A 144,179-nucleotide genomic window follows, 5' to 3' on the forward strand; every position below is an offset into this window, starting at 1 on the left:
CATAATGGTTTAATTTCAAACTATTTGTGTAACAAGTGTAACACAAAATTCCTGAAATTATGCAAGATTGCACTAACATAATGGAATTGTTTCCCAGTGTTTTGCCTTGATATCTGTGTCAATGCAGGCCAGACGATCCCTGTAAAATGGAAGCAGTAACATGCATACACATAAACATGGAACTATGTGGACATCATCATTTCCACCATACCCCATATGGATAGATTAAGTTGAGCCTATTTTGTTACGCCAGTTATGGTTTTGGCTAGCCAATGTTGTTTATTATCCTCAAGTACTTATTTGTAGACCCTTTTTTACTAGTACACCAAGGTATTTAAGGCCTTTTTTGATGTATTTGATTTTGCAGTAGCCAGTGTATGCTTTTCTGAGGATGTGTGACATGCGTAATGCTCACATTTATCACAGTTAATTTTGTAGCCTGAGAACTTAAAGGGAGATGTGTACTAGGTTAATTATTGCTGGATTCATTGAGTGGGCTTGGTGAGTGAGATAAATATTATTTGCATAAAGTAACTTTTCTTGGTTCTGCTTTGTCTGATTCCCATGAATATCAGCAGACACACTAATTGCAACTGATAATGGTTCAAGGCTAAGTGGACTGGGATAGGACAGAGGAGGTGCCCCTTGATGAGTGCCTCAGTTTTTTTAAAATAAGTCTGGGTAAGAAATCGTTGAAATGTAAATTAAGCATGAGGGTTCTTGAACAACCATCGTATGTTTGACATAAAGCCTTGGCGCCTGGCCTTTGTAGCATCCACAAAAGGAAGGCCCATTCGACCCTTTTAAATGCCTTTTTGCCATCTAATAATAGAGTCAGGGTTTCAAGTGGACTATTTTATGACGTCCACAGTAGGTGTGATAATGTATGTAGATGATTCCCAACACAAATCAGCATATTGTTTGCTCCTAGGAGTAATCTCAAACCTATCCACACCTCCTCAACTCTAATTACTGGCTGCGAGAAGCTGGGGAAGAGAGTGCTTTTTTTTTAAAACTGAAAATATGATTTTGGGGATAAAATTATAAAACTATTGAACTTCCAAATATACATTATTATTGTGTAAGCTGCAGACATTTTATAATTAGTGCAACCTGAGTATTGTTAAAACTTGTAAGTCTCTGTTACCTGAGTAATTACCCAAATGAAAACTCTGTAGCTCCGCCTAGGTCTATGACATGTGTATAATTCATGTTTGCACTTTACCCCTTCCAAGGAAATTCATAACATATGATTGAAAAGTCTGTGGATGGGACAGGACAGAAAAATGTGCATGTGTGAATCGATGATCTGAAGAGTAATACTGCATAAAAGTAAAAGGCCCTTTGAGATTGAATTTCCTGAAGTGTCTGTGTCATTGATGGCTTTAAGACTTTTTTTTAGGAAAACTGTGCAAGATGAACAGCAAAACCTTTGGGGATGCTGAGTATTACTTGGTGTTCCTACAGAATGCTGTGTGAAATGGTGCTCTTTAATGCCCTCGATGCCACAGTTTTTAGGTCGAGCGCGCAATCGCTCTGACATGTTGTAATCTATCTGTGGGCTTTTAACCACGCCCACTGCACTCCCATCACTTTCACTCGTTCCTGGGCTTGCCTTTTAAAAATCCTTTGTTATCATTGGTAAATGCTTTACGTTTGTCCCTTCTTGGGGGAGTTTTGTTAGCGCCTTGGCCATTGACTCTGTTACATGGGATAATTACACACTTGCCAATACCTTTGACTGCGAGCAAACTTATTTTTCCTTTTGTCTCTCTCCTTCACGCTGATGCTCATGGCGGACCAGGTGCTTTGAATCGTCTCGCTTATGTCAACTATTTTACTTTTCATTTTCAATTTAAGTGGCAAGAAATGTTCAGTTAGGAATTTGCAACACTAATATCTCTAACTCAAGCAAACGCGTGACCCATTGCATTGCAAATTCTTGTTAACATTTTCTGGAAGGTAAAACCTTCCAAACACTGATGGAGAAGGCCAGGCTTCAGGCTCTGTTCACTCATTCAGTGCAATTCAAGGCCAACATTTAAACCACCAATGGAAGATACAGGAGTGTAAAAGGTCAGTCTCTTGTGACAATAAATGTGCATGTCGTTTCTGACACCCCTAATCTGTATATATATTGTATGGCAAAACGATGCACGTTCTTCATAGTAAAATGATCGGTGTAAATTTTATGATAAAATGAATGACAAATTCTTTGCCAGTTTCACGTGCAGTTTTTGGGCCCTAAGAGTCATCTAAAAGTTTTTCTAAAATGTGGTACAAAACAGTTCAGTTTCAGTGGAGGGATATGAGAATGCAGCACTTAAATATCAGAGGAGGAGGTTATGGGGCTGCATGGACGTGAACCCCACTTCTAGATACACTCCATTGTGGAAAGATATTATCCATACCCACCACCTTCAAAGGAGGTCTCTCAGTCATTCGTTAAAAGCTTTAATGCTCATTAATGTCTGAGGCTTCATGAAAGAACAAAGGCAATTGCCATGGGCGTCCGTAGTGTTACGCTGCCTGCACTAGTACGGCCATGGCCCCCGCCAAAAACAATCTGGGACGTCGCAGACCGACCCTCCCTGAAAAAATGTCTGCGGACGCCCATGGCAATTGCTCAGGTACAGAGAAGCGTAGGTCAGTGGTGTAGAGAGCCACCCGGCCTCTTTAATACTTTGTAGCTGGTTCCGCGTGTCCGGACGGAACGCGGAACCAAGGTGATTCAATAAATGAGGGACTGCGCTGACGTAGTTCCCTGTTAGTGTAAGTACTGAATGCACGTCTTTTTATTCCGCACCCCAGGGCTGGTTGAGGCCCTGTGCAGCAGCATTTTACATTGGCGACGAGCGGGTACCGGAATCCCCGCGTAGGCCTCAGAGGACGTGCGGAGTGCAGTGGAGACGGGATCTGGAGCTTCGTGCCCGGCGGCGCGGTCAGCATTGAAATACGAAGAGGCAAGTGGCGCGAGGCGCTCTGATTTGGGAGGCGCGCCCCGCATCTGTGCCGCGAGGGACATCTAGTGTCCCACACATATTTGAAGTGCTGTGCTGCCGCCCGGAGGCGCGCACAGCATCGGTAAGCTGCAAGCGCAGCTAAAGAAAAAATATAATAACAAGCAATGTGACCGGGAGGCAGCGCTCCAGCCGGGTAGCACCAGGAGGGGAAGGTGCGATCTTGTGCACATAGACCCCACCCGGGCTGTGCTCCCCAGACGGGAACACAGCATAAGAGCCAGAGGGGGTCACACAAAAGAAAAAAAAAAAAAAACGAGCTATAAATAGGGCATGAGGCCCTAAAGAGAAAAAAAAAAAGCAGAGAAGAAAAACAAAAAAAAAGGTGTGATGCAAATAGGGCAGAAGGCCCTGTGAAGAAAAAAAAAAAGAAAAGAAACATATAGAATAAAGGAACTTTAAATCAATAAATCACCTGCAGAAGAGAAAGAAAAAAAACAGTGAAAATCAAGGCAGCCATTGCAGAGAAAAAATAAATAAATAAGGGGGTAAATAAGTATATACACCATGAGTGCCCCAGCACAGGAAAACCCCCAGGCGCACGTGCAATCAGGCCCCAGGGCCCACTCGTCTGTAACCGCCCTGCCACCATTTAGCCAACTAATTGACCCTGCCACTGCCGCGCCAAGATGGCGCTTATGGCTGAATCGATTAGAGAACTACTTCTGCGCCACGAGGGAGACAGATGGGGCTGTGCGCAGGTCTCTCATGCTGTTAATGGGAGGGGATGAGCTGCAAGAGTTGTTTGATGCACTCCCCAACACCGGTGATAAGTCGGACTTCAATGCAGTGGTCGAAACTCTGAACAAGCATTTTGACCCACAACTAAATTCAGACTTTGAGCGCTTTAAACTTCGGCAGGCTCAACAAACTGATGTCGAATCAATGGACATGTTCTATGCCCGATTAAGAAAACTAGCAAGCTCATGCGTAGGCCTCAATCAACAAGAGGAGATCAGGGCGCAGATCATTCAAGGATGTCGTTCAAATGCGCTGAGGAAACTCATCCTACTCAGCAGGGTATGCCTCTTGATGACATCCTAGTGTTAGCGCGCTCACATGAGTTGTCAGCAGTAAGAGCAGATGCCATGGCAGCAGTACGGGGACAGTCCCTGGCAGCTGCGTCGACTGCACACCCGGTTCAGGTGAAGGAAGAGCATGTGGAGGCCATCCAAACGCGTCAACCATCAGGAAGAAAGGTGAACGTTGGCGGACAAAATGCTCGCGCCTGCCGAAGCTGTGGGAATGATCACAAACCACCCATGGTGTGTCCGGCAAAAGGAAAACAATGTGACAAGTGTGGCAAAGATAACCACTTTGCTAGAGTATGCAGGTCCGGCAAAGGCTGGCAGGGGTACCAGAGAAGAAGAGACACCAGGGTCAGAAGTGTGACCGCCGAGGCTGACAATTCTAGCGAGACGATGGCTCAGAAAACCCCCATTTACGAAGAGGATGAAGATGAAGATATCTTTGTCATCTCGTTTACTGGTGAGAGGCTACAGAAAAAGCGACCCCCCCATGAGCAAGGTCCACATCAATGGCAAGTCCGCGACAGTGCTCATAGATACCGGAGCATTGGTAAATGTAATGGATGAGACTCTGTTCAGACAGCTGACCCCCACACCAGTGCTCTCCCCAACTACCACCAGAATCTACAACTATGGGGGCAGAGAACCGCTTCCCCTGGGGGGCACGGTGGAGGTATCCGTGTCCAGCGAACAAGTGGCAGCACGGGCGAAATTCTACGTGGCGGCCGGAGATCGAGGTACACTACTAGGGTGTCACACCGCGAAGGAGCTTGAGTTAGTATTTTTCGCGCGACAAATATATGACTCTCATGCTGAACGTTTAGTCAATGAGTTTCCGCAGCTCTTCGAAGGCCTAGGGCGACTCAAAGACAAAAGTGTTAAGCTACACATAGATCACAGGGTGACACCTGTTGCCCTCAGACATCGACGAGTTCCGTTTCACCTACGCCCCGCCGTGGAAAGGGAACTACAACTACTTGAGGAGCAAGGAGTGATCGAGAAGGTAGAAGGGCCCACACCGTGGGTGTCTCCATTGGTAATAGCGCCGAAACCTAAGCAGCCTGGTGCCATCCGTCTATGTGTCGACAGGCGCCTGCCCCACAAAGCAATCAAAAGAGAGCGGCATATAACGCCTACAATGGATGATATCATAGCAGATCTGAACGGTGCACAGTGGTTCTCGAAGTTGGACCTCAATGCTGGGTATCATCAGCTGGAACTGGAGCCTGATAGTAGGAAAATCACTACCTTTCCAACGCATGTGGGACTGAGGCGATACAAAAGACTGAGCTTTGGGGTATCCTCGGCCGCCGAAGTATTTCAAAACGCGATAAGAGAGACGCTCTCAGGACTGCAAGGGGTGATCAACTTGAGTGATGACATCCTCATATACTCCAAAACCAGAGAAGAACATCACCGACACCTAAGAGCTACATTGCAAAGGTTATCAGAGTCAGGCCTAACACTCCACAAAAAGAAATGTGTGTTCTATCAGACGTCAGTAGAATTTTTGGGATATATCTTCTCAAAGAATGGTCTGCAAGTTGACCCTCTGAAAGTGGATGCTATCCGTCAAGCGCCGATCCCAAAAAACACCACAGAGGTGAGAAGCTTCCTGGGTATGGCAACATACTGTGGTAGGTTTATCCTGCAGCTTGCGACCATGGCTGAACCCCTCAGACAACTCACCAAGACTGGGCACCGGTGGGTATGGAGTCCAATGGCAGACAAGGCGTTTGCCGACATCAAGACAGCGCTACTTGACAAGTCAACGATGGTGTACTTTAACCCTCACCGGAGAACGGAGGTCGTGGTAGATGCTAGTCCAGTAGGGCTAGGTGCCGTCCTTCTGCAGGAGCAAAACCCGCAGGAGTGGGTTCCGGTTGCTTATGCCAGTAGAGGATTGTCGTCAGTAGAAACACGCTATGCCCAAATAGAACGGGAGGCTCTGGCGATCCGGTGGGTGTGCAAACATTTGCACTTATACCTGTACGGCCAAGAGTTCCGGGTGGTGACGGATCACAAGCCTCCGGTCGCATTGTTTGCTGGTGGTCCACGTCTCGCACCCCCGCGGATAGAACGGTGGACCGTTTTGTTTCAACCATACCGATTTATCTGTCTCATCACCCCTCCGCAGACACATCCAATGACTCTCAGGAGAATGATGAGGAGAGCACAGAGATATTCGTTAACATGGTGGTGCAGTCGGCGTGCCCTAAAGCCCTGAGTATTGTAGATATTGTAGACGCCTCCAAGGTGGATGCGAACCCTCAACCAGGTTAAAGAAGCGCTTCAGCACAAAAAGTGGAAGCTGTTTCTGGAAAGAACCAAAGCAGCCAATCAGGAGTGTAAAGCTGTGATGCAAGGAATGTGGAGGGTGTGTGATGAATTATCCACGGATGGGCAAGGACTGGTCCTGAGAGGAAGGAGAATCGTGGTGTCCCAGAGTCTGTGGGCAAAAGTAGTAGCGCATCAGGGCCATCAAGGCGCTGCAAAGACTAAGGCAAGATTGAGGGCAAAGGTATGGTTCCCTGGCATGGACAGCCAGGTGGATGAACTGGTGGGGAAGTGCCATTCCTGTATCATCACATCAGGAGAGCCACCCTGTTGCCCCGTGGTCACAGAGCCAGCGAGTGTAAAGCCATGGGCAAAAGTGAGTATGGATTTTGGGAGTTTCCCGGATGGGCGACTGACGGTCGTCATTATTGACTTGTGCACAAAGATCCCTGTCGTGGACGTTGTGTCTTCCACAGCGTTTGAGAATGTGAGACCGGTACTTCAGAAGACTTTTGCCATGTTTGGTCTCCCCGACGAAGTTAGAACAGACAACGGTCTGCCTTTCCATGGACAGGAATTCCGGTCTTACCTAGAGGGTTTGGCCATACGTCATCGCAGGATCATGCCATATTGGCCGCAGGCCAATGGGGATGTTGAAAGGTTCATGCGAACTCTAAACCTAGCCCTCAGAATAGGAGTGGAACAAAGAGAAGACAGCGAGAAATGTCTACAACAATTTTTGAGCGCTTATCGCCAGACCCCCCACAGTACCACAGGATGTGCCCCGGCCACACTGATGTTCAAGGTCCCTCCAAGGGACTGCATTCCATCTGGTCCTCAGTGGGTCGCACCCGAGCTCGATGTTGAGGCCACACAACAACGCAGAGAGTCTACTAATCGGAAAGCCACCGAACGACGGCAAAGTAAATATTGAGGTTTTCAAAAGGGGGACAAAGTGGTGGTGAAGAATCGCCAGCCAGGAGGAAAATTCCAGACTCCGTTTGAGCCCGAACCCTGGCAGGTTGTCAGTGTAAGAGGTGCCATGGTGACAGCGGCTCGAGGCAGCCAGAGGGTCACCAGAAACGTATCGCATTTTAGGAGAGCTGGAATCCCAGTCGTAAACCAGGAGGAGGAGGTCGAAGACTCCACGGTGGAGTCTACTGCCGAGGAAGCCAGGAATGGGGACACCCCGGTGGTGACGCCAAGTGCCCGATCGCATCCAGGTGAAACCGACGCTTCTGAGGGATCCTCACCTAGGGGCGGGCGCTATAATCTACACCCTAATCCGGCCCCGAACAGTCAGCTTCGGGATTTCGTATATTCGCTGGGTCCCTAGAGAGCTGTGGTAGATCCTGGCTGTTTTGTCATCAGAAGAGTTTTGTTTTCAGACACTGCATGCCTCCTATCGATGTTTTGACATTTTCATGTTCACATATATATGTTTGTGTTTTTTTTGTTTTTGGGTGTTTCTCCTCTTCTGTGTGAAGTAAAACATGGGAGGGATGTAGAGAGCAACCCGGCCTCTTTAATACTTTGTAGCTGGTACCGCGTGTCCGGACGGAACGCGGAACCGAGGTGATTCAATAAATGAGGGACTGCGCTGACGCAGTTCCCTGTTAGTGCAAGTACTGAGTGCACGTCTTTTTATTCCGCACCCCAGGGCTGGCCGAGGCCCTGTGCAGCAGCATTCTACAAGTGGGTCTGACACCAAGGGCAATCAGTGCTGAACAATTACTTGTCAAGGGCAGATCTTCAGAACCAGACTTGGAATATCTTCTTGGGCTAAAGAAAGAGCCTTTTATTTCCAAAGACAGAAGCAGGTGCCAGATTGTAACAGGAAGTCTAGCAATGATCACGAAAATAATCCAGCAAGGACAGAAAAACTGGAGACCACGAAAAGCCTTGTTTGACCAGGCCAAGCAGCAGGTGAACAGCTAAGAGGTTCAGCCATTTTGATAAAAAAACATCAATTTAACTTGTAGTTTTTGTGTGTATTTTTTGTTCAACTTTGAACTTGCTGTTTAATAAAGAGTGAAGAAAGATCTGCATAATCCTCGCCTCCGGTCCTGACATAGAATGAGGTAATCCACGTCCCAAGACCGCTGGAGGGAGAAACTACTACCCACCTTGCGCGGCAATGAGCTAAGGAGGAAATCTTTTCATTGCTATTGCTATCCGTAGCTAATGTTATAGTTAATGAATAATAGGACTGGGACAAATAGTCACAAAGGTTGGGCTTAGAGCACAGTCCAGGAATGGATGTAAGATTTTTTTCTTTTTAAACTTTAAGAGAAAGAGAGTGGGTATTTTTCCTAAAAATATGAGAACATAACATTTGTACACCCTTATCATTTCAATTGTCCCGCTTAGTATTAATTATGAATAGTAGGTATGTCCATTGGATAATGCTTGTTATGCCTCATTTTTCAACCACTTGAATTTGCCAGTAAAGTGTTTTGGTGTAAGTTATGCATTCATAAGGAACTTACATGGCATATCTTACTCATGCGTATATTACACACTCATGCCTATTTTAAGCGCTCATGAGTGTGTGAAATACATGTCAGTGAGTAAGAAACACATGAATGAATAAGATACACCATGATCAAATATAAAATAGCATTAGATATGAAAGCATCTCTAATATCAGTATAATTAAAAATAAACACTAGAACAATGTATTTTAATTAAATGTAAGGTGTGAGATGATAACTATGGTATACAGCAACTTTTAAGTAAAAAAAATGACTTGCAGATGTCTTGCAATAGAAACATATTGTGTTAATTAAATGAGTTTTTATAATATCAATTTATTTTAATTTACTAATTTAAGGGTGGAAGACGACACACAGTGATGTGTAAGTTACACATTTTCTTACGGTTGTTCACAAAGCTTTAAGAAGGAACATACAGGCTTCTGTGAATAGCACATAAGGTGTCTAATACAATCTACTACAACAAGCAAAAAAGTGTAGAAAGCATAGCATTAATTAATCACAGCCACTTGCGGTCTCTTGGGGTCCCTTTCAAGTCCATTGTTTTTCACCAGTTGTTGCACTCTACACAGAGACCATCCATACGTGCATCAGTCTGGGTCGTGCTCCAATATGAACAGTCCTCCCAGAGCTAGAAGGCCAGGTCCCCTCCAGATGGGAACACAAGCAACCACAGACCAGTTTTCGGCCTACTCACTCCTCGCCATTGAGGTACAGCTCGAGTCCACTTCTGTGGCACACACAGAATATGCGGGCATTCCCATCAAAATTACTGTGTATTCCGCAGCAGAATTACCGTGTGCATTAGTGGTTGCTTGTCATTAAAAGAATGGTACAAACTCTTAAATAGGCTCATTAGGAACAATAAGTAGTTGTAATAATAACATCAGGCTTGAACTGCTGCATAAAATGAGGTCAGGAAGGCAGGGCAACATAAAATATGGCAGAATAAGTCAGGAATGCGCCATCGTCATTTATTTCTGGTGGGTGACGAAGGTAATTGCGCCAATTGCCCCAGTACTCATACTGCAGCACCCTTTTAATTTTGGTTGGTGGGCAAGGGGGCAGTTGGGCGACAGACCATCCAAAAAGTATCCCAGATTTTAAAAGCAGTCCCTGGGCCATCATTCTACCTGAGGCGCTTATATTGTGCACATGATGCGCTCAAGCGTTCAGTGGCATGGAAGGCGGGATGGCGCAACGAGGCAGAAGTAAGGGGGTCTCTGTTGATAACGAGATCTCTGTGGAGTTCATTATTAACGAGTATTTGAGTACAAGGGAGGGAACTAGAGGTCAGCAAGAGAGACTATCTCGAATGAAGAGGGCAGACTGGGATCCAGTCGTTGTACTTCATTAAAAGCGCTGGCGGAAGTGACACTGCGTACTTTGACCTCGATAAAAGTCACAGAAAGTGACGTGGCACAAAGATGGACCCAAATGATTGGTCAGCACTTTCAGGTTTGAGTTTAGCAAAAAACGTTTTTAGTAATATTATATATAAAATATATTTACTTAAAGTGGTTTCAAGGAAGTCCTCATCATCCATTGGTCAGTTATTCTGTCATTCACCTTTTTCTTCAGCCCTCTAACACATGTATCGTGGGGCAAAGGGCCAGCACACCTCAGCCACTGGCTAAAGTCACTGTGACCGATGGTATTTTCCACTTTCTCCAAGGACTAATCACTACCAAGTAGTTTCATTTAGTGTCATGACTACTACGGCAATGTCTGCTTTTGAAACCAAGAAATATTTTTGCTTTTAGCATTTTTTTTTATATTGGTGAGCACCTGGCAGCCCTCTCAACAATAAAGTCTTACAAAAGTCATGAGAAAAAAAAGCATTGACAAATCCAAAAGGCTGGAAGCAAAACATATTGGTTTTGTCAAAGCTTGTATAAACAGCAGTTTTTGAAAACTCAAAAGTGTTGCATGTTAATTAAGAATTATTAATACGATTAGCCGCCAATAACTGATGCCCCTGACCTTGCTGAAGAAATGCCTCGGGCTCCTGCGCATCAATGCCTGCTAATTCCTAGAAAAAGCTGAGCAGAGGTGAGTGGGACTTTGTGGGCCTTTGTGGAAGGTGGGAGTTCTACACAGGCAATCTCCTGTGTAAAACCTCTGGGGATGGGGAAGACAAGTCTCATGTTAGGCAGAACTTAGACCAAAGTAACCACTAAAAGCAGGGGTGTAACAGACACCCCCTCAGGTCTCACAGTGCAGCCTCCCTCCCCCAGCCTTCCATACATAAAGGGGGGCCCCCTCAGCTTGTCAGCTCGAGGGCATGGGTATTGTGAGGGGCCTCCACACCATTCCTTGCCGGGGAGCCCCCTAGGATTTCCTTAATTCACAATCAAATCTAGAAAAAGATTTCACATTTTCAATTTTGCTTCTTTATTTGTGTATACTTTATTAATTGTTATGTACTGATTTTAATATTAGTTAATTTTGTAACACTGTCATGGACCCTCATGGGTAAGCCTCATGGACATCAGGTGTCCTCGGACCACAGGTTAGGAACCACTGATGTAGAGATTTTGTTTCACTGACCTACTGCCTACGATTGGCATGGTTCCATGAATGCTGAGCTTGCATTCTCTTCATTTACACCCACCTCTGTAGCTGACTCTGTCCATCTCCCCTCCCAACACCTTGAAACTTGCCTCCTCTGTCACAAAATTGACTAACACTATCATGAGAAGGGGGGAAGCATGTGGCGCTCTGGCCAGAGCTGCTGACTTTGGACCTGGGGAACCAGGTTTGAGTCTCCATGCTGGCTAAACATCCTGTTGTGTGAACAAATCACTTCTTCTCTCTGTGCCTAACAGAATAACAACAATAATTGCGTCCTTGTGTAATGTAACTAGTGGTCATGTAAAGCACTCCGATACCTTCAGGTCGAGTTCACACTACATATAAACCGCTAAAAAAAATAACATAAGTACGTATTGAGTGAAGGTCAGCATATCTATATTTCTGTTGTATAAATTCATCCCTTGAAGGTATATTGGTTAAAAATATTTTGGAGTTGATATAGGTGCACTCAGATATTGTTGACCCCAATATTGCAACATACAACCCCATCCACACATCTCCTTCAATACTACCACAACATTCATCACCAGTAATCTGCAGACTGGAACTGCAATGGTTTACTAATCAGCTTCCTTCAGTATTCCTTCACCCCACTAAACAATATCATACATTTTCTCCTAAAACCCTCTACAATTTTCCAAGGCATAGTCCCACTTCAATCCTTCACGAAATTGACTGGTTCTTGACAAAAGAAAACACAGCCCCACGAAAGCTACCATTGGCTGTATTTAAAGAAGAGAAAACTAGCGACCCAACTATCCCTCTTACCTACAATCCAGGTGCATAAGGTCTGCTAACCAGAGTGTAAACCATCCTTGGTCGGCTTCAGGTTCTGGTCCTTTATCTTCTAGGTTCTCATCATGGGACAAGACATTCGGCCACTCCATCTGTCCACTTCAAAAGGGACCAACAAGTAAATAAGCACATTTAATGCCCATATGTTTTACTAGCTGTAGACATACCCTTAGATCTATGTAGTCTGTCTTCTCTAAAAGTAAATCTGCTATAGGTTCTTTTAATCTAGATGCTAAAATCTGCAATAGGTTAATTTAACCTAAATGTTAAATGTGCAATAGGTCACCAAACATTAATTGTAATATTGCCTGTGTAGTGCAGTGATACTCAAAGTACGGCCTGGGGGGCGCTTGTGTCCATGCTGACCTTTACTCGTGGTCACCTGGTGAACAGCAGCTCTGGGCTGCTGCTTACTCTACTCAGCACTAACATTGGAAAAAAGTTAAAGAAACAGGTGAGCATTTATTTAATGGTTAATTGATGCTGAAGAAAGGAAGTAATTAGAGTGTCCTGCAACACTTAACTTTGGGAACACCTTAATGTGTAAAGACATCTTGCTGAAAAAGTGTAAAAATATGAGAGTCTCTTCAAAATTCAAAAAGTGTAGTTCATTAAAATGAAGAACCATTTCACAGTACTTCAGGTTGTGTCAGTGCATTGAAAAGTATTTTCAATTGATAAGTGATCGCTTTAGTCATTCATTCCCCCTCCAAACCCTGAGAACAATGCCAATAGCGAACTAAGAGGTAAGTCACTTATCATATGCACTTTTTGGGTCGCCCGGGTTCCTAATAGACATGAATAACATTATATTATAGCAGATTATTTTGTACAGAGCACATCCGGAAGCCATGTATTCCGAGGTCCTCCTATATGTCATAATGTAGAAAAAAGGAGGGAAAGTGAAATAAAAAAATTTGCCTAGGGTCCCACAATTTGGTTAAGTGGGAAAGTCAGGATTCATCTTAGTTTCGCTGGTTTCACATTGTGCAATTCCACCTTACCGTCATGCCCCCCCAACCACCTCAATGTGGCCCTTGGTCACATTACAGACCAAACTTTTTGGCCCCGGGGAAAATGTATGAGAGTACCGATGGTGTAGTGGGTGGTATCTCCTCTGATGCAAATGTGCCACCGTTACATGAAAGATGCTCAGTAACAAGCATCCTCTCATCACTGTACCGAAGAGATGTTCCTTATAAATAAATACCCTGACAAATGGCTTCCTTCCAAACACTCATTCATGTGATGTTTTTAAATAGAAGGTACAAGAGCATTAGAGGGCTTTACATAGAACACTCTACAAATGGGCAGATTTAAGCATCAATGTATGCATTATCATGAGGAGGAAACAGTCCAAGGTCTAAACACAAAAACTAAAAATTAGCATCTAAAGAACAAAAAGATATGATCAATAATGTTGGACTAATCAAAACCGAGATCACCTGGCTCTAAGATACTGTACAATGCAAAAATATGTGACAGGAAGTGAAGCAAGAAATCAAGGGGTATATTTACGAGGACCTAGCGCCACCTTGTGCTGCCACAGCGTCATTGTTTTTACGCTAAGGTGGCTTTTCCCCCACGTCTTATTTACAAAGTGGTACAATGCTTGCATTGTGCCACTTTGCAACCCCTTGCGCCACATTATGCCTGTGTCAGGCATAATGTATGCAAGGGGGGAGGGGCTTTCCGATGCAGGGAGGCCTGGAAAAAGGCGCCGTGAAATTTACAACATTTCACTGCACCATTTTTTCCATAATTTTTAACGCCTACTCAGAGCAGGCGTTAAAATTACACATCCATTTTAATCAATGGGCCTCCCTGTGCTTTGCTGCACTAGCGTCAACATTTTTGACACTAGTGTAGTAAAGCCCCACAATAGCATCAAATTGTTGACGCTATTGTCCTAATGACCGCCATGGTGCACCGTATTGTTAATACGGGCCAACCATGGTGTCGTTAGGTGGAGTAGGGACAACGCAAGGAAAGTGGCACATTGGAACCAATGCACCACTTTCTTGTAAATATGCTCCCAAGTGCCTAGAAGGAGGAAGGAAGGAAATAAAAGATCAGGAGGAATTGTTTGAGATAATTTTGAAATCAGCTAAATCAGTAGTAGTGTGGATGTGAGGTGAAAGAGTTTTCAAGACCTAGGGTGCAGAGCCAGAGAAGGACTGGTTTAGGGTAGGTTCCAAGTAATTGAGCATTTAAGCTGCAGAAGTGAATGAAGCAAATCTGCCAAAGTCCTCTGCTTCCCGGCCCAGAAATGAGAGGCGTTGGAGTGTGAGTGCACTACCCACTTACAGTTGAATGTACTTCTACTCTCAACATGGCGCTCACGCAAAGAGTGCAAAACAGCAGTGATGTGAGATTGGAGGTCGCAGCATGGGGATAGGATGGAGGCGAGAAGGTGAATGTATGAGTTTGTGAAAGGCTGGTGTATTTGTGAATGTATGGAAGGATAAATGGATGTTGGAGTGAAAGGATGGATAGATTGATGGGTGACCAGAATGGACATTGAATGGATGGATTGGTGGATGGGTGAAGAAACGGATGGAATATCAATGGTTGGCTGGAATAATGAAAGGGTGGATGGAAGAGTGGGATGACAAATGGATAGACTGATGGATGTAAAGTAGGGTGTGAGTAGAATTCCGCTCCGCTGGTGGAGTTCACAGAATTCGGGTGCTTCGTGCTCCCGGAGTAGCACGGAGTTCCTGAATTCCGCACTCCGACACGCAGTTTGTTCACGGTGGGTGAAATTGGGTTTTGGAGCTCTCTCGCTAGCGCAATGATACTCCATGTCTGCTAGCAAGCGCATGCAAGACTTCACGTTCTCTCACATTGCTTCCAGCTGCGCCGGTGGCCAAAACAGGGTTGCTCACGAGTGCGAAGTCACTTCTAAAGTAGATTTTCTACTCCAGAGCCACTAAATGTAGTCAAAAAGAGATTTTGACTAAAGTTTCTTCTCCAATGGACCCTGCAATTTGTTTTTCAGATTGAGGAGCCTTTCTCTTTCAAATAGGAAGTTAGTGTGTCAGAGACAACAACTTCCTCTTCCTCTCTCGCAGGCTCCTCCCAGTGCTTTGTCCATCTCCTGGTCACTTTTCACTTGGATTTCAAGGTGGAAGGCTCACTCTCTTTGTCTCCTGAATATACCTTTGGAAATGACTTTGTTGAATCTAACAAGTAAGTAAAAAAACTATTGTATAAGGGTGTTGTGTTTGTTTGCTTGGGCATGCACCAGTATTTCTTTTTAGTTTTATTTGATATTTGGTTTTAAAATTTTATAGCGTTGGGTGGGCTGGAGTTTAAGTATTTATTTTGCATTTAATTGATTTTTCACCTTTTGTAAAGGAAAATTGTTGTACAGCTCAGTACCTTTTCTACATGTTTGTAACATTTGCAATATTATTTTAGTATGTGGCCTAGATTTCTAAATAGCCATTTAGCCAGTTGGCCCAGTACTAGTCGGCATCAGTGCATGAAATAAATGTTTCAGCGGCATATGTTTTTAATACTTCATTTTGGGCAGGGATGGCATTGGATTAAATTTAAAATGTTGGCTATTGTTTGCATTTCATTTTGTTTGCAAAATGTGTGTATATATACTGAGGGGTTATAATACTTGATGGCATAGGAGGATGTTGTTTGACCATGTGGCTGGTAGCCATTTTCTGCATGCAGCCATGTTCTTCTTTGTTCTCCTTGCTCCTTGTTGTTGTTTGACCTTGTGGCTGGCAGCCATTTTGTGTATTCAGCCAGTGACACTTTGCAATAGGCTTGCATGTGTTCTTTATTTGCCATGCCTCCTTGCTCTTTGTTGTTGTTGTTTAACCATGTGGCTGACTGGCAGACATTTTGTCCATCCAGTCAGTGCCCCTTGCCATAGACTTGCATTTGTTAATTATTTACCATGCTTCCTTGCACCTTATTGTTGTTGTTTGACCATGTGGCTGGCTGCAGCCATTTTGTCCACCCAGTCACTTTCCCTTGCCATAGGCTTTCATGTGTTCTTTGTTTGCCATGCCTCCTTGCTCTTTGTTGTTTGATCATGTTTCTGGCAGGCATTTTGTGCATGCAGCCAGTGTACCTCCCTTTGCCATAGGCTTGCATGTGTTCTTTGTTTGCCATGCCTCCTTGCTCCTTGTTGTTGTTTGACCATGTGGCTGGCTGGCAGCCATTTTGTCCATCCAGCCAGTGTCCTTTGCCATAGGCTTGCATGTGTTTAATGTTTGCCATGCCTTCTTACTTCTTGTTGTTGTTTGATCATGTTTCTGGCAGGCATTTTGTGCATGTAGCTAATGTCCTCCCTTTGCCATAAGCGTGCATGTGTTCTTTGTTTGTCATGCCCACTTGCTCCTTATTGTTGTTGCTTGACCATGTGGCTGGCTGGCTGCCATTTTGTCCATCCAGACAGTGGCCCTCATTCTGACCCTGGCGGTCTTTGACCGCCAGGGCGGAGGACCGCGGGAGCACCGCCGACAGGCCGGCGGTGCTCCAATGGGGATTCCGACCGCGGCGGTAAAGCCGCGGTCGGACCGGCACCACTGGCGGGCTCCCGCCAGTGTACCGCCGCCCCATTGAATCCTCCACGGCGGCGCAGCTTGCTGCACCGCCGCGGGGATTCCGACCCCCCCTACCGCCATCCAGATCCCGGCGGTCCGACCGCCGGGATCCGGATGGCGGTAGGGGGGGTCGCGGGGCCCCTGGGGGCCCCTGCAGTGCCCATGCCACTGGCATGGGCATTGCAGGGGCCCCCGTAAGAGGGCCCCTACATGTATTTCACTGTCTGCTGCGCAGACAGTGAAATACGCGACGGGTGCAACTGCACCCGTCGCACAGCTTCCACTCCGCCGGCTCGATTCCGAGCCGGCTTCATCGTGGAAGCCTCTTTCCCGCTGGGCTGGCGGGCGGTCTGAAGGCGACCGCCCGCCAGCCCAGCGGGAAAGTCAGAATTACCGCGGCGGTCTTTCGACCGCGGAACGGTAATCTGACGGCGGGACTTTGGCGGGCGGCCTCCGCCGCCCGCCAAGGTCAGAATGAGGGCCAGTGTCCTTTGCCATAGGCTTGCATGTGTTCTTTGTTTGCCATGCCTCCCTGCTCCTTGTTGTTGTTGTTGTTTGACCATGTGGCTGGCTGGCAGCCATTTTGCCCATCCAGACAGTGTCCTTTGCCATATGATTGCATGTGTTCTTTGTTCTCCATACCTCCTCCTTGCTCCTTGTTGTTGTAACTTGCTGTTTGACCATGTGGCTGGCTGGCAGCCATTTTGCGTGTGCAGCCAGTGTGTGTTTGACATAGGCTTACATACAAACATTGTAATTATAGACTTTTTTAAAAAAGTTTTGTTTTTTTCTATTTCAATTTTTATGTCTTTTTATTTCATTTTGTATTTTCTATTTTATTTTAATTTTTATATTTTAGTTATGTTTTTTGTATTTTGTATTTTTGTATTTTTGTATTTTTATTTTCAATTTTATTTTTGTAATTTCTTCTTTATTTTATTGTTTACATTTTTAAAAAATATATATTTTTTTTTATTCAAATTTTTATTTAATTCTGCATTTTGCCTTGCTCCTTTCATCTACATCCATCGGAACCATTCCATTCCTCCATCCATCCATCCACCAAAGATGCACAGCGGCACTACAGCATTCAGTTTCGTAGGTGTAATTCAATTTCCTCCAGGACACCCTGGCTGTGGAGATCGGTAGACAGATCAACAGCACAATTCAGTTTGTAAATGATTATTCCATTTCCCCTGGACCACCTTGCCACCATAGGTTATTTGAAGGATTATTCCTTTTACCCATTCACCACTTTCTGATTACCCCAGGTGTCTCCTTTAAAACAGATGGATCTAAATCAAAGAGATAGAGCTGCCTGTTGTGCTGTCTGATTTGAAATGTATTTTTTTATGGTTTGGCAGTGTGGTTTGCCTTTACAACGTTTGATCAAATAGGTGTATTACATAAGTAACCAACCCCACTAAGATTGCATTTCCCTGTACTATTTTCAACCTGCAACAATGTCACGGTCTACTAACTACATGTTTTTTTCTTGCTTGGTTGTTTTTAGGTGCACAAGAAACAAGACCCCACATCACCCCCAGTAGTGCCAAAGACAAGGCGTTACAGTTACTACGGTCCACAGGCACCAAGCTAATTTTCTTGTGCATCTGAGTGCAACTGCCAATCTGGAGCTTAAGATGGCCCCAAAGAAAGTTTCTCCCAAGAAGGTGGCCTGTGAGAAGAAGAAGCTTTTTGCCAGTGGGGTGCCAACCGCAACCTTTTTCAGGAGATGTGTGCCTGCCACACTGACCTCCAGGGAGGAACCTGGGAGCAGCATTCCTGCAACAACAGCACCACCCCAAACCAAGCCCAAAATCATGTCTGTCAGTGAGGCAGCTACTGCAATCATGGGGACGTCAACAAGCAGTGATGTTGAATTGGATTTGTCCCTTTCACAAAGTAGTACCCAATCGTTTCAGGAAACAGGGCAAAGTGGACAGCAGCCGCAGCCAGAGCTTCCTGAAGTTGGAGCAGAACAGGAGGTCGAACTTCCTGCTGAGCAAGAAACTCGTCTTTTGGAATCAATGGATCCCAGATCTCCAGCAAGAAAAAGAAAGGGTACTACTCCACCATCTTCTCCAAGCACCACTTCTGATGACGATGATAGGGACATGGAGTGGACACCAGCAGAGTCTGGCAGATGCCAGGAGAGGCAAGGGAAAAGAAAAGTTCCAGAAAGCCTAAGAACCATGGAAGGGGATGATGATGAGGATGATGACGGCGAGCCAGTCATTGTGGAAGCTGGCACAGAGGAGTCCGACATTACTATCCAACCTGCTAGGAGGGATGTAGCACAGGCAGCACCACCAGCGCCCGTATTTGTAAGGCCCCAGCAGAGACCTGCACCAACCCGTACCTCAGTAGAAGTATGCACTGCAGAGAGGCAATCAACACAGCCACCTGCATCCAGTTCTTCTTCAGGCATTGGCAGTGGTCCAATAAGAAAGTACTCCTCCCCAGTTTGGGACTTTTTATGATTAGCCATCAGAAGGGGGACATTGTCATATGCTCCATTTGCCACACGAGTGTTCATCAAGGTAAGCATGGTTCACATTGTAGGACTGGAGGCCAGACCACCCAAATGGATAAAACATAACGCAATCTGGTGGAAGGAGCACCTTAAAAAAACAGCTCAATGTGGTTGCGGTGGTGAAGGTTAAGAGAGCCAAGAAACATCAAAGAGCGCCAAGAAACATCAGCTACAAATGGTCAACTCATGGTGGAAGGTGAGGAAGAAGAGGGTGACATCCTCATGCAAAGCAGTCCTGTCCCCATCAGTGCACCAGAATCACCTGTCTCAGCAACCCCACAATGACACAGGAAGACTTAGGCCCAGATTTAAGAGGGCCTAGCACCACTTTAGCACCGCCTTAGTGTCATTTTCTTTATGCTAAGGTAGCACTAAGGTGACCTTTTCTCCACGCCATACTTACAAAGTGGTGCAATGCATGCATTGCGCCACTTTTTAACCCTTTGGGCTACATTATGCCTGCACCAGGCATAATGTATGCAAAGGGGCGTTCCTCAGTTAGGAGAGCTGAAAAAATGGCACAAAGAAATCTACGAGATTTCTTTGCATCATTTATATTGGCACTTTTAACGCCTGCTCAGAGCAGGCATTAAAAGATAGCACACCATTGTTTGCAATGGGCCCCTATGTACTGTTCAGAGTTAGCGCTAATAACAGTACATCAATGGCGTAATCATTTTTGACACTATAGCCCCCACTGCACTACCAAGCTGCGCATTGAGTCTACCATCACCTACATCTCAAAAGTCACCTGTGACAGTGACCCCACAAAAGAAGAAAATTCAGGCTACAATTACAGGCATGTTTAGGCAGGAGGGGCCCTATTACCGGAACCATCCAATGACATGTTGTACAATGGGAAGCTGGAGAAAATGTTAGCACTGGACCTCCTCCCTTTTTCTTTTGTGGAAGGAGTGGAATTCTTATAGTTTGTGGCAGCCCCCTGCCCAAAATGGAAGGTTCCAAGCTGGACCTACTTTGCCATAGTTGCTGTTCCAGGTCTGCATCAGGATGTGTTGCAATTGATTGGACAAGCCTTGTAGCAAAGTGTTGTCCACTTAATTCACCTGATGACAGACATGTGGACCAGTTATCAGGTGACTGATTACATGTGCATCACTGCACTCTGGATCTCTTTTCTGGGGGTAAAGCAAAAGCTATCTATAGGTCTTGGCCCTGCAGAAATAGGTTTAAAGCCCTCGGCAGCATGCAACAGTAGCTGTGTTCTCTATGGAGAAATCAAACACAGCTGCAAACATCTTGGTGGAATTTAGTAACAAGGTGTCTGAATAGTTGCAACCCAGAGGTCTTTGAGTTTGATTTGTTGTCACAGACAATCGCAGTAACATAGTCAAGGCCATGGCAGATGGTGGCTATTTGAGGGTCCTGTGTTTGGTGCACTGCATCAACCTGGTTGTGAAAGACTTTCTTTAAAAAAAAGACAAAGCAACATACGGACCACCTGCAGAGGCATCTGCACTCATTTCAGCTATTCTTCTTAAGCCTGGAAATAGTTGTGGATTATTTAGTGTCATAACAGAGTACCAGTTAAAGCCCTGATACAGGAGTTGGCAACACGTTGGAACTTAACCTTTTATATGTTGGAACCTCTGTTTGAGCAGTACAAACAGATCAATGACTATGTCATTCAAAGAGTGGCTGATGCAATTGGGAAAGCTATGACCATGGATGTGGACAAATGCACCTAGTCAGATTCCTCACACAGATGCTGCTCCCTTTTGAGGTTTTCACACAGGAAGTTAGCAAGGAGGACAGAACAATGTGTCAAGCTATCCCGTTATTGCATCTCCTACAGGAGCAGCTAAAGAAGATGTCCGAAAGGTTCGCATTCGGGGGTGCGAATGAAAATCGAGAAGGTCATATCTTGGTTAATTGCCTGAGCTATCGCTTAACTTGTAATACAAGGCTGCAAACTGTCATCATCTTGTCCAAAGAGTACATCAGTGCCAGCCTACTTGATCCACACTACAAAATATTCTTTCCGCTATCATTCCTTTTCCTGAAGGGGATGTTTCACAATATAAGAGTTGGGTTGTTGAGCAAGCAAGAGAACTACAAAATGACCATCTGGAACTTAGAGTTTCACTATGCAGTTCTGGGGTGCTGCCTTCAACTTCCAGGGAAGGCAGTCTTGTCTCACATCTGCCAACCCCTCCAACAAGAAAACTGACGACAACAGCAACTGAAGAATCAGACCCAACCTCTGCATTGGCATGGTTTCATGTGGCAGGTCTTAAGTCCAGTGCAGAGGTGAAGGAAAAAGCAGCAGAGCAGTTGGCAGCACAATGACTATTCAGAGGATGTCCCAGGATTATCTAGAAGACCCAAAAGAGGTGTATGTGGATCAAAATCCATTGGTGCATTGGTATGGGAAGATGCACCAATGGCCAGAACTCATCAGGCCGGCAATAAAGTTTCTTGCTTATCCTGTAGCCAGTGTGTCTGCTGAACATGTGTTCAGTGCAGCTGGTGCAGTTGTTAAAGTGAGAAGGACCAGTATCTCACCTCAAAATGTAGAGAGATTCACCATGATCCAAATGAACCACCATTTTATACCAGTTGATTACACCGTTCCTGAAATTCCACAGGAGGTGGAAGAGGATGATTGGTCAGAATCAAGCGTATTAGCTGACCGACTTCAGGAAGAACCATAAGAGTTTGAGGGCAAACTCTGCTTCCTGGATTAAGTATGCCAGTGCTACCATAGAACATTTTAATTATTGCTCATTCAGCTTCTTTTTCTCTTTCTTTAAAACAAAAAGAAAAACATGCTAGTGCAACATTATGTTATGTGTTGATTTACTGTCCCACCATTAATTTTATAGTCACATATAAGCCTGGATTGGAGTTGAACCTGTGTGCAGTGAAGAAGCCCCCACATACTCTTTAGGACATTGGAGATAATACTTGCCTCCCTCGCATGCCATTGTCTCTGCTATTTTTACATCGCCTATCAGGGCTGCCCAAGAAGACCATTGATTAAAATATGCCAGTGCCAATGCATAATTTCAATTTGTGGATACCATTGAAGAGGAGGTATTTTGTTCAACCACCTTGCTTGTATTGGAAGAGATAACTAAGTAACTATTGCACCAATGAGTGGTGGCATATTGATTGATTGTGACTGTGAATTTGTGAGTGATGACTGATGTGTGGTGGCTGACAGTGAGGGAGGGAGTTCAACACATTTGTAAACTTGTTTCGGATGATTTGCAATATTTGGGGGCTTTACCTGAAGATTGTACTCCTTTTTTCTAGTTCCTCATAACAAACCAACCACTTTAGTTACCAAACACAAATCTACACAAAAAAACTCCAGCTCTGTCTCTTTGTTTGTTCATCAACAGCAGTGCACTCCACAGGTCTACTTTGCTCATTTTGGGATTGGGACAGAGTTACTCTGAATCTGACTCTGATTCTTGAAGAGAAAGATGGAAGGACTCAGGGCGGGACTACCTCAAAAGCTAGAAAGGAGAGCTTTTTCAACTTCAAAGAGAACCCATGTTGATGGAGAAGACTCTGAGGCCTAGTAGTCACTCAGCTCTGTAAACTGGAGAGAGGTGCATTGATTTGGAAAAGCTGCTGAATATGTGTTTGCTGTATTGCTAGCTCAAACGTAAAACTTATCTTATATTCTTGCTCTGCCTCTGAGTCTTTTTGGTACACTCCTAACTCCTCATGAAGCTTACCTTGCTTTCGTTTGTCCTTTTCCTTTATTCAATAATACAACTACTGTTTTTGTCAATACACAGGCCTTCTCCTAGTCCTCTCCTACATGAACAAAACTTGGAAAGGCCAAGACTTCAGCTTACCCTCAGGACAAGTTCAGGCAGGCACTAGAGTGACGGACATGCCAGGAAGGATGGCGATGCATCACCCAATTTGGGAATACAATATCACTTTCCTAGTAACAACCATCATTTTTAGAACTGGTTGGGTTACATTTAATCTTCCATATTTCAAAACTAGAAAACATTACACTTAGGATATTCTATCTGGGGTCTCTCTGGGGCAGAAATACTGTTTTCAATGAAATTACTGAACTGTGTTGTACTTACCTATCCCTTCATTTAGTTCCACAATAGATTGATGATGGTGTGCTGCTCAGTGCCCCAACTAATATTGCTGTGGTTTCTTTTGTGTTAGTGTTTGTGTTTGTCACTTCTTTCCCCATACCCCCTTTCCCATCCATTCATTGAGCCCCTAGCCCTCTTCCCCTGGCTGTATGACCTAATTTTACACCATAAATGAATGACACACTTGCTGGGGCGGATGTGGTGAAAGCAACACCAACTCACTGCATGACCTTCTGCCTTCTATTACCTGAGCAATATTCTACACCGGCCCATTCAACATCTTCATTAATGCCTTGTGTGTGTGCTCTATAAATGCTTAACCTGGTCCAAACACTCTTGAGTCTGAGCCCACTTCTCCTGACTACATGATTTAATTTCTTAAGTTTAGTTTTATACTATAGGTCTCCACCATTGCTCAGAAGAAATTGATGTTGCTAGATTTTATTATCATATCAGGCCTTCTTTGCTGTGTGTCAAATATCATCATTGTGGTAGTCTGGTCTCAGTCTTCCCATAGTTATGATATATAATGATGACCTACTAACTCTCTGTTTTCTTTCAATCGAGTTGACAGTGATGGATAACCCTTTGATTAGTCCTGTAGTTGGAGTTCCCATAGGTGAGAGTGGCACCTTCTGTGAAGTTCTGTCTTCCCTGTTAGCATGCTAGTCTGCTAGCCTGCTACTACTACCTATCTACCAACCACCCCCTTAAGATGCCATCTTGGGAAAAACCCTTCAGTAAGACAACTCCGTCGCTTCATCTGTTAAGGTAAGAGAAGAACTATGGATTGAAGTGAATTTGTTTAGTTATTATTAACTCCTGCTGAAAAAGATGTTTTCTTTGTGTACTGGGTTTTTGTAGGCAAAAAAGACAAGGACAATCATCCCCTAGTGGTCAATAATAGTTGCAGAGGCAAGAGAGCAAGGGTCTAAGTAAATGACATACACTTTTTTAGCAGATTAAAAATAACAGACTAAAGAAAGCAGTGTAAACTTAGGGCCATATTTATACTTTTTGACGCAAAACTGCGCTAACGCAGTTTTGCGTTAATTTTTTTTACGTGGGCTAACCCCATTCCAACGCTCCGGCCGGGCGTCATAAATATGGAATGACGCTAGCCGGCGCTGCTGCCTGGTGAGCGTAAAAAAAAACGACGCGAACCGGGCAGCGCTGGCGTAGGGAATAATGGGGGTTATGCGTCAAAAAATGGTGCAAGTCAGGTTAGAGTCAAAAAGTTTGGGTCATAAAAAAACGCATAATAAGCAAATCCCCTTTCGAGCAATGACATGACCAACAATTAAGGCTAAAGGTGATGTCAAATTTGGTTAGTGATGTTAGTATGATATAATCTATGATAAAGAAAAAACACAGATTGAGTAGTAGAGGCCGATCTTGAAAGTTTAAATATTCTGGACCATATTTTGTTCCAGAAAAAAACAGATGAATCACATTCCAAATCTGCTTCCCAAGTAGGTTCTACTTTGGTTTTAGGACAAGAGGGATCTGATGATCGAAAATATTTGTATGTAAGAGAGGCTTTAGGATTGAGATACAATGAATGTAAAATTGAGTTCGATGGAGAGGGGGAATGAGGTATGGAATCTGAAGGTAACGAATAGGAAATATCTTAAACAGCCCCTTTAAGGATTGAAAATGTGTGCCAAAATGACCGAGGACATTCAAAAATCACTTTAAATTGAGGAAAGGAAGAAGGATTGAGGCCCTGAAAAAGATCCTGAACCCAGATAATCTCCCTGGTTCTCCAAGATTTCCAGTATAAGGGCCTATTATTAATAGTTATGAGCTTGTTATACCAAAGAGGGGATTGTAAAAAATCTTGATATTGTGTGTTTTAACCTTTTTGCGTTCTTCAAGTATTCTCAAACATTTGACAACACATAATTTCTCATTTTGAGGAGAGGCCGGGTAATCAATAGACCTAGACATATTCTTTGTCCTTCTCAATATGACAAAAGTAATACCTTCAGGTGAAAATAACCTACCCGCAAAGTGTAGTGCCATCACATTCGACACCCTCCGACAGGAAACTAAGCAAAGGAGCATGGTCAGCTTAGCAGATATTTGTTTCATAGATAAAACTGCATATACAATTGTCAAAAAGGGACAGAACACAATTCACATCCCATAACTGAGCATACCTCAATCTTGGAGGATTAGCAACTCTAATGCCTTTGAGCAATTGGCATACTAAAAGATGCACAGTCACTGGTTTGCCGTCAATAAGATCATGAGCTGCTGACAAAGCTGATCTGAAATATTTTACTGACCTGCACAATAATCCAGAAGCTGCACACTAGGAAAGGAAATTCAGAACATCCTTCAGATCTGAGCCCGCGGAATCCACATCCCATTGATGGCACCAACCCACCCACTTTTTCCATGCAGAAGAATATTGTTTGTGGGTGGATGAAGCCCGAGTCTGTCATGTGAAATTATCAGCCACCACTGAAATGACTTTGATTTGTCCGTGTCTCCCGATACTTTCCAGGCCATGATAACCAGTTGACCTTGAAGAAGAAGAGGGCATGACAATCCTACCGGATCTGACAAGACCTTTGGAAAAATGGGAAGAAGAAGAGGAGGGGATATAGACATCTCCAGAAGGGCCGGGAACCAAGCCTGTGCCTTCCAGACGGAAGACACTAAGACCAACATTGCAAGGTGTTGCAGGACTTGGGCTGCAACTCTTGGAATCATTGTGAAAGGTGGGAATGCATAATTCACCCAAGTGGGCCAATCCTGAAAAAAATGCATCTGTGGCCAGCGCAACTGGATACGGCCTCCAGCTGTGAAAATCTCCCAATCTCTAATCAATTTAGTGCAGGCAGAGTTCTTCTGGTAACCACTGACCACTGGGAGAAAAGTCCCCGCACTTTGCTCCCCAGCCCCAATGGCTGGCATTCGATTCAGTGACAAAATCCGCAACGGCCCTGAATGTGGCCCTTCAATTCTACACTTCCATGTGATGTAGCCACCAGTTGAGTTAGCCTTGTGCTTCAGGAGTTAAGGGATACTGACAGTCATAAGTCAAACCTTTTTGGAGATAATGAATTTTCAATCTCTGCAGTGCCCTGTAATTTAGCAAGCAACAAAAAAAGCACTTGAATAGAAGAACAGACCCACAATCCGAGCTAAAGATCTGAAAGATACCATCTGTTTGTACAAGGCTGATTTTGAACTGCCGCTTAATGGACTTTATTTTTTAGGACTGGAGAAAAAACTGTGTCTTAGTCAAATTGACCTGAAATCCTAGGGAGTCCAATTGTTGAGTCAGAATCGTCACTGCCTTTTTTAAATTGATGGCAAATCCCAACTGCTGAAGTACGGTTGTTTTCCAAGACAGGTGTGTGAGAAGCAAGTCCTTCTCTTGCGCCATGAGAATCATATCGTTAAGATATGTGATCATTTGAACACACATTTCTTACGAGTCATTCGACCACTGGTTTAGAAGTTTTGTGAGCCCCTAAGGAGCTAAAGAAAGCCTAAAGTGGAGAGCCAGATATTTGAATCATTGGTTCCACTACTGGAATTGAAGACACTGCTGGTGAGGAGGGAAGATGGGAACCGCAATATAAGCGCCTTTGAGATCCAGACCCACCTTCCAGTCTTTCTCTTGGAGTAAATCTTGAAGAAGGTGAATACCTTCCATTTTGAAATGGTGGTAAACCACCCACTGGTTAAATTGTGTCAGATTGAGTACAAGCTTCTGACCTCCACCCTTCTTTTGTATCAAAAACACATTAGTGCTAAAACCCTTTGGGTGGAGTCAAGGAGGTACAATAGCTTCTTTAATCAGGAGTTTGTGAATTTCTGCATCTATAAAAATTCACACGTTTTTGTGAAGAATGGAGAAGGGGAGGGGCAGATATATTTTGGATTTGGGTAAATTCATTGTGATAACCTTGAACAGTGTCTAAAGCCCAAGTGTATGATGACATTTTGGGCAAAATTGTAAACAAAGTGACGCAGTCTGCCCCCTCAAAGGAATGCCAGAAAAGAAAATAGGAGTTACCTGCAGATTGGGAGTTAAAGGCCTGGCCACCTCTCTTGACTCCTTTAGTGTAGCGGCCTCGGAAAGCCGTAGATCTGGAGGGGAAAGAGCCTGTCCGAGAGGTGTCTTGCCAATTTCCTTGGTGGCGAGGGCCGAAATCTCATTGAGGACCTAGAGGGTTGAAATGGCTGACTAGTCATTCTTTTGGGCCTTATCCAATGAGTTGAAGGTGTTGACAAACTTGCCAGTGTGCCTGACAAACCGGTTTCCTTTAGCAAGCGGGCCGGCTTTAGAAGTGGGCACCTCCGCTAACTTAGGATCAATCCTCATGAGCACAGACTTGCGTCTCTCTAAAGCCAAAGCATAGTTGGCACTGTCAAATAAACAAACTGCAAGTTGGGCCCACCCCGCCAAGACATCAGGATTTATAGGGGTGCCAGAATCTTGTGCGTTGAGGGCTAAATATAAGATTTTTGCTAGGGACTGAGATACCTCCAACAATTTGTCTTGACATGTCCTGAGGGCCCTACCTATGCCTTTTTTGGGTTCACTGGCATATTTTTTCAAGAAAGTAAGCATAGTTGCATCAATGTCTGGGTTTGCAACATTTTATGGGGAAGGTCTGGCCTGGGACATTCTGCCTTCAGTCTAAATCGTACCTCCTTCTCAAAACTCTTGTGGAGATGAATTGGAGGACCTGGGGTGAACAATATCATTGGGTTCAAAGGTAAAGGGTGTTTGAGGGAGGGTGAGGGAAGAACCTAGATGGGCTGTGGAAGAACGTTTCCATTTCTTAGGTTGGGGGGGATCTGCTATTATTCGACAGAGGGGAAGTAGAGGAATCAGTATCTGAGTCTGGGGAAGAATCATGCATCTGAGAACGCAGACGTTTTTTGGCACTATAGGTAAGCTCCCATGAAAACCTTGTTACAGTTTGGAGATGGCAAGAGAATGGGGCAACTGGGCATTAAGATTTGGGTCTGAGGTAGAAGGATGGCCAGATAGTTCTTTAAGGTGCTTAGCAATAGGCTGCAGGGCTGAGGAAAGTGCCTTATCTAATGTGCTTTGTGCCGAATTATCAATTACTTCCACCAGGCCATCATCATAAAAGTAGACTAAATCTTCTGCAGGCCCCTGGGCCTCATAGCCTTGTTCAAGTGGCTCATAGTCTGACATCCTAAGGAGGAGGAGCTGAGCCTCAACTTCTTAAAGTCCCCAAATGGAAGCAAAGGTCAAAACAGTGGAAACAGTAAAAACAGGATTATTGCAGCCCAAAAATGACTCAGCCAAACAGGGTGTCAATGGAGCAGAAAGAATGGTAAATAGGTATAAACAGTTCCAAAATTTATTCTGGCAGGCTGTCCATCAAAATTAACTCTGATAAATCAGAATTTCATTGAAATGCATGATATTCAAGGAGCCCACCCCTGTTATTGTAGCCCTGGGAAGGTGCCGCCCTCCAGAGGGGTTTGCCAAGTACGAATGAGGTGCCTCTGCAATCTTTAAAGTGGCTACACATGAATAGACCAATTGGGCTATCCGCGCGGCCTCACTCTCGGGAGGACCGCCGCCCATGCAGCTGCGCTTAATAACAGAGACTCAAGGCTGAGGGGGGAAATGAAAACAAAAATAAATAAACAAAGGATTGTAATATGCTATGTTCCCTATTCTATGTTCCGCTATGTTCCTTTTGTGTGTTCTATATTCTGTGTCCAATGTTCTGTGTTCCACGTTGCATCGGGGCGCTGGCGAAGTTCCAGAGCCAGCAGTTGGTAGTTGGACACTGGCTCTGGACTCGTCAGGGCGCTGCTTGCTGTTGTGGATCTTTTCTTTGGAATAAAGAAGTTATCTTCTAAACCTTCGTGGAAGTGTGGGCAACATTTCATCTTTCTGTATTCTGCGCCTTCCCACACTACAATTTGGTACCAGGAGTGGGGTACAAGATTTATGATCCACCGACCACAACCGGAGTGTGTACGGTGCGCTTCTTGTTTCATATCAAGTGCAGCAAAATCTATCTTCTTACCTCGATCTACGCTCTCCTGGAGGTAAGCTTTGCTGAAGTAGAACCAAAGGATTTTTCTTTTTTTTAGAGAGAGTGCACAAGCTGAAGGGCTCCTTTCGTTAAGCGCTCGAGCACTCAGCCTTATCCCCGCGTGCAAGAAGATTCGGGCTCGTGTGCACGGCTGTACCACCGAGTGTGCAAACACGAGTGTGCTTAGTGACGCCTCGCAACGCTAACCGTTGCCTAGCAACATGCGTCTTCTGCTTTCTGCTCGCTTACGCGTGAGTTGCTAGGGCAACGCTCCAACTCTAAAGGCCGTGTCCTCGGCGAATCATTTCCTTGGGACACGGATACATATTTAAAACTCTCTACTTACAGCGGACTCAGCAATATTGATCCTTTGAGACACTGCTACATGTTTAAAGTCTACAAATGACTGCAGATTCAACAATAATTAGAGTTACATTCTTATTTAACTCAATGGTTACTATGATTCTGGTTAAATAATATTTATAAAAAAATAAAAAAAATATATAAGACAACATTCGCTCTGTTTCACCTGTTCAAGATTCATTTGAGACAATTTCTAGTTGGCTTACTTACGTGTGTGTTTGGCTTACTTACGTGTGTGTTTGCTGGATTTAGTCTGCCCTGTTGTCATGGCGTCAAATCAACTTGTGATGCAGCCTCCTCCCTTTTTGCAAAAAGCTGGTAAGCCGGAGATAAGATAGAACGAATGGTTGAGAATTTTTTTTAACTATTTGTCGGCGATAGATGCTGTTGGTTACTCGCCATCCAGGAAAATGGCGCTCCTATTTAACCATCTAGGAATAGCTGGTCAATGTGTTTTTGACAATCTACCCGTAATTCAACCGCCGGCTGGAGATAACGTGGCTTGGGACGTTTACATCGAAGGAAAGGAGAAGATTAAAAAGCAATATTCAGATGACTCGAACGTTTTATTGGAAAGATTCAACTTTGCCGTGTGCAAGCAGTCTGCAGATGAATCTGTAGATGAATTTTTGGCTAATTTGCGTGTACTTGCATCAAAATGTGACTTTGGTAACATTGTTGATACATACATTAGAGATCAATATGTTTTTCATTGCTATTCGAAGAAAGTTCAAGAACGCCTACTGGCTTGTCGCAACCCTTCCTTGGATGAGGTTGTTGATTTAGCCAAACCCATTGAGAGATCGATTGTCACATCCAGAGTTATGTATGGACAGAGTGTTGCATATGGGTTAGGTGAACAAGGGATTGTTAATCACTTAGCTGATGAAACAGCAGTAAGTTTCATAAGCGAGAGATCTACTAAACAGAAGAGAATGCAACCCAAGTGGCCATGGCCTGTTTCCGTTGTGGTTCCCACAATCACATGGGTAACAATCCGAACTGTCCCGCTGTAGGGAAAAGGTGTTTAAAGTGCCGTAAGATTGGCCACTTCCAGGTAGTTTGCAAGCAGGCAAGCTTTAATTCAAACTCTGGATCCAAGGTGAGAATCAGCAATGTGAATACTGAAGATGCAGGGGAAATAGTTCAATGTTCTGGTAGATTATCTAACCTGTTTCTCACTGTGGACCTTCCTAATCAAAGTAAGGGGTGTTCTGGGGTTCACTTCAAGGGTCCTGTATGTGAGGCGACTGTAGATTCAAGAGGTATAGTCGTAATGGCAGACTCTGGTGCTCCCATCACCATCCTGGCAGACAAAACTTATTTTCAAATATGGCCTGAAACTAAGAAACTAAAGAGAGCCGACGTTGCTCCCAAAGCTTTTGGGGATCAAGACATTGATCGTTTAGGTTTTTTCTATGCTACTCTCGAAATATTAGGTAGATCTTTTGTTACTAAAATCTATGTGGCTTTGAAAGGCAGGAACATAATTGGGTGGAAGGACCTGGCACGTTTGGGTATTGTACTATGTCCAGGGCAGGAGAATCCTATAAGATTAGGTGAGAGGCCGCACATGGTTGACAGTGAATGGGGTTTGCACGTCGTGCCCAATAATATAGTTCCTGAGCAATACACACAAAAGTTTCCTGATATCTTTGTGGATAGAGTCGGGAATGTTAAGGGGTTTGAGCACACTATCAGACTCAAAGATGGAGCTGTCCCTGTCTCTCATAAGGTTAGGCCCGTCCCACTCTCCATCAGAGATCAGCTTAAGGTGTTGCTTGACAAACTAGTAGTGGACAACATTATCACTGCAACTAATGCATCAGAGTGGGTTTCTCCGATAGTCGTGACAAAAAAAAAAAAATGGGGACCTTAGATTGTGTGTAGATTTGAGATCCCTCAATAAAAATATTCTAGTTGATTGTCACCCTCTACCACATATACAGGAACTGATAACCACAGTGGAAAATTCAAACTTTTGCTCAACTATAGACCTACACTCAGCTTATCACCAGATTCCCCTTAGCAAAGACTCTCAGGATTTAACTACTTTTGTTACACCCTACGGTGCTTCTAAGTTTCTCATATTGTAATTTGGCCTTGCCTCAGCGGCAAGTGTTTTTCAGAAAATTATGGATACTTTGTTTGGGCATCTTAAGGAAGTTTGCGCTTTCCAAGATGATATTTTAATTCATACAGCAACCATAGAAGAGCATGAGCAAGCTCTAGATAAAGTTTTTACCATTCTTCAAAAGTGCGGGTTGACCATTAAGACTGAAAAATGCAATTTCTTGGTTGAGAGTGTGGAATATCTCGGTCACTCCATGTCTGCTGAAGGCATAAAACCCAAAATGTGCAATCTGGAAGCTGTGAAAAAAGCCCCTGCTCCGTCTAACAAAGACGAATTACGCTCTTTTCTTGGGCTGTGTGAGTATTATTCCAGATTTGTGAATGGCTTTGCAATAATAGTCCAACTCCTCCGTTCTCTACTAAAAAAAGGTAGTAAATTTGTTTGGGATAGGCAGGCAAATGATGCCTTTGAGCATATCAAACATGTGGTTCTATCTGCTCCTACTTTGAAATCTTTTATTCCTTCGGCCAAGTCGTTCAGAACAGTGGACGCTAGTCTTAAGGGGGTCGGAGCGGTGTTTGGGCAGTGGCAAGATGGTCAAGAACACACAGTCGCTTTTGCATCCAGAGCCCTTTCTAGTGATGAGTGTAATTACAGCACTATTGAAAGGGAAGCCTTAGCTTGTGTTTGGGCCATTCAGAAATTTAAAACATACATTTGGGGAACTCACTTTGAAATATACACGGATCACAAACGTTTAGTATTTTTATTGAACGGCAATGGTCTGGGTAAAGCGTCTGCCCAGCTGGTGCGACTCTTATCTAAACTGCAAGAGTATAATCTTGAAGTCAAATATGTTAATGGAGGGAAAAATGTAAGAGCGGGATGTCTATCTAGACTTCCACTGCCATACACCACGGATGTTGGTGATGGCCATGGTCAATGATGCCTTACTCTCACAAGTACTATATTATGTCAAGCAAGGTTGGCCCAACAAAAAGTCATATTCTGTGGAGATGAATACTTTCAAACAGCTTGAGATGGAACTGTCATGCGAAAATGGCTTTTGCATGAGGGGATCTGTCTGTGTACCTCCTAAAGATTTGAGACCTAGATTGATTGAAGTAGCACATGAGGGTCATATGGGTATTTCTGCCACATGCAAAATTTTGAAGGGAAAATATTGATGGCCCAACATGGACAAACAAGTTGCAGAATTTATCAACCAATGTCCGTCTTGTGTAGTGTCTGATAAACATTGGAGAAACAGTGTAAAACCCTTGCATACTGTTGCTTTGCCAAATAAGCCGTGGGAGAGAATTGCTTTGGATTTCTCTGGTCCTTTCCATTTGTTGCCTAAAGATATGAGGTATTTGATTGTTGCTATTGATTATTTTTCTAAGTGGATTTATTTCTCATTTGTAGATAGTACAGACACGGATTCTGCAATTCAATTCTTGACAGATTTATTTGTTCTGGAGGGTGCCCCATCAGTGATTGTCGTAGAAAATGGGGTACATTTCACCGCAAAGAAAATGGCTTGTTTTTTAGAAAAATTCAATATTCAAAATTTACAGGTTGCTTTGTACAGTCCTGCCTCGAATGGCTTGGTAGAGAGGGCCAATAGAATATTGTGAGAAGGAGACAGCTTTAGCAAGCGTCAGAGATTTCCTAAAGGAGAAACTTTGGGCCTATTTGAACACGCCACATTCCAACACAGGCATTTCCCCTTTTAATCTCCTAAGAGGTAGGGAATCAAGGTCCAGACTCGTACCGACCTGGCTATCCAACTTGCTTAGGGACAATTCAGATAGGTCTGATGTTGCCATGAGTGTGATGAGAAATCGTGTCGTAGAAAAACAATTAATTCAACAACAAAAAAATTACAATAAAAGACACAATGTCAAGGACACAGAGTTGAATGTGCATGTTTGGGTGTTAATCAAGAAACCTCAAAGAGTTGCTAAAGGGGAATCGAAATATTCTCTTCCTGTTAAAGTATTAAGAGTAACCAAAGCTTCTGTTTTGCTAGAGGGCAAAGGGTGGTGGAACAGAAACAGCGTTGTTCCTATCACTAATAGACAGGCTCAAATATTTAAAGATGTTTACTCTGACAGGAATATTGATGCCTCGGACAGTCTGTTTCATCATGATATCCCTGCATCTCCAGTTACATCATTTTCTTCCAGAGGTGTTGAAGACACATTGCAAACAAATGAAAAAGTTGACTTTAAGAAATCAGACACATTTCCAATTCCTCATGAGATGGATGCTTCTGGTAATAGTACAGACAATGCTAACATTTGTAATTCTTCGAATGTGAAGTGTACTCGCGGCAACAGAATAGTTAAAATACCATCCAGGTTTGATGATTTTGTTTTAGATGATTTTTGATGTGCTCAATGTTGTTTTCCTCTTAAAAAAATAATAATAATAATAATTAATTGTTTTGTTTTTAGTTTAAAGGGGGGAGATGATGTAATATGCTACGTTCCCTATGCTATGTTCATTTTGTGTGTTCTATATTCTGTGTCTAATGTTCTGTGTTCCACGTCGCATCGGGGCGCTGGCGAAGTTCCAGAGCCAGCAGTTGGACACTGGCTCTGGACTCGTCAGGGCGCTGCTTGCTGTCGTGGATCTTTTCTTTGGAATAAAGAAGTTATCTTCTAAACCTACGTGGAAGTGTGGGCAAAGTTTCATCTTTCTGTATTCTGCGCCTTCCCACACTACAAGGATAGTGCAACCCGCACCTCAAAGGACACAGGGAGGTGAACCCGCGAACCAAGAGGCGTAGCGATGAGAGTATCGGAAGCACAGAGCGCTAAGAATACCTGTTAGGAAAAACAAATGGCAACACACAAAGGTATCACAGCGTGCACCGTGCGGTCCTATAAGCGTATACATTCAGGGTTTCAAAAAAACAAACACCTGTTTACAAAGCATAATTTCTCCTATGAAGTGATAACAAGGCCCCTTCACCACCGGCAGGTTGCTGCCCCCAATGAAAAGCAGACAACGTGTGGTGCTGATGCACGTCTCGCTATCAGCAGATTTCACTGGGGTATAGTCATCAAATTTCACTGGGGCTGTCCCAAATCCTGGACGCGGCTCAATGACAGCGTCGGGTCTAGGATCTGGCTGGATTCCCCTCATTTCCTGAGGTCACCTCTCACTAGCTCTGACCAGGTAGTCCTCTCCCCCAGCCCTCTGAGAAACACTGTAATCAGATAGCAGACTTTCCAGAGAAAGTTATGGCCATCTATGATTTCCTCTCAGGCAATCCAGCCTGACTCTCTTCGCTAAATCCCAAGTGCCCAAGGGATGCGGCCTGGGCACTACTGACATCCTTTCCTAGGGTCAATGAAGAGAAGCTGTTTGCCCCAAATGAGCTCTCCCTTAGATTGGCCCCACCACCTACTCTGGCTAAAGGACTGGAAGTTCCTCTCCCGACCATTATTGAGGTATTAAATATCTCTTGATTCAGGGGTAGTTCCAAAGAAATGGAAGCATGCAGTGATTAGGCCCCTGTTGAAGAAACCACACTTAGTTCCACCCATCCTTACCAATTTTTGACCAATATCTCTTCTTTCCACTATGGGAAAGCTTCTTGAGAAACATGTGAATCAAACACTGTTGAGCTTTCTCAAAGAAAACCATTACCTACACCCCACTCAAATTATCTTCCGAGCACAACACAGTATGGAGTCAGCTCTTCCAATGGTCACGGAGGAAATAAAACACATTCTTGATCAGGGAGGTGCCGCTGCGCTTAGATTATTAGATTTAAGTCCTGTTTTCGACACCGTAGATCATTCAATACTAATCGATAGATTGAAGGAGGTGGGAGTGCAAGGTAAGGCACTGCCCTGGTTGACCTCTTTCATAAAGGATAGAACCTTCCAAATAATGGAAGATTCTTGTCTCTCAGACTCTCAGCCTGCTATATGCGGGGTACCGCAAGGCTCGGCTTTCAGTCCCACACCTATCTACCTACCTACTTACACCCTCTGGCAGATATCATCCAGGAGTTTGGACTATATATGCCACCTTATGCAGATGACATGCAACTGGTGGTCTCTCTCACTGATAGCCAGAAGCCAGATATTCATCAACTTACCCATTCCTGGAAAAAGTGGTCAATTGGATGGCCAACTACCACCTATAACTGAATGGCAACAAAACTGAACTAATGATCCTAGGGAACAATTCAGTTCCATATTCAAGAATTGATTGGCCAGACTGTTTGGGGACTCCTCCGCTCCCCAACTCTCTTGTCAAGAATCTGAGAATGTGGCTAGACAAGGCCTAGTCATAGATGTCCAAGCAAAAAAACTTGCTGCCTCTTGTTTTGGACTATTAAGGCCCATTCAGAAGATCCTAGATCTCATTCCACAGAATTCCAGAAGAATTGTGATCCAATCCCTGATGCTTAACCCCTTGGACTATGGCAATTCCCTCTATCTCGAGTCACCGAAATATCAGATAAAATAATACAGGTAGTCTAGAATGCGTCACTCAGGGTCGTCTACTGACCATTCCAAAGATTCAGAGAACCAGATGGGGAGGGAGATCGTTTACATCTCTGCTTCCTAAACTCTGGAACTCACTGCCCACAGAGCGTCGACATTTGGATGAGGAACCAGGGTTCAGGAAAATGGTCGGAGCCCGGCTACTCCCACAGTAACCTTGGAATCATCATTTCACTTTGCACCGCTGTATAACCAGCTCTCTCCCACCTGGCGCTGGGAAGCCTCAAGGTAGCTATGCGCTTTACAAATACATAAACATCTAAAAGGGTTTCTACTCAGAAGAAACAATATCTTATTTTGAAGTAAAACTTTGCAAATGAACAGGAATTACTTGTTTTGGTGCTTTAAATAGAACAATGATGCAAAACTAAGGGTCCTTTTACGAGCCTGGCTGGAAACTGGTGAATTCCCTGACCAGTATATATGGGCGTCTCTCTGGAGGTTTTCTCTTACTGCTTTCATCAAGACATTTCACACAATAAACATATGCTGAACACAAGCCACATCTTTTGGTTTTCATTGTGTTTCAACACTATCACATAAATGTGCTGCAACAATGATTTTGTAGTTAATAATTGAAATTGAAAATTCTTCAATTCGGAAAATATGAAGCTGTGAATGAAACATTACTTAGGCTTGTAAAAGAGGGGAGAGCCATTCAGAGTGTCTCCGTCACCCACATTCTCCTCTTCACACAACTTTTCTCTGCAATCTTGCACTATTAGACACTTAGGGCCTCATTAGGAGTCGGGCGGTTGAAAAGACCGCGAGACTTGCAGTGGCAGTCATGACCGCTGCCGGTTTGGCGGTCTGACCTCCAAATTAAGAGTTTGGCGATCAGATCGCCAAACGACCATCGTCTCCACTGGGAACAATGTTCCCAATGGGCTGACGGTGGGTACAGGTTGGGATCAGCCAGGGCGACGCTGAATACAGCGCAGCCCTGCTGATTACAACCTGGTCCCCCACCAGCCTTTTCATGGTGGTTTTACTGCCATGAAAAGGCCGATGGAGAACAGGTGCTGAGGGCCACAGGGGGACCCCTGCACTGCCCATGCAAAAGGCATGGGCAGTGCAGGGGTCCCCCTGCCCAGGACCCTTGTAATGCGCACTGTCTGCACACCTTGGTTTCTGCCCGTCAGCCCAGCAGGAAGGTCATAATGGGGCCGGCGGAGAGGTAGCCATTAAGGCGGCAAGCTCCCCCTCAAAAGTTCCGCAGGTGGGTTTTCCTGTCCGCCGAACTGTTAATCGGCCCTTCCTCTCCTCCATCTTCGGCGTAGCTTACACATCCCCTTCTTCTTCATCACTATCTTTTCACTCTTCTTCTGCATGTATTTCCTTGCATAAAGTTGCCTTCATTTCTCTATCACACACTCACTCTGTGTCTCCCCCCGCACCTGTAACCACAGCATTTTGTTTTCCTTTGGCAGCGTCTGTGTACCTCTTTCACATAAAGTGGTAGTTGCATTTGGCACATATGATCATCGCCCTGTGCGTTCTGCAGAGAGGCCAAGAATTGGATGAGCGCATGGGATGAATGAGCACATATGACACACTAACAAGTAGTGTGAGAAATTAGCACTGTCTTCAGCTCCAGAGCTCTCAATGGTGATGACACCTAAACACAACCAGAATACACCAATAGCTCCTGGAGGCCAGTCAGTCAGCAGAAGCACTATACAAGGGTGCTATGCCGCATGAGTAACACTGCAGTACCCAATATCTGGAAAAAACACAAGCTCTTAGGGAAGGTAAGATGAAGTAAATCAAGTGTAACGTAAATAAGGACGGCTTACCACCTTAAGGGATTTTACAGTCATTGTGAAGAATCAATCTGTGTCTTCAAAGTGAGGGATATTAATATGAGCTAGCAGGGACTCGTATCAAAGTCAGTTTTAATTACTGCTGGATCAGATTCCTGGCAGGACCCGCCTCACTTAAAGCTCTCTTTGTTTCCCCTTTACATAAACTAGTCTCAGCGGTTTGCGTATGCTCTGGCAGTCTGTCCCTCCCCGGGCATGGACTGTAAGAGAGAGAGGTTGGTCCTTGCTCTCTGGTTGCTCATCAGCCCTGCCAAGGTTCCCACTTCCATGCGTGATGTGCTGCTACAGTCCAGGGATTTTCTTTGAATTCTGGGACTTGTAGTCTTGTTTATTGCATTATTAAAGAAGACTACAAGTCCCAGGATTCAAAGGGAATGGAGCAGCACATCATGCGTGAACCTGGGAAACTTGGCAGCTATCAGCCACCAACCTCAGGACCACCCAGGACCACCTCGCATTCCGGAGGCAACTCAAGACCTGGCTCTTCCAGCAGCAGTAACCCCATCCCCCTAGCACCTTGAGACCCTCACGGGTGAGTAGCGCGCTTTATAAATGTTTATGATTTGATTTGATTTGGTTCGTCTTCAGTGAAGGACACATAGCACAAAGGGTCCTTTTTCACTGACACTAGGACCTGCAGGGACAGCGAGCAGGGTCACCCTCTGGGGTAGTGGTGCACTCTGAATGTACATGGAAACAAGCCCCTCCTAGGACTTCCCACCCACCCTTTCACCATGGGTGGCATGGCTCACTTTTTGTGTACGAAGATCCAGATGTGGAAAGTTTTTTTTTTTTTTTTTTATGAAATCAACGCTAGCAACTACTTAAAATACATTCACACTTGGCTTTGTCAGCTCTGCTTCTGAAGTTTATGGTTTGTTTTCAGAATTTAAGTGACAAATGGTGCAGATGTGAACAGGAAGCCATGGACGGTGCACTTACAAGGGGAGGGGAAGGATTGCACTCCAATGATTTTCTTTTGACATTTTGTGACAAACAGTACATTTGGAGACGCTTCACAGTGGCCCAGTGTGAGCACTGTTTTTAAAGAACAGTTTCAAACGTGACAAACCTCAGCTTCGATAGGATTCCTGGCTCCTTACTTGCGGAATTTGTTGTAAGAGGCGGCCGAGCCTACAAGTTACCAGGAGAGCTGAGCCAAGGGTCTGGCTGGGCTCTAAGAGCCCGTGCAGGAGTCGAGCCCTGAAAACTGCTGGGATCCAAGTCATGGAGCAAACATCATGTGAAAAGTATCATAACGACTTTAAAATTAAAAATACGTATTTCTTTAACATGCAGAAGCTTTTCATCTTAATACATCAGATTATATTGTACAGTATTGAAAGGTGCTCTGTGTGATAGCGAGAAAAAAGGAGGCCCTGTAAAATAAAATATTTGTCTAGGATCACACAATTTGGTCAGGAGAGAAGAAGCCAAGATTGCCCCGAGTTTTCTGGTTTCGCCTTATGCACTAAACCCATTAGATGTCTCCCTCTTCCCAGTGCTTAATCTGCGCTTGTTGTTTCCGGTGCTGAGCACCACCGGCACTTATTTTGTGAGGGCCGGGGCTTATTCTTCTGCCTCAAGCATTTGCTGCCAGCAAAAGACACATATGGGAAAGACGGAGGAAGAGAACAACGAAAAAGCGTCACAAAGGGAGAAAGTAGAAAGCTGCAAGTATTAACTGAAAGGGGCAGGGAGTGGCTTTAAATGGATTGAAGAGGCCCGAGATGGCTTCAGGATTGCGCCGCCTCAGTATTCCCTGTTCCCACATTTAATTGCAGCAGCCTCGGGTTTAAGAGGAGGACTTTGAGCACCGGCACGTTTTTATTTACAAATTAAGCACTGCCTCTTTCTCTCATTTTTAACATCAAATGTAAATGTAAAATGTAAATTAGCACTTGTATAGCGCACTACTCACCCGTTAGGGTCTCAAGGCGCTGTACTCATACCGCTATGGAACCCCTCCTGGCTTTTCCCTGTGAGGCGCCCACTCCTGAGCACCCCCAGGGTGAAGCCAGGCATCCAAGCGCTGTTGGGGCCGTTGTGGAGATTAAGCAAGCTATTGCCCAGAGTTGCAGAGTGGGACCCATGAATTAGATTAATGTCTATGCTTTGTTTTTAATACTGTGTGTATGACGGTAGAACACGGATGGCAAGCAGAAGCCACAATAAAGGTCGGCTCATCTGGGGCTCGAGCATCAAATAGGGCTTCGAGCTGAGCCCGATCCAGGCTTCTGGCTCGAGCCTTAAGAGACTTGCCCACCTCTAGGTGTCACAGGAGCATTTTGCAGAATGAACCAGCATTCAGAGCGCTTGTTAACTGCAGTCATATGGATGACCATTCATTTCATGGCGCCTCCTCTCTAGCTGAGACACATCCTGAAGAAGGCGAAGCTCAGTCACCATATCCTTGGGCCAGGCATCTAATGAGTCAATGCCCTAGGCCTCAGTGTGTACTGTGACCCGACAGTCAATCCCATCTTCCCACACCTTCCCCTCCTCCGAACACTGGCCCCTCTGCCTCTGAACACGGTTCCCGAGAGTCGCCAGCGCCCAGGGGGGCACCCACCAATTACTCCTTCCTTCGGTTCGATATTTACAGCGCCGCCGCTCTTCTAACAAAAGTTCCCCGGAGCGGAGCTGTAATTACTGCGCTCCCCATGACAGGCGAGCTGGGGGCCGCGACTGCCTCGACGTCCCTCCAAGTGCCGGCTAAAAATAGGCCTCGGCGTGGAGAGGTGGGGGCCCATGCAGCTTCAGTGGAGCTGTGAATACAGCTCCTAGAGGCGAGCTGAGATGTGTTTTTATGGGATGGGGGGAGGGAGTGAAGGATATCCATCCAAGACGGAAACAAACCATCTCAGAAATATACATGGAAGCCACCCTGGGTTTACCAGTGAAATATGACGCCCAGCCTTGACCTTTGAACCAACAGCATGGTGCATGCTGGGATTTGCAGCCTAACCGTGGTTGGCTCATCTCTTATAATTTAAACAGATGCTGCAGCAACTTGGTACTTCTCACTTCACAAGGGAGTGGGAGACCAGGGAAATCCACAATATCCTGGTCCACAAACCGTATGGTAGGGGCTCTTGCTGGCACGATGCATTGTACCATTCACCCTTGTGTTATAGGAGAGGCAATGTTTGTCCATTGCACTAAGATGAGAGCATCTGCACTCGGATCTCTGCCCTCTTCCCAACCTGACTAAAGCCTTGAGTGCTTTCAAACGAACAAGTCAGAATTCACACATTTTTTTTAATTGTATTTGCATTTTTTCTTGAATTGTGGTTGCATTTATATAGTGCTTAACACCCATGTGAGGCAAAATAGCTGCCAAGGTTTCCAGGACTATGGGTGAGCTCGTGCTGTAGTCCAGTTTTTTTTAAAATTCTGGAACATGTAGTCCTGTTTTATAATGGAAAGCACACCACTACAAGTCCCAGAATTCAAGGAAAAAAATGTGGACTAGAGCAGCCAATCATGGACGTGGGAAACTTTGCAGGTCTGAAGCGTAGTAAGTGCTGTATAAATGTTTAAAAAAATAGACTCTTTTTTCATTTTTAAAGTGGCTTACAGTTATTCACTTATCCTAAACCACTCCAGACTTTTCTGCCAACAGCATCAGTATTCAAGGGCCTGTGGTCTGCTTCTAAAAATTCCAGGTACTTGCTAAAACATAGGAATATACAAAATCATGTTTGTAAAATAGAGGTGGGGAAGTACTTAACTTCTTTTGGTGCTTGCTGGTAGATAGGACCATCATTAATTAGTGGGTACAGGGATTCTAAAATGATGGTCCCACGCTTGGCAGTCCGAAACCCATGGCAGACCAATCAGACCCAGACAACTTCCGCCCAATCTCTAATATTCCAACACTGGCGAAGCTCCTCGAGAAATGTGTCCATGTACAACTATGCAACCACATAGTACATTGCAACCTCCTAGACCAATTCCAATCCGGTTTCCATCAGGGCCACAGCACCGAATGGGCACTCACACTCATAGTGGATGATGCTGTGAAAATGTTGGATCAGAATGAATCTTGTCTTCTAATCCTCCTCGACCTCTCATCAGCCTTTGATATGATCAGAAATGACAGCCTCCTAGAGCTACTTGAACATAGGATGGATCTATCTGGTGCCGTCCTTAACTGGTTCGCTTCTTTTCCCCACAACATAACTCAATGATTTAGGGTAAATATGTGCTTATCTAACCCCACAATGGTCACATTAGGCATCCCAAAGGGGTCCACGCTCTTACCCACTCTTTACAACCTCTTCATGGAACCTCTAACAAACTGCGGAATTTATCTAACATGCACTATCACATGTACGCTGATGACACCCAATTCTACCTGAAAATCTCTTCCCCTGAAGATATGACATCCCTCAACACAACTGTAGGAAGCTGACTCCGTACATACTATATAAAAATGAGATATAGTGTGCACAGAGTCCAGGGGGTCCCCATAGGTTTAACAGAGGCTAAAGTAGATAATACTAATGCTCTATTTTGTGGTAGTGTGGTCGAGCAGTTAGGCTTATCAGAGGGTAGTGCAAAGCATTTGCTGTACACAGACAGACAATAGAAAAGCACACAACTCCATATATATATATATATATATATATATATATATATATATATATATATATATATATATACAGCAAACATATATTTTCTTAATTTATTTTTACAACCACTAGATTCAAGTTGCAGACAACTACTGCAACAGATTTGTATTTTACATATGCATCAACAGTATTTTGATTGAAATCAATAAGTTATTCAGTTTTTGAATTATTGGCAATAATCTGTTTTAAAAATGGAAACTGCAATTTTCAGAAACAGTTCCGTGGGTGGAAGAAATGTTAGTTCAATTTGCAGGTAAGTACAACACTTACAGTTTCAGTCTCTGGGTTTTAGGAAGTCCACCGGTTGAGGTTCAAGTTATCCCCAAACACCCACCACCAGCAACACGGGGCCGGCTGGGTGCAGAGGTCAAAGATGAGCAAATTTAACGTGGGCTCCTATGGAGACAGGGGGTACTCGAAATCAGGTCTGCCTGCAGGTAAGTACCTGTGACTTGGAGGAGAGACTAGGGGGCATTAGAGGAGCACTGGAGGGGCCACAGGTAAGCACCAAACACACACCCTCAGCGGCACAGTGGCGGCCGGGTGCAGGGTGCAAACAGGACATTGGATTTCCAATGCTGGTCTATGAGGGGACCCCGGGTTAAACCACCTGGACAAGGACCATGGGAGTCGGGTCCAGAGTGGTCAGGACTCACGCATTCGGAGTGGTGCTGGAGTCCTGGGTTGCTGTTTTTTCTTGGACAGAGCCGCTGTCCACTGGAGTTCTTGGTCCTTTCGAGTGCAGGACAGTCCTCTGGAGCTTGGCAGAGGTCGCTGGTCCCGCTTGATGCGTTGCTGTTCTTTTGCAGGTTCTTTGAAGCAGGAGAAAGGCCGGTAGGGCTGGGGCCAAAGCAGTTGTCGTCTTCCTTCTTTTCTGCTAGGGTTTCAGCTAAGCAGTCCTCCTTCTTCTTGTCGGGTCACCAGGAATCTGGTAAGCTGTGTTGAGGGAGACCCTTAAGTCCTAGATATAGGGGTGTTTTAGGGGTCAGAGGGCAGTAGTCAATAGCTACTCTCCCTGAGGGTGGCTACACCCTCCTTGTGCCCACTCCCTTTGGGGAGGGGGCACAAACCTATTCCTATTGGTCCCTGTCCTCCAAACCAAGATGGAGGATTCTGCAGGGAGGGGGTCACCTCAGCTCTGGACACCTTAGGGGTGGTCCTGGCTGGGTTGGTCACTTCTCCCTGTTTTCCCTACTTTTCCCACCGGACTTGCCGCCAAAAGTGGGACTTTGTCCGGGGTCTGGCAGTGCCTCCCTTAACTCTGCATCTAGGCTCATCACATCGTGCCTAACCTGAAATCTCTAAAAGTGCTCCATATTAGTTGAGGATTCATTTAAAAATTTCCTTCATGATCCATAAAGCTCTACATTTGGACACCCTGAGATACCTTGCGCAAATACTTGAGTTATCTGGTGGCTTGAGTGTACCAAGAGACACTAGTTCCTTACTGCTGAAACCGCCTAAATTCCATAAAAAGAAAACATACAACTGTGTCTTCTCAGTCTGCTCAGGTATTGCTCCTAGAATCGGGAACCCCTACCCCCTGAAATCAGAATGAACACCTCAACGGCCTCTTTCAAGGAATGAACAAATATTTACCATAAATCTTATGATTCCTACTTGTCTGGACTTGGAGGTGCTTTTCTTTGTCCATTTCAGTTTTCACCCTGTTTTCGCTCCTGACTATGCTTTTGTTTATGCCACCTGTATGCTGGACATGTGTAAAGCGTCCTGATGCTCTCATGGGTCACATTTGCGCTATATGAAATATTTAAATAGATAAAATAAGTGAATAAATAAACCTCTGTGTAAAATGTTCCTGGCTGCCGGTCCAAACCCACAAGGAAGGCCATATAAGGCTCATGCACTGATATGGCCCATAGCTGCCAAGTTTCTGAGGTCCATGTGTGATGTGTTGCTCCAGTCCAGGTTTTTCCTTTGAATTCTGGGACTTGTAGTCCTGTTTTATAATGGAATAAATACAACTACAAGTCCAAGGATTCAAAGGAAAAACCTGGACTGGAACAGCGCAGCACACATGGACCTGGGAAACTTGGCAGGGCTGCAGTGGTCTGTGAGACTGTGGGCAGTATTGTGTCTTGGCTTGACAGTCATGTCACAAGGGTCCTCTAATGGTCTGTAAACAGGCAGCGCATCCGTCACTGTGCTCCTCTCTGCTATGCTTACACTGTTGCTCAGTTTGGGTAGAGTGGAGGTTTGTTATCCCGATCCTGAAACCCAGAATCTGGCAGATTCCACAAACATAGAAGTAGGACTACAGTTTTGCAATGGCTGAGGGCAGTAGCATTGCTAAACTCACATTGTTCACCAACACAGACAATGTGGCACTAAGCGGAATTAAATGCATCTTTTAAAAATATCCACCATCTATGTTAGATAATCTGCTTTCTGATACGGGGTGCTAACTAACACTGAACTACAATGCTTAAAAATTTGCCGCCCTCTGTGGTTAGTCTACCCTGTCTGAAAACCGGGATATATGTTAAATTTAGTGAAATTTGCCAGGGCGTGTGGCGAACAACCTGGACGCCTGGGAATCTTACTAGGGTGATACAGAGGGGGCACACCTGCGGCGCAATTTCCCCCAATTCCTGGCCAAAAGACAATATAATCAAGGTGATACCCATGTGTAATTGCTACATAATGAAGTAATTTGCATTCAGTCTACTCACTGTACAGCATGCAGAGCATGGTTTAATGCCTATGCACACCTAAATTAGTCAATGTAAACAATGCTTCCAAACAGCGCTCTAAGGCGAAAAACTTGGCGTGCAGGCTAAAAACGTGCTTTGGCCTCACGGCACAAAAAATAATGTATTAAAATACAAGATGCGCCGTTCGCATCAGAATCAAGGCGCACTGCCGCCAGCGTACTAGAGACCATTTATTCAGTGTGGTATACCTTGGGATTAAGCCGTGGACCACAGTGGATGAATGGTTTATAGAACGCTGACGTCAGTACGGCTTGATTCTGATGCGCGACGGCGCATCTGGTAGTTTAATAATAAAATATCAATAGAATATTAGTGTTCACTAGGATTAATGAAAGCAAATATTTGAATTTTTTTTTCAACTACATTCTGAACTCAACTTTTTAAAATATTTGATCACATCAATGAAGGAGCTAGATGTGGTCAAGTGGCTAAGCTATCAATGTGGAGACCTCATTTTAAATCTGTCTTGGCACTGGATTGAAAATTGTGCAGTTCTGGGCAAAACAATTAATCAAATTATTCCTAAAATGTAAGTGTGTGAGATATGAGCATAAATGCATAAAACAAAAAACACATTTAAGCCCCCATTTATATTTTCAGTCCTGAATGTCTCCCTTCACTTCCTATAGTGTGCAACACACTGTAATGTTCCAGCCGGGACAGTAAAGGGTAATGGGTCGCATATGGCCCTGACCGGGACTTTGACTCCACATTATGGAGCCTGGTGAGGTGCCTCCTGCAGGGACTTAGCACCACGCAACTCACCCTTGTGAAAAGGAAGGCAGTAGGGGTGGTGACTGATCCCTGGACATTGCCACATGCTGTCTAAAGAGAGTCAGTAAAGAGTAAATAAAACACTCTTTACTGATCTTTTGAGAGCCATCTTGACCCCCAGCTGTCACAACCCCCCACCCCTTCCTCCAACACTCATCTGGTGACTCTCTGCAGAGTCAGAAAATGAAGCATCTTTAATAGGATTCAGTCTAACATTCAGCGACATTATCCAGAGAACACCCTACCTAATGCTGCCCCGTGCTCTCCAATAGTCCTAGGGATTGGTCCTGAAGGTCCCTCCTTCATGAGCTAAAACCATGAGAAAAACGTGGTTTACTAAGCATCTGACTCTACTGATGCTTTTGCTTTGCTCTCAGGGCTTTTATAATAGTGCCATCACACCTGCCTTTCTTCTCATAGCATGCCACACTTAGGCCCAGATTTAGCAGAATCTGGCGCATCAGTACTCCTAATGCTAGATTGCCCCCCTTGCACACATTATGCCTGGTGCAGGCATAATGCGGCACAAGGGGTCGCAAAGTGGAGCAATGCATGCATTGCACCACTCTGTAAATATGCTGTGGTGATTTTTGCCTCATTGAGGCACATTAGCGTAAAAAAAAAGACACTTACGTGGTGCAAGGAGGTGGTAGGGCCTTGTAAATCTGGCCCCCAGTGTAGATGCCAAAAACCTAGATGTGCTTATCATGTTATAACAACAGTTTACGATACATACCATTCACTGTTTTAAACTTCATGACCCCTGGCCCCTAAGATTCAGTCGGCCTTTAGTATTTATCCATACCACAAACCAGGAATGTGAGAAAGGCGTTATGCTTCTGCTTTAAATACATTCTGGACTATTTACAAGCTGCACGTTGTAGTACATTTGTAGTGCTCCGTAGCGCAACTAATGTACTACAAAATGCTATTCACTTACCTATGTGCAGAGGTCTCCACCTCCGCCTCGCCTATCATTTATGTGCGGAGATCTCTACCCCAAACAACAGAGATTTCCCTTCACATAGGTACATATTTCAGTAGGAGATGTGGGAGGAACAAGGAGAGTGGCTGGAAAAGGAGGACTATTTTTGACTATGTGGGAGGGGTTTAGGGAGGTATAGGGAGGGATTAATGGAGGGAAAGGGAGGGGATTTCGGAGGGATATACACTCACCCACAAAAGAGTCAGCCCATTCTTGTTCAAAAACTGCACATCTATATGTACTATATGTACAAAAAACTGGCACAAGGCTGTTGCAAATGTACTCCAGCTCAGAGATGGAGCAAGTCTAGCACCACACATGGCCACCACTGGTACTGAAACACTCTCCCACCAAAAGAATGGAGGCTGGGACTTAAACTAAAAGACCATATGCATTCATGTTAAATAAACTTACTTTTACATTTTAAAAGTAAAAATAAATTTACTTTAATGGTAAAAATGTATATAGAAATAAAATGTAGATACTAGTTTATTATGAAATGTTTTAATAACATTTTAAATTCAGAAACATTAATGAAACTTTAAAAAAAAAAAATTATGTAACAAATTGTTTACATACGTTTAAATAATTTTGACTACATAATACATATATATTCATTTTATACTTTAGGTGTATTATCTATTTATTACATATATTTTACATGTTTTATATATAGAAATTTCTCACACTTAAATTATTCAGCACCTCTTGAATTCAAGGGTGTGGACATGTAAGTCCATACTTTTGAGTAACTTTACACTTGTAAATGATGAAAAGTGAAAGTGAAGTTTAACTCACATGTGAGGCAACCTTTGTGAATAGCCTCCATTGTATCTTTAGGAGAGGCATAATCTCTTCTCGGTGTAAAAGTATTTTTTAGAGCATTTGTCCATCTCAATCAACTTCATCAATTGGCTGGGCAAATATTTAAGTGTGGCAACCTCTGATGCAAAATTCAGAGAATTCTCAAATGCTGTAGGGATTTGGGTTTAGCAATGAAATCATAGCTTAGCATTTCATGAAGAGCGGATCAAGCCAAAAAGTAGGAGAAAATTGTCTCATGATTTTAAATTCTTTACAACAGATGGTATTTTATTGTTGGTGCAAATATTAAATGTTTTCTATGCAAAATGTAAAGTTTTTTAATAGATTCTGGGCCTCTATTGCTTCGGGGGGCTGAACTTCAACCCAGCTAAACCTGCTAAATACTGTCTGATTGCTAAAGGTCCATTCTTAGGAAAACTGACTGAGAGAGCTGTCTTCTCCCTAATCTACAATTTGTTGATGGGACTGATCAGTATCCTAACTTGTATCTTCTCAAAGATCAAAGACGGGCAACGCATGTCACCATGTTCACACCTCCTAAATTACCTCCACCCTTTGTTAGGAGGCCATATAAACAGCGAACAAAGGGATCTGCCATTGTCACTAAAACTTGATTCTTTAATGGATTATAAACGCTTGCCATACAGTAATAATCTGCATCTTGGATGTCTTCAATATAGTTTATCTCCAAAGGTCCCGCTCTTGCCCTTCACCAGCCTTCCGACTGGGCACTCTAAAGCAATTTAATCTTTCCCATCAAAATAAAGCTTGCAGAAGGGATGACTTAAGGTAGACTATCCTGAAGAGCTTTGTCCTTTCCCTCAACTACCCCCTCAATTATACAGAACGTCGGTCTTGGATGCTGTATACAGGGCAGGATGTGGACTGATGGTTTGACTCTATTCCAAGAATTCCACAAGAGACTCATAAAGTAATTCAAAGTAAATGATTTATGTAAACTTCTCACTCCCCTCCAGAATGGGATAAGGACCCCCTAGTTTCCCATATCTGACAGATATTCATTGACCTTCTGTCGAATATGGGGCCCCTGAAGGGCGGGGACCCCCTGGAGGGTTGGTGAGCTCCTGCGCTGCAATGGCTGCATGTGCCTGTGTTATGCTCCTGTCTCTGTATTAAATATTCCAAATGGCTCTTTAATTGTGATTGGACCTTAAACTTGTGTTACCAGCCCCATCTCAATTACATAGTGTGTGGATATACTACACACCCAGTGTTTTTCTCCTGAAGATTTCACCTTCTCCAAGCAGATGGACATTCTGGAAAAAACAGGGGAAATTCGGAATTACCTGAGGAACTGGGCACTGTATTCTCAATTTCTCTGCATTTCCTTGTTTTTAGTTGACCCTAAGGGGTTCCCCACTGTGTTACTGGTACTCCCTCTATCAGTAAAACGAGTAAGGGGTAAAGTTAACTAGGCGATTACCAGGGCCCCCGTAATGACCCTCCAAGGCTCTACTCATATAGACCTCACTCTTCCAACCAAGCACTCTCTCATAACGTAGCATGCTGGACGCTTGATAATATGCTTTGGACAGGGCTTTCAAGCTCTACGCAAAGACAATTACAATATGAGGTGAACTTGTACCGTGCATCAGAAACAGCCGCAGTCTCTGGAAGGCGTGTCACATCTGTCCCCATATGGTAAAACTCTGTTAGCTATGAGACTGTAGTGTCTTAGAACTGTATGTGCTAGAACCCCGTACTTGGGGGCGGACTAATGAAGGAAATTACACAAATGATATGGGAGGTGTCAGGGTGTGGTCTTAACTGTTATGGGGATATTGTGAGTTAGTTACATGTTGTATGCTGAAAACTAAAGGTATTAACTCTGCACTCCGTGTGTGGTCTGTTCTTATGCATGCTACTGGGCTGGTTAGGACACAACAGAGACCTTGTCGGTGAGATGCGACAAGACACACGTGATTATCCACACTGATCTTCCATAGGAAATGTCCTTTTATAAAAGCTTCCATTCCGATTGTTCGCCCACAGACTGAGGAGGCAGGAAACATACACATTAAGATACACCGACATCTCAGCCTAAGCAGAACCCATGAAGCATGCAGTGCTCCAGCACAGCACAGCTGCCTCAAACCAGCAATTTACATGTCCTCAGCAGATCTGCTCTGACAGGCTCAGCTCCCCGCAGAGGAGGGATATGCAGGTGCCGGGGGGGGGGGGGGGGGGAGGTGCTAGAACCAAGCACATACTGTTCCAACTGAGAAGAGAGCAGCCATGAGAAACAATACTTCTAGGAAAAGGGTTGGGGCGGAGAACACAAAAATAGCCAAAGAAACCTTGCATTGTCAATCAATTTTATTCTCTTTTCTTAAAGTTTCCTAGAAGTTCATGCTGTACGTTTGCTGGGAACACTGAAAACAAGCTGAGATTGCTTTAAAACCACAGTAGCTGTGAGTGCTGCCTCTTAAAGGCATGGGCAAAGTGAAATCTGGCCCAGGGCCTCAGCCTTTCAGGTGCCCCCTGATTGAGCCAGCTCTGTTCTGCAGGGAACCTTGCTCTGATGACCTTGAATAATTCTTCAACATTATTGCTTTAAATACCGTTTCCTTTAAATTATATGTCAGGTGAGTGGTACATGAATCCATTACATACATCTTACAGGGAAATGTTTTATTTATGTTTCATGCAACATCCATAAAAAAGTTTATTTTAGAACACAACAGGACCTCATGTTTGAGAAATGGGTGGATGTCACAGAGATTATTTGAAGTAATGTTAGTGAGCTGCTGCTGTGTTACAATGTTGAAAATACACACCATTATCCCTGAACACATTTGGTATTTGAACCAGTGTGCCTGTGCACTGTCACTGACCTGACCAAACAGGGCATGGAAGAGCTGAATTTGGATCATAAATGCAAATGTGTTCTGCCCAAGGCCCCCAAAATCCTTAAGATGTGCCTGCCTCCCCCCCAGCTGTCAACATTTTAGACATTTGTGAGGTGTTTGTGTACATTACCTTGCAAATGCTTGCTTTAAGAGTGCATATTATTTCTGTTTCTGTGTACCAGTATGTTATGTCATACACCATTCTTATAACATTTTAAGTATTTGTCTGTGGGGATGGTGTCCTTTTTCTATGTTACACATCTTATAGAATGACTGTGTTTATAAAGCTCCTCTTTCTGCTCAGAATGTTGTTGAAGTGAATGAAAACTCATTGTGGACCCACGGGTTCTATGACGGAACTACGCATGCCCTTACCAAGCATGCTTTTACAATGTGGCCGGTACAACACAGGTACCGTTACCACGCATAACCATTACCACACATGATTTTACATTGACCATATCAGTACCACACATGCTTTTACACCAAATTTCATTGTAAAGCCATGAATGGTAAAGGCATATGTGTGGTAAGTGTTTTGCAAGTAAATGTAAGTATTACCATATTACCATATATATATATATATATATATATATATATATATATATGAAAACATGTGTGGTTGTGTGTTATATATATATATATATATTTTTGTTTTTACTAAAAAAAAACAAAGGTTAAAGTGATGTCATAGTTAGAAATACATAGCAAACATACACAGCCACTGATATTGCCCAGTTATAGTTACGTCAACTAACTATAACTTGCATCCTCGTAATGCTCTGCTTATGACCTCACATATTGCATCACTCATGACATGGTCAGTGACATCACTGATGCATCTCAAACCCATACACACCCTAAGACCTAAAATGACCCTTCCCACCCAAAACCCATACCTAACCTAAACCTTAAAATTACCCTTCTCACCTAAACACCCAATCCATCCTAAATCCTGAAAAAATCCCTTGCATCCAAAAACCTATACCAACCTTAAACCATGAAAAATCCATTGCCACCCAAAAACCCATACACACCCTGGACCCTAAAAATCCCATTCCACTAAATAAAAGCCTTGTCCACCCTAAAATCTAAAAATCCATTCCCAAACCCCAAACCACTAACCTCCCTGAACTTTAAAATTACTCTTCCTACCCAAAAACCCACACCCACCCTAAACCCTAAAAATCCCATGCCACCCAAAATCCTATACTCACTGTAAACCCTAAGATTACCTTTCCACCCAAAAACCCATACCCACACTAAACCCTAAAAATCCCATGTCACCTAAAAACCCATTCCCATCCTTAAAGCTTAAAAAAATCCCATGCCACCCAAAAAGGCGTACCCACACTAAAACGTAAACAATCCCTTGCCACCCACAAATCTATACCCACTCTAAACTCTAAAATTACCCTTCTCACTCAAAAACCAAAACACACTCTAAACCCTAAAAATCCCATACCACCCTAATAGCCCTACCCACCCTGAACCCTAAAATTCCCTTGCCAGCAAAAAACCCATACCTACCCTAATCCCTAAAATTTCCCTTACCATCTAAAAACTCATACCAACCATAAACCCTCAAATTATCCTTCCCACCCAAAAACCCAAACACACTGTAAAAAATCCCTTGCCACCCAAAAACCCAAACCAATCAAAACCCTAAAAACTCCCTTGCTACCCAAAAACAACCCAAACCTACCCTCCTTAACCCTAAAACATCCATTGCCAACCAAAAACACATAACATAAAAATACTTTTACTAATATATATAAATATATATCTACATATTACCACTGGGGGGTCGCCAGTAGGTAGTTATAGTTAGGACCATGTTTCCTTAGGAAAATCGTTTTTTGACTTGCCTATATCTTTAGCACCATTTGACGAATCTTCACGAAATGTTCCCAAAAAAATGTGTTGCAGTGATTGTCGTTACGCATGGAAAGTTTCGGGGTGATCCGTCAAGTGGGGGCCGAGAAAAAGGGAGTTAAAAAAACATTGTGTTTCCCACGTTAATTTCCATATGAGTCTTTAGACATGACTATAGGCCGAACCATGGGCGGAATTACCCCAAATTTTGCAGAAAGCTAGCTGTTGGTACGCAAATCACGCTTTTGCTTATTTGGAGTAAATCCGTTCAGTAACTTTTGAGAAATTTAGGGAAATTCAGATTTGTATATCTCTGGCCGCAAAATATTCGCGAATAAAGAGAAGCACGTGCAGGGAAATGCACGTCTGATTGGATGCCAACACTTCAAACCAGGAAGTGTTGGCAGCCATGTTGGGAAAAAAGTAAAAATAAAAATAAAAGTGTCCAGGGTTGGGACACCCTGACCCCTCAGCACTGGTGTTCTCAGAGCAAAATAACACTTGTTTATTTTATAGGTTCCCAGGTGAGCCAGGTCCCAGGGGCATTAAAAATGTACTGGCTTCCAACTCCCCAGAGCTTTTATTTTTTTTATATGTGGGGAGGCCAGCGGCCCCCACTGCCCTTGGGACAGCCACCTCCCCAGGGCTTCCATTTTGATCTATGCTGGGGTCCCGTGGCCCCCCACTGCCCTGTGGACTGCCACCTCCCTAGGGCTTTTGTTTATAAATATGCAGGGGGAGCCCGCACCCTCCCCCTGTTTTCCTGAGGACCGCCACCTCCCCAGGGTTTCTTCTTATTAAATACATGCAGAGGGCCTGTGACCCACCCGCGCCCCAGAGCCCACCCTCAGGGAGCCACAGATGGCCCTGGGGACTGCCACTCCCCCAGGGCCGGCTCCTGCTATGTCCAAGGGGTGCCCACCCCTGGGACATAGCTGTTTGCTGTGGCTTGGCCGCAGTGGTGCAGCCACGCCACAGCAAACACTTCGAGTTTTGATAGCGGGACCTATAAAGCAGCTCTGACAGAGATGAAATGCTTCAACTAGCACGGAGCTGCTGTCAAAGCAATGGCACTGCAAGGGAAGCCCTAAGGCTTCCCCCGACTGCCAGGTATCCTGTAAAGGGATTTTTTGTTTCTTTATTTCTTTTTTTTTTTTTTTATTAATAAAAAATCTATATAGGGACCACGGGGTAGCCCTTAAGGCTTCCCCCATGGTGCCAGATAGCCCGTGAAGGGTTTTTGATTATTATTATTTTTTTTATTTTAAAGAAATAATATGAGAGCCCTTAACGGGCTAGAAAAATAGAATTTAAAAAAGATAAACCCCTGTAGCTCAGTGTGAAAGTCGAAGGAGCTACGGGGGTTCGAGTCTGGACTCATCCCCGTTTTTTGCTTTTAATAAAAAAAAGTATTATATTTTTATAAAAACAAATAATTTTTTTTATTTTAAACCGGAGACAAATAACTCATTCTAAGTATATCAGACACCAAAAACTAAAAAACTCTATCTCTCTCCCTTTCACTTTCTCTCTTTCTTTCAGTCAATTCTCCCACTCACACACCCACTCAGACACTTACGCACTCAAACACAGACCCACTCAGACACTCACGCACCCTCTCACAGACCCACTCAGACTCTCATACAATAGATCATAGCCCCAGTCAGACCCTCAAGCACCCACGCAGACCCACTCAGACAGTTACGCACTCAAACACAGACCCACTCAGACACTCACGCACCCTCTCACAGACCCACTCAGACTCTCATACAATAGATCATAGCCCCAGTCAGACCCTCAAGCACCCACGCAGACCCACTCAGACAGTTACGCACTCAAACACAGACCCACTCAGACACTCACGCACCCTCTCACAGACCCACTCAGACTCTCATACAATAGATCATAGCCCCAGTCAGACCCTCAAGCACCCACGCAGACCCACTCAGACAGTTACGCACTCACTCAAACACCCACTCAGACCATCACACCCACGCACACACCCACTGACACCCTGATGCACCCACTCACAGACCTGCACACATACTGATGCACCCACTAAAACACTGATGTACGCACCCTCACACCAGACACTCTGAGAGCCACTGTTACCTCCAGTTACAGCCTCTCACACCTATTTTCACACCCACAAGGGCCGCGGCTAACTTCTGCCATGCATGTGCAAAGGGCCGGGCCCATCATCTGGTTGTGTAGTTGGGAGGGTTGGCCGCAGGGACTATCTGCAGGACATCCCTTGCGGGTGACCCCTACTGCGCACAGGAGAAGGCAGTGCACGGTGAAAGGTTGGATGCTTATAGGGAGTTGGCCTCCTTGCCGGGCCACCGGCCAGGTCCTGTGGCCCACCACCACTGCGCACGGCCTTTGCCTGTGCGCGGCGGTGGGTGGATTCATGTATAGCAATTAAAATTACTATACATAAAAAAAAACATCCCCCTTGCACCCTAAGGTAACTATAACTCGCACCTTTGCCATGCACAGCTAATAACTTTGCATATTACATCATTGATGACATATCTTTCATTCTCTCAATGCAACATTTGCAATAAACTTATTGCTGAAACAACTGTGCATGGCGAATGTGCAAGTTATAGTTACCTTAGGGCATGAGTATTATTTATTTGAAATAACTCTAACTACAACTGCTGAATCTCTATGGATTTGTACCAATAAATTAAGAAACTCACTATAACGTCTCTGTAACCTTACTTTTTTAAAAGTGAATATCTATATACATCCACACACACACATATATAAATTTATATGTGCATAATGAATGCAAATGTAGACTATATTTTGCATGCACAGAGTACACTTACACACTTATGTTGTACCTTTCTGAATGACATGTATTTTAAACATTTGGCCATGATTACTTTTTTGCTCATGTCTAAATTAATCGTAGGAACATTTTTGTGAACTGATCTCATTATCTTTTTGCAGACAATATATAGGGCTTCATTACGAGTGTGATGGTCTTAAGACTGGCACACTCGCCGTGGCGGTCAGGATCACCGCTCATGAGGCAGTTCGACCATCACATTACAACCCTGGTGGTCAAACCGCCAGCAAACCGCCAGCTCTGCCAGGATCCATGATCCCAGCGGCCTGGCAGTGGCGGAGATCGTAATCTGCCAGGGCAGTGCTGCATGCAGAGCACCCTTACACGGAGTACGACCTTGTTCTCCGCCAGCCTTTTCATAACACCGCCATGAAAAGGCTGGCTGAGAACAGGTGCCTCGGCCACTTAGTGGCCCCGGCCCTGCCCATGCGCTCGGCATGGGCAGTGCAGCCCCCCCAGCGCAATCACAATGCTCACTGCCTGCTTTGCAGACAGTGAACATTGCGATGGCGCTGGTGCTTCCTGCTGGCTACAGTTTTGCCGCCGGCTCGGTTACGAGCTGGAGTCAATGCTGTAGCTTGTTTCCCACTAGGCCAGCGGGCAAAAACTCAGGTCTCCACCCTCCAACCTAGTGGGAAACTCATAATATCTCCGGTGGGGAGGTCAGCATGTAGTCTGGCGGCCGGGAAGCTCGTCCGCCAGACTCATAATGAGACCCATAGTCTCCTGGTTGCCCTTTGTTTTATGTGTTCAAACTTGTCTGCACAAGCACTGTTCCAGTTTTAAACCTGATTACGAGTTGTGTGGAGTGGAATTTCCAAGTGGAATTCTACTCTGCACGATTATAAGAGGGCTGGTGTTCCTGTGCCCAGATTCTTTGGGTGCTGTAATACAAATTTGGCCAACCGGAAAATCTGGCCAGTAGAATCCAACTGGGTATGGGCTGCTCAATCATCTGTCATTGAAAAGGGATAGTATGTAATGCCTTCCCACCAGGCAACATCCTTTCCTTGCCTCTCCCATCCTCTCCAACCCTGCTCCGCACCAGCCTCCTCACACCCTTTTAATACCTGCTCAGAGTAGCTGGTAAAGGTGTGTGGTAAACCTCATGGAATTTGGAATACTGTGCAAAATTCCACCATGTAAATCCAAGTCTTCACAGTCATTCCATGGAGTTTAACTTGTAATAGAAGGAAATATGTGAGGAAATACTGGGCAGTAATGGAAATTCCAGCCACACAGAATTTCTGTACATATTTTCTCTTCATTGTATCAGAACCTTATTGGGAAACTTTCTGCATTAACCTCATCATGTTTTCCAGGACATCAGGATCATTTTGTAACTTATTGAGCAGTATTCAGCCAACTCTTGTGAATAATCTCACTTGGACTGTTTTTTTTATTGCAATGCTTTCATTATAGCTCTTGCCACAGTGTAATTTGAAGATACTTCTAATAATATGCCCTAAATATGTCACTTCTCTTACACATTGACATTTGCCCTTCTTTTAAGTCATCCATATTTGCAAAGCTGTTTTATCATCTCCAGAAATACCATGTTTGCTCTACTTAGTACATCGCCTTGAAAGTACAACACATTATCCATTCCCTTGGCTATCCCTTGCAGCAGTCTTTGATGCAGTGGAGCCCAGTCCAAATGACAATCCATAAAAGTGTCATGCCGGCAAGAAATAACAATACAGTTAAAGGACTAGGATTGTCAAGTAAATTTATTGGCATATCACCTAAACTAAGATTTTGTCCTTGATCATTACATTCAGCATTCCAGATGTACAGAGCAGCAGTTCTCCATCTACCAATATGGCCTTATCTACGTCACTTAAACTCACACATAAACAGATTTTACCCCTGGTTTTCAAGGCTAAACCCCTGAGGGCAAGCCATTCTCAAGATTCTACCTAATTGGTGGTACCCCCTATGAGTGACTTGTTGAATTTCTTCTGTAATAGCTCTCTCAATGATTAAGGAATGTGTCTTGCCTTATGAACCAGAGGCAGGCAATTTCTTGGAAGTATATCTATATTTGTAACATTTTTTAATAAATTGAATTTATCATTCAATACTTTGCAATATTTTCCAAATATACATCCAGCCTTAATTCTCTATAATTTGCTTTCAACCCTCAGAACTATTCATGGAGTATTGGGAACCATGACCATATGTAGGTCTTTTTGGCATCTTCAACCAATAGGGTTTGATCCAACCTACACCTGTACTTAATTTGGGTCCATACCTTGCTTATCAATCCAATCAATCAGTCAATCAACAGTTTTTAAAGCGTGCTACTCACCCATTGGGGCTCAAGGCGCTGTGTGCTAGGTCCTCAAGGTTTACTAGAAAAGCCAAGTCTTGATGTCCTTTCTGAATCGAGGTAGGGATGGCGACTGTCTTAGGTGGAGAGGTACGGTGTTCTGAGGTGGAGACGTAAGGTGTTAGCCATGTAGGACGGAGCGATGGACGCTGGCCAGAAAGAGAATCAAGTTCTCTTTCCAAAATGTCCTGCTGCTAACCTAAATGTAACTTCCAAAGTTCTGACTCCCTTTTCCACTGTAAATATGATTATTTGTTGATAAATGTATGTAAACTCCCCTGAGTCCTGTAACAGGTTTTTGCCACACATCTGAATCATATAGTGGGACTTGTTTAACTCATTTACACTACTTTATATTTTTGTATCTTATCTAACAATGCTTCATTTCCTGCAGTCCTCAATCTCAAGGAGTATCTTTTGAGCATTTCACATTTTGCAAAATGTCGCCTTTTCTATACACTCTTCAAATTAAATTTAATGTGCCAAATGCACAATTGGGGGCTCTGCGTCCAGCATGTTCACAACTAATGGCGAGCTCTTTACTCTGAAATGTATGTGCTTCATAATATAAATGTATGTTTTCTCTTCTTTGTAGTTGTTATTACTACCTACAGCTCTCCTACTTCATTGGCATTATTTTACAACACCTTGAGTCCATCTAGCTCCTTGATACAGTGAACTGAGTCTACAGAGTCCTCTAAATTGGGTTTCCTGGCTAATTAATTTATTATATGTGCATCCAATCATCTGGTTTGTAATTAAGGAATCCTTCAAGTTTCCAAGCTTACATTACATTAATGAACCCAATAAGGTTGCACTTTAGTTGATAACATCCTCATCCTTCCCTTGTATACTGGAAAATAATGTACAATCTAATATGACTTTGACCCTGAGTGGAAAGCGTTTTGTCAAGCAATGACATTGAGATTTCACTTACATTCTTAGTTTCAGCCTCTCCCTGTGCCAAACTTCCTCTGATGAGTCTTCATGACTTCTACTACTGTCTATCTGTAAACCATTTACCAGAATAGTTCATTTCCAAGTGGTGAATGCCTTGCCATCCTAGTTGCTACGACTTGTGTGAAATACTTTGTTCCATTACTTCCATGGAACAGAGGCTTCTCCTGTGGTTGTAAAAACTTTGGTGATTATGACATAATGTACCCTTCTCACTTTTTGCAATCGAGAGATATAAAGTAACCAGTGGCGGCCAGTATTTTTACGAGGGAGGAGGCGATGGGGAAGCACACATACACCTAACTCACGCCAATTCATTCACAACACTCACTAACAAATACACATACATTCATGTATGCACGCATGCACCAAACATAAAAAATAAAACATAAAACTTGCCTCAACAGCAGCATCTCCAACAGGGAAGCCTCCGAGGTCCCAGGACGGCTGGGACTGCTGCCTTCCCTCATTGGCAGACATTAGCCATTAAAGGAAGGCAACAGCCCCGAGCCTCTGAGGTCCCAGGACGGTTGGGACTGCTGCCTTCCCTCATTGGCAGACATTAGCCATTAAAGGAAGGCAACAGCCCGAGCCTCCGAGGTCCCAGGACGGTTGGGACTGCTGCCTTCCCTCATTGGCTGACATCAGCCAATAAAGGAAGGCAACAGTCCCGAGCCTCTGAGGTCCCAGCAGGGTTTGGACAGCTGCCTTCCTTCATTGGCTCACCTGAGATCAACCATTGAGGGAAGGCAGTAGTGCCAAACTCATCACAGGGTGGGATGGGATCAGTGAGTCTGCTGACCCCACCCCACTCTGTGCCGATGTGTCACTGATTGGCATATGGCCCTGGGCACTTCAGGGCTCAAAACTGGAGCACCCAGGTCTGAGGCAATTGGTGAGGCTACATCTCTTCACAAGGGGAGGGCCTTGAGGCACCTTTTCCAGGCTGAAGAGGTCACGCCCACAGGAGCTGTGGCTTCCTTTGCCCGGCAAAATTCAGCATGTCTAGCTCCAGTCTGTCAGGATGACCTTTGTTCAGCTTCACACACACTCTTCTTGCCTGGACAAAGGTGGGGGCGGGGCCCCTCACCCTGCATGGACAGGCGGCTGCTGAAAGTAACAATTTAATGTAATAGACTAGAACTGCAACCTACAAGTATAATTATTAATTAGGCAGTATTTTCATCCTTATTTTAAGATGGTGAAACTCTTGGGTGAAAATTCCTTACGGCCACTCTCTTCTTCACTGTACATCCCGTTAAGGCTCCACCTTAGTTCTACCTCAGATGTCCTCCTTGCTTTATTCCTCTGAATGTTACTGTACAACCAATGTCACGTGTCGATACAGTGGTGCAATATTTCAGTGGCTGATGAACTGACATTGACATTCAGCCCAGTCAGTGCTTTAAATGGAAATCCAGAGTACCTGTTTGCTCCTGAGAAGTGCCAGTACTCTCCAGTTAAATGTACTGCAGCAGTGCTAAGAAGTGCAGGCACTCTCCCTTTCAAATTATAGAACTGCATGCACTCAGTAGCAGACAGCACCTGCCCAATTAAAGCATGGGTCCAGTAGATTTCCTTCCCATTTCTCTGTTCCTCACATCAAGGGTCAGCATTGAGGGACATCATCACAAAAGTCCAGAAGCTCACTGACATGACGTGTGCAATCACAACTTGTTAGTACACAGTCAGAATTTGTGTGTGCTCTTCCAGTCCTGACAAGTTTCCCAGGTCCATCCGTGATGTGCTGCTCCAATCCAGATTTTATCTTTGAATTCTGGAACTTGTAGTTTTCTTTATTGCATTTTAAAACAGGACTACAAGTCCCAGAATTCAAAGGAAAAAACCTTGACTGGAGCAGCACATCACAGATGGATCTGGGTAACATGGCAGCTATGCTCTTCCTCTGATTCAGCGTGGAATGAAGATGCCATGCACAAGCTGCCCGTGTTTGGGCATACTCTGGCGTGCTGCGTGCTGGAGTCACACATGAAGGGATTGCACATTCATGCAGTGGTGTAACAAAAGCCCCTGCATCCCCCTTAGTTGGTGGGGGGGGGGGGGGGGCACCAAGCTCCAGGGGGCAAATTCAGCACAGTACCCTGGCCTGAGATCTCCTGAGTGAGCATGGAGGGGCTCCACATACTTAGCCGGGGCCCACTCTAGTTTGTTACTCCACTGTGTTCATGTATGTACACGTGCATGGTTTTGGTCGACATGCAGAGGTCCCGCTGTAACCTTCAGGCTTCCATGGAAATCTTTGGACCAAACATCAAGCATTGCAGTTTCTTGCGCGGACACTGGTTTTTACGCATGGCTGTCGCAATATGTTACACACAGTAAACCAATTGAAGAGACCTTAAAAATATACTTATATTTGTGGACTTATTTTTGCAGTTTATACAGTGCAAACTTGGTCCAAGGGCATTCCGATGTCGTTAGAGCACTTTACTTGAGCGCCAGGCTACGTTACACAAAGTCAGATTCTAGTCAGTTTGATGAGTCTCTGCCAAGACTGAGGCTGGTTCTCCAGTTCTGAGGTCAGCACCTCTGGCCCTTAGGACACATCTCTTTCTCTTACAACATTTATAATCTCCTCATTACCTTAAGTCCATTACGCTGGGCCACATCATACAACCAATGTGCTGTGTTTTACATGGAAGTGTACTCTCCCATTGAATGTACTACAGCTATGCTGATAATTGCTGGTGCTCTCCCATTAAATGTATTACAGTAATGCTGAGAAATGCAGCTCCTCTCACACTAAATGAATACGGCAATGCAGAGAAGTGTAGGTACTCTCCCAATAAATGTACTACCACAATGCTGGCAAGTTCTGGTGCTCTCTCACTAAATGTATTACCGCAATGCTGAGAAGTGCAGGTACTGTCCCAATAATGTATTACAGCAATCCTGAGAAGTGCCAGTACTCTCCCAATAAATGTACTTCCACAATGTTGACAAGTGCAGGTGCTCTCCCATTAAATGTAGTACCGCAGTGCTGACAAATGCAGGTACTCTCCCATTAAATGTACTTCCACAATGTTGACAAGTGCAGGTGCTCTCCCATTAAATGTACTACCACAGTGTTGACAAGTGCAGGTGCTCTCCGATTAAATGTACTACCACAATGTTGACAAGTGCAGGTGCTCTCCCATTAAATGTACTACCGCAATGCTGAGAAGTGCAGGTACTGTCCCAATAATGTATTACAGCAATCCTGAGAAGTGCCAGTACTCTCCCAATAAATGTACTACCACAATGCTGGCAAGTTCTGGTGCTCTCTCACTAAATGTATTAGAGCAATGCTGAGATGTGCAGGTACTCTTCCACTAAATGTATTACAGCAATGCTGAGAACTGCAGGTACTCTTCCACGAAATGTATTACAGCAATGCTGACAAGTGCAGGTTCTCTCCCATTAAATGTATTACAGCAATGCTGAGAAGTGCAGGTACTCTTCCACTAAATGTATTACAGCAATGCTGAGAAGTGAAGGTGCTCTCCTATTAAATGTATTACAGCAATGCTGAGAAGTGCAGGTGCTCTCCCATTAAATGTATTACAGCAGTGCTGAGAAGTGCAGGTGCTCTCCCATTAAATGTATTACAGCAGTGCTGAGAAGTGCAGGTGCTCTCCCACTAAATGTATTACAACAATGCTGAGAAGTGCAGGTGCTCTCCCATTAAATGTATTACAGCAATGCTGACAAATGCAGGTGCTCCCCCATTAAATGTATTGCAGCCATGCTGAGAAGTGCAGTTGCTCTCCCATTAAATGTCATACCGCAATTCTGACAAGTGCAGGTGCTCTCCCACTAAATGTATTACGGCAATGCTGAGAAGTGCAGGTGCTCTCCCATTAAATGTATTACAGCAATGCTGAGAAGTGCAGGTGCTGTCCCATTAAATGTATTGCAGCCATGCTGAGAAGTGCAGGTGCTTTCCCATTAATTGTATTACAGCAATGCTGAGAAGTGCAGGTGCTCTCCTATTAAATGTATTGCAGCAATGCTGAGAAGTGCAGGTGCACTCCCATTAAATTTATTGCAGCAATGCTGAGAAGTTCAGGTGCTCTCCCATTAAATGTATTGCAGCCATGCTGAGAAGTGCAGGTGTACTCCCATTAAATGTATTGCAGCAATGCTGACAAATGCAGGTGCTCCCCCATTAAATGTATTGCAGCCATGCTGAGAAGTGCAGGTGCTCTCCCATTAAATGTATTGCAGCAATGCTGAGAAGTGCAGGTGCTTTCCCATTAAATGTATTGCAGCAATGCTGAGAAGTGCAGGTGCACTCCCAATAAATGTATTTCAGCAATGCTGAGAAGTGCAGGTGCTCTCCCATTAAATGTATTGCAGCAAAGCTGAGAAGTGCAGGTGCACTCCCATTAAATGTATTGCAGCAATGCTGAGAAGTGCAGGTGCTCTCCCATTAAATGTATTGCAGCAATGCTGAGAAGTTCAGGTGCTCTCCCATTAAAAATGTATTACAGCAATGCTGAGAAGTGCAGGTGCACTCCCATTAAATGTATTGCAGCAATGCTGAGAAGTGCAGGTGCTCTCCCATTAAATGTATTACAGCAATGCTGAGAAGTGCAGGTGCACTCCCATTAAATGTATTGCAGCAATGCTGAGAAGTGCAGGTGCTGTCCCATTAAATGTATTGCAGCCATGCTGAGAAGTGCAGGTGCTCTCCCATTAAATGCATTGCAGCCATGCTGACAAGTGCAGGTGCTCTCCCATTAAATGTATTGCAGCAATGCTGAGAAGTGCAGGTGCACTCAGCAATGCTGAGAAGTGCAGGTGCACTCCCATTAAATGTATTGCAGCAATGCTGAGAAGTGCAGGTGCACTCCCATTAAATGTATTGCAGCAATGCTGAGAAGTGCAGGTGCACTCCCATTAAATGTATTGCAGCAATGCTGAGAAGTGCAGGTGCTGTCCCATTAAATGTATTGCAGCCATGCTGAGAAGTGCAGGTGCTGTCCCATTAAATGTATTGCAGCAATGCTGAGAAGTGCAGGTGCTCTCCCATTAAATGTATTACAGCAATGCTGAGAAGTGCAGGTCCTCTTCCTTACAAATTGCAGAAGTGCAGGTACTCAGTGCTGGGCAGGACCTGCCCTTTAAGCCACTTCTGATGTGGCAGTACCAACGTACAATCACCTTGTGACTCCCATATTCCAGGGCGACGATCTTCCATGGCTGCCCCGACCACAGAAAGAATTTCTCCAATAATTGCAGTTTTCTTTAAGATCCATTTACTCTTTTCTCCACAGGGAGACACCCCTCGGTAGAAGTCGGTGTTGCTACCGTTCTAAAGCCCTAGCATGCTGCCCTCCTCAACAAAAGGCTGTCAGATTGGTTTACAGATCCCGGCACCAAATTACAACGCCTCCTTCACCCCCCACACCTTCCACCTTTTGGCATACCTTGGGCCCTGGTACTCTCACCAACCACTTCCACCTACATGATAAATATGTACTGTACAGCACCTACTTCAGGATTGTTTCCTAAGACAATGCCATCTTTCCGGTGTAAACACACTGTAGAGCCAAAGTTGAAGATAAGTTTTCGGAGGTAACCAGGGTGTGCAGAATAAAAGAGGCAGACCTTTTATTACAAGCCGCGTGCACATGTACCTTTGTTTTCTGCTAGGTAGACATATTTTACAAAAACATGTTTCATTCAAGGAGGAAGAGAGAACAGTTCGAATAACTGGAGTACCTATTCCGTCAGGCAAGACTATGGCGGTCATTCTGACCGCGGCGTGCGGCAGTCGCTGCCCGCCATGCGGTTACCGCCGAATGACCGCCCCGCGGTCACAAGACCGCGGTGGCCATTCCAACTTTCCCGCTGGGCCGGCGGGCGACCGCCAAAAGGCCGCCCGCCGGCCCAGCGGGAAAGCCCCTGCAACGAGGAAGCCGGCTCCGAATGGAGCCGGCGGAGTTGCAGGGGTGCGACGGGTGCAGTGGCACCCGTCGCGATTTTCACTGTCTGTCTGTATAGGGCCCTGTTAGGGGGCCCCTGCACTGCCCATGCCAGTGGCATGGGCAGTGCAGGGGCCCCCAGGGGCCCCACGACACCCGTTCCCGCCATCCTGGTTCTGGCGGTGAAAACCGCCAGAAACAGGCTGGCGGGAAGGGGGTCGGAATCCCCATGGCGGCGCTGCAAGCCATGGAGGATTCACTGGGCCAGGCCAGGGGAAAACCGGCGGGAAACCGCTGGTTCCCCTTTTCTGACCGCAGCTTTACCGCCGCGGTCAGAATAGCCCAGGAAGCACCGCCAGCCTGTTGGCGGTGCTTCCGGTGCCCTCCGCCCTGGCGGTCACAGACCGCCAGGGTCGGAATGAGGCCCTATGTCATTAACTATTGGAAATATATATGATTTGTAGAATCTTTAAGGTATTCTTTGTTTAAAAATGTATATGGAAATGAAAAAAAAGCTCGATAATTATGCTAAAGACTGGGTGACATAATTGTCCTTTCATCACATAAAGTTCAACAGCATTTATCTCTAAGTGACACGAATACTCTGTCTTGTTGCTAATGCCTGTCATCTCCTTAGAGGGCGCACTATAAACTGAAATGCCTCCATAATTCGAATGCGCTTCTCTGTCTCTTTTCCTCACAAGGTTTTTCCCTCATTTTGGGTTGCTTAAGAGCCTCTAGACCAGAATGGCCAGCTTATTACGCTTATCTCATAAAAACGATATTGTTCTGTTTTTTCAGGTAATAGGAGTGGGTCCCTCGTTCTCTTGCTCATTCAAGGTCAAGTCATCCTGATTGCTTTGTTTGTTCATGCAACAGTGAAGTCAGAGGTGATAGAACTTTTCGGACACCAGAGATGAGTTCAGTATGTGTATGTTTGAGCCGGTAAATGACTTACCTCACATCAAGTGCCTCCATTCACTGATGTAACCCCACTTGACAGAAGTATTACCTGACTTATGAACTTATATAAAACATTCACATACTTAAACAATTACTGCCTCCTTTGTTCATCTTTAGATGATGTAGAAGGTTCTAGTTATTAAACTTATCTATGTGCATGAAGGTCACCAAAAACACCACAAGATGCCCTGACTTAAAACAGAAAGGGCATCTCATCCTAGTTAACTATGTCAACCAGCCAATGACAAGGTTTCTTCTCTTACACAGCTGTAGTATGCAGAAACAGTGCTATGGGCAGTGCAATTGTTCTTTATTCGTGCAAGTGGCAAAGTGAACCTATCAACTGGTGAAATAGTGTCACAGTGAGACAGTGTGAGAAGGGAGGGCAGGCCTTAGAGTGGGCGTGGCTTTGTGTCAAGCACGGGCCAAGGCACTTTTAAATTCACCACTTTTCCTCTTCAAGGCAAAAAAAAAGCAAAGGTTCAGAGGCTGCCACCGATGTCTTGAGAAGGTTTCACACCTTGTAATGGACATCAGCTGTGCAGGACCTGAATAATAATTAGGTAAAAACCTGGTGTCTGCACGGTTTCCAGCTAATTGTTTGCACAGCGTGTGATATCAGCTCCTCACCAGGGGACTGTGTGAAGGGAACCAATACAGTGTCTGCTGGAAGATCTTGGCCAGGGTTTGTCAAACTTTCTTGTAGTGAGAACTACTTCTGATCAGTGAAAATCATTGTGCGCTATTGAATGCCAATCCACATGCATAGTGTTACCAGATATCTCCATTTCCAGCTTTATTGACTTTAAGTCTAACGTCCATAGAGCCAGTTACCATGGTTAGAGCAAACTACTTAGACTAAGGCACTACGGCAGGGCTACCACATGTGTGATTGATAGCGTGGTCTTTGGAGTTGTATGAACATATGTGTGTATGACTGGGATGTAAGTGTATGGGTGACTGAGCATCTGTGTTGTGTATACTTGTGGCACAGGACATACCTCTCGCCATATGTGGCACTGTTGAATGTATAACACAAGATATAACCATTTTTTTTTTTAAATAGGAGAAATTTAAAGTGCAGAAATATTTTCTGCAAAAGTATTTATCATATGGAACGTTTTTCTACACTTTAAATGTCTCATATTTTTTAAACATTGTTGTATTTTCAGTAATAAATATGACATTGTGGGGGTTATTCTAACTTTGGAGGAGGTGTTAATCCGTCCCAAAAGTGACGGAAAAGTGACGGATTTACCCCCAGCCGTATTACGAGTTCCATAGGATATAATGGACTCGTAATACGGCTGGGGGTAAATCCGTCACTTTTCCGTCACTTTTGGGACGGATTAATACCTCCTCCAAAGTTAGAATAACCCCCTGTGTCTGTCAGCCACCGAGAGCAAGAAGCCTGCTATGTATAAACTGAACACTTTGAAATGAGAGAAAATTAAACCAAATGGTTAATTTATATTTATATAGGTTCCATAAAACTCCACTTGAATGTCCTTCGTTTTAAAAGTGTTACGTATGCAAACAGCATGGCAGACACCTTGCACTCAGTGGGCTGTAGGCATGGTGCCTTATCTGTAACAGAAATATACAGACACAGGAAATTAAAGTGAAGAAACATGCTTCATGAATTATTACAACATGATTGGCCTAATTGAAAGAGGAGAAAACATTAACTACATGTGTCATAGAAATATTTTTCCTCACTTTAAATGTCTCCCATTTAAAATAAACAACTGACTTTTTCAGTTATGAATATGGCACAGTGTCTACTGGTCACTGGGTGCAAGAGGCCTGCTGTTTGCAAATGTGATACTTTTATATGGGAGAAAATTAAAATTAAAATTTAAGTTAACTCTTCATTTATCATTTTCTCCCATTTAAAAGCTTTCAGAATCATCATTTTGTTCTCACCTCCAATATTGAGTTGACAAAGACATTTCTTTAAGATGTAAGTACCTCAGTGCTTCAGCTCCTCATCTCTGTGCCCTAGGTCATAAATCAAACTCCAGCACTTCTCATTATCAGGCCTTGATATCTCCAGCCTTATAATAACAATGTAAAATAAACAAAGACTTCTCTTAACTTTAAATCTCTCTCTCTCTCTCTCTCTCTCTCTCTCTCTCTCTCTCTCTCTCTCTCTCTCTCTCAGAAACAGACAGTCTTCCTGCTTCTCCTCAGCCTAAAAAGCTTAAACTTTCTGTAAGAATCTTAGACTTCACTAAAGATGTCCTTCCAGATGAATCTGGACAGATGGGATTACAATTAACACTTCTCACAAATGCCCATTATTGTTGAGATTTGTCATTTCCCATTTTGGGCTTTCTTGACATAAAGTCATTTTTACCTCATTATAAACATGGATGTTCTTTAACTGGCCTCTTACTCTCAGCCATTCTTTATGATCCTGGGGTGTTCCATGTCTGCAGAGGACCCCCTTCCAGGTCACTTCCTGTGGAACTTTGAACATTGAAAAAAACGAGCTCAGAATGAAAAACAACAAGTCACAGCTTCCAACTTCACATAGATGTCACTTAGATTTATCAAATTGTTTTTCATTCTTTCAAAATCCTAACTTCCAGTGAAGTTTCAATAACATCTGCCTCTGTGTTAAAGAATCCACACATTTTCAGGGAAGGCTCCTTGGACATCAGGACATGTGTTTGAGTGTGACAAAAAAATTACCAATCTTCAAGACCATTGAACACTTTTTTCCAGGTTTTCTTCCAGACACATGAATCTGTCTCGTATCTGGATTTTCCAAACTTCTGCAGGCTCAGGATCTGAAGTTCCTCTGTGTGCAGACTTCTTCCAGTGAGAGTCTGACAACCCTTTTGCTTGTGGGCCTCCCTGGGCTAGCTTCCTAGACTTCAGAGCATCTTTTTCAGGTCCAGTGGTCCAAGGCAAAGTACGATTCTCTTCCTCAGTCCTTCACCAGACAGGTGGGGATATTTCCCACCTACTAGGTCTACATAGGAGGAAACTGAAGGAAAGACTGAGGGTTTCCCCCTTAAAGTATTTTCTATTTTTGTTGAAGGCAGAATCCCTCTGTGTCTGCTACCTTTTATATTGAAAATCTATTTTAATGACAGTTTAGAGTTTCTTATTTTTGATAGCATAATTATTTATCAAATAATGTCAAAGAAAAAATTATTGGAACCAAAACCGGTCTCATTCTACAGAGAAAGGGTGGTGGATGCTAGATTCTGGAACATAGAGCGCCCTCCTGGGCTCTCAGTAGACTCTCAATCTTTCTCATTGGTTGCATGTGATCCAAAACCCTGCATGTGTACAAAACTCTACTGAACTCCAAAATAAGTGAGGATCCATTTGACTACCTGTTTTCTGCAACCCTCCTGACAGCATTTCCTCTTAACAGCATTGAGTTAAGGCATGGCAGTATAATGCCTCAATAATACTAAGGTTGAAGATTTTATTTTCTCGACCTCAGCAGGATAAATGGCTAACTCGTTTCAAAATGTTTCAGACCTGCAGGCTGCGCACAGATCTCTGCTTCATGTTCCTTGACCACATGAGTTGTCTCTCTAGATAGCACATCTGGGATTCACAGGATTTAAAGAGCCACTTCACAACACCCTTTCAAATGGGCCTTTTATATTTCTTCTGTCGTAATTAAGGCAGTGCTTGGTGCAAATACCTTTAATCACTCATAAAAATACATTTATTTAGGTGGTAATGTGTGACAAGTACATTTGTTCACATTTGTTATGTGGCATTTTATTGAGGTGGTGATGTGTTCTATTGTTTTGTGCTGTTGTGCTGCATTATTCCAATGTGATGTTATTGTGTTGAATTCTCCTTTAATTGTTTTGCTGTGTTCTGCTCTGCTTTGTTTGAATTGTGTTGTTCCTTTATGCAAGTTATTGTTTATCTTAGAGATTTCAACAAATACTGCCACATTTCCATCCAAAGGCAGCACATGTTTTTAAAGTTCCTGTGGAAACCTTTATTGTACCACTGTTTACAAAGGTAGAAGGGTGCTTCTCCAGCCCTTCACCTGCTTCAGACCCCAGTCAGCCTAACACAGCGTCAGACACCTCTCTTCAATCAGAACTGCATTGCTCACTGGTGAGATGGGCCTCAGAAGTCTTCAAGAGACCAGGAGGAGGGTCAGCAATATGTTTGTTACAACCACATCTCTGAAGCAGCTACATTAACCCAATCAGCTGCCTTTAGCCTTGCAAGACAACTTAGTTACCATAATACAGAGTAAAATAGAGTTTTAGATAATATATTATTGTGAAACTATATTGGTGCCACGAAGTCTTTAACCGTGTCAAGTAAATAGATTGTGGGAATGCCAACAATTTTTGATAGTTTATGTTTATTTTAATGATTATAAATTGCATTTTGCATGTGTAACAAAACAGACACTAAACTTCATGGGTTGAACGTATGCAACAATATCTCAGCAAATGTGATCTCCACACAAGCTATTTTAGCAGAGCCCCCCGCTGCAAATAAAGATCAGCCCGTTTGAGAACATACCACCAGAAGTATTTTCCTGACCGTGGTTTCCACCGAATATTGTAAGTTCACAACCAGGTTTCATAATTTTACATAAAAATGCGGAAATGGATTCGAAGGTATCCTACCCTCTACATGTGCCAAGAGGCTCGCTGGCTGAAGCAGGACGGGATTGGCACGTGAGCACTCTTATAACAGTAAGTTCTCTATTTTTACGTCGAGGAAAGTAAAAAAAGGGAAATGAGAAAATCAGTAAAAATCTCTTTTCCTCTTTCAAAAAAAAACTTTAAAATAACTTTTGCAAGAAAAAAAATCACCTGAAAGGCATTTTCGAGCTGTCTCATCTCTTCCTACCTAATTATTAAACATCCTGGCGGAACTGCTGTGTTAAAGCAAGAATAGAGGGTTTCACACAAAGCCTTTATTTAAGTACCAGAGATTTCCAGAATCCCAAAATATGAACAAATGGCTGGTGTTTTTCTCTGAACAAGGCGTCAAACCAAGGTTTCAGAGGTGTCCTGGCGTCGAACCAGGAACAGGTATTACCCGGTCTTTGCAAAGTTAGCACTTTTGGTGCCAAGAAGCAGACGTTGTCCTGACCCTCCATCTACCACCGGTCTGTACAATTAAATGCACCTGTACAAAGATTCACAGAAAAAAAATCAAGCCACTCTGCTTCTGTTTGCTTTCAATCAGGGGAATATTTCTTCAAATCTATACCTGATAAACCTGACTATGCAGTCTGATTGCAGTAAGAGGAAGGGGAAAGTATTTGATTATGTAATTAAGAGTTGCGTGTAGAATGCTCCGGTTTTGGTTAGCTTTCACGTAGAGACTGCTAACTAAACAATGGGCAATGATTACATTCAGAGATTCTGAAATCACTCTTGCAGTGCTTAGCTAACAAAGGGCCCTGAGTGGAATTAGAATGTTCACGTTCTGCTGTGCTTTCACGAGGACCTTGCTCACTAATCAATGGGTATTAGTCAATGTCTGAAGTGTGGGTCGAGACTGTCACTACCTAAAGGTACTGTCATGTTTGGAGGGTACTTACCTGGGGTGAAGGTAATGAGACTAAACCTAGCCTAGATTAAATCTGTAATTCACAGGAATGATGTCACATCTGTGAAATAAAATCCTTTGCTAGTGAAATGTGGGTTTTAACACCACCGCAGTTCCTGTGATCAAAGCACTCAAACATATATACTAAATCTAGATGGACCTAAAAATGTAGTTAATATACAACAGCATTTATGATACAAATCAAACCTATAGATGGTAAGAATATGCGTGAGCGTCTGTCCTATTCTCATGATTCTGCGCGGTGCTGAGGTCAGATGACATCTACAGCAGGTGAATCAAGCAATCAGAGTATTTGTAAAGCGCACTATTCACCTGTGAGGGCCTCAAGGTGCTGATGGGAGGGAGGGCTGCTACTGCTCGAACAGCCATGTCTTGAGCTGTCTCCTGAAGGTAAATAGGTCCTGTGTCTGACGCAGGTGGGTGGAAAGAGTGTTCCACGTCTTGGCGGCGAGGTGGGAGAACAATCTGCCACCGGCGGTTGTTCTGTGGATGCGTGGGGCGGTGGAGAGGGCAAGGTCTGCAGAGCGAAGCTGTCGGGTCGGGGTGTAGAAGGAGAGCCGTCTGTTGAGGTATTCTGGCCCGGTGTTGTGCAGTGCCTTGTGAGCGTGGGTGAGGATGAGTCTCCAACCACCAGGCACACCTGACCCAACACCTCCAGTGTAAGACAATCTGCATCCAAAAATCCTTTTCAACCAAGCACTCTCTACGGACACCAAGAAAAACAATGCAATTTGTAGTGCTTTGTGAGACTGTCAGGGTACATAGCGCTATGTAAATGCTACAGTGCAATAGATACACCCATGCCCCCCACACATAAAATCAAGGTTCATACTGATCGCCAGCCTAACTAACACCAGAGATACATCATTATTACTCTTTGAAAAACATTAAACACACATTAAGATGCACTTTGTAAACACATTTAAATGACAGCCACACAAACTGACAGCACACATTACAAGACACATCCAGAGCCCCGATATGCTACTATTTCCTGCCTAAGAATAGTGACTGAGTAATTTGCAAAACAAAGCCCACTTTAGATAGTTTTACTCTCTCTCTAAAAATTAGAACATAGAAATTGTCGTATTTTGATTTCTGAATGAACATTGCTATTAAATCCTTACGCTCTGATGGTTTGTGTGTAATCCAGTGTTGCAGAATTAGCTGTTTTCCTGAACACCCATCTTAATGAAAAACGTCATTTCTTCTCCATTATTTTCAGTGCAATAGATACAGTGATTAATGCTGTGCCCCTGGAGTGATACATATTAAACCCACTGAAAATTGCGTAGGAAGAGATATGTTTATGCCTTGTATAGTCCAGATTGAATATATTGAATTGTGCTTAACTAGGGGGCATATTTACGTTGTTTTTGGTTTAGGTCAGCGCAGTAAGTCACCTTGCCGCGCTGTTCTGCGTCAAAGGGAAAGGGCAGGAATACGCAGTATTTAACCAATACGGCACAGTCCTGTCCTTTCCCCCCTGAGCTGGAGCCATTTTGGCATCCTAGCGCCAACGCCGGCACCCTTGTATCATGGTGCAAGTATGCCTGCGTTAAACGCACCTTCCAGTACAACACAATCCTGGGAGTCTTTTTTCCTCTTTTTATGTGTGCTGCACAATGCAGCACATATAGGAAGAGATAAAAACGGGGAGAACAAGGTCTTGTAAATTTGGGGATGCGTCAAAAACCATGGGAGTTGCATAGGAACACCCACCGGAATGCCCATGGAATGCCCACCCAGGGCAGAGTAGCGCAGAGCAGCGACTTGAGCTGTGTTGCGCTACTCCAGATGTGTAAGGCCACTCACAGCGACGCAATGTGGCTCTGTGTGGATTCATAAATCTCACTTAGAGGCTTGCATCACACATGTACCACTTTGCGTGGTGCAAACATGACGCAAGGCTCTCGCAAATAGGCCCCAAGGTTTCTAAGGAGTCATGTTAGCCGTGAGCAAGGCGTGAGTTATCCTTGATGTCCCTCGGAACCCAAAGGTAGAAAACTTGGCTTTGCTGATATTCACCCATATACAATTTTATGTTATGGTGCAGACACAGAGGGCCTGATTATGACCTTGGTGGGTGTGATACTCCGTCACAAACGTGACAGCTATCCCGTCCGCCATTTTACAAGTTCCATAGGATATAATGGAACTTGTAATATGGCGGACATGAGTATCCCATCCGCCAAGGTCGTAATCAGGGCCAGAATCTTGTAAATCTACTGTCCCTTTCTATTTATGTTAATTATGCAACCCCCACTTCCCTCTACATCTCTTGCACGTCCTCATGCGCAAGCAAAATATAGGGTGGGGAAGAAGCACATGGGGAGAGCTGTGGAAGCAGCTGATGTCACAACAGAAGACAACACCTCAGGAATGCCACGAAATGATGGCAAGTGTCAGAGCAATAGTGAAAAGTAACATTCAATGCAACAGCAATGATGTCACCAAACACAGCAATGGTTTGAAGATGCTCCCGAGGAGGTGAACACCGCAGTTCAACAGCAGGGGATCACACCCGGCTCACCAAACCTAGGGTACTTTGCACTTGGCGTGAATATCTTTACTGCCCCTTATTCTATAGATCACAAACATAAAAAAGAAGCTGAAATAAATTAATCATATTTTAAAATCCACAATGCAATGTATCAGCAAAGCGGTAAACGAAGAGGCCGGGCCTCAGAATTCGAGGAAGTGAGTTACTGCACCAGAAAAGTAACTTTTAGGACTTTGTGGTGTCTCACTTCTGGGCCCTGTCAAAGCTTGGGTCACTGGCTTTTCACCACGGGGAAGGTGGTGGGGAGGGCCTGGGGGGGATTCCACCTCGCTGGTGAGTGAAGGGGCAGAACACAGTCTGACCCACTTTAAAAGGTGTAAACCAGCAGCTCCCCGGGACGTGCTCCAGACCACACAGGTGTCTCTGGATTCAGTGATCTCACGAGTCCTCTGGGTGTGGACTGCACCACAGCAGCAGGGTGAAGGAAGATCAGCCTAACAAGAGGTGCAGGAAGGCAGCGTGCTCACCAGGCCATTATCCTGTGCTTAATTTGAGCCGGTGGGGGCAACCACAATTTATTTTTTTCGGGACCAGCACTTATTTTATTTTGCATCAGTCATTTATCTATATGAAAGAAGGAAACCTGGCAGACAGCAGAACCTGGAAGCGAAAGATGGGGAGTGTGTGGGGGGTGGACTAAAAAGGCCTGGGGTTGATTAAGGACCACACTGTCTTACTATTTGGGTGTGGAAATTTAGGGCCATATTTCTACTCTGTTTGCGCCGGAATTGCTTCATTTTTTTGACGCAATTCCGACGCAAAACTAACTCCATATTTATACTTTGGCATTAGACGCGTCTAGCGCCAAAGTCCATGGAGTTTGCGTCATTTTTTAGCGTGGACACCTACTTTGCGTTAATGATATGCAAGGTAGGCGTTCCCGTCTAAAAAAGTGACTCCGAGGCATGTGCGCCGTATTTACACTCCCGGGCAAAAATCACGCCCGGGAGTGGGCGGGTCAAAAAAAATGACGTCCAGCCGCTTTTGCGTCGTTTTTTAGCGCCTGGTCAGGGCAGACGTTAAGGGACCTGTGGGCTCGGAAGGAGCCCAGAGGTGCCCTCCCATGCCCCCAGGGACCCCGCCTGTCACCCTTGCCCACCCCAGGAGGACGCCTAAGGATGGAGGGACCCATCCCAGGGAACATAAGGTAAGTTCAGGTAAGTATTATTATTTTTTTTTTGTGGCATAGGGGGGCCTGATTTGTGCCCCCCTACATGCCACTATGCCCAATGACCATGCCCAGGGGACAGAAGTCCCCTGGGCATGGCCATTGGGCAAGGGGGCATGACTCCTGTCTTTGCTAAGACAGGAGTCATTTCAATGGGGGTTGGGAGTCGAAAAAAAGGCACAAATCGGGTTGAGGCGATAATTTTGCCTCAGCCTGACTAGCCCCATTTTTTGCCACCCAAGCTCCATATTCCCCTACGCCGGCGCTGCCTGGTGTACGTCATTTTTTTTCACGCACACCAGGCAGCGCCGCCGGCTAACGTCATTGAATAAATACGACGTCCGCATGGTGCTTCAGAATGGCGTTAGCCGGCGTTAGATTTTTTGACGCACAACTGCGTTGGCGCAGTTGTGCGTCGAAAAGTATAAATATGGCCCTTAGTTCCGCTGGCCGAGGGCTTTTGACAGACCTTTGAGCACGGCACTCTTTATTTTACAAATGAAGCACTGCCATCACCGCTCACCTCTAATGCACCTGAAGAAGTCGTTTCAGAATAGAGCCCGTCTCTGGTCCTGGTGATGGGTGGAGAGGGCTTCCAGAAGCGTGGCTACTGCTGTGGACTCTTAGAGCTGGTCCGATACTTCCACATAGGCAGGAGCAGCAGGAGAGCCCCCCTAGCTTCACCGTGACCATCGGGTGTGTTCCTGGCAAGGAAGAAACAGGGACCGTTCAGCTGCATGTTTTATAAGCATATAATGCACTGCATTCTGCCCCCATGCACTGCTCCACAGATGCACGACCATCTCACAACCAGGGCTGCATTACAATCACAAACCATGCATTGGACTCGCTGCAACCTATACAGAGCTGGTGTTTCACCACCAAAGTCGGACTACTTTCTCAAACACAGGACTACACAACAATCTAGCACACACTGCTGCACAACATACTCACACACAGGAAAGTAAGCACTACCATCACACACCTGGGACTCACATCATAAACTGTATCATTTTATGTCGCACAAAATGGCGGCTTCTCCATCTTCACTGTCTAATGAACAGCCCATGAGTTGCACTTCAGAGACGCTTGGGCGAGCTTGTCCTTCTTTGGTTTCTGGTTCCAGTAGAGATCTAGCCAGTGGCCCTGTCTGGAAACAAAATATTAACCTAAACGGGATGGGCAGATCTGCCTGGTAACTGCTTGTGGTGTCTGTGTTTGTGTCCAGCCAGGTCCACATTTATGTGGCCGTCCGTGGCCTCCCTTCCTTTGAGATGAGACCTGAAGCCCCACCTGGGAAGCTTGGCCTGTCCCTCCAGAAACATATAACCCTCTCACCGTTTCGTGCTTGGCCCCCTAAAATCTGTCCCCACGCCAGCACCAACTCTAAAAAGCTTTATTAACAATAGAAAAGCCTGTGACTCACAGAGATTGTGAAAAAGGGGGATACCCCACCGAAACTGAGCGTGCAGCATAGGCCGAGACAAGATGTACGTTTATAGGTTTTCTGATGCGGGGCTTCAACGGAGATCACCTGATGAAACGGGAACAAAAGTGTTACAGGTGCGGAATTCTGAAGCTGTGAGAAACTTAGCAATCTTAAAAAATAGAAAAGTGATGTGAGAAAGCTGTTCAGAAATGTCTTGCCTCAAACTCCAAGTAGGGAACCGGCGCTCACGCCACAAGCTGGGGCACTGGTTACCATGAGCAGAAAATTGCTGCAGCAGGTACAGTTACACCAAGGCTTGCATTTTTAAAATCTCACAATAACTCATCCTTTGTAGGAAAGTCAGGAAATGTGTGTCCTGGACTGGTTTGGTGAGAGCTGTATTTTTTGAGGTGGTACACCTTTTCATGCGCCCTCGATTCCCAAGAGGACCCCCTGCAACTGGATAAAAACTGGTCTCCCAAATTCAGATCCTTCTATTCACTTCAGCCGGGAAGGAGCCCTGCATCCCATCAGAGAGACGCCATCTGCTGATGCCCCTTGTCTTGTAGGAATAGCCACTGAGCTCTGCTGTGAGGAGAGTGGCGTCCCTCACCAAGGGGCCAAAGGACAGGCCAATATGGCTAAAGCCCCGGCTGAGGGCACTTCAAAAAAAGTGAAGAGCCAAAGAGGCTCGGAGCACATCTGGCCATCCAGTGTCAAGGAAGAACAGAACATCTGAAGAACAGGACACCTGAACATCCAGTGCTGCGGATGGACAGGACACCTGAACATCCAGTGCCGAGGATGAACAGGACACCTGAACATCCAGTGCAGAGGGATGGACAGGACACCTGAACATCCAGTGCAGAGGATGGACAGGACACCTGAACATCCAGTGCCGAGGATGAACAGGACACCTGAACATCCAGTGCAGAGGATGGACAGGACACCTGAACATCCAGTGCAGAGGGATGGACAGGACACCTGAACATCCAGTGCAGAGGAAGGACAGGACACCTGAACATCCAGTGCAGAGGGATGGACAGGACACCTGAACATCCAGTGCAGAGGAAGGACAGGACATCTGAACATCCAGTGCAGAGGAAGGACAGGACACCTGAACATCCAGTGCAAAGGATGGACAGGACACCTGAACATCCAGTGCAGAGGATGGACAGGACACCTGAACATCCAGTGCAGAGGATGGACAGGACACCTGAACATCCAGTGCCGAGGAAGCAAAGAATATCTGAACATTCAGTGCACAAGAAAAACAGAATATCTGATCAACCAGTGCACAGGAAGTACAACAGAGCATCTAAAGAACAGGAAACCCCTGAGCATCCAGTGCCAAGTGTGAACAGGACACCTGAGCATCCAGTGCCAAAGATGAACAGGAAACCTGACCATCCAGTGCCGATTATGAACAGAAAACCTGAACATCTAGAGCCGAGGATGAACAGAAAACCTGAACATCTAGTGCCAAGGATGAAGGAGACAACTGAAAATCCAGTGCTGAGGAAGAACAGGACACCTGAACATCAATTGCAGAGGATGAACAGGACATCCGAATAGCCAGTGCCGACGAAGAACAGGACACCTGAACATCCATTGCCTAGGATGAACAGGAAATCTGAAGATCCAGTGTCGAAGAAGAACAGCACATCTGAACATCCAGTGCCAAGGATGAACAGGACACCTGAACATCCAGTGTCGAGGATGAACAGGACACCAGAACATCCATTGCCGAGGATGAACAGGACATCTGAACATCCAGTGCCGAAAAAGAACAGCACATCTGAACATCCAGTGCCAAAGATGAACAGGACACCTGAACATCCATTGCCTAGGATGAACAGGACACCTGAACATCCAGTGCCGAGGTTGAACAGGACACCTGAACATCCATTGCCTATGATCAACAGGAGAGGTACAAGGAGTCTGCCTAGACTGCGCTTCCCAAGAGATATTCCAAACCTGATACTTTGTTAGAGCTCATGTTGTCCCAAAGGCAGCCTGAGACGGACTGGTGGTAATTTCTCTTTCTCTCTAGGTCAGCGGAATATCTAGCATTGGAGGGTTTCCGAACCTTCGAACCATTTCTGTATAACCTAAAATTTCAGAAATGTCATATTTCAATTGTGAAATTCGACCTTGTTCCTACATTCCAGTTCCTCGGCTGCAAATGAGAACCAGCCGGCCCCCTGGATGGCAGATGTACCAGGGTGCGCTTTGTGTCATCACAGAATTTCAGTAGCAGTGATATGTTCACAAGACAGCTGTGCCCAAATCTTGGAACACTGCACTGCATGCTGATTGACAGCACTGCATTCCATTCCCAGTCCTGTCTGTGCTCTCTTCTCCCACAGCCATTACACCACCAAAGTCTGAGCACAGCACAAAGGCTTATAGCTGTCACCTCACTGCAGTCTCACTCACAGCACTCACACTTCATGCTCTACACCCAGCACTGCACTGTATTCTGCCCTGCAGCACTGTTGCACATTCCAAAACCCTTCACTGCAATCTGACACCGGTCATCACATCACAGCCTGATTAACAGCGCTGCACAGAGGGTCATATTTACCATAGGTTTGCATCACACTTGCCGCACGCAACGTGGTACATGCGTGATGCAAACCTCTAAGTCAGATGTTTGAAGCCACACAAAGCCACTTTGCTGTGTTTCATTACCCTGCACAAGGGAGGCGTTCCATCATATTTACAAGAGGTTTGCATCACACTTGCCGCACGCAACGTGCTACATGCGTGATGCAAACCTCTAAGTCAGAATTTTAAAGCCACACAAAGCCACTTTGCTGTGTTTCATTACCCTGCACAAGGGAGGCGTTCCATCATATTTACAAGAGGTTTGCATCACACTTGCCGCACGCAACGTGCTACATGCGTGATGCAAACCTCTAAGTCAGAATTTTAAAGCCACACAAAGCCACTTTGCTGTGTTTCATTACCCTGCACAAGGGAGGCGTTCTATCATATTTACAAGAAGTTTGGATCACACTTGCCGCACACAACGTGGTACATGCGTGATGCAAACCTCTATGTCAGAATTTTAAAGCCACACAAAGCCACTTTGCTGTGTTTCATTACCCTGCAGAAGGGAGGCGTTCCATCATATTTACCAGAGATTTGCATCACACTTGCCGCACGCAACGTGCTACATGCGTGATGCAAACCTCTAAGTCAGAATTTTAAAGCCACACAAAGCCACTTTGCTGTGTTTCATTACCCTGCACAAGGGAGGCGTTCTATCATATTTACAAGAGGTTTGGATCACACTTGCCGCACACAACGTGGTACATGCGTGATGCAAACCTCTAAGTCAGAATTTTAAAGCCACACAAAGCCACTTTGCTGTGTTTCATTACCCTGCACAAGGGAGGCGTTCCATCATATTTACAAGAGGTTTGCATCACACTTGCCGCACGCAACGTGCTACATGCGTGATGCAAACCTCTAAGTCAAAATTTTAAAGCCACACAAAGCCACTTTGCTGTGTTTCATTACCCTGCACAAGGGAGGCGTTCTATCATATTTACAAGAAGTTTGGATCACACTTGCCGCACACAACGTGGTACATGCGTGATGCAAACCTCTAAGTCAGAATTTTAAAGCCACACAAAGCCACTTTGCTGTGTTTCATTACCCTGCAGAAGGGAGGCGTTCCATCATATTTACAAGAGGTTTGCATCACTCTTGCCGCACGCAACGTGCTACATGCGTGATGCAAACCTCTAAGTCAGATGTTTGAAGCCACACAAAGCCACTTTGCTGTGTTTCATTACCCTGCACAAGGGAGGCGTTCCATCATATTTACCAGAGGTTTGCATCACACTTGCCGCACGCAACGTGCTACATGCGTGATGCAAACCTCTAAGTCAGAATTTTAAAGTCACACAAAGCCACTTTGCTGTGTTTCATTACCCTGCACAAGGGAGGCATTCTATCATATTTACAAGAGGTTTGGATCACACTTGCCGCACACAACGTGGTACATGCGTGATGCAAACCTCTAAGTCAGAATTTTAAAGCCACACAAAGCCACTTTGCTGTGTTTCATTACCCTGCACAAGGGAGGCGTTCCATCATATTTACAAGAGGTTTGCATCACACTTGCCGCACGCAACGTGCTACATGCGTGATGCAAACCTCTAAGTCAGAATTTTAAAGCCACACAAAGCCACTTTGCTGTGTTTCATTACCCTGCACAAGGGAGGCGTTCTATCATATTTACAAGAAGTTTGGATCACACTTGCCGCACACAACGTGGTACATGCGTGATGCAAACCTCTAAGTCAGAATTTTAAAGCCACACAAAGCCACTTTGCTGTGTTTCATTACCCTGCAGAAGGGAGGCGTTCCATCATATTTACCAGAGGTTTGCATCACACTTGCCGCACGCAACGTGCTACATGCGTGATGCAAACCTCTAAGTCAGAATTTTAAAGCAACACAAAGCCACTTTGCTGTGTTTCATTACCCTGCAGAAGGGAGGCGTTCTATCATATTTACAAGAGGTTTGGATCACGCTTGCCGCACGCAACGTGGTACATGCGTGATGCAAACCTCTAAGTCAGAATTTTAAAGCCACACAAAGCCACTTTGCTGTGTTTCATTACCCTGCACAAGGGAGGCGTTCTATCATATTTACAAGAGGTTTGCATCACACTTGTCGCACGCAACGTGCTACATGCGTGATGCAAACGTCTAAGTCAGAATTTTAAAGCCACACAAAGCCACTTTGCTGTGTTTCATTACCCTGCAGAAGGGAGGCGTTCCATCATATTTACAAGAGGTTTGCATCACACTTGTCGCACGCAACGTGGTACATGCGTGGTGCAAACCTCTAAGTCAGAATTTTAAAGCCACACAAAGCCACTTTGCTGTGTTTCATTACCCTGCACAAGGGAGGCGTTCCATGGGCATTGCGTGGGTGTTCCCATGGGTTTTGACACATTTCCAGATTTACCAAACATGGCAAACCTGGGAATGCAATAAACAGATATAACTCCACAGGAGAGGTGTAAAAAGGAGAAATATCTCTGTTTTTCCTTGTTACTTACTATTTTTTATGTGTGCTTCGAGGACACGAGGTATATGCCTCTAAGGGTTGATTTTTGTGTAGGAAGGTGCCACTACCTGCACAAAAGCAATCCTGCATGCAATGCAGGCACCCTTGCACCACGGTGCCTGCATTGGTGATAGGCAGCCCATTGTGTGCCAGCGCCGGAGAAAGGACAGGAATGTGCCTTAAATATGGCATATTCCTGCCTTTTCCCAGTGCAGCTCAGCAAGGTGACTTACTGCACTGCTCCACTTTGCTGTAAATATGGCCATTAAGGTTTACAGTATATCTGGCACCGCATTACAGTATCACACACAGAGCCAACATTTCAGGCTTTCCACCCAGCATTGCACTGCAAGCTCATCTATAGCACTGCTGCACATTCTAACTCCCTTCACTGCACTGCAATATGACACAGGGCAGCCCATAATATTCTGATGTGCATCATTTCACTAAAGGTTTATGTACGTCCCATCACTGCAGCCTCACACACAGCACTAACACTTCATGCTCTACGCCCATCACTCCACTGCAAGCTCTTCTAGAGCACTGCTGCACATTCCAACACCCTTCACCGCACTGTAACCTGACACTGGGGAGACCATCATATTCTAATGTGCATCATTAAAGTAAAGGTTTATGTCAGGTACCTCACTCTAGTCTCACTGACAGTACTAACACTTCATGCTCTATGCCCAGGACTGCACTGCTATCTCATCTACAGCTCTGTTGCACATTCCAACACCCTTCACTGCACTACAATCTTGCATTGGTCATCCCAGCACACAAGGCTGGATTAACCATTAAGCAAAATAAGCATGTGTTTAGGGCATCAAGGAAAGGGGGAATACCCCTGAAATTTCCCATTGCCAGATTTACCATGGACCATATAGTGAAAACTGCAAATCATGGTGCAGCTGAACCAGGTTCCACAAAAAGGTGCTCCCACAATAAATGAATATATATGTATATATATATATATATATATATATATATATATATATATATATATATATATATATATATATAATAACAATAGAGGATAATGATATGCATTGGGGGCACCAAAATCTTTTAAGTGGTTAGGGTCTCTAAAGGTCTTGATCTAGCCCTGCCAGCACAGCCTGATTCACAGCACTGCACTAAAGGTGTATACCTGGCACCTCAGTACAGTCTCACACACAGCACTAAAACGTCATGCTGTACACCCAGCACTGCAATCTCCTCCCCTACAGCACTGCTGTACATGCCAACACCCTTCAGTGCACTGCAATCTCACACTAGTCATCCCACCACATTCTGATTCACGGCGCTGCACTAAAGGATTATATCTGGTACCTCACTGCAGTCTCACACACATCCCCAACACTTCATGCTCTACTCCCAGCACTGCACTGCAACCTATCTTACAGCACTGATTTAGATTCTAACACCCTTCACTGCACTGTAATCTCACACCGTTCATCCTACCACCGTCGGTTGTGTAGCGCTGCACTAAAGTTTTATATTTGGCTTGTCACACACAGCACTAACACTTCGTGCTCTCCACCCAGCACTGCAATTTCTGCTACTGCACTGCTATACATTCTAGCACCCTGCAGTGCACTGCAATCTGACACAGGGTACCCCACCACAGACTGCTCGCATTGTTGCATTAATAGTTTATAACTGGCACCTCACTCTAGCCACACACAGCACTATCACATCATGCTCTACACACAGCACTGTACTGCAGCCTCACCTAAAGCACTGCTGTACATTCAAACACCCTTCACTGCACTGCAGTCTCACATCGGGCACCCCACAACAGTCTCATGCACGCCATTACACGACTGTCTTCCACTCTACACCTGGGACAACACCAAAATCACACATTAAATATTTCATGAAGGCTCTCCAACAGTATTGCACCACTTTCTGACACACTGCCCCCAAAACAAATCACACACTCAGCAGTGCACTGCAAGCGCACACACAAAATTGCACTTCAGTCTGACAGCCAACATCGGAGAGCCACAAAGAGTATTGTAATGGCAGGTGAGACTGAACACACCTCACAACACTCCTATACTAACCAGAGTACCACACTGCCACCTACAGGTCAACACAGTCACTAGAGTTCTACACACACAACTCTGTACTACAATCGTGTCAAATAACACTGCACTACTCCCCACACTCAGCGGTGCACAAAAAGTCCACACACTTGTTGCATAAGACACACAGCTCTGCACTTCCGTCCCACACACTGCACTTGAATTCTACACACACCCCTGTGCAATATAGTCTCATACAGATTTCGCTGCACTACCATCCAGCACAGTGCACTGCACTAGAATTCCACACAAACAGTTGTGCACTACAGTCCCATACAGATGTTGTTGCACTATCTTCCCGCACACTGTACTGCACTAGAATTCTACACGCACGCCTGTGCATCACAGTCACATATAGATGTCCCTGCACTACCAACCCGCACACTGCAATGCACTAGAATTCTACACACACGCCTGTGCATCACATTCCCACACAGAGGTCGCTGCACTACCATCCCACACACTGCACTGCACTGCACTAGAATTCTACACACACGCCTGTGCATCACAGTCCCACACAGATATCACTGCACTAGCATCCCACATACTGCACTGCACTAGAATTCTACACACACGCCTGTGCATCACAGTCCCAAACATCACAGTCCCATACAGATGTCACTGCACTACCAACCCACACACTGCACTGCACTAGAATTCTACACACATGCCTGTGCATTACAGTCCCATACATCACAGTCCCATACAGATGTTGCTGCACTACCCTCCCACACACTGGCTTGCACTAGTATTCCTCACACACAGCTGTGCACTATAGTCCCATACAGATGTCTCTGCACTACCTTCCCACACACTGCACTAGAATTCCACACAAACAGTTGTGCACCACAGTCACATACAGATGTTGTTGCACTTCTAACCCACACACTGCACTGCACTAGAATTCTACACACATGCCTGTGCATCACAGTCCCATACATATGTTGCTGCACTACCATCCAACACACTGGCTTGCACAAGTATTCCACACACACAGCTGTGCACTACAGTCCCATACAGATGTCTCTGTACAACCATCCCGCACACTGCACTGCACTAGAATTCTACACAAACAGTTGTGCACCACAGTCACATACAGATGTCGTTGCACTACTAACCCACACACTGCGCTGCACTAGAATTCTACACACACAGCTGTGCATCACAGTCCCATAGAGATGTCCCTGCAGTACCCACGCAGACACTGGCTTGCACTAGTATTCCACACACACGGCTGTGCACTATCGTCCCATACAGAATGTTGCTGCACTACCACCCCACACACTGCTCTGCACTAAAATTCCATACAAACAGTTGTGCATCACAGTGCCATACAGATGTCGCTGCACTACCATCCCGCACACTGCACTGCACTAGAATTCCACACAAACAGTTGTGCACTATAGTCCCCAACAGATGTCTCTGTACAACCACCCTGCACACTGCACTGCACTAGAATACCTCCTGAAGCGGGGGAGAGCCATTTCCACCTCTCCTCCGGGTCCACTTAGAGGAAATATCTTCTCTGATCTGTGCTTCTGACAGCAGCTTGTCCTCCCACTCACTTCGAAGAGCTGTGGGCTACTCACAGATTGGTGCACACACGTTGTGTTTCTTTCATTGTAGGAGTGTACACAGCACAGAATATGCTACGGTTACAATATCACTATGTGGTCTCGCTACCTTGTGCGTTTGCTGTGATAGAGAATTAACGATTCCTGGCATGTCGAGTGCAATGACTTCTTGGCTTTGTGGTCTGCGAATATCTCAAGTTGGCATCCTGTCTGTCCCCACCTCCCCATCAGCATCTCTCCAGGAATGTCTGCATCCTTTACAACCGAGACATGCCTGTCACCCTGCAGCCCCCACACTCCATACAGCACAACCTGTAGATAGGAGTTGACTTGAACTGCTCACCCTTCGTGCTTTTCTTTTTGAACAACCTGTCTGGTAGTTGGCATGTTTACAACGTTTGTGATGGTGTCAAGTCAACTGAAATCTCACCTTGTTAAGTAGCTCTAAACTTACATATCACCCACTTACCTCCCTAGCCCTGGCCCTCCTGCTGGGGCCCACCTCCCGTACAATAATTGTTGCTCCCCAGTTATACAAAAGCATTACTCACATACCAACACACATACAATCCACACAGACAACACTGCAAAACAATCCCACACACTGTTCCTCTATTGGCCCACAAACAGCTCTACACGACATACCCTTTCACGGTATCCTTGTTTAATTTTGGAGAAATAAGTGCCGGGGCTAAAGTTATCTATCGAGAGGTCACTACAGCTTTTACCACCCACTCTCCCTCCCAGCACTGCCAAATGCCAGCACCAATGCTGCCCACGTACCATCACACTCCTGCCTACTTACCATCACACTCCTGCCTACGTACCATCACACTCCTGCCTGCTTACCTTCACACCCCTGCTGCATACCATTGCACTCTTGCCCATGTACCATCACACTTCTGCCTACTCACCATCACACTCCTGCATCCGTACCATCACACTCCTGCCTAGGTACCATCACACACCTGCCTGCTAACCATCACACCCCTGCCTGCGTACCATCGCACTCCTGCCTATGTACCATCACACTCCTGCCTACTTACCATCACACTTCTGCATACGTACCATCACACTCCTGCCTAGGTACAATCACACTCCTGCTTGCTTACCATCACACCCCTGCCTGCGTACCATCGCACTCCTGCCTATGTACCATCACACTCCTCCCTTCTTACCATCGCACTCCTGCCTATGTACCATCACACTCCTACCTACGTACCATCACACTCCTACCTACATACCATCACACCCCTGTCTACTTACCATCACACTCCTGCCTATGTACCATCACACTCCTGCCTACTTACCATCACACTCCTGCATACGTACCATCACACTCCTGCCTAGGTACCATCACACTCCTGTCTGTTTAACATCACACCCCTGCCTGCGTACCATCACACTCCTGCCTATGTACCATCGCACTCCTCCCTTCTTACCATCGCACTCCTGCCTATGTACCATCGCACTCCTGCCTACGTACCATCAAACTCCTACCTACGTACCATCACACTCCTGCCTACATGCCATCACACTCCTGCCTACGTACCATCACACCCCTGCCTCCATATCATCACACTCCTGCCTGCTTACCATCACACTCCTGCCTACATACCATCACATTCCTACCTACTTACCATCACACTCCTGCCTACATACCATCACATTCCTGCCTACTTACCATCACACTCCTGCCTGCGTACCATCACACCCCTGCCTGCGTACCATCACACTCCTGCATACTTACAATCACACTCCTGCCTACGTACATTCACACCTCTGCCTACTTACCATCACACCCCTGCCTGCATACCATTGCACTCTTGCCTATGTATCATCACACTTCTGCCTACTCACCATCACACTCCTGCATCCGTACCATCACACTCCTGCCTAGGTACCATCACACACCAGCCTGCTAACCATCACACCCCTGCCTGCGTACCATCGCACTCCTGCCTATGTACCATCACACTCCTGCCTACTTACCATCACACTTCTGCATACGTACCATCACACTCCTGCCTAGGTACAATCACACTCCTGCTTGCTTACCATCACACCCCTGCCTGCGTACCATCGCACTCCTGCCTATGTACCATCACACTCCTCCCTTCTTACCATCGCACTCCTGCCTATGTACCATCACACTCCTGCCTACGTACCATCACACTCCTACCTACATACCATCACACCCCTGTCTACTTACCATCACACTCCTGCTTATGTACCATCACACTCCTGCCTACTTATCATCACACTCCTGCATACGTACCATCACACTCCTGCCTAGGTACCATCACACTCCTGTCTGTTTACCATCACACCCCTGCCTGCGTACCATCACACTCCTGCCTATGTACCATCGCACTCCTCCCTTCTTACCATCGCACTCCTGCCTATGTACGATCGCACTCCTGCCTACGTACCATCAAACTCCTACCTACGTACCATCACACCCCTGCCTGCGTACCATCACACTCCTGCATACTTACAATCACACTCCTGCCTACGTACATTCACACCCCTGCCTACTTACCATCACACCCCTGCCTGCATACCATTGCACTCTTGCCTATGTATCATCACACTTCTGCCTACTTACCATCACACTCCTGCATACGTACCATCACACTCCTGCCTAGGTACCATCACACTCCTGCCTGCTTACCATCACACCCCTGCCTGCGTACCATCGCACTCCTGCCTATGTACCATCACACTCCTGCCTACTTACCATCACACTCCTGCATACGTACCATCACACTCCTGCCTAGGTACCATCACACTCCTGCTTGCTTACCATCACACTGATGCCTGCGTACCATTGCACTCCTGCCTATGTACCATGACACTCCTCCCTTCTTACCATCGCACTCCTGCCTATGTACCATCACACTCCTGCCTACGTACCATCACACTCCTACCTACATACCATCACACCCCTGTCTACTTACCATCACACTCCTGCCTATGTACCATCACACTCCTGCCTACTTACCATCACACTCCTGCATACGTACCCTCACACTCCTGCCTAGGTACCATCACACTCCTGCCTGCTTACCATCACACCCCTGCCTGCGTACCATCACACTCCTGCCTATGTACCATCGCACTCCTCCCTTCTTACCATTGCACTCCTGCCTATGTACCATCACACTCCTGCCTACGTACCATCACACTCCTACCTATGTACCATCACACCCCTGCCTACTTACCATCACACTCCTGCCTACATACCATCACACTCCTGCCTACATACCATCACACTCCCGCCTACGTACCATCACACCCCTGCCTACATATCATCACACTCCTGCCTGCTTACCATCACACTCCTGCCTACATACCATCACATTCCTGCCTACTTACCATCACACTCCTGCCTGCGTACCATCACACCGCTGCCTGCTTACCATGACACTCCTGCATACTTACCATCACACTCCTGCCTACGTACCATCACACCCCTGCCTACTTACCATCACACTCCTGCCTGCGTACCATCACACTCCTGCCTGCATACATCACACTCCTGCCTATGTACCACAACACCCCTGCCAACTTACCATCACACTACTGCCCACGTACCATCACACCCCTGCCCACGTACCATCACACTCCTGCCTAGGTACCATCACACTCCTGCCAGCTTACCATCACACCCCTGCTTGCGTACCATCGCACTCCTGCCTATGTACCATCACGCTCCTGCCTACTTACCATCGCACTCCTGCCTATGTACCATCACACCCCTGCCTACTTACCATCACACTCCTGCCCACGTACCATCACACCCCTGCCTACTTACAATCACACTCCTGCCTATGTACCATCACACTCCTGCCCACGTACCATCACACCCCTGCCTACTTACCATCACACTCCTGCCTATGTACCATCACACTCCTGCCTACTTACATTCACACTCTTGCCTGCCTAACATCACACTGCTGCCTACTTACCATCACACTCTTGCCTACTTACATCACACTCCTGCCCACGTACCATCACACTCCTGCCTATGTACCATCACACCCCTGCCTACGTACCATCACACTGCTGCCTACGTACCATCACACTCCTGCCTGCTTACCATCACATTCCTGCCTACTTACCATCACATTCCTGCCTACTTACATCACACCCCTGCCTACATACCATCACACTCCTGCCTACTTACCATCACACTCCTGCCTGCTTACCATCACACTCCTGCCTACCTACCATCACACTCCTGCCTACGTACCATCACACCCCTGCCTACTTACATTCACACTCCTGCCTGCGTACCATCAGACTCCTGCCTACATACTGTCACACTCCTGGCTACTTACCATCACACTCCTCCCTTCTTACCATCACACTCCTGACTACTTACCATCACACTCCTGGCTACTTACCATCACACTCCTGCCTACTTACCATCACACTCCTGCCAACGTACCCTCACACTCCTGCCTACGCGCCATGACACTCCTGCCTGCTTACCATCACACTCCTGCCTACATGATATGTACCATCACACTTTTGCCTGCTTACCATCACACTCCTGCCTACATACCATCACACTCCTGCCTACGTACCATCACACTCCTGCCTGCTTACCATCACACTCCAGCCTACTTACCATCACACTCCTGCCTACACACCATCACACTCCTGCCTTCTTACCATCAGACTCCTGCCTACGTGATATGTATCATCACACTCCTGCCCACGTACCATCACACTCCTGCCTACGTACCATCACACTCCTGCTTACGTGTTAGGTACCATCACACTCCTGCCTACTTACTATCACACTCCTGCCTACTTATCATCACACTCCTGCCTTCTTACCATCACACTCCTGCCTACGTACCATCACACTCCTGCCTACGTACCATCACACTCCTGCCTAAGTACCATCACACTCCTGCCTACTTATCATCACACTCCTGCCTTCTTACCATCACTACCCTGGCTACTTACCATCACACTCCTGCCTACGTACCATCACACTCCTGCCTACTTACCATCATAATCCGGACTACGTACCATCACACTCCTGCCTATTTACCATCACACTCCGGCCTACGTGATATGTACCATCACACTCCTGCCTACATGATATGTACCATCACACTCCTTCCTTCTTACCATCACACTCCTGCCTACACACCATCACACTCCTGCCTTCTTACCATCACACTCCTGCCTACATGATACTTATCATCACACTCCCGCCCACGTACCATCACACTCCTGCCTATGTACCATCACACTCCTGCTTACGTGATACATACCACACACTCATGCCTACTTACCATCACACTCCTGCCTACGTACCATCACACTCCTGCCTACTTATCATCACACCCCTGCCTTCTTACCATCACACTCCTGCCTACTTACCATCACACTCCTGCCTACGTACCATCACACTCCTGCCTAAGTATCATCACATTCCTGCCTACGTACCATCACACACGTGACAATATGGACTATCCTTGGGCATCCACGGCTAGGAGAACGGCCTGGATGTGCTGTTTTTATTTTTTATGTATTTTGCAATGTTAAATAATTTGCTGATGTTTAAAAATATCATGTGGCCTACTGTCATAAATATGTCCTGATGTCGAGAAATAAGTGCAAGTGCTGAGTACCGGCAAACACCGGCACAAATTAAGTACTACACTGCATTGTACTAATACTTCACCCAAGCAGGGATGAATGTGTGAGTGCTGTATCGTCAAGAGCATACTTCCCAACCCCCCCCGAGGATCAAGGACTGGACATTTAAAAGGTCTGCTGTGTACTCTTCTTGAGTCCCGAAGAAACGGATGGACAGAGCAGTATATGTGACAGATGTGAAGTGTCCCTTGAAAGGGTCTGCGTTAGAACAAAAAAGACAAAGGGTAAAAAGTCCTCCAATCTGTAGCTCTTGGCTGGAGATAAAGATAAACATTGAAATGATTGTCAAGGCCCCAAACTGACACCAGGAAAGAGACAAGAGGCTGGAATAAGATCCAGAAGTAGGGTCCTGCAGATGTTAAAATAGCTAGAAGATAAAAAATCAGGGGAAAACTCAATAGCAAACAGTTGAACAGCATGACAAAATGTCACATAAGGAATGCATGGGGATGCACATTCTTCTCTACCCCAATCTACCTCAACCTACCCCACTCCAAACCACTACACTCTATCCCAATCGACCTCACTCTCCTTCACTCTACCCCAACTCCACTCCAATCAACCTCACTCCACTCCAATCTACCCCACTGCAATTTATCGGACTTGACCACAGTCTTCCCCAATCTACCCCAATCCACCCCAATGCACCACAATCCACCCTCCCCCAATCCGCTCCATTACACCCCACCTCAATCTACCCCACTCCAAACCACTACACTCTATCCCAATCGACCTCACTCTCCTTCACTCTACCCCAATCTACCACACTCCACTCTGTTCCAATCTACCCCACTCCACTCCAATCAACCTCACTCCACTCCAATCTACCGCACTGCAATTTATCGGACTTGACCACAGTCTTCCCCAATCTACCCCAATCCACCCCAATGCACCACAATCCACCCTCCCCCAATCCGCTCCATTACACCCCACCTCAATCTACCCCACTCCAATCCACTACACTCTATCCCAATCGACCTCACTCTCCTTCACTCTACCCCAATCTACCACACTCCACTCTGTTCCAATCTACCCCACTCCACTCCAATCAACCTCACTCCACTCCAATCTACCGCACTGCAATTTATCGGACTTGACCACAGTCTTCCCCAATCTACCCCAATCCACCCCAATGCACCACAATCCACCCTCCCCCAATCCGCTCCATTACACCCCACCTCAATCTACCCCACTCCAATCCACTACACTCTATCCCAATCGACCTCACTCTCCTTCACTCTACCCCAATCTACCACACTCCACTCTATTCCAATCTACCCCACTCCACTCCAATCAACCTCACTCCACTCCAATCTACCCCACTGCAATTTATCGGACTTGACCACAGTCTTCCCCAATCTACCCCAATCCACCCCAATGCACCACAATCCACCCTCCCCCAATCCGCTCCATTACACCCCACCTCAATCTACCCCACTCCAATCCACTACACTCTATCCCAATCGACCTCACTCTCCTTCACTCTACCCCAATGTACCACACTCCACTCTATTCCAATCTACCCCAACTCCACTCCAATCAACCTCACTCCACTCCAATCTACCGCACTGCAATTTATCGGACTTGACCACAGTCTTCCCCAATCTACCCCAATCCACCCCAATGCACCACAATCCACCCTCCCCCAATCCGCTCCATTACACCCCACCTCAATCTACCCCACTCCAATCCACTACACTCTATCCCAATCGACCTCACTCTCCTTCACTCTACCCCAATCTACCACACTCCACTCTGTTCCAATCTACCCCACTCCACTCCAATCAACCTCACTCCACTCCAATCTACCGCACTGCAATTTATCGGACTTGACCACAGTCTTCCCCAATCTACCCCAATCCACCCCAATGCACCACAATCCACCCTCCCCCAATCCGCTCCATTACACCCCACCTCAATCTACCCCACTCCAATCCACTACACTCTATCCCAATCGACCTCACTCTCCTTCACTCTACCCCAATCTACCACACTCCACTCTATTCCAATCTACCCCACTCCACTCCAATCAACCTCACTCCACTCCAATCTACCCCACTGCAATTTATCGGACTTGACCACAGTCTTCCCCAATCTACCCCAATCCACCCCAATGCACCACAATCCACCCTCCCCCAATCCGCTCCATTACACCCCACCTCAATCTACCCCACTCCAATCCACTACACTCTATCCCAATCGACCTCACTCTCCTTCACTCTACCCCAATGTACCACACTCCACTCTATTCCAATCTACCCCACTCCACTCCAATCAACCTCACTCCACTCCAATCTACCCCACTGCAATTTATCGGACTTGACCACAGTCTTCCCCAATCTACCCCAATCCACCCCAATGCACCACAATCCACCCTCCCCCAATCCGCTCCATTACACCCCACCTCAATCTACCCCACTCCAATCCACTACACTCTATCCCAATCGACCTCACTCTCCTTCACTCTACCCCAATGTACCACACTCCACTCTATTCCAATCTACCCCACTCCACTCCAATCAACCTCACTCCACTCCAATCTACCCCACTGCAATTTATCGGACTTGACCACAGTCTTCCCCAATCTACCCCAATCCACCCCAATGCACCACAATCCACCCTCCCCCAATCCGCTCCATTACACCCCACCTCAATCTACCCCACTCCAATCCACTACACTCTATCCCAATCGACCTCACTCTCCTTCACTCTACCCCAATCTACCACACTCCACTCTGTTCCAATCTACCCCACTCCACTCCAATCAACCTCACTCCACTCCAATCTACCGCACTGCAATTTATCCCACTTGACCACAGTCTTCCCTAATCTACCTCAGTCCACCCCAATGCACCACAATCCACCCTGCCCCAATCCACTCCACTACACCCCACCTCAATCTACCCCACTCTGCTACACTCAAATCTACCCCACTTAAGACAATCTACTCCAGTCCACTCAACCCCATCCCATTCCACCTGACTACACACCACTGCTCCTCAATCTATCTCACTGCACCCCAATCTACCACAATCGACCCTATCCCACTCAATCTACCCATTCCACTTGAATCTACCCCACTCCACTCCTATCTACTTCACTCTACTCCACTTCAGTCTACCGCACTCTGCTCCAAGCTAAAATAATCTAACCCTCTCCACTCCAATCTACTCCAATCTCCCTCACTCAACTCTACTCCAATCTACCCCACTCCACTCCAATTCACCTCGAGCCTCTCCAAACCACCCAATCTACCCCAGTTCACCCACTCCACCCCAATCCACCCAACTGCACTCCACCTCACCCAAATCTACCCCACTCCACTCCAATTTACCAGAATCTACCCCATTTCACTCCAATCTATCACAGTCTACTCATTCCTCTCGAATCTACCCCATTCACTCAATCTACCCCATTCCACTCCAATCTATCTGATTCTACCCCACCCCAATCTACCCCATTTCAATCCAGTCCAATCAACCTCACCCTACTCCACTCCAATCTGCCACTCCCTCCACCCCACTCCTATCTACCCAATCCAATCTACTGCTCTCCACTCCAATCTACAATAATCTACCCAGCTCCACTCCGATCTACCTCACTCCACTCCAATCTACCCCACTCCACTCCACCCTACTTAACTCCACTCCAATCTAACCCACTCCACTCCAGTCTACCCCCGTCTACTCAAATCTACTTAGTCCATTCTACCCCAATCTATCCTACTCCACTCGACCCCAATCGACCCCAGTCTACCCAAATCCACTCCAACCTACCCCACTCTACCCATGCCACTTCAATCTACCTCAATTCATTACAATCTATCCCACTCTACCCAATCTACCTCACTTGTCTACCCCTCTCTAATCTACCCCACTCCAATCTGCTGAGTTCAACTTTAATCTACTTCACTCCAATCTACCCCACTCCACTCCAATCTACCCCACTCTAATACACTGCACTCTGCCCCATTTTACCCCACTTCACTCAAATCCCTCCTGCTGCACTCCAATTTACCCCACTCCACTCCAATCTACCCCACTCCACTACAGTTTGCTACACTTCACCCACATGTACCCCAATCTACCCCAACCACTCCAATGCACCACAATGCATCTACACCGCTCTAACCGACTCCTCCCCACCCAACTCCACCCACTTCACCCCACCTCACCCCACTCATTGCCACTAACTTTTAGCCATGATGAACAGCAGCCATGCTGGTCTACAACATGTCCAAAGCACATTGCAAAAGAAAATAATACTCTTGCATAGGCGAGGAGTATTGGCTTTGCCAGTGCTTGTCTGAACCTGCTGCAAGCACTGTTTTTAACACCCCACTTTCTTGCTCGCACAGCTCCCTCTCATCCTCTGCTGCCACACAACATGAACCCCCTCCTCCAAATATCTTGGCATCAGTGTGAATGGATAATCAGTGGTTCAGGTGAGTTGGGGGATGTGCATAGATATATGCAGCCAAGGACTGACCTCTGACAACACAAGGGTCTCCCTGTCGCCTCATTTTATTCACCAGCAGAAAGTAGGTGTCAAATTTCTTTCTGCCCAGGGCGCCATCCTGGCGAAGGCCGACTCTGGCTACAGCAGTCAGTAGATTCTAACCTGAACTAGGAAACATTCACCGCTGTTGCGGCTTGCAGCCAGGAGCCTGCCTGCCTGCCCAGGTGAGGCAATCATGTCTGTTTATTTTATGTCGCCTAATTGGTGGGGCATAATGAGGGGTCGGCAAAACTTGTTGGGGACCAAGGCCCATATTTATACTTTTTTTTACAACGCATTTGCTTCATTTTTTATGCACAAGCGGTGCAAACTTACATAATATAATTGTATTTTGTAAGTTTGCAGCACTTTTGCGTCAAAGAATGACGCAAATGCAGCCCAAAAAAAATATAAATATGGGCCCAAGTCCCAGCAATGTGACATCACTGTGCTAATCAGGATTCTTAAGACTTGACAAATCCTGTATCTTTTTGTTGCAAGGATGTTGGCAAGCGTGAGGCCTTCATTGATGGGGCGGAAAGCAGCATCAGCAAACTTCTGGAGCAATTCCTATTGCAGCTTTGAAATTCTCTTTATTTAGCTGACCTGAAGCCTCTCATCTCATCCTTTGCTGCCACCTGCTGTTTTCTGAGCATCACTGCTAGTGACCGGCTCCTTTCCCAGGCCTGGTCCTTTCACGTGCACCCGGCATGGGAAGATTGCACATGAACATCAATGGACAGGTGCGGTTTTGTCTCCAAATGGAAACAACTCGGAGCCCTATTGCATATGTGCACTGTTGCAGTTCTGCACTGTTGTTTATTAGAGGTGGACGAGCCAACAAATTAGGGTGAGCCGACCCAGAGCCGAGCCAAGGATCTGTCTTAGCTCTCAGAACCCGTGCAGGAGCCGGGCCCTGCAAATGTTTGCGATGATACAGCAAATCTTACAAAACATGATAAAGCCTCGTCAAAATTCCAAAAAGTGCATTTCTTTAACATGTGGAAGCCTTGACATTAATACTTTATATTACAGTACTGAGAAGTACTTATTGAAAGTGACAGGGATACAAGTACGCAGGTATCATTTTGCGAATTCTTAATAGTGAATCTTTGCGATTCGCTATTAGGAAATCACAAACACCTATGTACTAATGTGTCCTTGACAGATTTAGCGATTCCCAAAGGGGTCACAATTGACCTACCTCATTAATATTCATGAGTTAAGTCAGAATCTGTGACCTATTGGGAACCTCTAAAAACACAGGGATGGTGGCCTGCTGGACACAGCAGACCACCATTTCTTTGTTTGCTTTTAAATAAATCAACTTTTTTTGTTGTTGATGTTAAACACAGCCCGTTTTCTTTAAAGGAAAATGGGATGTGTTTCAAAAAGAAAAATTTAACATTTCAGTTTCATTTTTTAAGAGGAGGCACCACTTTCTGCCCTTAAAAAACGTTTTTGTGTACATTTACAAAGGGCCCCTTGGGGACCGCTTCAGATTTGCGAAAGGGTTACTACCTCCTCTACGGAGTCAGTAAAATCTGAATGTTTTGCGACCACATTCTGGTTGAAAAACATTCCTACACAGGAGAGCGATTTGGTATTAGGAAGTGACACTCTAAACACACCCCTTCCTAGTACCGAACCACAAAAGCAAAATGCGATTCAGTAAGAAGTGACTAAGGGCCAGATGTATCAAAAAAGCCTTTTGCGAATCGGTAATAGTGAATTTTAAGAAATCGCTATTTCTGATTCGCAAAATGCTATGTATCATATTTGCGATTCGGTAATAGCGATTTCTTAAAAATCGCAAATGCTATTACCGAATTGCAAATAGCGATACAGCCCCCATTTGCACCTATGGGCCTGTCGGCCCATATTTGCGATTTTTTGGCATTTCCCAAATAGCAAATTCCTAACTAGAATTCACAATTTTGGAAATGCAAAACCCCAGGGTGCTGGGGGTTTAAGGCCCCCTCTGCTGCACCCCAAAAAGTTTTTTTGGACATGTAAGGCGCACACATGCCAAAGGGGCATGTGTGCGTTACATGTCAATTTTAAACATGCATTTTTAATGCATTTTTTAAATTTGCACATGGTTACCTCCAAGTTTTACTTGGTGCTAATAGCGACTCCTTAATGTCAAATTCGCATTAAGGAATCGCTTGATACATGTGGTTTAGAAATCGCAAAGAAGGATTCCTTATTTGCGATTTCCTATTTAAAGAACCGCAATTTGCGATTCTCTAAACGCGCTCGCAAATTTAAGGAATTGCTGTTTTAGCGATTCCTTACATTTGCGTTGCGAATGCCTTTCATAAATACTGAAAGGCATTTTTGCATTCGCAAACGGGCATTCGCACCGTTTGCGAATGTAAAAAGGCTTGATACATCTGGCCCTAAGTCACATTTTGCCTTTGGTACATGGCAAAAAGCATTTTTCCGGTCAAGTGGGCCATTTGCAGCTGGAAGAATGCTTGGTACATCTGGCCCTTTGTTTTTAAACATAAACGTAGAATTCCCTGCCTCCACCCTGGTGACAATGCCATTAGTGAACTAAGAGGCAAGACAGTTGTCATGTGACGCGTGTATGTGGTCCAGATTCTTATGGAGAGAACTATTAAATCAAACAGGATAGGTTTTTTACAGCTGGTATTCTGAACACATTTATTTGAAGGTGCCTTCATATGCAAAACTGAAGAAAAAAGAGGATTGGTAAAATAAAATATTTGCCTATGATTACTAATTTGCATAAGTGAGGAAGTCACAATTTATCCAGGTTTTCTGGTTTCACCTTGTACAAATCAGCCACCGAATGGGTATCTATTTGTTTCTTCTTTTTATCTAAATGTTAATGGTTTGCTTTCACCTCTGTGCATGAGGGTAGAGTGAAGCCGCACGACATCTTGGCTCGTTATGAGCTTGAGGCTCCAATGGGTCCTTGAGCTGAGCCCGAGCCAGTCCTCAGAGCCGAGCCGGGCTCAAGCTTTCAGTGGCTAGCCCACCTCTAATATTTCTTCCGACCAATGGGCACAAAGTTGCTGGTTTTACGCTCTTCATTTGATCCAAATGTCATTTTTGCACCTTGTTAAGCAGTGCAAATTGTGGTGCAAAATTGCATTGGTGCACACTGTGTAATCTACATATGTGGGGCCAGAATGTACTTGGAATTTGTAATGTGATGGATGCTGAACAGAGGAGTCTTGGCCCTGCACCTGCTCTGACAGGTTATAGCTGATAAAAAAGGGCCTTTACTATTTGACAAAAAGCCCGGTCTTTAGAGCTTTCCTAAACGGAAGAAGACTGGCCATTGACTCGAGGGGAAGCCTGTTCCGAAGGTGGGTGGTACCATTTACAAAACTTCTACCACCCCTGGAGGCTCGCCTGTTTCTGGGAATGATGACATTCCTAGCTGGGGATGTCCCAAGTAAAAGTTTGCTTCAAGTACTATGGACCAGTCATGAAGGGCTTTTCAACCAATACAGACGGCTTAGTTTAAACAAGATGCACTGTCTGAGAGAATGACACCAACACAGCATCACAGATGTCGTGCATGTACTCAGACCCTACACAGCACCCAGTGAGAGATGGCTCCCACCAATGAAGCACAACATTTTATTTCACATCTGTATACGGAGCAGGCTTCGATATCCTGATAGCTCTCAGATGTGACACCCTCGGGTGCCGTTTGTTGATGATGTTGCACTCAGTTCGACAAGCACGTTAGCTTGTGCAGAATACCGAGTGCTCTCCAGGGGGGTTGCAACCTGCAGGGATCATGATCAATGCACAAAGCACATAGGCCACGAGACCCAGGGAGCCCAAAGAAGAAATCCAACCATTATTTTGAATTAGAGGTAAACAACACTGAACTCCTTAAGCACTAGGTAAACAAGTGATTGCAAGACTTATTTTCAGAAAGCAGAAGGACTTCTAAAGAAAATGCAGGTTCTCTACAGCGAAGCCCAGGGGACAGGAAGGGCCTTTAGAACTTAGACCTCAACTACACTGATACAGCTAAAGCTACAAAGAATGGCACCAAGGCTGGGGTGCCACTTGGATCTTGTATTGGGGCACCCTCACTTTGTGAGAAGGAGAAAGGAATGAGTAAGAGTGGCCAGGGGGTAAAGTTATAGGGGGAGAGGCCTGAAAGCTGTAGATCTTTCTAGAATGGAGAAGATTTTGCATGCAGGAGAAGAGATGCCGAAGTTAAGAGATGCTCATCATGGGGCGTCTGATGATTGCTCAGGGCCATATTTATGGTCAAGTTACCTTGCTGCGCTGCTTGACAGGAATGAGCTGTATTTAAGGCATATGGCACATTCCTGTCTTTCCTCCCTGCGCTGGCTCAAAATGCGCTGCCTATCACCTGCGCGGGCACCCTTGCTCCATGCGGCAGGGATGCCTGCGGTGCATGCAGGATTGTTTTTGTTCAGGAAGGGACACCTTTTCCTCCACAAAAATAATACCAAGAGGCTTTTTCTCTGCCTGTGGGCGATGCAGAATGCAGCACACATAGAAACTAGAAGAGAACCTACAAGACCACAACTCATCATCCCTCATAGACAACCTCACCAACCTCGGGCTCAAACAACTAGTCACCGCACCCACCCACTCAGCAGGACACACGCTCAACGCAATTTTCACCTCAAGCCAACACATAGCCTACACCCACACCACCAAACTCCTCTGGACTGACCACCACTGCGTCCACTTCTCCTTCGCCAAACCCCCTACACACCACCATCAACACACCACACCCTACCGCATGTGGGACAAGATCCCCACAGAACGCCTGAACTCCCAACTGGCTCCCAACCCCCCCTCCACACCAACGACCCCAACGCAGGAGCCCACAACCTCTCAAAATGGATCACCACTTGCGCAGACACACTAGCCCCCCCTCAGAAAACACATCCCCACCCCAACATCAAGAACACCCCATGGTTCACCCCCGAACTCCAAGACTCCAAGTGCAAATGCCACCAAGCAGAGAAAATATGGCAACAAGAACCCTCCACAACCAACTTCTCCACCCTCAAAGCCACCATTCGCACCCATCACCAACTCATACGCACCGCCAAAAGAGACCACTACAAGACACGCCTTGACAACAACTCTCAAAACAGCAAAGAACTCTTCAACATCATTAATGAACTAGCAATCCCAAAGCCGGCAACAAAGACCCTTCACACACACAGCCCATATGTGTCACCCTCTCCAACCACTTCCACCACAAAATCCTGGACATCCACAACAGCTTCATACCACACACACCCACCACACACACCCCTCACTCACCCAAATCAACCCCCACTCATGACCCCCCCACCACACTCACCACCTGGGCCCCCACCACACACGAAGAAACCAAAAAAAACATGAACTCCATCCGCTCCGGATCCCCCTCCGGCCCCTGCCCACAACGCATCTACAACAAAGCCAGCCCAACCATCGCCCCCATACTCCGCGACATAATCAACTCCTCCTTCGACGACGCCACCTACCCAGGCCCCTGGAAGCACGCGGAAATCACCGCTCTCCTAAAAAAAAACAAAGCCGACCCAGAGATCCTCTCCAACTATCGCCCCATCTCCCTCCTCCCCTTCCCCGCCAAGGTTGCCAAAAAACTAGTCAACACCTGCCTATCCCACTACATCGAAGAAAACAACACTCTTGACCCCTCACAATCCGGGTTCCACAAGAACCACAGCACGGAAACCGCCCTCATCGCATGCACTGACGACATTAGGACCAAAGTCGACAAAGGCGAGACCGTCGCACTCATCCTTCTAGACCTCTCCGCAGCCTTTGACACTGTCTGCCACCACACACTCCGCACACGCCTCCACATCATAGGAATTCGCCACAAAGCCTTAGCCTGGCTCACCTCCTTCCTCACCGACCGGACCCAGAGAGTCCGCCTCCCACCTTTCCACTCCACCACCACCAAGATCATCTGCGGAGCCCCCCAAGGGTCCTCTCTCAGCCTCACACTCTTCAACATTTACATGATCCCCCCAGCCAACATCCTCTGATCACACGGAATCACTATCCTCTCCTACGCAGATGACACCCAACTCATCATCTCCCTCACCCGCAACCCCACCACCGTCAAAACCAACCTACACGCAGCTCTTCTCGACACCGCCAACTGGATGACAACTAACCACTTAAAGCTTAACTCCAACAAAACCGAGATCATCATCTTCGGCCCTAACAAAACCATATGGGACGACTCCTGGTGGCCCACCACCCTAGGACCCACACCCACCCCGCAAATCACGCACGCAACCTCAGCATCATCCTGGAACCCTCCCTCTCCATGACACAGCAAATTAATGCTCTTACCTCCTCCTGCTTCTTCACACTCCGCACTCTAAAAAAAATCCTTCAAATGGATTCCCCCAGAGACCAGGAAGACAGTCACCCATGCACTCATCAGCAGCAGACTAGACTATGGTAATGCCCTCTATGCCGGCACCACACTCAAACTCACACGCAAACTCCAGAGAATCCAGAACACAGCCGCGCGCCTCGTCCTTGGCCTCCCCCGCCACGAAAGAATCTCACCACACCTCAAAACCCTTCACTGGCTCCCCATAAACAAGAGAATCACATTCAAGATCATCATCCATGCACACAAATCCCTCCACAACACCGGCCCGACATACCTCAACGAAAGAGTGAACTTTCACATTCCCACCCGCAACCTCCGATCAGTCAACCTCGGCATAGCCACAGTCCCCCGCATCCAACGCACCACCACAGGAGGCAGGTCCTTCTCCTACTTCGCCCCCAAAACCTGGAACTCCCCCCCCACCCACCTCCGCAAAACCAAAGACCTCCTGCTCTTCAGAAAAAAACTCAAAACGTGGCTGTTCGAACAGTGACCCTCCTGCCCCCCCCCCACCAAGCGCCTTGTGACCCTCACGGGTGAGTAGCGGGCTATATAAATCTTTTTGATTGATTGAGAAGTAACAAGGAGCAATATCTTTCTTTCCCCTTGTTATGCCTCTCCTGGGGAGGCGTATCTTTTTTTGCGCATTCCCAGGTTTACAAAGGCTTGTAAATCTGGGAATGCATCAAAAACCATGGGAGTTATGTGGAAACACCCACACACAACACCCATGGAACTATATGGGCCCGATTCACAAAGGTTAACTTAGACCTTAAGTCTAACTTTAGACCTGCAGTCCAAGCTTAGACCTGAAGTGTACATTTAGACCTGAAGTTTAGACCTGAAATTTAGACTTCAGGTCTGAGCTTAGACTGCAGGTCTAAAATTAGACCTCAGATCTGAACTTGCATCTAACTTTAGACCTGCAGTCTAAGTTTATACCGGAAGTATAAATTTAGACTTCAGGTTTAAGCTTAGACTTCAAGTCTAAAGTTACCCCTCAGATCTAAACTTAGACTTCTGGTCTAACTTAGACTTCAGGTCCAAGTTTACCTTTGTGAATCGGACTCATGTAGTGAATTTGTGCGGTGGGTACTTTCGCAGAGGCATGTTTTGAAATGGCAAATGCATGGTTGGCTGATTTTAACATGCTTTCCAATGATAGATCATTAGACTGATTGATTAGATGGAAGCAATTATCACAAAGTAAAATATGCATGCAAATAGCTGGGCATGATAAAATAAATAAACAGAAGCTGCGAAGTGGTGTAACAGCTAGCCACCTCTAAAGCCTTCTGTAACCATAAAGAATAAAATAGGATGTCATGAACAGGTATGGTTAATGCAGTATAAAACGTAAATCTGCAGCATTTTCTTCCATTTTTCTATCTCATTAGGTGTCAAGTTTTATTACATTTGAAATCAGAAAAATGAAAATAAGTCAATTTGCATCCAGCTTGCTCCATGCATGCTGGGCACTATGTTTTTGGTCCTTCGTTTTCATTTAACAAACAGTTCTTTGTGGGAGTTGCGGTCTTCATATGCTTTAAATAAGCAGTGCATATATGTCTTATCCAGGTGGCTGGTTGACACCTGTTCGGCATAAGTCAATAAGGACGCTCAATGAAGGACCACACGCCAATTATAAATACAATTTAGCTTTACTAGAATTGCAGGTAAATGTAGGCATTTAGCACATTAACAATAATAAAATAAGAATAGCAATGAAAAGCATCTATTTATATATAAGTACACTACAAAGAGCATCTATGCATATATATATATAAACAAAGAGTTCATTGACAGATATAGGTTTTGATTAACTGTATACCAAAATGCATCACACTACGATGTTCAGGAAGCAGAATATAAATGAGTTGAATACTTCAGATAAGCTTTGATTTACTGCACACCAAAACGCATGTTTCAATTACTGCAGAAGGCTCTCACTACGATATTTAGGAGGCAAAATATAAACGAACTGAATACTTCAGATAAGCTTTGATTTACTGCACACCAAAATGCATGTTTCAGTTACTGTAGCAGGTTCATACTACGAGGTTTAGAAAGCAAAATATAAACGAGCTGAATACTTCAGGTTATAAACACAGTGCAAGCATAAATAATCAGTCATAATAATAGAGCAGAGAAACAAAGGCCTTTCATCCCTGTGTGGAACTTAACTTAGTCCACGAAATGCTGGGAAGCCCTCTACCGCCTGCTTGGATCTCTCTCCTCCTCAAGCATCACGGTCAGCACAACAGGGAGGCAGCGCTGGGCCATGGCAGCTTTCACAACTCCATCTGCGAGCGTCAAATCCCTCACCCACACTTCAGTGCTTAAATAACTCGAAGCTTGGATTCTATCTCATTCTGGAATTTTCTAGCTATGTTATCAGTACTTGGCTGCTCTGCCCTTCTCCAGCCTTTGTTTTCATTCCATCTTCTCCCTGTACTCTCGTTCTCAAGGTTGAGACAGAGTCTTCTACACAAGCAAGCTTGAAAATAATATCATGACCTTTTCCACTTTGTTTGGGGGGGTGTTTCAGCAGGCATCACACTCATCTACACTGCTCAAGCTAATTAACCCTTCGCGTCACAATGTCTTCCGCACCTTTCCCTATACTGATCAATATAATAACCATGATTTGGAAAAGGAAAATCCAGGACTGGATGTTCTAGGTCCGGTTCACAAACATTTTCCCATGTCATGCAATTAGTGTTTTTAACATGTGAGAACCCACATTTCTAATTCAGTGAAGTTGTTTTTGAAACTGGGAAAGGATTTATTCACACAGAGGATCACGTGCGAGCAGCTCTACTCCTGTGGGTTTGAAGTGAGCATTCCACCCCCCACCCCACCCCCGGTTTTCTTATCTGAAAATATGATTCTTTATAGTTTCACATGAGCAAGGGGAATTGACAAAAGGTTTCCAGGCGTGTGACCTGAATCCCAAGGCTGCTGAGGGTTTCCATGTGTACTTCTGTCACATTTGGTGAATTTCCAAAGGTTTTACCTCTTGAGCCATCCAAGGGGGTAATCCTGCAGATGGAGATGCATGCCTGACATTGAAAATCTGGGCCACAGTATTTCATGTCAATGGAGTGGTCTTGTAAATCTGGGTGTGTCATTTGAAATGAAGGTGCTAATTATGGTTACAGCAAGGAGGCCAAAGAAGGTGGTTTCTCTTAGTAGGAAGAGGTGAAGGATTGATTAGTCATTGACAGCAACCTTTCCTCTTCTCCAAATTGACTTCTGTCACCAGTGGGTTAAATATTAGGTGGACATGGATCCTGCATCTAGAAACCCCATCTTCATTCTTTCTGAACTAAACTCCAGCTGTCCATGTATCTGGACCTGCTTGTGTGCTGCTTGACCACATCTGGGTGATGTGTAACTGAATGTGTCCTGTGTTTTTGTGGGCTTTGTGTGTCAACCTCTCTGTTTCTTTTGAAGACATGGGGACCTCTTTGATCATAGTTGCCCTGTTATGTCTCTATCTACAGTTGCTTACTTTGTGTAAGACCCGAATTCTTCACAATGTTCCCCCCCCCAATTTGCATCCCTAATTCTCTAATACCCGTCCCTTCTCGCTCCATGGCCATGGGCTAGATACTAAGGGGGTTTATTTACAAGGAAGTGGCGCATCAGTCCCGAAGCGCCACTTCTCTTGCACCCCCCTACCGCCACCTAATGACACCATGGTTGCGTATTTAGAATACGGCGCACCATGGCGGTCGTTGGCACAATAGTGTCAAAAATGTTGACGCTATTGTGTAACTTTGCTACACTAGTGTCAAAAATTGTAACGCTAGTGCAGCAAAGCCCAGGGAGGCCCATTGATTTCAATGGGTGCAGCATTATAATGCCTGCTCTGAGTAGGCGTTAAAAATGACAGAAAAAATGGCGCAGTGAACCGTAAAATTCACTGCACTATTTTTTCAGGCCATCTAATGGGGGAACGCCACCCTTGCATACATTATGCCTGGCACAGGCCGAATGTGGAGCAGGGCTTGCATTGTGCCACTTTGTAAATATGGTGAGGGAAAAAGGACACCCTAGCGCTGCCTTGGCGTAGAACAAATGATGCTAAGGGGCCACTAAGGCGGTGCAAAGGTCTTGTAAATATGCCCCTAATTCTCCTTTCCCGGGACGATCATTTAATTCCCTGGGCACTTTCTTAACTCCCTCTTGTGCTCCTTTCTTCCCACTCTCCTTTCACATCTAGCACCCTCAGATGACCCCAGAGCACCATAAAATACTTGACGTGGACCACGATAACTCGCATCACCGCCTATGGTCATGGGTAACCGTATGTCCGGTGGCCTAGGTATGGGTGCCCACAGATCTGTGTTCATGCATGTCTGTGTATCTTCTGGCTAGTGCTCATGGATGCCTGAAAGTATGTTGCTCTGCTTGTATTAATATGTCATGTATGTCAGTGATTCATGGATACTGTGGCCCTCACTTATGGAGATTTGGTGTAGGGCAGCGCAGCAGGTCATCTTGCTGCACTGCTCTATACCAAAGTGAAAGGGCAGGAATGCACAGTATCTATTCAATATGGTGCATTCCTGTTGTTTCCCCCAGTGCTGGCGCCGTTTTGTCAGCCTAGCACCAATGCAGGCTTCCTTGCACCATGGTGCAAGGATGCCTCTATTGCGTGCAGGATTGTTTTTGTGGAGGAAGGGGCACCTTCCTGCAAAAAAACAATATGGTGCGGCATATGCCTTTTTCTATGTCAGCTGCAGAATGCAGCACATATGGAAAGAGGAAAAAACTAGGAGAAATAAAAATATTTCTCCTTGTTACGCCTCACCTCAAGAGGTGTAGGGTTTTGGTGCATCCCCAGGTTACATGGTTTTGTAAATCCGGGGACGCATCAAAATCCATGGGTGTTGCGAGGGAATACCCACTGCAACGCTCATGGAACGCCTCCTGAGTGCAGAGTAAGGCAACACCGTGATTTGTGCTGCCTTGTCTTACTCCATATTTATGAGGCCATTCAAAGCCACGCAAAGTGGCAATGCATGGCCTCAGAGATATGATTTTCTGCACCGCCAGAGAGTCACAAAAAGTGTCAGGTCTATTGGAGCTGCCAATGGTTGTTTCAATGTATAAGGATTGTTCCAAGAAAACTAGGAAGCAAAAGAGTACTGTATAGCAAGGGTTTGGACTTTGGAGAACGATTCGATATCATTCCATCTGCAGTGGATGGGGAAAGGAGGGGCTCATGAGACAGCCAGGAGGATCCCTACAGATGACTGACATGGTATTGCTTCAAGGAGGGTGTCTCCCACTCCTTAAACCCAACCAGTCTCTTTGGTAACTCTGTCTGTTTCACTTTCTTTTGGATCTGTAGAACTGTGTCAGGGTTTTATTTATATGGCACTTAATATTAGCATTGAGCCATTTTCTAATCAGTGCCCTTTTAGCAGGGAAGGTAACTGAGGCTCAATGAGATAAAATCAGTTGCTGAGGATCACACACTGGTTGAAGTGAGGAAGCCAGAATGAGAATAAAGGTCCCTTGCTTCTTCAGCTATCACATCTCCCTTAGAGGGGCACCAGGACCCTTCCAATCAGTTTGCATTTGTGCTGAATATTCACACTGCAAGGAACCCTCCTCCCCAGCTCACAAACTCTGAATCTGATAGAACATATCATTTGTTGTACTGTTGCCCCATTTACCAAAAGCTGCAGTGTCAACCTGCAACACACCCAAATGGGGGGCACATTTACTAAGAAGTCATGCAACGCAGCACAGCAAGGCAAGTTGATGCGCTGCTTTGCTCGACTGGGAGAGAGATAAAAAGTGTGAGTGCCATATTTACAAAGAAATAGCGCTCTTTAGCTCTCTCTGTGCTTGCACACTTGTGGCTGTCTAGCTCCAACACAGGCACCCCTGCGTGATGCTACAAGGGTGCCTGAGTTACAGCTGGGAATGTTTTTGTGCAGGAAGGTCCACCTTCATGTACAAAAACAATCCGCAGAGGCATTTTCATCTTTCTATGCGTGATGCAGAATACATCACGCAAAGACAGCGAAGTAGCAAGGAGTAATAAACATATTTCTCCTTCTTACGCCTCTCTGTGATAGGAGTACCAATTTCACGCAATTGCAGCTTTACAAACCTTAGCAAATCTGGACCTCCATGAACTCCATGAGTGGATGCATGCGAACGCTCATGCGCGCTACCCGTGGAAAGCCTACCACTAACAAATATAACGCGACGCAGTGCAAGCTGCCACATTGCCTTACATTTCTTTACAAAAGCCAGGCAAGGCCACACAAATCAAGACTTGCGTTGCTCGTTACATCCCAAATAAGTCTTTGCATTGCACTGTGTCGGCTTGATCAATGCAGGGGTGATGCAAATGCTTTGCAAATATGGGCCTAAGTAACAAACAACAAAGCACCCCCTCATTACAATAGCACAAGGGTCACGCATTAGAAGTGACAGTCACTCCACCCAGATGATGTATCATGCACAGACAGCAGACAATGACTAAAATGACTGGTGAGTGGGCCTGTTACGGAAGTGTGTGTAACCTGTCACAGCCTTGAACTAAAGAGGAGTTTACTCAGCCTTTCATCCTTCTTAAGTCTATAAAGGAGTACAGCTGAGTAATAGTAGGAGTATGTTCTGCTATACTGAGCTGTACCAATTACTGCATACACGTATATGATTAATGATGTCTTCTATTTTGTAATGCAACGATTTTAAGTACAATTTCTGAGTTTGCTTCACACCACACAGCAATGTATTCGATTGCAACGTCTGAGTGCCGAGCAGTGCGACTCAAGTTATCCATAAAAGGCATCCGGTATTTGAAGTCACGGTTTCTATGTACCCGAATACGTCTGCTAGAACATACACTAACGCTGGATTTGTTTTACAATGCTGCCATCATGTGTTCGGTTAAGATGGCTGCAGCTAATCTTCGTACAACGGAAAAAATGTGAGAAGCGGACTTGAAGGTGAGTGGAATAGAAAACTCCGTTAGCGAGCCCCAAATTTAGGTCCATAATTATCATTCTTTCCCACAACCCAAGGCAGCAGGACACCTTGCTGCGTGAAAGGGAGAGGGCAGGAATGCGCCGCATTTATCACAATATGGCGCACTCCTGCTCTCTCCTTGCGCTGGCGCACTTTTGGCTGCCTGGCGGCAATGTAAGCACCCTTGTACTATGGAGCAAAGATGCCTGCATTGGAGGCGGGACTGTTTTTGCACAGGAAGGGATACCTTATGCACAAAAACAATCCAATTAGGCTTTTTCTTCCTTCTAAGTATTCTGAGGAATGCAGCACACCTAGAAAGAGGAAGGAAACCAGGAGAAATATCTTTACTTCCCCTGGTAGGACAGCAATTTAATGCAGTTCCAAGTCTACCGTTCATGGTAAATCTGAGAATGCGCCAAAATCCATGGGTGGAACGCGTGGGAACACCCACACTCCACGCATGGAACACCTCCCTGTGGCAGAGTAACACAAGGCATCGACCTGCCTTGTGTTACTCCAGGCTTACCAAGTACCACAGGGCCACACAACTTGTGTGGCTTGGTAAACCTCATCTAGGTTTTGTGTCACTCTTGCGTTACCTTCTGTGGCACAAGGGCAAAGCAACATTTTGATAAATATGCCCCCTAGTGACAGTAGTGCAGAGAAGTTCTGTGGACCTGCCTCTTGCGCTAGTTTAGGGTGCTCTATGTGTGCAAGTGGTACAGATAAACCAATGGAGAAAAGGGGTGGGGCCTACGTAGGAAGTCTCTCACATACATAGACCCTCATTTACAAGAATCTGACGCATCGGCTCAGATGCATCAGATTTCTTGCACTGCTCTGCGCCCCCCTAACAACGCCATGGATGTACTGTATTTACAAAATAGAGCTCAATGGTGCATGTTTTCACAGATGCCTCCGAAATTGGGATCCATCTGTTTGCGTAAACTGACGCATTGCTGGACTAGCATAAAAAAATGATGCTACTCCAGCAATGCAAGTAAGGCTCCCATTGACAAAAGCCCTGCATCAGTTTGAAGCCTGCTCAGAGCAGGTGTTAAATTTTTGACGCAGTGAAGGCGAAGAACGACGCAGTAAAATCTTTTTAATTTCACTGCACCATTTCGGAGTGGCTTTTAACGGGGAATGCCTACCTAGCATACATTATACCTGGTGCAGGTATAATGTGGGGCAAGGCTTTACAAACTGATACAATGGTCCCATTGCACCAGTTTGTAAATGTGGTGCACTGTAGGGAACTGCTTTGCCCCACTGCTGTGTAAAATAAAATGACGCAACGGTGGCACAAGGGGCTTGTGAATAAGCCCCGTGGAAATCTATTTCAAGGGGCGCGACCTTTCTAACTAAGGGTGTGGCTTAAAACATGTGAACTAAATTGTAAGTACTTCACAAAGTATGACAGCTGACCAGTATTCGGACAGCTCACCTCGTCGTATCACACATTAAGAAACATACAACTAAGTCAAGCCGGACCTAGTGCCAGTGGTTGTTAACGATGTCAGATTAAGGAGTAGCAACAGGGATTTTCTTGTAAACAATAAGAATTGAAAGTGCCTCCGGTGCTCCTGCGCTGCCTGTTCCTAGCAGCTTCCCTGCAGTCTTTCACTTTGTTAGACAGGTACACCCTTTTCTCCCCACACCTTTCTGAAATCCTCTGTGTGCATGTCTCACTCATCATCGCCTTTGTCTTCACAACTTTTTCCCTTTGTCCTTCTGCGTGTACTTCCTCATACCACCTCCTTCACTACACGTTCACTCACACGCACCTCTACTCTCTCACCTCACCTGTAAACACAGCATTCTCTTTTCATGGTGTCAGTATTTCAACAGCTGTTTGCACTTCTCACACACACTTTCAGATAAAGTGGTGTGACCATCTCTCTTTGCACTCTGCAGAGAGGCCAAGGTTTGGAGTAGGATGTAGCTTGAGCTACTGTGAAAAATTTGCACTGCTTTTAGTTTCAACTGCAAAGGTCTTAATCATGTCCCGTCATGAATACTCACCCACAACCTAAACTCACCCAGACAGCTAGAGGCAAATCAGACCACAGTATGTACTACGCGAGAGTCCTAGGTGGCATGACAACAATGATTGAAAGACACAATTGAACAGAAGCTGCATTGCAGGCATGGATTACCTTAAAGGTTCTTGCTGTCATTCTTGAGAAGTCACCCAGCGTTTTGCCTGTGCAGATAAGGACACGAAGATAGCTCTCGATGGGGACGAGTTTCAAACTCACTTTGCAGTCACTGCCGGCCTGCAATCTGGCAGGACCTGCTCCATTTGAAGGCCTGACCTAAGCCCTCTCTGCAAACAAGGGCGTAGCCTCCAGTGGCAGCGCCTGGGGGCATTTTTTACAAGACACAGGGCATTTCTGTCCTTCCCTATGCACTGGAGCACAAATTGTTGCCTAGCACCAATGCAGGCACCCTTGCACCACTGTGCTGTCAGCAGGATTGTTTTTGTGCAGGACATGTGTGTGGCATAAAAGCAATCCAGAGTGGCATTTTCCTCTTTCTCTATGTGTGCTGCAGAATGCAACACACATGAAAAGAGGAAACAACAAGGAGAAATAAAAATAATTCTCCTTGTTGTGTCTGCCGTAGTGAGGCGTACAGTTTAGATGCATTCCCAGGACTTCAGATCCTTGGAAATCTGGGAATGCATCAGAACACATGGGTGTTGCATAGCATCACCAACCACAACATCCATGGGACACCTCCCTGATGCAGTGTAAGGCAATGCAATGACTTGCGCTGCAATGCCATACACCTTATCTACAAGACCATGAAAAGCCATGTAAAGTAGCTTTGCATGGCCTTTTAGATATGGGCCTGCAATATGCGCCTCCGGTGCTTCACAAAAAGTGATGCACCAGCAGCACACATGGCTTGTAAATATGCCCCCTGAGGCATAGTTTGATAACTACATAATAATAATTGTGTTATTTAAGTGCAAAATTTCAACAATAGCCAGCGCTGGAAAGGAGACCAGTCCAAGACCTTCACAATGGACCTTTGGCAGCTGATGGTTTTATCCTATTGTCGACATGTTAAGATTGCTATAGTGCTTTCGAAGGGGCATGTTGGGGCGGCCCTACACACAGGTGAGGTGGGCAGAAGCTTGGGGTGCCAGTTCCGGAGGGGCATCACATGGAGCTTTAGACGCAACCGTCTCTCATGTAGAAGCCGTTGGAGACTAAAGCTTTTTCTTTTGCTGCTGTTGTTGGCCTTGTCCTAATCCTCAGTTCCCTCATCTCCTGCCACCCCACGTCCTTAGTATCCACTGCGCCATGGCTGGTACAAGCCAGGCTCAGCAGGAAATTCATTTTTTTAGGTCTGGCTTGACAGCTGTCTGTACGGCCTATTGTTACTAATTCCTTAAACTATACATAGAGTGGGCTTTGGCTCCACCTATTGTAGTATTACTCTCTCACCACATGCCACTGGCTGTTATTCCACCTTTTATGGAGTGCTTGCCTTGCCATGCATGAGGGTCTATTTCTCTTCCCAGTAGCACAATGCATATGCACACATTAAAGTCTTCATCTCATAGACACACTGTATATAGAAATCAACCTGTTTTTTTTTTTTTTTTTTACCACAGTAGGCTTTTCTTTCAAGTTTAGTCAGCACAGTGCTATGTTTATTGGGTTGGTTTATTTTGCTTCTTGGCACATTATTGAGAAGTGTATATAGGGTTGGATGACAGTTGGCAATCATGTAAGTCATGGGTACTGACAAACATTTTCCCAGGGGCCAAAAGACATGGGGGGTCATTACGACATTGGCGGGCGGCGGTAACCGCTGTGCGGCCGCCAACGCGGCCGCACTCCCGTGGCCACCATTACGACATTCCCGCTGGGCCGGCGGGCGCAAACCAAGTTTGCGCCCGCCAGTCCCGGCGGGGATGAGGCTGCAACATAGGAGCTGGCTCCTAATGGAGCGGGCGGTGTTGCGCCGTGCGACGGGTGCAGTTCCACCCGTCGCGCTTTTCACTGTCTGCTATGCAGACAGTGAAAAGCTGGCCGGAGCCCTGTTAGGGGGCCCCTGGACTGCCCATGCCAATGGCATGGGCAGTGCAGGGGCCCCCAGGGGCCCCAGGACACCCCTTACTGCCAGCCTCTTCCTGGCGGTGCAAACCGCCAGAAACTGGCTGGCAGTAGGAGTGTCATAATCCCCAGGGCAGCGCTGCTTGCAGCGCTGCCCTGGTGGATTATCACCGCCGGGGCTAAAACGGCGGGAAACCGCCGGCCCCGGCGGTGCGACCGCGGCGCTACCGCTGTGGTCGTAATAAGGGCCTCCGTACCGCCAGCCTGTTGTAATGACCACCATGGTCTGTGATGAGTTTGAGGGCAGCATTGATGCCAGTGGGGTGTGGTCAGGCCAGTGTTGGGGATTTGAGGGGGCATGGGTGGTAAGGTGGTTGTGGGGGAAGCAAAGCATCTACATGTAGTTGCTGAATTGCACAATGTGAAACCAGAAAACCTGGGATTAATCTCAGCAACCCACTTAACCAAATTTGTGATCCTAGACAATAGTTTTGTTCTCTTCCCTTTGCTATCACATAAACAGGACCTAAAAAATAAATGACTTCAGGATGTCCACCGTACAAAACCTTATTCTATGTTTGATTTAAATAACTATAATATTTTACCTGTATAATAGAAACCCAGGTCATGCAAAGGGTGCACATGACAACCTACTTGCCACACTTCACTATTGGCATTGTTGTCAGGGTAGAGGGAAGAATTGATGTTTCTAAATTCCTGTTTGAAAACTATCACTTTTAAAATAACACTTTTCAATGTGCTGATACAATCTGATGTACTAAAGTGAAAAGGTTCTGCATGTTAATTGAATATACTTTTTGAATTTTGAAGAGACTTTATCATATGTCTGCACTTCGCTGCAAGATGGCTTTAAAAATGAAGGTGCTCCTAAAGTCAAGTGATGCAGGACTCAAGTTACTTCCTTTCTTTAACACTAAGGGCCTGATTACAACTTTGGAGGAGGTCTTAATCCGTCCCAAATGTGACGGATTTACCACCAGCCGTATTACGAGTTCCATAGAATATAATGGACTCGTAATACGGCTGGTGGTATATCCGTCACATTTGGGACAGATTAACACCTCCTCCAAAGTTGTAATCAGGCCCTAATTGTCCTTCGAATAAATGCTTCCCCGTTTCTTTAACATCTTTTTTTCTTGTTAGCGTCTCTCTGAGCAAGCAGCAACAGAGCGCTGCTTACACCACCAGGGGGGGCCACATGTAAAGGTCAGGAGTGCCAAATGCAGCTCCTGGGTGTACTTTGAGTATCAGTGATGTAAGTTAACATTTGTGTCATCACCCCACAGATGTGATCACTCCGTATTTCAAAGGTAAACTCTCCACAAAGCAATATTGTTTTTTTTTTTTCCTTTTCAATTTTACAAAGGTACCAACTCACTTGTGAATATGTGAAGGATTACCAATAGTAACTTTACCCTCTTACGTCCAAATCTTTGATGATTCCACCCCCTTTTTCAGAGGGTGGAAGTATGTAGGTGTACAGCCAGGTGTAAATCTACACTCAGGGGGCGTGGCTGGACTCAGTGCAAAATGGCTGCTGCTCTTCAGAGCTCCATGCGGCTCCGGCGCTTTAATGAGGTAAAGGGACCTCTATACCCGTCCTCACTAACTTTCTCCTCCAACTACAAACGTTGCAACTCTTCCACCATAGCATCATGCCTGTATTTTCCGTTTCTGTTTCATTTTGAAGCATTTTCAGCAGCAGCTGCTCCTTCGCTATGGAGAAGGAGCATTGCCCTCCCCGCCAGCAGCAACCACTGCAAATCCTTTAGAAATGAAAGACAAATAAACTAAGCTTATTATCCTTTGACTGTTAAGCGGGCGGGGTCATGGGGTGATGAGCAAAGAGAGGAGTGCACTGTGCACTCCCCTCGGTGCGCATGTATGTTTGGCCGGACATCTCGGGCCGGCCAAACACACATGCACACTGTGCTTTCTCCAGCCCGGCACTGTGTTGCCGGGCTGGAGAGAGCAGGCACAGGCTCCCAGTCTGCTTCGGAGTGCCCTGGCTCTTCCAGCCAATCCTGACACTGCTCTGAGCAGCGTCAGAATTGGCGTAGGGCAGGCTGGGAGCCTGTGCCTTCCTGCTGCTGAGGAGACGGAGGAGCAATGGCACGGAGGTAAGTTTTAAAAATGTTTAAAAAAATGTTATTATTATTCCCCACCTCCGCATGCCGCAACTGCTTTTCAGTGTATCAATATGGCGCAGGCTTCAGATGCCATATCGGATCTGCCTTACGCATGTCTGAGGTAAATCTCTATCTCTACGGGGCAAGGTGTTCTTGTTTACCTGCTTAACCCTACGACTTCTGGGGGTATTTCAATGAGAGCACTTGCATTTTTTACACATTTGGAGGGCAACTTGCTTTATTTATTTTTTTCCTCTCAAATATGGCATGCTGGCATTTCCTCCATTTCTGCTATCACATGAGTTTTTTATGCATGAGGCTTATCCTTGTAATACTTTACGCAACACAACAGATCCAACTCCAAAGCCCTTTCCTTCCTCATGGATGTCAGAAGTCTGCAGCTTCACGACTATGCCTGCAGTTTCTGTTTTAGCTGAGTTTTCCCCCCGTTTCAGCACATCAATGTGACGAGTGCTCCAGAGGCTGCCATTTTAGCTCTGTCTGACGCATCAGAGGTATTTTATTTTCACCATGCTGCAAGCCACTTTGGTTAACTGCCTTGCCCTCAAACCTCTGCAAAATGGTGCTACTCTGACATAGTCCACTTTGGGACGTCCACATGGCCTTTTAAACGACAACATGATGACTTTCCCCCTATTGTGACTTCACATGAGCTATTCTCTGTGCTTGAGGCCTAATAATTGCTTTGTAAGAGGCAAAACGTATTTTGCGGCTGCCATATTGACTCTATTTACTGTTTACTTGGTTTCATTTCACAATTTTACTGACTTTACAAATTGCAATGCTAACTTTCAAGGGACAAATGGTACTTCCCACATAGAACCGCTGTAAGAAGGAATTTTTGGACCATGATGGTCATGAATTTAAGACACTATCAATTATTACTTGCCTGACATCGTATGTGATTTACATTATATTATGTAAACGTGAGTGGTTCTATGTGGGAAGTACCATTCGTCCCTTGAAAGTTAGGATTGGGGAACATTTGTGGGCAATAAAACAGGAGGATGAGAGATATCCTATAGTGCAACATCTAAAAATGTGTGATAAATTCAATGTGAAGAGAAATGTAAGATTTTTTGGTATTGAACATGTACCTGTAGACCCTAGGGGTGGTAACAGAGAATTGCAATTGAGGAGAAGGGAGGCATTATGGATCATGAGATTACGAGCAGTTGAAAAGGGTCTGAATACCGACTCAGAATTGGAATATGTTTTGTGCACTTGATTATGCTGATGTTCATTTTATAACTGTTTTGTAAAATGTTTATTACTTTTATGTTTTTCAACTTATTTGATATTGTTTGAAGGCATTGATGTGATCACAGGTGGTCCTGGGTACCAATGTGCAACTGTACATGTCCAATTAATCATATAATAACTATAGTGTATGGGAAGTATTTGATTTAAAAATAATATTGTAATTAGGCAGATTAATAAATTCTATTTTAGACAATATAGTACTAATCAGAATTAGACTCCTTTCACAGTTATAACAAGTATTTTTGGTAAATATAGGATGGGTATAATACATTTGTCAGGTCCCTCAAGGATAAACATGGCAGACGATCAGTGTGATCAAAGGGTAGTCCTATTTCTATTGCAATGGTTGAACGAGAAGATAAAAAAAGGGACAATAAACAATGGACCGCAAATAAGAATACTAGGCGTACTCGCGACGTTCAAAAACATAGCGGCAATGCAGTAAGCGGTTCTTTCGTTTTTTTAAATTACAGGCTTCCTAAGTTAAATCTGCATATTTTAGGAGCGAGCGTTTAGGAATGAAGATACTCAGGAGGTTTCCCGGGTATCGAAACTAGGCAAATAATGCCTTTGGGTTTTCTTGTGAAACGTGTTTAGCGGCGAGTTCCGCAATTTAGAAGCGGCGCGGTTTATTAAATATCTTACATGTGCAGTTGCTCTAGTGCGGAATCTCGGAGAATTGTACAATGACGGGAGCCGCATCGGTTTTATTTATTTACTGAGTACGTTATGTACTAAATAAATGGCTTTGAAATTTAGGGATTTTTTAGTGATAGATGGTGTTTATACAAAGAATTAGAGAGAGCACGTAAGTAGGATGGGCTACTAACATTTTTAGAGACTGGGGCCCTTCTTTCTCAGTGTTTAGTGGTTTATAGTGTTATTTAATCACACTGACTTATTTTAGATACCATCGATTGGAATTCATAAGAAATTGTTGAAGAAACTCAAGAGAGATAGAAATATAGATCCAGCAGGTATTGATTGTGAGGTGAAGGGTTCCCTCTTTTATTTTCACATTTTTTAGATCTGTTTTTTATTTTTTATTTTTATTCTGCAAACACTCATTATAACTTACACTCCTTGTATGCTTGCACATTGGGGGACCAGACTGCGATTTAAATAGATCAATATGGCAACATTATGTGTAAAATCGATTTTGGTCATATAAAGGTGGTGAATTATTTGTAAATATGGAGTAAGTAATGGGTTGTCTATTTAAAAAATGTCTGGTTGCTTCTTTATTCTTTTTATTGTAATTGCATGAAGATTGTTGTGCACACATGTTTAATTAATAGCGTGTCAATTGAGTATTTTTGGAATACATGGATTTCACGTAATATTATGATTCTTTAGGAAGACTGGCATGAATTGTCAAAATGTATATTTCCCACTCTTTGCATGAGGGATGAACACTAATTACAATTTTCTGATTGATGTTGTGGTTGATATGGATTGTATGGATAAATTAAAATATATGTATGAATTACAGCCCTGAGGAAGTCATGGGGTACACCTCTGACGAAACACATGTTGGCAAGCATGGATGTTGGTGAACTCTGGTAGTGACTGAATACCAACTGACTGGAAATTCATGATTCCAAGAATAAGGATATGCACAATTGTGGTCGAATTATGGAATAAAGATATGGACATTAATTTAAATGGATTTGTTGGATGTGTGCCTTACATATATGTATTCAATCTATATGCTCCAACTCATCCAGATTCCATTTCTTTGCAAACACTCTCAAACACTATCACTGAACATGCCTTGGATGACTTATTAGTGGGAGTAGACTTTGAGAGAGCGTAGTTTATATAACCTATATTAGAATGAAATATATATATATTAATATGTGATGATACTGCATAGAAAACTATAATAATAGCGATTTTGCTTAAACGTGTACTGGAATTGTGACCACGATGAGTGGCCACCAATGTAGACGCAACTAATAATGATGAATAAAATGTTTATGTTATGTTCAATTAAGCTTATATTAACGTTTGCATTGTTAAAACTGTATTGAAATTCTTCATAGGCCTTAAATTAGCGTGAGCTGCAGTTTAGCTGCTCGGCTCTCATATTAAATGCATTTTCCTGTTTTTCAGTGTGCTGACTCACAAGGGGCCATGACCCTGCAAATGTTCTTTTTCTTCAAACTTGGAAGACGAATGTATCCATATTAAATCCGTTCCCAGGCGCATCTTCGGTGCCCTGAAATGAATGTTATAAAATATTGAAACAAGTGTAGATTAATGTTATGTACAAGGTCACTTAGACCGGTGAACAACGAAACTGCTGACCCAAAGGATGTGCCAAGAGATGCCAAAATATTAAGTAACGCTGGATGTGCCACCTCTGAAGACGTCAACTATGAAGACCAATCAACAATCAGTAAAATAACGTGGGGTGATAATTGGGATTACCGAATGTTAAATTTGATAGGTTAAAGATAGTGGGGTATAGTAAATGTCCAATAGAATTTTGGGGGAATGTACCACGAAAAAGGTATAAAAATCCATGTCACAGAAAGGTCGGGATCATTAGGTAGGGAATGCTATTGATTTTATCCAGAAACTCTGTCACTCTGTTTGGTGACTTGAGACTTTATTAAAACCATCCTTGTCCTTAGACTGCCTATTTACACTTTCCTCGTTATGAGGGAAGTGCCCTTTAAGCCCTTTTAGTTAAGTCCTGACTGATGGCGATTTGACTGATGTCCTGAAGACGAAGACTGAACCTGTGCGCTGATCTAATCTTTGGAGGGTAATTATGACAATGCAATTGTAATTTGTCTGTTTGCTTTTCCTTTCTAGGTACCAACTGCTTGTTTTGACAGAGACCATAGCTAGATGTTTTCCAAATTGGTGTTCTAAATTGTTTTGCATGAAGCCCAACATGCGAATGCTAATCAGTGGTTGGAGGAAAGTACCATCTTGCCTGGCATGTTACCCCCATTTTTTCACTGTATATATGTTGTTTTAGTTGTATGTGTCACCGGGACCCTGCCAGCCACGGCCCCAGTGCTCATAAGTGTGCCTGAATGTGTTACCTGTGTTATGACTAACTGTCTCACTGAGGCTCTGCTAATCAGAACCTCAGTGGTTATGCTCTCTCATTTCTTTCAAATTGTCACTAACAGGCTAGTGACCAATTTTACCAATTTACATTGGCTTACTGGAACACCCTTATAATTCCCTAGTATATGGTACTAAGGTACCCAGGGTATTGGGGTTCCAGGAGATCCCTATGGGATGCAGCATTTCTTTTGCCACCCATAGGGAGCTCTGACAATTCTTACACAGGCCTGCCACTGCAGCCTGAGTGAAATAACGTCCACGTTATTTCACAGCCATTTTACACTGCACTTAAGTAACTTATAAGTCACCTATATGTCTAACCTTTACCTGGTAAAGGTTAGGTGCAAAGTTACTTAGTGTGTGGGCACCCTGGCACTAGCCAAGGTGCCCCCACATTGTTCAGGGCCAATTCCCCGGACTTTGTGAGTGCGGGGACACCATTACACGCGTGCACTACATATAGGTCACTACCTATATGTAGCTTCACCATGGTAACTCCGAATATGGCCATGTAACATGTCTATGATCATGGAATTGCCCCCTCTATGTCATCCTGGCATAGTTGGCACAATCCCATGATCCCAGTGGTCTGTAGCACAGACCCTGGTACTGCCAAACTGCCTTTCCCGGGGTTTCACTGCAGCTGCTGCTGCTGCCAACCCCTCAGACAGGTTTCTGCCCTCCTGGGGTCCAGCCAGGCTTGGCCCAGGATGGCAGAACAAAGGACTTCCTCTGAGAGAGGGTGTTACACCCTCTCCCTTTGGAAAATGGTGCGAAGGCAGGGGAGGAGTAGCCTCCCCCAGCCTCTGGAAATGCTTTCATGGGCACACATGGTGCCCATTTCTGCATAAGCCAGTCTACACCGGTTCAGGGATCCCTTAGCCCTGCTCTGGCGCAAAACTGGACAAAGGAAAGGGGAGTGACCACTCCCCTGACCTGCACCTCCCCTGGGAGGTGCCCAGAGCTCCTCCAGTGTGCTCCAGACCTCTGCCATCTTGGAAACAGAGGTGCTGCTGGCACACTGGACTGCTCTGAGTGGCCAGTGCCACCAGGTGACGCCAGAGACTCCTTCTGATAGGCTCCTTCACGTGTTGCTAGCCTATCTTCTCTCCTAAGTAGCCAAACCCTCTTTTCTGGCTATTTAGGGTCTCTGCTTTGGGGATTTCCTTAGATAACGAATGCAAGAGCCCATCCGAGTTCCTCTGCATCTCTCTCTTCACCTTCTGCCAAGGAATCGACTGCTGACCGCGCTGGAAGCCTGCAAAACTGCAACAAAGTAGCGAAGACGACTACTGCAACTCTGTAACGCTGATCCTGCTGCCTTCTCTACTGTTTTCCTGGTGGTGCATGCTGTGGGGGTAGTCTGCCTCCTCTCTGCACTAGAAGCTCCAAAGAAATCTCCCGTGGGTCGACGGAATCGTCCCCCTGCAACCGCAGGCACCAAAGAACTGCATCACCGGTACCCTGGGTCTCCTCTCAGCACGACGAGCGAGGTCCCTTGAATCCAGCAACTCTGTCCAAGTGACTTCCACAGTCCAGTGACTCTTCAGTCCAAGTTTGGTGGAGGTAAGTCCTTGCCTCCCCACGCCAGACTGCATTGCTGGGAACCGCAACTTTTGCAGCTACTCCGGCCTCCGTGCACTTCCGGCAGGAAATCCTTTGTGCACAGTCCAGCCTGGGTCCACGGCACTCTAACCTGCATTGCACGACCTCCTAAGTTGTCCTCCGGCGACGTGGGACTCCTTGGTGCGACTTCGGCTGAGCACCATTTCACTCCACTTTGTAGTGCCTGTTCTGGCACTTCTGCAGGTGCTGCCTGCTTCTGAGAGGGCTCCTTGTCTTGCGCGACACCCCCTCTGTCCCCAGACGCAATTGGCGACATCCTGGTCCCTACTGGGCCACAGCAGCTTTCAAAAACCCTAACGGCACGATTTGCAGCTAGCAAGGTTTGTTTGCAGTCTTTCTTCAGGCAAACACTTTTGCACGACTCCCCACGGCGAGAGAGATCCGTCCTCCAAAGGGGAAGTTCCTAGCCCTTGTCGTTTCTGCAGAATCTTCAGCTTCTACTGTCCAGTAGCAGCTTCCTTGCACCCACAGCTGGCATTTCCTGGGCATCTGCCCATCTCCGACTTGCTTGTGACTTTTGGACTTGGTCCCCTTGTTCCACAGGTACCCTCGTTTGGAAATCCATCGTTGTTGCATTGCTGATTTGTGTCTTTCCTGCAGAATTCCCCTATCACGACTTCTATGTCCTTTGGGGAACTTTAGTGCACTTCGCACTCACTTTTCAGGGTCTTGGGGTGGGCTATTTTTCTAACCCTAACTGTTTTCTTACAGTCCCAGCGACCCTCTACAAGGTCACATAGGTTTGGGGTCCATTCGTGGTTCGCATTCCACTTTTGGAGTATATGGTTTGTGTTGCCCCTATCCCTATGTGTCCCCATTGCATCCTATTGTAACTATACATTGTTTGCACTGTTTTCTAATACTATTACTGCATATTTTGGTATTGTGTACATATATCTTGTGTATATTTGCTATCCTCATACTGAGGGTACTCACTGAGATACTTTTGGCATATTGTCATAAAAATAAAGTACCTTTATTTTTAGTATATCTGTGTATTGTGTTTTCTTATGATATTGTGCATATGACACTAGTGGTACTGTAGGAGCTTCACTCGTCTCCTAGTTCAGCCTAAGCTGCTCTGCTAAGCTACCATTATCTATCAGCCTAAGCTGCTAGACACCCTATACACTAATAAGGGATAACTGGGCCTGGTGCAAGGTGTAAGTACCCCTTGGTACTCACTACAAGCCAGTCCAGCCTCCTACAGTGGTTAGGACAGGTGTTCACCAAACTGACGCAAATAGACAAACTACTGAGACTATGCTTTGCGGAACTGATGTGATATCGATACTCTGCTATAATTTGATCCATGTTTACGTTGTGCTATGTTCTAATGTTTGTGATTCTTGCCTTAATTAAATCTTATCAAAGTTGCCATATTGTGACTATGCTGTTATGTTTCTTGGTTTTGAAATTAACGCACTTAGGGGGTCATTACAACATTGGTGGTAAAAGCTGCTTACAGCCGTGCAGAAGACGGCCAACACACCGCCGCGGCTATTATGACCCACATCCTGAAATCCGACAAAAGTCAGACACCCACACAAGTCCGCCCCACCAAAGGTCAGTGATAAACTGGCGAAAACAAAACCTCCACCGTCACGCCAACAGAAATACTCCCATGCTATCACGACACACGAATCCACGCGGCGGTCTTTCAACCGCGGTATTCCATTGGCGGTGCACACCGCTGCGCTCAAAATACACACACCCTTACAAAACACAGCCACATTGGACAATTCGAAATACACACACCTGATACACATACACACACCACTCCCACACACCCAATACTATATAAAACACACACCCACATCACCCACAAACCCCTACGACCAAAAATTCGGAAAGAAGGCCAGAGAGAGACACCACCATCCACAAACTAGCAGCCACAGGCACTCAACACCATCACCCACACTACTTCCACGCACAAAACACCACACACCACGACATATCACCAACTTATCACCACATACACCACCCCACACATCACCTACACCACCCCATGGCACGGCAAAGACACCCCAGGTTCTCGGAGGAGGAGCTCAGGGTCATGGTGGAGGAAATTGTCCGGGTAGAGCCACACCTATTTGGATCACAGGTGCAGCACACATCCATAGCTAGGAAGATGGAGCTATGGCGAAGAATAGTCAACAGGGTCAACGCAGTGGGACAGCACCTAAGAAATCGGGACGACATCAGGAAGAGGTGGAACGACCTATGGGGGAAGGTGCGTTCCGTGGTCTACAGACACAACATCGCGGTACAGCGGACTGGCGGCGGACCCACACCTCCTCCCCCACAACTAACAACATGGGAGGAGCAGGTCTTGACTATTCTGCATCCTGAGGGCCTCGCAGGAGTCGGTGGAGGAATGGACTCTGGTAAGTCAAATCTTAACTATCATATCCCCCCACCTACCTGCATGCTATCACAGACCCCCACCCTCGCCCCCTCCCCTATCACTCCAACTCCTCACAAATGTACTAATAACACAATCCACCCATCCCAACCCCAAGCCCTGCATGACACAACAAAGCATGGACACCCATCACTAAAGCATGCCCACTGCACATACCCATAACACCCCCCTCAAACATCATCACACAAGCCCCCACACAGGAGTGCTAGCACTGGGGTACACGGTGTGAGAAAGTAGCCTCTTTCTAGCCTTGTTACCCCCACTTTTGTCCTGTTTGTGAGTATATGTCAGGGTGTTTTCACTATCTCACTGGGATCCTGCTAGCCAGGACCCAGTACTCATAGTGAATACCCTATGTTTTGAGTATGTTTGTTATGTGTTACTGGGACCCTGCTAGCCAGGACCCCAGTGATCATAAGTTTGCGGCCTTATGTATGTGTTCCCTGAGTGATGCCTAACTGTCTCACTGAGGCTCTGCTAACCAGAACCTCAGTGGTTATGTTTTCTCTGCTTTCTAAATTGTCACTAACAGGCTAGTGACCAATTTCACCAATTCACATTGGCATACTGGAACACCCTTATAATTCCCTAGTATATGGTACTGAGGTACCCAGGGTATTGGGGTTCCAGGAGATCCCTATGGGCTGCAGCATTTCTTTTGCCACCCATAGGGAGCTCTGACAATTCTTACACAGGCCTGCCACTGCAGCCTGAGTGAAATAACGTCCACGTTATTTCACAGCCATTTACCACTGCACTTAAGTAACTTATAAGTCACCTCTATGTCTAACCTTTACCTGGTAAAGGTTGGGTGCTAAGTTACTTAGTGTGTGGGCAACCTGGCACTAGCCAAGGTGCCCCCACATCGTTCAGGGCAAATTCCCCGGACTTTGTGAGTGCGGGGACACCATTACACGCGTGCACTGTACATAGGTCACTACCTATGTACAGCGTCACAATGGTAACTCCGAACATGGCCATGTAACATGTCTAAGATCATGGAATTGTCACCCCAATGCCATCCTGGCATTGGGGAGACAATTCCATGATCACCTGAGTCTCTAGCACAGACCTGGGTACTGCCAAACTACCTTTCCCGGGGTTTCACTGCAGCTGCTGCTGCTGCCAAACCCTCAGACAGGTTTCTGCCCTCCTGGGGTCCAGCCAGGCTTGGTCCAGGAAGGCAGAACAAAGGACTTCCTCAGAGAGAGGTTGTTACACCCTCTCCCTTTGGAAAAAGGTGTCAGGGCTGGGGAGGAGTAGCCTCCCCCAGCCTCTGACAATGCTTTGATGGGCACAGATGGTGCCCATCTCTGCATAAGCCAGTCTACACCGGTTCAGGGACCCCCCAGCCCTGCTCTGGCACGAATCTGGACAAAGGAAAGGGGAGTGACCACTCCCCTGACCTGCACCTCCCAGGGGAGGTGCCCAGAGCCCCTCCAGTGTGCTCCAGACCTCTGCCATCTTGGAAACAGAGGTGCTGCTGGCACACTGGACTGCTCTGAGTGGCCAGTGCCAGCAGGTGACATCAGAGACTCCTCCTGATAGGCGCTTACCTGTGTTGCTAGCCTATCCTCCTTCCTAGGTAGCCAAACCTCCTTTTCTGGCTATTTAGGGTCTCTGCTTTGGGGAATTCTTTAGATAACGAATGCAGGAGCTCATCAGAGTTCCTCTGCATCTCTCTCTTCACCTTCTGCCAAAGGATCGACCGCTGACTGCTCAGGACGCCTGCAAAACTGCAACAAAGTAGCAAAGACGACTACTGCAACCTTGTATCGCTGATCCTGCCGCCTTCTCGACTGTTTTCCTGGTAGTGCATGCTCTGGGGGTAGCCTGCCTCCTCTCTGCACTAGGAGCTCTGAAGAAATCTCCTGTGGGTCGACGGAATCTTCCCCCTGCAACCGCAGGCACCAAAAGACTGCATCACCGGTCCTCTGGGTCCCCTCTCAGCACGACGAGCATGGTCCCTGGAACTCAGCAACTCTGTCCAAGTGACTCCCACAGTCCAGTGACTCTCCAGTCCAAGTTTGGTGGAGGTAAGTCCTTGCCTCCCCATGCTAGACTGCATTGCTTGGCACCGCATGATTTGCAGCTGCTCCGGCTCCTGTGCACTCTTCCAGGATTTCCTTCATGCACAGCCAAGCCTGGGTCCCCGACACTCTAACCTGCAGTGCACAACCTCCTGAGTTGTCCTCCGGCATTGTGGGACTCCCTTTTGTGTCTTTGGGTGAGCTCTGGTTCACTCCTCTTCGTAGTGCCTGTTCTGGCACTTCTGCGGGTGCTGCCTGCTCCTGTGAGGGCTCCCTGACTTGCTGGGCGCCCCCTCTGTCTCCTCTTCCAAATGGCGACATCCTGGTCCCTCCTGGGCCACAGCAGCATCCAAAAACTCTAACCACAACCCTTGCAGCTAGCAAGGCTTGTTTGCGGTCTTTCTGCGTGGGAACACCTCTGCAAGCTTCTTCACGACGTGGGACATCCATCCTCCAAAGGGGAAGTTTCTATCCCTCTTCGTTCTTGCAGAATCCACAGCTTCTACCATCCGGTGGCAGCTTCTTTGCACCCTCAGCTGGCATTTCCTGGGCATCTGCCCAATCTCGACTTTGTCGTGACTCTTGGACTTGGTCCCCTTGTTCCACAGGTACTCTCGTTCGGAAATCCACTTTGGTTGCATTGCTGGTGTTGGTCTTCCTTGCAGAATTCCCCTATCACGACTTCTGTGCTCTCTGGGGAATATAGGTGCACTTTACACCTACTTTTCAGGGTTGGCTATTTTTCTAACCCTCACTGTTTTCTTACAGCCCCAGCGACCCTCTACAAGCTCACATAGGTTTGGGGTCCATTCGTGGTTCGCATTCCACTTTTAGAGTATATGGGTTGTGTTGCCCCTACACCTATGTGCTCCTAATGCAATCTACTGTAACTATACATTGCTTGCATTACTTCCTTTTGCTATTACTGTATATTTTTGGTATTGTGTACAAATATCTTGTGTATATTTGGCATCCTCCTACTGAGGGTACTCACTGAGATACTTTTGGCATATTGTCATAAAAATAAAGTACCTTTATTTTTAATATATCTGTGTATTGTGTTTTCTTATGATATTGTGCATATGACACCAGTGGTATACTAGGAGCTTTGCATGTCTCCTAGTTCAGCCTAAGCTGCTCTGCTATAGCTACCTTCTACCAGCCTAAGCTGCTAGAAACACCTCTTCTACACTAATAAGGGATAACTGGACCTGGTACAGAGTGTAAGTACCCCTTGGTACCCACTACAAGCCAGGCCAGCCTCCTACATTGGTTGTGCAGCGGTGGGATTAGTACTTGCAACTACTTACCACTTTGTCATTTTGTACTTTTCATAAGAGAAAAATATACAAAACAAGTTCAGCGTATGTACACCTAACCAAAAAGTTTTGCTTTTCTTCTCTTACTCTACTTGCTAAGTGCTGAAAAGTACCTCTAAACTTTCAAAAAGTTTCAAAAAGCTGAAAAAGTTTTTGTTCTGTTTCCTTAAAAAGTCCTGAAACTTTTTCTTTCTTTTTTCTGTCCCTAAACCTTTTCTATCATGACTGGTACAGGTCCTACTGTGGATCTGGTCAGCTCTGCTTATGATAACCTTAGCTGGAAAGGGTTGAGGGGTCTCTGCATTGATAGAGGTTTAGGGATAGGGAAGAATCCCTCTAGAGAATTGTTAAATAACATGCTCATTGAAAATGATAAGGCCTTAGCTGGCACATCAGTTGAGAAATTAGGAGATGGTTCACACTCTGATTCTTGGGCACACCTAGTAAGAATGTTAGATGGTATCCTTCCCAACCTACCCCTTAGCAGACCACCTAGCATAACTGGTACTAATGTGAGCTCTCATCACAGTAGGGATGTCATTCCTGCAGGCCAGGTTGTTAGAGTGCCAACTGTTAGGGACAATTCACCCTCTGTTCATTCACACCATTCTTCTGTGTCAAAGCATGCCCAACCCACCCACCCTGATGACAGAATGTTAGAAAGGGAGCTCAATAGATTGAGAATGGAAGCGTCCAGGCTGAAGCTTAAACAGCAACAGCTGGCTCTAGACAGGGAATCTTTAGACTTAGAAAAAGAAAGACAGAGGTTGGGGTTTGGACCCCATGGTGGCAGCAGCAGTATTCCAGATAGTAATCCTGTGAAAGAGCATGATTCTAGGAATCTGCATAAGATAGTTCCCCCTTACAAGGAGGGGGATGACATTAACAAGTGGTTTGCTGCACTTGAGAGGGCGTGTGTGGTACAGGGGGTCCCTCAAAGGCAGTGGGCTGCTATCCTATGGCCATCTTTCAGTGGAAAGGGTAGGGATAGGCTCCTTACTGTGAAGGAAAGTGATGCCAATAATTTTACAGTTTTGAAGAATGCACTCTTGGATGGATTTGGCTTAACCACTGAACAATACAGGATTAAGTTCAGAGAAACCAGAAAAGAGTCCTCACAAGACTGGGTAGACTTTGGTGACTATTCAGTGAAGGCCTTGGAGGGGTGGTTACATGGCAGTAAAGTTTCTGACTATGAAAGCCTGTATAATCTGATCCTGAGAGAGCATATTCTGAATAACTGTGTGTCTGATTTGTTACACCAATATCTAGTGGACTCAGATCTGACCTCTCCCCAAGAATTGGGCAAGAAGGCAGACAAATGGGTCAGAACAAGAGTGAACACAAAAGTCCATACAGGGGGTGACAAGGATGGCAAGAAGAAAGATGGTGAGAAATCTCAGGATATGCATGGGGATAAGGGTAAAACCAAAGATCCTTCTTCAAATCCTAAACACTCTTCAGGGGGTGGGGATAAAACAAATTCTTCCTCTTCTTCGCAACCTACACACATTGAAAAGCCTTGGTGCTTTGTGTGTAAAAATAGAGGCCATAGGCCAGGGGATAAGTCCTGTCCAGGTAAACCCTCTGAGCCTACCACCACTAATACATCAAGCTCTAGTGCCCCTAGCAGTAGTGGCAATAGTGGTGGGACTGCTGGCAACAGTCAAGCTAAGGGTGTAGTTGGGTTCATTTATGGGTCCATCACAGAAACTGTGGTAGTCAGTCCCAAGACAGTTTCTGTCACACCTAGTGGCATTGGCCTTGCCACACTGGCTGCTTGTCCCCTTACAATGGATAAGTACAGGCAGACAGTTTCAATAAATGGTGTTGAGGCCCAGGCCTACAGGGACACAGGTGCCAGTATCACTTTGGTGACTGAAAACCTAGTGCCTCCTGAACAACACATCATTGGACAACAGTACAAGATTATTGATGTCCATAACTCCACTAAGTTTCTTCCCTTAGCTATAGTTCAGCTTAGTTGAGGTGGAGTTACTGGCCCTAAGCAGGTGGTAGTGTCACCTAGCTTACCTGTAAACTGTCTCTTAGGTAATGACCTAGAGACCTCAGGTTGGGCTGAGGTAGAGTTGTATGCCCATGCATCCATGCTGGGTATCCCTGAGGAATTGTTCCCTCTCATTTCTACTGAAATGAAAAAGCAAAGGAGAGAAGGCCTGAAAACTCAGTATCCCTCTCCAACAACAGGTAAAAAGGGTATCACAGTATCCCCTAACCACCCTGCCATTCAGGATACCATTCCTGTGGTGGGAGAAACCTCTCCTGGGGTGGCACCTGTACCAAGGGAATCATCAGCTGGCATAGCTGTACTCCCTGAGGTAGAAGTACCTCTCTGTGGGATAACTAATATTGGTGAGAAAAAGAGCACCATTTTAGTTAACATGGAGCATCCCTCCAACCCTCCCAGAGAAACTTTAGTGCAGAAACCCTGCACTGCCTCACAACACTTAGGACAGCAACCCTGCCCTAGTGTGGAGCTCATAGGACAGCATCCCTGCCCTGCTCCAAATCAAGAGAAACAGCATCCCTGTTCTCTCTTCCAGCCATATGGACAAAGATTTTGCCCAGCTATGGCTTTACTGAGACAGCATCCCTGTCTGGCACTCTCATCTACTAGAAATAGGTCCAGTGGACAATTCCCACTGTTCTAAACTAAAACTTACTGATAGAAACTCTGAAAATATATCTTCACATTGTTGCTTAGCTAAAAAACTTCAAACAGGGTGGTTTACATCCCCACAGGGAAGTAACCATATAGTGGATGATAAAGGGAGTAACCAGTCTATTGCAGAGCTGCTCTCTACTTATCACCACTTAGACAATAAAGTCTCAACTGGCCAAGGTTAGCCTTATTGTCCTTCGTTTGGGGGGGGGGGGGGTTGTGTGAGAAAGTAGCCTCTTTCTAGCCTTGTTACCCCCACTTTTGGCCTGTTTGTGAGTATATGTCAGGGTGTTTTCACTATCTCACTGGGATCCTGCTAGCCAGGACCCAGTGCTCATAGTGAAGACCCTATGTTTTCAGTATGTTTGTTATGTGTCACTGGGACCCAGCTAGCCAGGACCCCAGTGCTCATAAGTTTGTGGCCTATATGTATGTGTTCCCTGGGTGATGCCTAACTGTCTCACTGAGGCTCTGCTAACCAGAACCTCAGTGGTTATGCTCTCTCTTCTTTCTAAATTGCCACTAACAGGCTAGTGACCAATTTCACCAGTTCACATTGGCATACTGGAACACCCTTATAATTCCCTAGTATATGGTACTGAGGTACCTAGGGTATTGGGGTTCCAGGAGATCCCTATGGGCTGCAGCATTTCTTTTGCCACCCATAGGGAGCTCTGACAATTCTTACACAGGCCAGCCACTGCAGCCTGAGTGAAATAACGTCCACGTTATTTCACAGCCATTTTACACTGCACTTAAGTAACTTATAAGTCACCTATATGTCTAACCTTTACCTGGTTAAGGTTGGGTGCTAAGTTACTTAGTGTGTGGGCACCCTGGCACTAGCCAAGGTGCCCCCACATCGTTCAGGGCAAATTCCCCAGACTTTGTGAGTGCGGGGACACCATTACACGCGTGCACTGTATATAGGTCACTACCTATGTACAGCGTCACAATGGTAACTCCGAACATGGCCATGTAACATGTCTAAGATCATGGAATTGTCACCCCAATGCCATCCTGACATTGGGGAGACAATTCCATGATCCCTCGAGTCTCTAGCACAGACCCGGGTACTGCCAAACTACCTTTCCTGGGGTTTCACTGCAGCTGCTGCTGCTGCCAACCCCTCAGACAGGTTTCTGCCCTCCTGGGGTCCAGCCAGGCTTGGCCCAGGAAGGCAGAACAAAGGACTTCCTCAGAGAGAGGGTGTTACACCCTCTCTCTTTGAAAAAAGGTGTCAGGGCTGGGGAGGAGTAGCCTCCCCCAGCCTCTGGAAATGCTTTGATAGACACAGATTGTGCCCATCTCTGCATAAGCCAGTCTACACCGGTTCCGGGAGCCAATGACGATGTACGCCGGCGGTGATGGTACGCACCGCCGCGGACATGACCGTCGCGGACGTGACCGCCATTTTCTGTCTGTTCAATCACTCGATACCTGATCTTCGACAGGAGAGGACCTACACTGCAAGTGCTGCTGTGACCTTGGTCTGGAAGAGACAATGGCTCGTGCGTCTGGGGAAAGGGCCCCTGCCTTCACTGCAGAGGAGTTGGAGAAGCTCGTGGACGTTGTCCTCCCCCAGTACACGCTACTCTACGGTCCTCCAGACCAACAGGTAAGTACACAGGGAGCACGTTGTATGGGCTATGCCTGTGTGGAGAGGGCTGGTTGTAAGAAGGTAGGGGGCAGAGTTGTGCGTGCATGAAGGACTGTGAATGCATGTGCCACATGGCAAGGGTAGGGATGTGGGCCACTCACTTAGACGGTGCAGTTGGTAATGACTTCTCTTCTTCCCCTGTACATGTCATGTAGGTCAGCGCCCACCAGAAGAAGGATATTTGGTGTGCCATCGCCAAGGACGTCCGGACCCTGGGGGTCCACCACAGACGGAGCACCCATTGCCGTAAAAGATGGGAGGACATTCGCCGCTGGAGCAAGAAGACGGCGGAGGCTCAGCTGGGGATGGCCTCCCAACGTGGGAGGGGTGCCCGTCGCACCATGACCCCCCTGATGTTCCGGATCCTGGCGGTGGCCTACCCTGAGTTGGATGGGCACTTGAGGGCATCACAGCAGACACAAGGGGGTGAGTACACTCTCATTCAGCGGACTTTGCGCGCAATGAAGGTGTCTGGGTGGGGGAGGAGGGCTGTGTGTTTCCCTAGGCCAGGGCGAGTTCCGTAGGCTAGGCCCCTTCGTAATGCAGGCCATGTGGCACCCCACCCCACCTCTGTAGAGTGCCATCTACAGGTATACATGCCCCTGTGTCATCTATGTGTGCAGATGTCGACCATAGCCATGTAGGCCATATCCCAGGAATTGCATCTGTAGAGCCCAACAGCGCGACGTAGTGCAGGGGGCTGCTGTGTCTGTAATGTCCACCAACGGAAGTGGTAAGCCATGCACTCAACCTGTCTTTCTTCTGTCGTCCCCCCCCTTTTTGTTGTCTCCCTGTTCTTGTGTGCATCAGCATCATCAGGAGGAGGTACAGTGGCACCGGAGCATGAGGGAGCTGCATCCCACATGGCCATGGAGGGCCACACCACGGACTCTGAATACACCAGTGGGACGGAGGGCGAGGGGAGCCTCACGGCGGTCACAGGATCTGCAACCAGCGACACGGACTCGTCCTCCGATGGGAGCTCCCTTGTGGTGGCGGCAAAATCTGTGCCCCCCACTTCTACAGGTACAGCCGCCACCCCCCCTACCAGCACCGCCCTCCCAGCAGCCCCTCAGCCTTCGCCCCGTGCCCGCTGACCCAGGAGGGTGGGCATCACCTTCACCCAGGCACCTCAGCCCCTGCCCCTGTCACCTCTGCTGCCCTCAGTGAGGAGGCCATTGACCTCCTCAGGTCACTCACTGTTGGGCAGTCTACCATTTTGAATGCCATCCATGGTGTAGAAAGCACATCATCAGACCAGCCTGCACACACCTCACCACACAAGGGAAGCTCAGGCAAACATAAGCGCCACACATCCCACAGGCACTCACGCAAGCATCACACACATACAGACACACCAACATCCACTGCCTCCACTGTGTCCCCCTCCTCGTCGTCTCCCTCCTCCCTCCCAGTCTCGTCTACACTCTCACCTGCATGCACTACTACTACAGCCACTACGTCCCGCACCAGCACACCCACCAGCACACCCCGCTCACTTGCAGTCACCACCCCCACTTACACGTCCCCTGTGTCCTCTCCCAGTGTGTCTGTGACGCCCCCTCCGAAGACACACAAACGCAGGCACACACCCACTCAACAGCCATCCACCTCACGACAGACTCCAGGCATTCACCTTCACCCAAAGTCACCAAACGCACACCTCCTACAACCACTACCTCTTCCTCCACTGCCAAACCCCCTCCAGCTACCTGTCTCAGTTTTCCTAAGAAACTGTTCCTGGCCAAGCTTGACCTCTTTACCCCCCCCCTCCAACTCATAGGTCCCGTACTAGCACCTCAGCCAAAAAATCTCCAGGACCAGTGGTGCCTGTTGTTACAGGTATGTGGAGTGCACCAGCCACCAGGGCAGACAGTGTGGCACGGAGCCACAGCACAGCCAGTCCCCCCCCCCTGTGAAGCACCAGAAGTTCAACAGTGCCCGGTGGGAGAGGGGGAAGACTCCAGGCAGCAAAGCCGCTCACAAGGGTCCCGGGGGGAGTGTCGACTCAGCTGTGACTCCTCCCAAGGTGGGGAAGGGGCAGAAGAAATCTCCAGAGTCTGGGAGGAGCAGCACGGCGGGAAGACCGCCATCATCCCCGCTGCCCAGGAGGCCACCGCCAGCCCAATCGTCACTGGCCAGGAGGCCACCGCCAGAGTCATTGCCCAGGAGGCCAGCCCAATCGTTACTGGCCAGGAGGCCACTGCCAGAGTCACTGCCCAGGAGGGCAGCCCAATCGTCACTGGCCAGGAGGCCACCGCCAGAGTCACTGCCCAGGAGGCCAGCCCAATCGTCACTGGCCAGGAGGCCACCGCCAGAGTCAGTGCCCAGGAGGCCAGCCCAATCGTCACTGGCCAGGAGGCCACCGCCAGCCACAGCCCAGCTGGCAAGGAGGGCCCCGCAAGCTACAGCCCAGCTGACCCATGAAGGACCGCCAGCCACAGGCCTGCTGGGCAATGAAGGACCATCTTGGCAAGCAACGCTGAACAGGGCAAAGACCGCCATGGCAAGCACAGCTGGACAGGGCAGGCACCGCTGAACAGGGCAAAGACCGCCAAGTGAAGCACCGCTGAACAGGGCAAAGACCGCCAAGTGAAGCACCGCTGAACAGGGCAAAGACCGCCATGGCAAGCACCTCTGAACAGGTCAGGAACTGCAAACTCAAGCACGGCTGAACAGGGCAAAGACCGCCATGGCAAGCACCGCTGAACAGGGCAAGCACCGCTGAACAGGGCAAAGACCGCCAAGTGAAGCACCGCTGAACAGGGCAAAGACCGCCATGGCAAGCACCGCTGAACAGGGCAAGCACCGCTGAACAGGCCAAGCACCGCTGAACAGGTCAGAAACTGCAAACTCAAGCACCGCTGAACAGGGCAAAGACCCCCATGGCAAGCACCGCTGAACAGGTCAGAAACTGTAAACTCAAGCACCGCTGAACAGGTCAGAAACTGCAAACTCAAGCACCGCTGAACAGGGCAAAGACCGCCAAGGCATGGGCAGTGACGCAACTGGGACCGTCACGGGGTGAGTGCTGCACTCTGGGCACCAGTCCCCCTCCAGAACCAGTGGAGACCCGCATCCACTCCGTCTGTCCTGCACAGGATAAAGCACTCTGGGCACCAGTCCCCCTCCAGAACCAGTGGAGACATGCAACCACTCCATCTGTCCTGCACAGGATGAAGCACTCTGGGCACCAGTCCCCCTCCAGAACCAGTGGAGACATGCATCCACACCGTCTGTCCTTGGCAGGATGAAGCACTCTGGGCCCCAGTCTCCCTCCAGAACCAGTGGAGACCTGCATCCACTCCATCTGTCCTGCACAGGATGAAGCACTCTGGGCACCAGTCCCCCTCCAGAACCAGTGGAGACATGCATCCACTTGAGAGACTGTGGCTTTGCACTCCCCAGGATGGTACAGTGGGCAAACCACCCACTGTAGAGACTTGAGAGACTGTGGCTTTGCACTCCCCAGGATAAAGCAGTGGGCAAACCACCCACTGTAGAGACTTGAGAGACTGTGACTTTGCACTCCCCAGGATAAAGCAGTGGGCAAACCACCCACTGTAGAGACTTGAGAGACTGTGGCTTTACACTCCCCAGGATGGTACAGTGGGCAACCCACCCACTGTAGATACTTGAGAGACTGTGGCTTTGCACTCCCCAGGATGGTACAGTGGGCAAACCACCCACTGTAGAGACTTGAGAGACTGTGGCTTTGCACTCCCCAGGATAAAGCAGTGGGCAAACCACCCACTGTAGAGACTTGAGAGACTGTGGCTTTGCACTCCCCAGGATAAAGCAGTGGGCAAACCACCCACTGTAGAGACTTGAGAGACTGTGGCTTTGCACTCCCCAGGATGGTACAGTGGGCAACCCACCCACTGTAGAGACTTGAGAGACTGTGGCTTTGCACTCCCCAGGATGGTACAGTGGGCAAACCACCCACTGTAGAGCCTTGAGAGACTGTGGCTTTGCACTCCCCAGGATAAAGCAGTGGGCAAACCACCCACTGTAGAGACTTGAGAGACTGTGGCTTTGCATTCCCCAGGATAAAGCAGTGGGCAAACCACCCACTGTAGAGACTTGAGAGACTGTGGCTTTGCACTCCCCAGGATGGTACAGGGGGCAACCCACCCACTGTAGAGACTTGAGAGACTGTGGCTTTGCACTCCCCAGGATGGTACAGTGGGCAAACCACCCACTGTAGAGACTTGAGAGACTGTGGCTTTGCACTCCCCAGGATACATCAATGGGCATGGAGCCCCCTCGTGGATCTTGCGTGGTGCACTCATCCGGCTGAGGTGCCCCCCCTTCCCTTCCCCCTGAGGTGCCTGTTCTATTTCTATCTGATGCCTCTGCAGTGTTCTCTCCGTTTTGATCAGGTATCTAGTGTGGGCCTCGCCCATGCATTTTGGGCCCAGTGGTCCACGGATAATGAATGGTGCATTACCTGCACTACTAATCGTCGTGTATATTTTGTTTAATGTGTATATATATATATATATATATATATATATATATATATATATATATATATATGTATATATTTGGTTACTGTATTTTGATATATTACAATGGTTCAACTCATTTCCTTTGGTCTTTGCATTCTTCCTGGGGGGGTTGGGGGTTGTTACTGTAATGTTTGGATATGCATTGGTGTGTGTGTTGTAGTGGGTGAGGGTCGGGGTGGGGGTTGGGATGTTGGTTGTGTGTGTCCCTGTGTTTTTCCCTCCCCCTCCCCTATGTCGTAGGTGCAGTACTCACTGTTGTCTTCGCCGCCGGCATTGATGCTCCTCGTAGATGAGCAGGAAGACTATCGCAGGGAGAGTATGGAGTTCCGGCTCCATGGAGTCCTCCTTCCTCGTGGAGTGTGTAGAGGTGAGCGTTTTCCCTTTGAAATGGCTGTTTCCGCCGTGTTTTTATCCGCGGTGAATCCACCCCGGAAAAGATGGTGGATTGGTAGGTTGTGATACTGTGGGCGGTACATTGTCCTCCGCCTGTCTGTTGGCGGTGACCGCCGTGCTGTTTGTCTGTACCGCCGTGGCGGTTGGAGTGTTAAAGTGGTTGTCTTTGTTGGCGGTTTCCGCCACGGTCATAATTCCAATTTTTTTACCGCCGGCCTGTTGGCGGTTTTACCCCCGCTTTAACACCGACCACCTTAATCTTAGATTGTAATTAATAGGGAATAAAAATGCATAAAGTTTTACCAAACCGGTGTGGTTATTCATGACTGAAAGGTCATGGTAGCGTCTTGAATTGATTAATGACTTTGACTAGGGTGAAATGTATTGTTGTGATAAATATTGATGACATTATTGATGTATTGATTGACATATTGATTAGCTATCTCGTCCTACGGTGTCTCTCAACTGGGTCAAAAGATTCATTGGCCTAAAACAAGTCCTAATGTGTAATAAATCAAGATAAAGGGACGCGTTAACAGTTCTGGTAGCAGAGCGGCGGTTTGGCCCTTTGGGGCCCTACGACGGAGAATCACTGTTTAAATTGTTTTTCTGTGATAATGCAAATTGCAGGTATGATGTGTTTCTAAATTCACCATGACTTTCCCGGGATCTCGGAACCTGCCTAAGTGAGTTGGGAATGTTCTCGGCATCATAATGTGTGTGGTATAGGGTTTGCGCTTGCTCAGCTTAAGCCTTTTTGCAGATGATTGTGAAATCTGTGTGTATCTAGGTCAGGTAAATGTTGTTTTAGTAGGAGTGGGCGTACTCCGCAGTATGAGAATAGGGAAGTCGGCGTACTTCACATGAGTGTGGCGCTTTGTGCTAAAAAATTATCCACGTGGTTGGTTGTTTATGTACGGACCCGTTGTGGTCTAAGACTCTGGAGTATATTGACAAGTGTAGGAGACACTTGGGTTTATGTTGTAATCTGTGTGGTTTAATAGGTCAATTAGGCATGGTTGACAAGTCGAGTTTGAGTCGAAACGTATGTGTGAAACCTCTGATGGAGATTTGGCAAGTTCTAAAGTGCACTTGGACGAACCATTGACAAGTCGAGAGTAGGATTTGCGGTTCAAATTCTGCTTGCGTATGCGGGAATTGAGAAAAAGAGAGTAGCGGCCGAGGCTTCAAGTGAAATCTCTGTAAAAGTCTGAAGCGAATGTGTTACCCTTCCTGTATTAAACCGGCAGGTTTGTGTTATTGTTAAAGGTGCTTGCAGTAAATTTTGCATTAGTTTTGTGTGAATCCAGTGAGGGGCGGACGAGCCGCAAGACTTTGTCAGCTGCAGTGTGTGAGTGTGATGTCAGTGGTGCCGCGCTGAGATAGGTCAGTTGTCGAGAGGGGTCGCTCACGGATTGACTGCCATCCGTGAAAGGCAATAGGTTGAGAAAGGTGGGCGAAGAGTGTCCTGGGAAATAAGTCATTTTCTGATTAAATACAAATAAGAGAAAACGTAGAAATGAATTTTGTCAAAGCATTCAAGAGCGCTCTGAAAGGAGACACTTACATTGTGGCCACTGATGGAGAGCCTACACCGCCTGAGTGTACTCCGGCTTACATAGTTATGGAAGAAAAAGGTGTCGCACCTTGTTTATGGATGAAACAGTGGCGAAAATTAACAGAGAAAGAGGGATGTTTAGCGTTTCCAGAACATGGGACGTTCAATCCAAAGGTACTAGAGAATCTAAGGTGGATGAAAAGTACAAAAAAAACACCTCCAAGGCCAGCTCAGTATGAGGCTTTAGCAATTTGGGACTTGATGGCTCTTAAACATCGGCAAGAAAGATTTCAGAGAAGACTAAAAAGGGCAGAAAAGTCTTATGCAGAAGCTAGGTGGGATAATGAGAACAAAATGTGGAGACGGGGAATTGTTGACGGACTGAAATTGTCCCCAGCAATAACACAGGGAGACGAGACGCAGGGAAAGAAAGCCTCCTGTAAAACAGACAAGGATTCTAGCAAGCCTAAAGAAAATAAGAGACCTTGGGAAGAGGAAGATGATTCAGACGATGAAGAATTCATGGACCGATTATTACATGATCGCCCGCCACCTTATGCGGTGAGCGACAGTGTTCCAAGCACTAGCGTGGGTCCTGGGAACCAGACGCAGGAGAAGAGAGTTACTGATACAGTACAGACTAGTGATACAGCTTCAATACAGAATGGTGTCAGTGTACCCACTGCTCCAGACATGCAGATACAGTTGCAACCTCCACCGCAGATACAGAGAATCTATCCAGACGTCCCAGTACTCAAGACTACTACAAATCTGATTGTGCCGCCAGACCCGATATATACAAAATCGAGGTTGGTGCAGATTGAGTAAACTCCGAAATTACTGTCTCAGCCACAACCACAACTGATACCAGGGTACAACCCAGTAGCTGGTCCTCCGTTGGTACCTGTCCTGGGTACTTTGGAACAGACCTATGGGGTTACTGCTCCACGAAGTTTGTGACCGGGTCAGACACCTGCTGCAATATTGTTACCAATTACTGTCGGTCCACCGGTGCCATTATATGCACAAGGTAAATCTGGCATATGTGATCAGGGAGTAATGACCCAAGATCCAAAGAGAGGAGGGTCCATAGGACCTCCCCAGATAATGGCCCCAGGAGAACAAGCAGTTGAAAAGCCGAGGTCCTTAATAGACCTTAGCCCAGTAGAAACACCCTTGGAAGCAATGCGTCAGGCACGGCTAGGGTTTTTAACTCCGCAAACAATAAGTACGAATGCTTCGCAGTCACCAATGATGCACGCAGGAAACATTTCACTGCAAGGTTTTACAGTACAACAATTAAACGAGTGGCTGGACAAAACCTATGCTTCACAAAAGACTACAGTGACTACTGTAGAACCGGAAAAGACAGGGCAAGATGACTACCTGAATTTTGTGAGACTGGGAGTGGAAGCTGTTGAATTAGTGGACGGGACCATGGGGGTAAATAGACTGGAGTCATACACTGAAGCAGAATTGAGATACCTGTGTCCTAAGATTACTAAAGAAGTGGGCAAGGTGCATCAGAGATTAGCGAATCTAGCAGACAAATACAATATTGATTTTGGGAACACCAAACATTTGAAGAGAAGTTACAGACTAGATTTTGATTTAAAAGACTTTGAACACATGAGGTCTGCCGGAATGAAGGCGCATTTAAAAGAACTATTGCAAAGTGCACAGATTTGGGGTGCACTAGAAAAATGGGAAGGCAGGTGGGCAAAGAAAAAAGATAAGGGAAAAGGTGACAGTCCAGGGTTGAGTCAGACCAAGGCCTCACCCGACATAGAATCAGTAAAAATACTACTTATGAGAGAGACAGCTGGTGGTGTTTTAGTTCATGTGCCATGGACTAGAGGAGGCATCCTATCATTTACTAATGACTACCCTATTTTGAGGGAGAAACCGATCGAGTGGCACCAACAAACAGATAGATTTGTGAAACTTGCAAAGTGTCTTTGGGAAGACCTGAATACTCTGTTTGAGATCATTGTTCTGCCTGTTTTGTGGCTTGAGTGCAAAAGAGGAGTAGACTGGCCGACGAAGGAGCCGGCAAGAAATAAGGTGACTGGAGCACCTTCTGAGGAGGTGATGAAATATTATCATAAGGTGATTGAGTTTTTGAAGCAGAAAGTGTCGCCGAAGGTGACAGATTGGCAGAAAATCGACCGGACCTCACAAGAGGTTAAGGAATCTATACATGCTTACTATGAGAGGTTGTTAAAGGCATTCAAACATTACAGTGGTACTGAAACTATTGAGCCGAAAGACATGAACCATCTTGAGTTCAGATTTGTTGAAGGGCTGAGACCATAGGTCAGCCAGATGATTAAGAATCATTTGATTTGTTGGCAAGCGAAGCCGATTGATGAGCTGTTACAGTATGCAAAATACTGTAGCGACTAAATTGAACTAAAGCAGAAAAAGTTGAAAGAAAAGGTGATGGTGATGCAGATAAGGGCTGCACAGGCAGGAATACAGGGGAATGGAGTTCAACAAATGATAGAGCATCAACCGCAAATGAATGGTGTGTTTCAGCCGCAACCGAGAGGTCGAGGTCGAGGTTTTGTGAGTCGCGGTCCAGATTTGAATACTGTTGTGGTTCAAAATGACGCACAAGGGATGAAAAATATGTCACCATGTCACGCGTGCGGGGTCGTGGGGCACTGGAAATGGGAGTGCCCGAATGTGGTGCAGGATGGTGCTGTTCAACAAAGCACTAATGTCAGTACATTACAAAAGGTAAGTGGTCCAAAACTGAGAAATCAGAATTCAAATTTTCAAAATAACCTGGTACAGATGCAAGGGGTACAGCCCATGCAGCAGATGCAAATGCCGCGTGTTCAGCCAGTACAAATGCAGCAAGTACAACAGCAGGTTCCCATGGTAGCTAGACAGCAAATGCAATTACCAATAGCTCCGATGGGACAGCAACAGGTGATGCTTCCTTAACAGGTCCCAGGTCAGGTAATGAGTCAAAATAACACAGTACAGCAATTCCCATTGTGAGGTGAAGATGGAATGATTGAGGAGTGCTCGGATGACAGCTCAGATAGTGAAGAGTGCAGGCTTGCAGCATCCCTAGAGTTAGACCAGAGGGGTCCCTATGTGGAAGGGAAGGTTATGGGTTACAAAGTTTCATTCCTAGTCGATACCGGAGCTACACGCTCTACAGTCAGAAGTGCAGAAGTTCCGAAACTACCACTTTCGGGGCGTACCTTAAGAGGGGTCGGAGTAGTGAATCAGTACCTGACAAACCCGATTACAGATCCAGTGAAAGTTGAGATCGGCAACTTCCAGGGACTACATAGGTTTGTAGTCTGTGATTCAAGTCCGGTATCCTTACTGGGAAGGGATTTGCTGTGCAAAACAAAATGTTCGATTACCTGTACCAATGATGGAATCGAAGTGCAAACAAACAGTGATGATGAAGGAGACGAAGGTCAGTTCTCAGAATTAGAGACAGTACTTACAAATGAGGATTACCCTTTGATTGCATTATTCCCGGTGCTTACAGTGATTGACCTACCTACCGAATTACAAGGAACAGTGACAGAGAAAGTGTGGGATCTGACAGGAAAGGAAGTGGGACTGATAAAAGGTGTAGAACCAGTTAAAGTACAAGTGAAGCCGAATGCAGTGTTTCCCCAGGTGCCGCAATATCATATGGCACAAGATGTTCTTATCGAAGTGTCACAAATAATCGCAGACTTTGCGAAACAGGGAGTTCTGAAAGAGGTGTTGAGTAGCCCATGCAATTCACCGATAATGGGTCTGAAAAAGCTTTGTGGGAAAGTTTGAATTGTGCAAGATTTGAGGAAAATAAACAAGATTGTGGTAAAATGTTCCCCCATAGTGCCCAACCCAGCAATGATCATGTTTCAGGTTCCGTGTGATGCTGAATGGTTCACCGTTATAGACTTGTCACAAGCTTTCTTTTCAATAACTCTTCTTGAGGACAGCCAATTTTTTGTTCAGTTTCAAATTCCTGGATAAGGTGTACAGTTGGTGCAGAATTCCCCAAGGGATTTCTGAGTCACCTTCCATCTTTAATCAGATATTGAAAAAGGATTTGGAATCCTTAGTACTGCCTTTTAACTCGAACCTAGTGCAGTACATCGATGACCTGCTGATTGCATCCAAAACAAGGAATAACTGTAAATATGACACAATTGCCTTACTGAATCATTTGGGAAAGAATGGACATAAGGTGTCACCCAAGAAGCTGCAATATTGTCAGAAAGAGGTGAAATACTTAGGGCATCTGATTGAAAGTGGGTCCCGAAGAATATCGAAGGAAAGAATAACAGCCATTTTGCAAATGAACCTTCCAACGACAAAGAGAAATGTCAGAATGTTTTTGGGAATGGTGGGCTACTGTCGCCAGTGGATACCCAACTTCTTGATTATCTCAAAACCTTTGATAAAGCTGACAGGAAAAGAAATCAATGATGAGCCGTATACCATAGCCTTGTCCAAAGAAGAGCTTGAGCCATTCATGGAGTTGAGAGAGTGCATGTGCAGGGCACCAGCTTTGGGTATGCCTGATTACACGAAGCCTTTTCTACTGTTTTGCCATGAACGTGATGCTTGTTCTTTGTCTGTCTTAACACAGGTCCATGGAGGTGCAAATCGCCCTGTAGCATATTTTTCAGCTACCTTGGACCCCGTTGCAGCAGCCTTACCAGGTTGTTTGCGCACAGTTGCAGCAGTTGGTCAGAGCCTCACACAGTGTGAAGGCATAGTGATGGGATACCCCCTAACAGTAATGGTTCCGCAGTCAGTTGAAATTTTGTTGACTCGAACCAAAACTCAGCACATGACAATGCTCACCAAATATGAGACAATTATACTAGGGTCACCAAATGTTTCTTTAAAACAATGTACTGTATTGAACCCGGCAACTCTACTTCCTGCTGAAAATACTGAAGTTAATAATGAAGAGGAAGTTGAGCATGATTGTCTTGAGGTAACGGAATTATGTACCAAGCCAAGACCTGATATTCAAGATACACAATTAAAAGAAAATGACTGCATCATGTTTGTTGATGGGTCCTGTTTGAGAGACTCAGTCGGAACACTGAGAGCTGGTTATGCTGTATGTACCATAGCTGGTATTATCGAAGCTTCCTGGCTTGAAAAAGTGTTTTCCGCACAAGTGACAGAACTAATCGCCCTTACCAAGGTATGCCACGCAGTGGTGAATCTGAGAGTCACTATCTATACTGACAGCAGATATGGATTTGTAATTGTACATGATTTTGGCCAACTATGGTCACAGAGAGGTTTCATGACCTCTTCTGGTTCTCCGGTGAAAAATGGTGAACAAATTAAAGATTTTTTACATGCGATTCAGTTACCTCTTGAAATTGCCGTGGTGAAATGCAATGCTCACGTCAAGTCACAAGACTTTGTATCCATGGGAAACGGTTATGCAGATCAAGTCGCAAGATTTTGTGCATTCAACTGTATATCGTTCAAGGATCAGTGGGAATTGTTACCCCAAACTGAAAATGACACATGCTTGAACTTTGCATTAAGGGTAGTTGATACGCTAGATGAACTTAAGACACTACAAGGTCGTGCTAGCAAAGAGAAAAAACGCTCCTGGCAAAGAATGCAATGTGTACAGAGGGCTGACAACTTGTGGGTATCAGAGGAGGGGAAATTAGTTTTGCCAAACAGTCTTCTGTCTCAGTTCGCAAGGTTATATCACGGACAGGCTCACCTTGGGAGAGATGCAATGATTAGGCCATTCAAAATTGATTGGTTTAACCCAAAGTTCAGACATGCCGCAGAGGTTACCTGTCACAGGTGCATCATCTGTCAACAGATGAATGCCGGAAAAGGGCCTGTGGTAACTTTGAGCCACATTGGGAGAGCTAGTGGTCCATTTAGCAAAATGCAAATGGATTTCATTGAGATGCCTGTTTGTGGAGGATTGAAGTACGTGTTGGTGATTGTGTGTGTTTTCAGTCGCTGGATTGAAGCCTACCCCACACGTAGAAATGACAGTCTCAGTTGCAAAGCTGCTACTTAGGGAGCTAATACCCAGGTTCGGGTTTCCGGTCTCTATAGTGTCAGATAGGGTCAGACACTTCGCCAATGAGGTGAATAAAGTTCTGTGTGCAGCACTAGACATCGAACAAAAGTTGCACTGTAGCTACCGCCCTGAAGCATTAGGATTAGTAGAGCAAATGAATGGTACTCTGAAATCAAGAATGGCAAAGATGTGCGCAGCTACCAATATGAAATGGCCAGATACATTGCCCTTAGTGCTGATGTCAATGAGAAACACCCC

This window comes from Pleurodeles waltl, chromosome 9 (assembly GCF_031143425.1).
Source record: "Pleurodeles waltl isolate 20211129_DDA chromosome 9, aPleWal1.hap1.20221129, whole genome shotgun sequence".
NCBI classification, from domain to species: Eukaryota; Metazoa; Chordata; class Amphibia; order Caudata; family Salamandridae; genus Pleurodeles; species Pleurodeles waltl.